The 144,179-nt window shown below is 40.9% G+C and overlaps 2 protein-coding genes and 1 long non-coding RNA gene across 8 annotated transcripts; 1 reads left to right on the forward strand and 2 right to left on the reverse strand.

The window, feature by feature from the left end:
• The first annotated feature begins 4,943 nt into the window (after positions 1 to 4,943).
• On the forward strand, positions 4,944 to 12,807 carry LOC119841772. 2 transcript variants are annotated; one of them, XR_005288612.2, is made up of 3 exons: positions 4,944 to 4,982; positions 11,612 to 11,777; positions 12,663 to 12,807. It is a non-coding gene; the product is annotated as an uncharacterized LOC119841772 (long non-coding RNA). The 2 variants fall into 2 exon arrangements; XR_006275470.1 differs by lacking the exon at positions 4,944 to 4,982 and having other exon boundaries at positions 9,703 to 11,777.
• On the reverse strand, positions 7,038 to 44,031 carry CSE1L (chromosome segregation 1 like). Of its 2 annotated transcripts, none has more exons than XM_038369371.2 (25): positions 43,880 to 44,031; positions 34,814 to 34,909; positions 33,892 to 34,034; positions 28,142 to 28,243; positions 26,882 to 27,027; positions 26,469 to 26,559; positions 26,104 to 26,211; positions 24,801 to 24,893; positions 23,413 to 23,580; positions 23,205 to 23,334; positions 22,355 to 22,420; positions 20,831 to 21,033; positions 19,564 to 19,648; positions 18,756 to 18,817; positions 17,468 to 17,604; positions 17,215 to 17,318; positions 16,466 to 16,563; positions 15,300 to 15,450; positions 13,028 to 13,236; positions 12,122 to 12,219; positions 11,857 to 11,942; positions 10,491 to 10,572; positions 9,557 to 9,703; positions 8,506 to 8,737; positions 7,038 to 7,574 (listed from the first exon to the last, which is right to left on the reverse strand). In XM_038369371.2, the coding sequence occupies exons 2-25, from the start codon at positions 34,896 to 34,898 to the stop codon at positions 7,485 to 7,487; spliced, it is 2,916 nt and encodes a 971-aa protein (XP_038225299.1). In that variant the 5' UTR covers positions 34,899 to 34,909; positions 43,880 to 44,031; the 3' UTR covers positions 7,038 to 7,484. The 2 variants fall into 2 exon arrangements, with proteins under 2 accessions (XP_038225299.1, XP_043351996.1); XM_043496061.1 differs by lacking the exon at positions 43,880 to 44,031 and adding an exon at positions 43,226 to 43,755.
• Positions 44,032 to 51,291: 7,260 nt separating this feature from the next.
• ARFGEF2 (ADP ribosylation factor guanine nucleotide exchange factor 2) lies at positions 51,292 to 101,045 on the reverse strand. 4 transcript variants are annotated; one of them, XM_038369539.2, is made up of 39 exons: positions 100,641 to 101,045; positions 90,959 to 90,989; positions 87,661 to 87,784; positions 86,273 to 86,419; positions 85,224 to 85,403; positions 84,020 to 84,239; positions 82,996 to 83,067; positions 82,491 to 82,642; positions 80,536 to 80,666; positions 79,673 to 79,907; positions 79,290 to 79,389; positions 78,840 to 78,979; positions 76,228 to 76,336; positions 75,788 to 75,989; positions 74,319 to 74,430; positions 73,436 to 73,641; positions 72,253 to 72,337; positions 71,982 to 72,153; positions 70,165 to 70,316; positions 69,616 to 69,744; positions 68,949 to 69,107; positions 66,858 to 67,005; positions 65,532 to 65,631; positions 64,637 to 64,677; positions 64,379 to 64,548; positions 62,841 to 62,992; positions 62,524 to 62,696; positions 59,739 to 59,899; positions 58,752 to 58,882; positions 58,519 to 58,648; positions 57,945 to 58,080; positions 56,876 to 57,014; positions 56,741 to 56,795; positions 56,375 to 56,489; positions 55,839 to 55,969; positions 54,308 to 54,476; positions 52,825 to 52,963; positions 52,288 to 52,405; positions 51,292 to 51,949 (listed from the first exon to the last, which is right to left on the reverse strand). In XM_038369539.2, the coding sequence occupies exons 1-39, from the start codon at positions 100,777 to 100,779 to the stop codon at positions 51,773 to 51,775; spliced, it is 5,382 nt and encodes a 1,793-aa protein (XP_038225467.1). In that variant the 5' UTR covers positions 100,780 to 101,045; the 3' UTR covers positions 51,292 to 51,772. The 4 variants fall into 4 exon arrangements, with proteins under 4 accessions (XP_038225467.1, XP_043351593.1, XP_043351591.1 ...); XM_043495658.1 differs by lacking the exon at positions 100,641 to 101,045 and adding an exon at positions 100,552 to 100,568; XM_043495657.1 differs by lacking the exon at positions 51,292 to 51,949 and adding an exon at positions 51,956 to 52,123 and having other exon boundaries at positions 100,641 to 100,961.
• Positions 101,046 to 144,179: the final 43,134 nt, after the last annotated feature.

Consider the following 144,179-nt stretch of genomic DNA (forward strand, 5'->3'; position numbering starts at 1 on the left):
AGATAAATTTGCCAAATATATACGGGTATATAAACCTGCGACCGCAGCGACCGCAGCAAAGAGAGATTCAGCAGCAATTTGGTTACAATGGGAGGCAAGCAATGAGTCACATCTCTGTCTGGCTGCTTGCTGAGAGGAGAATGCATCCCTGTAGAAGAAGTTTTCCCAAGCAGAAAAAAAAGATCAAGAAATGAAAGGAACAGGAATACAGAGTCAGTTAGATTCCCATCGGGACAAATTTAGAGAAGGGAAACAAAGGGAAAAAAAGTTAGCAGACCAGGTCGGGGAAAAAAAAAAAAAAGAATTAAGTGTTACAAGAAATGGTTACAAAATTAACCTTAAGAGCCTCTGCCAATCATAATCGCTCTGAACCCATTAAACACCTTAAGCAAAAATTGGAATTCGCAACCCGCCAAGTAGCAGCGGTAACAGCAGGAAAATGGGGTGACAGCCCGCAAGACGGCACCCCTAGCTGGGATAAAACATGGGGTCCCAATGAAGTATGGGACAGAAATATTTGGAACAATTATTCTAAAAGGACAGGACTTAAAAACCCTGTCACAGCCATAAAACGAACTGCAACCACCAAAGTAAGAGACCGGGGGGACCAAGCACTATCACCACCACAATGCCTGCATCTGCCTCCAATCTCCAAGCCATGTCAAAATGGTTAGAACCCCTAACTCAAAATTTTTTTTCTAAATAAAGTTTAAAGGAGCTTCAACTTGCAGGTCAAGAGAGTCTAGAAGCCACCCAAGTGTGGCGCCTAATAAGTATCTGTACTGCACCTGAAATTCGGGTGGGGGGTGTCATTAACAGAATAGTATGTGCAGTGGACACAAATCTCATAGTGCTACTGACAGCTTTTGGGGAACAGATGGGCTGCTGCCATTTAATGGCACAAGCGATACTAATGGCCCAAGAGCCCAATGAGATAAGCATGACTATACCCTTTGAACCTAAACACCACATGTAGAAGGAATTCAAAAATATGAAGCATGGTTGTGGCCTAGACAGCTATTTCCTATTTGTTTAATTTGCATATACGGTTTCATTTTGCACAAATAGTAGCCCATTTTCCTCCCCCACCCCTCAAATCCCGTCTGCCTATAACCATCACTAACAAACTTAGTTTTGTTTTGCATACTTGTGACACAAATTGTACCCACTTGATTCTGAAATTAACACCTGGAGTAAATGTTCTTATTAAATACTGGTACTCTGGCAGACAAAAACAAAGTACGAGTCTTTTGATTTTACAGATTCTAAGCAGAACACCACTATTTGAAAATTTACTTTTCTGTAGAACATGGCAAGAGTCTACAACATTTCATAATCTTAGATTTGCCATAATATGTTGAGCCATTAAATCCAATGTCATCCTTCTAAAAATAGCCACTACCCATGTTCCAGAAGGAAGGCAAAAAACCAGCAGCATTACGCAGTGGACCAATTGTGCAAGGTTGTACTGGAAGCTTTTTTTCTTAAGCCATAGTAAAATCAAATTTACAATCAGAATGCTGCATGAGATTTAACCTTCACTACCAAATGTTATGCATAATCACTAATACCTCTAGGAGGCTAAGCTTTCCTCAATCTGTAAGTCTTTTGGGGGTGGTTAAGAAGCAGCAAACTGCAGATTTTTATAATAAAAACAAACAAAATGATAGCAAAATTATGGTGTGATGCCAAAAATAATCTTTATAGTCTTTTTGTGGAAGGGAAAATGCCAGCTAGATCAGGTCAATCTGTTTTGCCAGAGAAAGGTGTTGGAAGGAATTTTCTATTCAGAAATATTTATTCTTTCTTAATACATCAGATAAAAAAAATACCCGCATTCAAAAGTTACAATGTAACATTTAAGGCCCTGTAGTATTTAAATCCTTCACTAAACTAACATTAGTTATTTTTGCCTCTGTTTTGCTGATAAATTGAAAAAACCCTTGCAGGCAGTCTGCATCATTCAACCATGTGTAAATAGCTTAGTTATAAAATGTAAAGGATTCCATACAGGAATAAATAATTCAGTTACAAGCCCTTCATCAAAACAAATAGATGTGGCATTTTCCATACATTACCCAATTCTATATTTATTCTGAGGATGCTTTTCAAATAAACTATAAGGAAAATATATTGTACAGCTTCAAGTACAGTGACAGGATGGCCTTTAAAAGATCATTTGCCAAAATTAAAATATTAGACATCCAAATAATGGTGTACTTAAATGCCAGTTCCTATCTTATCCTGATCTGTTGTATAGTAATTGCTGTGTAGTGTAAAGATACCTTTGGTATTCCATCCCAGAGATGGTTGCAGTTCAGCAATATGTGAAATTATAGGATTTACCTACTTATTAGTTATTGTGAGGCTTAACGGTGACCTACAAAAGAAAAAGCAATTGTGAGCACTTTTTGGGGGGTAGAGGAGGCTGGTTTGTGATATAGGAGGGATGTCAATTTTTTTCTGATTAAATTTTTATATTAGAAATTCAGATCTCATCTACATTGATTTTCCCAAAAGACTATGGACATCTGAAGTAATAATGTGGAAACTGAGGGGGGAAAGGATGTGGAAGCCGATTACAAAAACTGAATCAAGTTTTAAACAAATAGCTGTGTAATCTGAAAGTCTGAGGCGACCATTGGGAGAGAGCGTCATATCTAACAAGCCCAACTCTTCAACAGAGGGCTAAAGTAGCTCCAACTCCTCAAGTAAATTCCTAGAAAGGTAAAGCAAGCAGAAAAAGTTATTTATAAGATAACTATCACAACTTCTTTATGCATCATTAAGCAGCAAAAATAGGGCACATATCCATTTCTTTCATTTGCAGGTCACAGTAGTGGGTTAATTGCTTATATAAAGCACTTTGATATCTTTGCAAGAAGGTATTGAGGAAACAGTACTGTAATCAAATTAGTAAATACAATATTTTCAGGCAGATTATGAAGCAACCATTTGGAATTTACCATATAAAGTATTATTGTGATTTTATCATGCAGTCATTTCTTTAGATACTTGCTTCAAAGTAGTCTAAATAATGACGTCACAAAATCAGATTGCACAATTCATTTTATGGTAATTTGAATAATAATAATTTTCACCAGGCAGTTAAACATGTGAACAAGCTTTCTATTTTTGTTTCTATTTTAGCTAGTATCCATCAGGAACATCTCCACTCTCCCCTGCATTATAGTAAGCAGTAATACTCACTTCACCTTATTTATCATAAGGGATTTTAATTAAATGTAAACGCCAAAACAAAACAGGTATTTTCCCCTTTTTTGCTGCATAATTGGGCTAAAAAATTGTTCAAAAAGATTTCCCCTTTCTCCCATTACAAATATTAGGTCTGGGACATCTTTTATGAGGGAGGACTCGCAGAATTATATCGCAAGATTGAAAACTGAACAGTTTTGTTTTTGTTAACACCTATTTAATTTCTGACATACTTGAGAGAAAAAAAATCAAAAAAGATTCAGCACGTCTTCATCTGAGGTTTAGAAAGCACACATACCTGTTTCATGGTTGTCCTCATGCAATGAATGTGGCAGCAAAAGAAGAGGAGACAAACCCTGTATTCCTGCCATTTTGCAGGTAAAAACAAGTAGAACAAAAGTTTGGAGGGAGAAAGTCAGGCTTTTTTTATATACATTAGAAAAGATAATCCTTCCTGCATAATTAAAGTTAACTTAATTATTACTTTAAAACATCTTGCCATATAAGGTTCTCCTCTTACCCGAGATAGTAAAATCTTTCAAGCAAGGAACCTGTCTACCTATTTTGTAAAGCATCATGCAAGTTAGTTATTTTAAAGGTTATTTTCTCATAACAGTGGTTTTCAACCTGTGGTCCGTGGACTCCTGGGGGTCCACAGACTATGTCTAAGGAGTCCACAAATGGTTGTCATTACCATAGAGCAGCAGTTTTCAACCTGTGGGCTGCAGACTCCTGCGGATGTCTAAGTTTTGCAAAGGGTTCCACACCTCCATTTTAAACTTTTTAGGGGTCTGCAAATTAAAAAAAGGTTGAAAAATCACGATTCATGGCCACTTCAATGGCATAGGCTGACAGCTTGAACCATGCAGCTTTGGACAGACATGGGGAGAAAGAACAACAATTTCTGTACAAGTTTTAATTTTTAATTGAAGAATGACAGCCTCTCAAGGACACTGTTAGTTTGATAAGCCAGGCAAGTTAAAAAAAAGCTTGCAAATTATGCTTCACACACCTTACATTAGCACTGTTGCATTATTTTTTATATATATATATAGAGAGAGGGAGAGAGAGAGAGAGAGAGAGAGAGAGAGAGAGAGAGATACACACACACACACACGTGTATATACACACACACACACACACAAAAAGATTACACTATCTATCAAAGGCCTGCCTAGCACCATTTCTGATACAAGATTATTCTTCAAAATAGACTGCTTGGAAGTGAATATGATGCATGGTCCCTGGCTTTTGTCAGGCTATTGTTTAATTGCCAGGCAATAAAAAGGAAACAGTGTTGTGATTAAAGCCCAGAAGGGGAAATGAAGAAACCTGGGTTCTAATCCCAGCTGTGTTACAGACTCTCTGTTAGTCTTGGGCAAGTCACTTAATCTCTCTGTGCCTTAGTTTCTGCAGGAAACTTTGGGGAGAGGGAGGAGAAAAAAAAAGGGCCATGGAGAATCAGTTATGTAAAGTGATTTGAGCCTTTTGGATGAAAGGTGCTACAGAAGTAAAAGCATTAATATTTAAAACCATAAACAAAGTGTCAGCAACACGTTGTGGTTTTAATGCAACATAACTTTCATAAATTCATAGATTCCAAGGCCAGAGGGGACCATTGTTACCATCTTGTCTGACCTTCTGCATCAGAGGCCATGGAACTTCCCCAAAATAATTCCTAAGGCATATATTTTAGAAAAATATCCCATCTTGAAAGATCCCACATTTAAAAACTGTCAGTGATGGAGAATCCACCACAACCCTTGGTAAGTTGTTTTATTGGTTAATTATTCTCACGGTTAAAAATGTACACCTTATTTCCCATCTGAATTTGTCTAGCTTCAGCTTCCAGCCATTGGATCATATATCTTCCTCTGCTAGATTGAAGAGACCATTATTAAATATTTGTTGCCAGTGTAGGTATTTATAGACTATAATTGTCACCCCTTAAACATTCCTCTTTGTTAACATACATAGATTGAGCTGCTTGAGTCTTTCACTATAAAGCACATTTTCCTATTCTGTAATAATTCTCGTGGCTCCTCTCTGAGCCGTCTCCAGTCTATCAACATCCTTTTTGAATTGTTGACACCAGAACTGGACACAGTACTCCAGCAGTGATCTCACCAGTGCCAAATACAGAAGTAAAATAATCTCTGCTCCAATTTGTGATTCCCATTTATGCCTCTAAGGATTGCATCCGCCCTTTTGGTTTTGGTCTCAAAAAAAAAAAAAAAAAAAGTTACAAAACAGATAACCAGACAATCTAGAAACTTCTAGAAGTAGACATAACTCAGATTTGTTGAAGCATAGGGATTACCAGTTCAAATCAGTGTTCTATCTATTCCAATATATTTACCATTTTCTTTACTAAGTGCACACTTCTTCAAATTTGACTTTACAAATTAAAGCACACAGCTCCTAAAAAAAAAAAAAAAAAGCCCTCCCCACATGCAATACTCCTTCTGGGAAGGTGAATGGAGGCAGCTCACATAACACCTGGTAGTCACATTGTTTATGCATCATTAGTACTTAGATGGATGCAATACAAGAACTTGGATAAAACTGTATCTTGTCTGTGACAATACCCACTACCAGATGATTCAAGAGGTAGAAGCAAGCTACGAAGTAGGCAGGTTTATTCCTATCCATAAGAGAAGTAACCCCATATCAGATGTTGCCTTGTGCCCCCAAAACATGAGGATTTATTATCTTATCCAAGGTATTAAAAAAAAACTAAAACTAATATTTACATGTGCCTTTAGTGATTTACGTAGCCACTGTGGCTAATTCAGGAGAAATTTTGCTTCCAGTAATTTGCCACCAAGCATAAAGGCCCCTGGATTTTATTTTATTCCTTAAAAGTTTATTTCCTCCCACCCCCTGCCCCAAGACATTGTTAAAGCTCCGAGGTATTCTCTCTGGTTCCTTTTTGCAGAGTTCCCTGATCCCCCCAGTCTCAGGAGTTCAAAGCCAGTTTTAAGAAAAGGAGTACTTGTGGCACTTTAGAGACTAACAAATTTATTTGAGCATAAGCTTTCATGAGCTACAGCTCACTTCACGGAATCTTATGCTCAAATAAATTTGTTAGTCTCTAAGGTGCCACAAGTACTCCTTTTCTTTTTGCAGATACAGACTAACACGGCTGCTACTCTGAAAAAAGCCAGTTTTATTTGTCTCACTACAGTATTAGTGCTCTAAGGGCCTGATTTTCAGAAGGTATGGGTGTGCAAATTGGGCGTTCGAGAATATAAATGAGCAGAGCTTTTAGCTGTACATTTGCTTGCATGATCATAAGTGCATGTCAAAGTTAGGCATAGACCAAGATGCACCTAAAATAAAAAAAAAAAAAAATTCCATTTCATCAATATAAATTTAAAGGAATGGGGAAAACACTTTAATCAAGTGCACAAGAACTATTTTATATGACTGCAATTTTAGTACAATGCATTAGTAAAAACCGATTTAAAGGAAAGAATCTACTAGTTTTATGTAAAATTTTAAGAGGGAGGTTTTTGTTATGTTTTTACTACATTATGCTACTATTCATTGCCCAAAAAGAAGGGGTGCTTTATGAGCACAATTACTGCTTCCTACTTCTATTTTTATTACTAAAAGAGCAATACCTTGATTTGAAATTTTCCTCAATATATTTTTTGTTTTGTTTTGAAGGGTGCTTAGAGTTAGAAGCACCAAAAAAAAAAAAAACCACCCCCAAGAAACCCCCAAAAAACTTTGAAGTTCCACTATTATTTGTACTAAATTTTAGAGTTATTTTCTGATTAGATTACCTTACAACAGTAAATGCACATTTCTGGACATTTTAAACAAGTGTTTCTTATTTATTCACAATTTAGACAGTTTAAAGAAAAAGACACAAAAGAAATACAAATGACAACATCAAAATGAAAAGGAATTTTAGTGACAGAAAGTGAGTTTCTATAGCCAGTGCTCTCCTTACATTTCAAAATATTATCCAAACACTGCAGATGCAGAACTCAAATCAATGCCACACGATAAACTGCTGTTACTATTCTCCTTGAAATTAAAATGGAAATGGAAGTTAGCTGCCTCTTTATTTATGATCACATGAACCACCTAATTTTCCATTTCTGCTTAAAGCAACATTTAATATCTTTTACAAGATGGATTCTGCGATACATTTTGAAGTAGCAACTTCATTTTGTCTGAGCTCTGCTTAAAAGAAAGTCAGTGTCAATTTTCTTTTTAAGTGAACAGCTTTCGATCTTGCTTGTCAAACATGCAATTCAGAGCAGCGTTACACTTGCGGCTTGGAGGTATCCTTGGAGATACTGCAAGGCTTCTGCGTTCAGACTAGTACTCAGCATTGATGGAACCTTAAACATAAATAAGACAGAGGCATTAATATGTGTATGCGTTAACCAAATACCACTGTATTTCAGGATTGTGTCAGTCTGAGGGAATAAGGAAGGAGCTAACTGAAGTCCTGACACAAGGAATTTTGCAGTGTGAAAGCACTTCCTGCAACAGACCTGCCAGTGTCTGCCAGAACCAGAGATTAGTATCAAAGATCTTAATTTCCAGCATTTTTCAATACTGCACCTTGAAATTGAAATTAACATGAGCAGCTTCACTTATATTGCTATATTACAAGTTGGGGTAGAATGTGAAAACTGAAAACAAACCAAGTACAAAATTCAGGTGCCTTACACAGTAGGCTGTACCCTGATCTCTCAGCTCCTCAGAATCTTGAAGACTTCTAAGAGTTACGAAAAAACATGTAATATTTTTAAGTTAAGGTATTTTTAACTGCAACCTACTAGTATGTGCAGGCACATAACTATTCATCCTGAAAAGGTGTTTTCCATGCACCAATAACATAGCTGAAGATACTGATTTGGAGCTTTACCATTCTGTTTAACTCATTAGTGGCACTGGATGTTTTCTCTGGATTCTGCTTCAAGTCCAGGCACCATCTTCCCCAGAAGACCAATAAATGCATTAGAATCTAATTCAGAAGAGGGTTTTTTTTTCCAACCCACCCTTTTCCCTAGAGGAGATAGTTTATCCTAAGAAGTGGCAACATTTTAAACCCTTCTCAGAATCCAGCAGAAGTATCTGGGCCCTTATTAGCATAGCAAAGCATATCTTACAGAAAAATACTTCAGTTGCAAACTAAATGAGTGAAACATCCACTCAATTTTTCTGGCTAGCAAGACAACTTGCACAAAACAAATCGGTCGTCAAAAGGGTATCTTTTCTCTGTAGAAATGGAGATTAATCTGCCATACATTAACTATCACCTACCCTGCCTGGACATGCAGTAGATAGTTTGTGAAGAGACTGTGCCAGGTGGATTTTAGGATTGTTCACCATTTGACCCACGGGATCATGTTCTTTTTTCCCAGCAAAGGCAAGCTGAGAGAATGCAGTCTGGTATCCGGGGGTATCTTCTATATCAATGAAGTGTTCTTCATCAGGAATTGTATCATCTTCAGGCAGTTCAAAGAGACCAATTAGAGCCTGCAGTAAAGGAATCCTACCACAGAAGGAAGGAGGATAAAACCAAAATACACACACATTATGCCTGCATGGGTAGATTTTAAAAGTATACTGAAAACTCAAATTTATCTGAACCTCAGGTGTTCAGAGATTGCGTCCTGACTTGGGCAAATATGGGCTTTGTAGGTGCAATGGATTTGCACAAAAATTTACAGGCACAACTTGGGTGCTTTTATTAAAAAGATGGAGAATGTATTCATCTTGGACTGTCTCAAGTTCTCTTAAAGTGTCTAAGGAAAGCAACTCTTTTAGCCTACTCCATTCATGCTGTTATTTCATTTTTTCCTAATATTCTAACACTAAGATCAAATCATTTTAAATACAACTTAAGTTACTTGCCATTTGGACAATGGAATTTATAAGAGGCTTGATGGCAAACAGGAATTTTATTCATGGAACAATGGCAATGTCAGAACTAAAGTTAAATATGGGCTCAATTATATTGCCATTCTGAAGACCAATGAGTCAAAACCTGGCTTGATTTTTCGTAAGTAATCAAAGGTAAAGGAAAGTACTCTTTTCTCAAGCAGGGTCCTAGCTGACCTGTCCAATGCTGCATCCCTGTCAGATAGGGATTCAGTATTCAAAACAATACTGACATCTGCTCTGGAAGGAGCAGTGTAATATTTCTCTTAGTAACAGCAAAGAGGCCTGAACACTCAACTCCATATTGCAGCAAGCATATCAAAGACTACAAAAGCATATTTTTTTTAAAAAAGGAATTTGATCAGTTTAATTGCATTAGCAACAATCAGTATCTTTACCAACAAACCTTCAGGAGTTGTTCTGCACTTACCACAGTTTTGTGTATTCTGTGTCCATCATGGGAGGGCACTCCGTTAGTATTTTAGTAATGCCAACAGCACAGATTTTCTTCTCTACTTGTCCAGATACTTTCTGTATTTCAGGAATTATAATTTTCTCCAAAACCATTCCAAACATTCTATTGTGATGATGTAAACAAAAAAATAAGTATAAATAAAAATGGTGAAGGGGGAAAAATCCACCATTTAAAATAAACATATACTAAAACTGTGTATGTAATCTTCAGGGAGTGATCTAAAGAAAAGCAATGCTATGCCATCAGAGAGGTGACCTGAAATGCGTTCATTCAAGAATCCAAACTAAGTCAAGTTTAATTTCCTAACAGGAACAGAATCAAACTTCACAATTCCCCACGATCATCAGTGAAGTGATCTAATGAGTTAATTCAACAGAAATTACATGGAAAAGTAGGTTTGATATGCTAGGAAGAAAAGAAAGACTAGAGGATATGAGAACAAGCCAACCTTAGAGAACAAATAAGGACAGCAACAAGAGGCATCAGAAAACCATACAAAAATGGGAATCTAGCATGACAGAGCAGTCCCAGAGGACCCAAGCTGCGAATTCTGTGTAGGCAGCACACTCTTCGCATGGATCAAAGTGAAACAGGGAATACCCCTTTCAGGAGATACTCTTTGGCAGATACTCAGACAATCAGAATGATTCAGGGAAAAAACACGATCAGCCAATCTCAGCAGAAGAAACTATTACTGCTACATGGAGCCTTTTTTCTGTAGTGGCAGAAATCTCAGAGGATAACCTCTCCTCCAGGATAGTGGGGGAATAAAATGACTATTTAGTTGAAGGGACAAGTATTTGTTTTCTGATTTTTAAAGTAGCAGACCAACTATTTCCAACTTAAAAGTAATAAATATATAGAAGTCTTAAGTAAGAATGATACTAACTTTGGCTGTATGCTGTCAAATATTTCTTGAAGAGCTAACGCCCCATATTTTACACAATACAAATTAATGAAGACTAGGAAACCTATTGAAAGAAAAAGATCATGTTACAAACTATCTAAAGAATATTTATACAATAGTATGAACAACAAGAGACTTCTCTGAACTAGCTTTAGAATGAGTAACAGACTGCACCATTACTACTCAACCTGGCATAAAACATCCGTTTTAAAAAAGTGGAATTCTTTGAAAGGATTAGAAATGGTGATCCAAAGTATGTAAAATTTTACTTATAGGAACTAGATTCATTCCAGTTATCGAGATTTGTTTAAAAAGTTATGTACAGGGTACAATTTTAGATATCAAAAAAGAAATGAACAAAGATTAATTTTCTCATGCAATGTGTTAAGCTCCTGCTGTAATTAGATAAATTAAGAATTATAGCAATTGGAACCCTACAATTGTCAATCCTCTTTCCTATAAGAAAAGGAGTACTTGTGGCACCTTAGAGACAAATTTATTTGAGCATAAGCTTTCGTGAGCTACAGCTCACTTTATCGGATGCCTCCTAACATACGACGCCTTTCCTATGTGGCTGTTAGGAAAATCACTTAATTGCAGTTTGATGTAGGTTGTTATATCATATTCTCATTCCTGCCAAAGACACACATTTAACTACAAAACTCAAGATTTTGTGGCATATTGTATGATTTACATAGTGAAAGACAACAAGATTTTATACTGAGTAACTATGATAATCTCTAAATTATGGTGTAAATCACCAAAACATTTCAGTTATTTGCCACCCATTTTGCTTGTGTCGTGCAAAACCATAACAATGACCACAGCTGTGTTAAAGCAGAATAACTTCCCAAATACATGAAATGTGAGTCCTAATTGCTGATCTGTTGATATAATTGACATACAAGCACATCAGGTCACTGTTAAGTTTCTGTATTTAGAGTGCAAGTTTGATGAAGCTGGAATAGATATTGCTTCTGAGTATCAATTTGAGATGAAAATGAGTCTTATGAAGTGTTTTATCAATAGTGGTGTCAGCAATATGAAGGTGGAAAGGAACGCACAAGTCTTTCTCCATAACTTCTTATTTCCATTATTTTAAGGTTTGGGATCAATGAAGTGTGTCCCGTGGCAACCTCAATTGCCTCAAGATGTAGCTTTTGTTCGCTAATGGAAATAAATTGGTATAAATCACAGAATTTCGAGATGCAAAAGACCTGTTAGGTCATGTAGTCATCCCCCTTGGCCACTGCAGGATTCTTCCCTATGGTAAGTTCATCCAGTCACTTTGTGTTCCAAGTTATAGGGCTTTCTGTATACCAGAATTCATATACGGCACAGAACTTACTTTTGATAAACTTCGTTGTTTTGGAATTTTGAAGTCTCTGGAATAGTAGAATGAAGATTTGCTTCCTGTACTGGTCAACTGATTCTCTAGAAATTTAAAACAATTATTCAAGTTAGAACTGTATCTTGCTAATGTAGTTTTATAGAAGGTGTATATAAGAGTTTAAATTTAAAATTGAATTTAGCACTAGTATCTTTCAAAGTACATAAACATGTCCGGTCTTCAGTAATTAGGCTCGAACCTAGTTTCGCACAGTTGTACTCACGGGGGCATATGCTCAATAATACTGTTGAGAAGATAGAATCCTTGATGATCATTAGCTTTAGAGGCAATGAGCTTCTGGAACACACCTAATAATCCAGGCTGTGAGTGAAAAATAAAAGACAGCATTTTTCTCTGGTGTGACTTAGCAGATATAAGAAGAACTAGCAAAAGTCATGCACCTGTTTTCCTGAAAAGTATATCAAGGAGAATCAAATCAAATATCAATCAGTCAAACAGACAATTTAATTTTTGCAGTTAGGGACAAAAAGATTTAGTAAAAGGACATTGATGGAACCAAGTGTACAAGAGTTAGGGCTAACTTTAAAAACTACTTGAAAGCTAATTCAGAACATGGCTGCCTGCCTGTTCAATGGCATTATCTGCTCAAGCCTGATTCTGTGAGGCTGGGTGGTGATGGAGGGTTAGAACACGCAGAACAGCACTGCTGCTGGAAGTTGCAGGGAGAAGCATGGGGGACATATATTTGTTCCTCGTGATTCCAATGCTCTTTCTGAAGAAATCTTTGCCCTTTCCTCTTCCAGAGCTCTATTGAAAGGCACCAGCTTCTCCCATCTCACTAGCAGAACTGGGGAACCCTATTTGCATGCCAAGAGCAGCAGGGTCTGGGCACAAGAATTCTGCATCTACAATGGTTAGCTGTGTGACGCAGTGGTTGCCACCAATAAACGGAATGAAGAGGATGTGCAGCGTACATTGTGTTGTGTACATTATTCTTCAGTTTACCATATGAGAAGTTTGAGTTTACAAAGGGAGTAAAAAATGCATTAATCTTGGTATCTACTAAATTTGTTAAGCTTTGGAAAGTGTGTCAGTATCTCATTTGTCTGAATTAAAAAATGCCGTGAGTTTAAGATAGGTATGTTGCAGTCAAATTAACCCAACTTACAATTTTGTCAGCTGCAGCACTTGCTATTGTATTGGCACCCTTCTCTAAGTAGGCCTGGAGGAGTCTCACCAAAGGAGGAATGTTTCCTGTCCTTTCCCACAGTACTGGCTGGAGGAGATGAGGAAACAATGCCATGTAGGATGACGGGATGTCATTTTTATGCATTTCCAATAGCAGAGACATCACTTGAAACACGTATGGAATAAACTCTGTTATGAGGGAGTAGAAAATGACATTTACACACAGTTAAAAGGGTCACCATAAATTCATACAAAACACATTTCTGTCTGAATTATTTTTAAACCTACTATTGTTACAAGTAACACCTAAGATCCCTGTAATGAAATCTAGGAAAAAAGGCTTTTCTGCCCCCACATTTACTTATTGTATACATTTGCAAGCACTATGTAGATGTTAGAAAGCTGGAAAAACTGACAGGACGATTCAGGAGTAAGGGTATCAACAGGGCTATCAAGCAATTAAAAAAATTAATCGCACTGTTAAACAATAATATAATACCATTTATTTAAATATTTTTGGATATTTTCTACATTTTCAAATATATTGATTTCAATTACAACACAGAATACAAAGTGTACAGTACTCACTTTATATTTTATTTTGATTACAAGTATTTGCACTATAAAAAAAAACTAAATAGTATTTTTCAATTCACCTAATACAAGTACTGTAGTGCAATCTCTTTATCATGAAAGTTGAACTTTCAAATGTAGAATTATGTACAAAAAACTTGCATTCAAAAATAAAACAATGTAAAATTTTAGAGCCTGCAAGTCCTACTTGTTGTTCAGCCAATCACTCAGATAAACAAGTTCGTTTACATTTGCAGGAGATAATGCTGCCTGCTTCTTGTTTACAATGTCACCTGAAAGTGAGAACAGGCGTTCTTGTGGCACAGTTGTAGCCAGTGTCACAACATATTAATGTGCCAGATGTGCTAAAAATTCATATATCCCTTCTTGCTTCAACCACCATTTCAAGGGACATGCGTCAATGCTGATGACGCGTTCTGCTTAGTAACTATCCAAAGCAGTGCGGACCAACGCATGTTCATTTTCATTATCCGAGTCAGACGCCATCAGCAGAAGGTTGACTTTCTTTTTTGGTGGTTTGGGTTCTGGAATTTCTGCATCAGAGTGTTGCTCTTTTAAGACTTCTGAAAGCATGCTCCACACCTCATCCCTCTCAGATTTTGGAAGGCACTTCACTTTCTTAAACCGTGAGTCGAGTGCTGTAGCTATCTTTAGAAATCTCACATTGGTACCTTCATTGCATTTTGTCAAATCTGCAGTGGAAGTGTTCTTAAAATAAACAACATGTGCTGGGTTATCATCCAAGACTACGATAACATGAATTATATGGCAGAATGCGGGTAAAACAGAGCAGGAGACATACAGTCCTCCCCCAAGGAGATCAGTCACAAATTTAATGAACGCATTTCTTTTTAATGAGAGTCATCAGCATGGAAGCATGTCCTCTGGAATGGTGGCCAAAGCATGAAGGGTCATACGAATGTTTAGCATATCTGGCACGTAAATACCTTGCAATGCCGGCTACAAAAGTGCCATGCAAATGCTTGGTTCTCACTTTCTGGTGACACTGTAAATAAGAAGAGGACAGCATTATCTCCTGTAGCGATTGGCTGAACAAGAAGTAGGACTGAGTGGACTTGAAGGTGCTGAAATTTTACATTGTTTTATTTTTGAGTCCAGTTATGTTACAAAAAAAAATTTAATTTGTAAGTTTCACTTTCACAACAAAGATTGCACTACAGTACTTGTATGAAGTGAATTGAAAAATAGTATTTCTTCTATCATTTTTACAGTGCAAATATTTGTAATAAAAATATACCCTTTGATTTCAATTACAACACAGAATACAATATATATGAATATGTAGAAAAACACCCAAAATATTTTATTTCAATTTTTTTTTAAACACTATGATTAAAACTGCGATTATTTTTTTTTTTGAGTTAATCGCGTGAGTTAACTGCAATTAATCCACAGCCCTAGTTGTAAGTTAATTGATTTTTTAAAAATTGGTTAAATTTTCAGTTGGCATGTCCTTTATGAACAAGGAGATGTTGGGATACTGTATTTTATAAATAAAACTCTTTGGGACTGTAGATATAATACATAACTCAGAATTACTGCATTAATAAATATATAAAGTAAGTCATTGCACAGTAAATCTTATATATTACAACACAGGATGAGAAAACAGACAGCTACTTATTGCTTTTAGTTACCTTGCACGTCATTCTGTAATATCTCAGTAAACACCATAAACAAAGCCTCTTCGAAGCTTCCAACAGCAGCAGGGTTTGCTTTGCAAGTTATCCTTATCGACAAGCATATTGATTCAAACATGTAATGGTTAAAGTGAGGTTTGCTTGGGTTCTAAAAACAAGTTATGAATAAACAATCAACTCAGACTTTGAGCCAAATCACTTATTTAACATAATGTAACTTATTCTTAAATAGAAATCTAAAGCAGCATTAATCTAATTTTAGTCAAAGAACAAGGGCATTATGCTATATTTTTCTAATAAACAATTCCATTGACACTGGGATAAAACAGCAAGATCCACTAATATTCATTTAAGTTTTTATCAGTTTTGGAAATATACAAATACAGTTTTCATAACTAGACAAACCAAACAAATCTAAAAATAGAAACATGGGGAAAATATCTACTGAAAAAAATAAAATATTTTTCAGTTATGTAACAGTATTCATTCAATTCTTTATCTATATGGAATGCTCTTTATTCTCTACAGCAAAATGTAGGCTTTAAAAAAAGTTTATTTGGTAGCAGTTGAAGGTGGTCTGTCGTCTTCACAGGATTGTCTATATAAAGTATAGCAGTCCAACTTGAACAGAAAAAAAATCTGTTAATGATCACGAGATTTAAAAATATCGAGATAATTTCTTCTTTTATGCATAACATTTACAGCCTCCATATTTCATTGACTTAAACAACTGCCTGAGAAGTCCCCAATATAAAGGAAAATAGACAGTTTTAAGATGTATGCGACTATCTGTGACAAATCTAGATTTATATGCTAGCTGTTTGTGTATAAACAAAAGCATGTTCTAAAATAATTGTTATATTATAAATACGCTTGTAAGCTTATTCATAAAGCTTGTATTTCAAATGAAAAAGAGGGGAAACTTTGCAGGAACCTGTGTCTACAAGAGAGGATATTTCATTGTTAGGTATGAAGAATGAGTTCCTACCAAATGTAAAAAAGCTGCATTTATTACTTTAAATTGGCAATTTATTGTGCAACAACCAGTATTTTAACAAAAACCAATCATTTTAAAGAAAAAAAAAACAGATTTCTGCCTTAAAAAGTAGCAGAAGCAGCTAATAGTGAAGTGAACGTTCTGCTCAGATAGCTTTCTGTTTTACCTTACTGACAGCCAGCAGTTTCTGTGTAAGCTGAGCGATGAGAGAAGGGATGTATGGGATTATACCTTCCTGTAGCAGAGAAAAACTTCTCATGATAGCTGTAAATAAATTGAGAAAGAATTTTACTTCTGTGAAGATGCACCAGCTTGCCAGTTATACGTATACATCCTTTGATCTTGTATTTGTATTATAGTAGATCCTAAAATCCCCAACTAAGATCAATGGGAGGGGGGGCCTTGTCTTGAAGAGTTTACAATCTACCCCAGTCAAGACAAAGATTTGGGCAAATGATCATTATCCCCATTTTACAGATGGGTACCAAGAGATTTATATTGGGCAAATCACATAATCTGTGGCAGAGACAAGAATTAAACACAGATCTTCTGAGTCCCAGTCCAGTGCATTAGCCACAAGATAGCAGTACATTTAAAGTCTGCTGTTAATATATTTTCCATCTAGCCTTCAGAATGAGGGACATGCCTCATCTGAGGCCTTGCTACATTTTTATCACATATAAGCCTGTTATAAATACTATTTTGGGGGGTTCCACATTTGGGCCATGGCAAAATTAGCTATGTTAATCTGACTAATAAGCACCTGCATTTAGTATGTGTAGCCACTTTTTTTTAAAAAAAAAAAAAACCCTGCATAAATCAGGCATGTCAAATCAGACTTTGAGGCCCATAGCTACAGCAGCTTCTTACCTCAAGTTAAGTCAGTTTCTCAGTGCAAAGTATGGAGTTTCTTACCTTTCATAATATACTCATTTTCAGATGAGCCGGGAAATGTCAGGGCTTTAAAAAGGTTTGTTAGTAGCACTTCTACAAATGGTACCATTTCTGCAGCTGTAACGCTGTAGATGAAAACACAGTTTTGCAACGCTTCAATGTTTTATTCAAAATGCAATTTCTGAACAACTTAGGATAGTCTGATATGAAGAGAAAAAAAATCCCCATAAATGATAAAAACCCAGAGTAAAATTACTTCTAACTGAAAACTTACAGTGTAGCGTTGTTAGTCCCCCTCATGGTAAACAATCTCTCAAGAGCATGGGCTGCATAAGTATGAACCACAATACTTTCTGCTTGAAGATGACTGATTAAGAGAGGGATAGACACCAAAAGTTGTTCTTTGGGTACCTACAAAAACATAGTGACAACATTTATATAATATTAAAATTGACATTTTAGAATCAGATACCTGTATTTTGAGAAAACATTCACCCTAGAATTTATTTCATTGGAACAATGCAAGTTCTGCAGGAAATCAGAAGGAATCTCAGGCAGGCTTCTCCAGTAGCTAACATCACACCCTGACCACCTGATATCCAGAGGGCTACCACCTTTTTTCTGTCATCACCTATGTATTGCTCCCTATCAATAGAATATGATTTTTTAAAAATCTTTCTTCTGTGTTTTATTATGATTCATAGATATTAAGGTCAGAAGGGACCATTATGATCATCTAGTCTGACCTCCTGCACAATGCAGGCCACAGAATCTCACCCACACACTCCTGCGATAAACCTCTCACCTATTATGCAAAAATCTCTAAATTAAGATCTCAATATTTTTTCTCCTCTTAACTGTCTTTATGATGATCATTCTTATAGACTTTTCTAGCAGCATTTGATATACCTAAAATACTTCTCCCCCATTATTAGAGTGAAAAATAGCTCTCCGATATCCCCTATGGTATCAGGAATGCTTGGGGAATAAGGTACTACTCAACATGACTAAGGTAGCAGAATCAGGCCCTCTGATTTGATTTTTGGGCCCAATCCTGCTCCCACTACAGTCAATTAAAAAAAAAAAGTCATTAATTCCAATGGTGTGAAATCAGACCCTTTTGTCTTCTGAAATAATATATAGCTGTGATTTGAAAAGCTTAGTAAAAATAGAGTATAAAACTGAAATGCCTAATGTCTTCTCTTGCTATATCTCAAAAGTCAAAGGAGAGGGGGGAAAAATTATTGTACTTTCTGTAACAGATGTCATGACAAAGGCCAATGGGCAAGCCCCAGCTAAAAGTCACTTCACTTCCCTGTGCGCCATGGAAGCTTACCAGTGGAATGGAAATCCTACATGTTCACTATTCCATCAGTAACTGAACATTAACAAGGTTTTTATACCACCTTCAGATTTAATTTATCAAGGAACATGTCGTTATTGAATATCTGTTGAAGTAATTTATTATATGTTGTGTAGAAATTAGTTCATTAGGCTTGATAAGTATAAAATGACTGTAAGCTAAATGACATTAGTAATGGAAGATTAAGAAAGCAACTTACTTGGTTCCTGAAAATCATGATATACTTGATACCATCAGCTTTAAGCACAGGAAATTCATTCACTACAAATGAAAAGGATGTTTAGTGAGCTTTTGGGCATTATTGTATACGGAGTTTATTATTTAATATAAAATTACATACAGAGTTGACAGCAGCTCAAAGAATTCTTCATGAGTTATCTGTACAATACATTTTCAAAATTGTATAGCGTGGACATTGCTGCAGAAGAACTTGCACAGCATATAGCAGCTGTAAGAATGTAATGGCTCTCTCCACATTAGCTTCAGTTTTGCTTTTTATAACTTTACAATCAGATATGTTAAACTCTGGATTTTGAGTTAGTATGATGAGTTATTCATAGCTCTGACCTACAAAGATATGACATGGCACTAACCACCACAGTGATGGTAGGCCATGGAACTGATCAAGGTAACCTCATGACACAGTTTAAAGAATTACCTCCAAAAAAAATTTAAGATAGTTGGTACATGAATAGTTAACTGTATTTCTAGGATGAAGACTGCATTCTATCATAGATCACATGGTGAGGGACTATGAAAAACCTCCCATCCTCACCTCCACCAAATACTTCCATAGAATGAACGGCTGGAGCAGAATACAAAACATTCAGTCTCCTATAACCAAACTTTTGACTTTGCTACCTTTCTCAAAAATGGGTGGGTATATACTGCAGGAAAGCCATCAGCATTGTTACTCTTAAAAACCATCACTAAAAGTTAATGGCCACCAAAGAGGTTTTAGGTATGCTACAAAAGGAGTGTTATGCCGTACGTAACCCTGAGCTTACCATTAGCAGACTTTAAGTCGGGTTGAATATGATTCACAAAGAATTCTGTCAGATTTACAAGTTCATTGGCTTGTGTTATTCCATGCTAGAAAAAATTAAAAAAATCAGAAAAATCTTTTTAGACATCAACATTCATCTGTTTTTTTCAACTTATTTTCAAGTGGTTTTACAGAAGGCACCCAAATTTATCTAGTTATTTATAAAAGTGCTAAATCACCAGTCTAGGTGCTACATAGGAACTCTCATTCAGAACATCCTCTCCAATTATTCTGCGCATATTTGTTTTAGCATCCAGTTTCTAGCTGCAGTGCTAAAAGCTCAACATAAAATAGCCCCTGAATTGAGAAAGTACTTATTACACTTGCTAATCCTATGTCAAAATACTAAATATAAAATATCAGAAAACTGTTAATTTGAATATTGTTGAGATGCGGTCTGTTGCACAGAAATGGAGGTAAGAACTCCTGATTTCTAAGTCTGGCTTTGACAATGGCTCCTTCTCTAGGTTTGGGCAACTCAATTAAAGCTCACTGCTTCAGTTTTTCAATCTGTAAATAGGGAATTATATCTACTGAACAGAAGGGGTTTGTGGATTAATGTTTGCCAACCGAGTGTGCCAAGTAACAAATGACAGTGTTAACCACTAATTGAAGTGGGAGAGGTAAAATGGATGCTACAGTAGATTAATGTCCTAATTGCCCCTATATAGAGGTCAAATCAAGTGGAGAAGTGTTTCATGGCAGTTTCATAATCCTTGTAAGACTTATCTATATCACAACCACCTAATGTATCATAACTGAGCACTGCTCTTCAGATGCTCACAACTGGAAAGCAAGCGAGTTTTGGGCAGAATTGGGGTTCTTTACCAGAACAGCAAGAGAGAAGCTTGCATAACATTTTTCACTATGCTTGATTCCAGACAATTTTATTAGTCTCTCTCTTAAGGCCATTCTAATTCGTATACTGTGGGCTAAATTTTGATCACCAATTTTAAACTGGTATAATGTCATTCCCTTCAATGACTTTATTGCCAGTATATACTATGTAACAAACTCAATCAACCTCTGGTACATAATAGTTTAGTCTCCTGCAGGCTGTAATACTTTGGTCTTATTTTGGTCCTTGAGTTTAACGTGCAAGTGCTGGATGACAGTAGCAGTCTGTGATATGTCGGGGGTCAGATAATCCAGTGGTCTCCTAGGGCCTTAAACTCTGTGATGTCTGTATAGATACATTACGGTTTAAAACAAAAGGCATGTAGAAGTACCTTCTGTGTCTGAGCTTTGGATGCCAAAGATGTTACAAGGTAAATGGCTGCATCTTTATGCTTCCAGTTGACAGATGGATTCTTTGCATATTCTTGCAGCATGGAATTAACATAGCCAGAGAAGATCCCTGTTACAGGTCCTTCAAAAAACTTGCATAAGCCTCGTACTAGATCACAGGCTGCTCTGCGTCTGGTGTCAATATCTGTATAAGAAAATAAATAAAAAGATTATTTGTATATGAAAGAATGAATGGATCTAGGTCACATTTCTACCTAATATAGTTTATATTGACTGCCAACAAGTATTGCCATGTACAGTATTAAGTTAAATATTTTATTTACTGTTATGAACATAGAATGGATAAGTTTAAATTCATGCATAAAATTTAAGCAGTAGATTAACAGTGTTAAACGATATTCTAGGGTATAGGCAAAGATGTGCAACACTGCTGATAGCATGCACTCCAGATTTACTGCCTAATGAAAATTTTTTTTTGACAGGCATGCAAGGAGTTTTCTTCTTTATTGTAATTTTCTCTTTACTCTTACAATAAAGTGCCTTGGCTAGTAAATTTGCATGACAATTTTGTAAAATGTTCTTTTTGTTTCCAAAGAGAAAATGTATGCACTAGAGCTTATTCTAGACAAACTCGAGATATGGAATGAGCTTTTAAAAAATGAATTAAAAATTTAAGGTTTCCAACTGTATAACACAAGTACCAAGTAACACCCTACTTTCTGTAACTGTTTGCAGTCTTTTTGCCCAACTAATTTCCAACATAATATAACTAAGGTAAGGGAAATCAGAACCAGATTCAGATGCAACAGGCTGTCTTCTTAGTATCCCAAGTAGCCTTAAAGTTCATACAAAATGTAACCAGTTGCCTAAATTCAATCAGAGAGCTATACTAGGTCATAAGAAGTCTCTCTACAGTCCTGGGACCAACACGGCTACACCACCACTGCCTATTATGTCATTGAACTTCAGGATCATCATGAATAAATGCCAATAGTGGAGGCAGTATTGCCCAATTGCTCAGAAGACCTGGGCTCTGGCTCTGCCACGGACCTTTAAGGTGACCTTGGGCAAGACACTTCACCTCTACGCCAGTTCCCCAACTGTAAATTGGGGATAATATTGACCTCATTTGAAAAGCATTTTGAGATCAAAGGCTGAAAAGCACTACATAAGAACTAGGTACTAGGTATTATTATTGTTGTAAATCTGAAGTGTGGCTAATTCCAGATAAGAGTGGTAGTATTGAAAACTCTACTATGTCTTTCAGTTGCAATACAGATTTTTAACCACTTTCTTTAGTTTTTTTTTTTTTTTTTTTTTTTTTAAAAGTTATTTTGCACAACGGTCAACTTTCTCAAGATTTGGATAAAGACTCTTTATAACTGATTTTGGAAAGGACCTTCTCCAAGTGTAAAAATAAAGATATATAAACTTCAGTAAACTACTTCAGTTCTTTGGCATTATGTTTAAAAATGTAAAATATTTCCAGTATTTAAGTGCGTTACCAGATCCTTCCAAATCCCTTCTTATATATTCTTCAGAATTATCTTCAAAAGCTTCTTCATCAGCAGCTGCAGAGAAAATAGATCATTTATTAGATACACTAATGAGAACTCACTTGTTTGTTTGGTTCTTTGCAAAGAATTGAGATAATTTGTGTAAACATCTATGGTTTAACAGTGTTCTGTGAAATTAATGGGATTAAGAGATCTCGTGAGCTACTACCCAGCATATTGGGCTTGATACCTAACAAGTGACACAATGACCTTTAACTGACAAATGTAACTCCTTTTCTTTCATGTTCATGAGCTGTTGTACATTGGATGTAGAAAAGATGGAGCACATTATATATATTTTAAGTGTATTTGAACCAAGAGGCTTTCAAATTCATGCACTAGAAAAAAGGGAAGCTTCCAATTGCTGCAATAAATTTTTGTTACAAAGTTAAGTCTTGCCAGCACTAGGATCAAAATGATTCAGATAAGCCAGACAGATGAACCACACAAGCTTCATGAGGTAAATTCTCCATGCTCCACCTCGTTATACTGCCTGAATTATTTTGGTGTTCGCTCTAATAACTTTAAAAATTCAAAGTAATAGCTCAACTTGAAATTACAAGAGAAAGAACAGCCATCATTCCTTCCCAAATTGAGATTTTCCTACATGATCATTTCCACAGCAACTCAACAGATTAGCATACTATTAGAGAGACTTGGTTTGACTCTTGTGCAAGGGTGCATAGGGCCCAATCGTGCAACCTTTACATTATTAACAAAACCACCACTATACCCAAAGTTATCCTTTACTGGTCATAATCGCTACTAACATGACTTAAAAAAATAAAAAATTAATTACCTCTAAATTCCATGTTAGGAACAATAACTTTTTCACAGATGCTTGTCAGGGTATTCTGATCTTCAAACAGATGTTTATAATGTGGTCTCTCACAAACTGAGGCCAGAAACTGGATTGCATTGCTTACCAACTAGAAGATAAAACAGACCCATTTTTAGCACAATTGAAAGTTTATTCTAAAACTGGATGGAAATATATAACAACTTACCAAGTCATATTTAACTTCCTGGCCAGTTGTGACCAACAAATTCCAAATCGCTGTGACAAAACGAGGCAGGTAAGGCTGGAATTCTTCATCATATTTTTGAGCATACAAAGCAGCATTATCACAAATTTGGGATTTCAGTAGCTCCAATAATCCAGCTTCCTCTTCATCCTCATATAAAACAAAACTAAAAACTCAAACATGCAAATTTCAACACTAGTGAACAGTCAGCTTCCAAAACAAAAAAAGAAAAGAGGGAATTATTTTATAATGCTGTTGTACTGGTGTTTCACAATTCTAAATATAAGGGAATATAGGAATAAATGATCAGTTCTCACAATGGAGAGAAGTAAATAACAAGGTCCCTCAAGGATCTGGACAGGGACTAGTGCTGTTTAACATATTCGTAAATGATCTGGAAAAGAGGGTGAACAGTGAGGTTGCAAAGTTTGCAGACAATACAAAATAACCCAACGTAGTTAAGCCTAAAGCTGTCTATGAAGAATTAGAGAGATTTCAGAAAACTGGGCAACAAAATGGCAGACAAAATTCAGTTTTGATAAATGCGAAGTAATTTATTTTGGAAAACATAATCCCAATTATACATACAAGATGATGGGGTCTAATTTAGCTGTTATCACTTAAGAAAGATCTTGGAGTCATTGAGCAGATGTTTTCAGAGAACTATCAACAATGTGCAGCAGCAGACAAACAAGCTAACAGAATGTTAAGAACCATTAGGAAAGAGATAGATCAGACAAAAAAGCATCACAATGTTACTATATAAATCCATGGTATGCCCAACACCTTGAATACTGTGTGCAGTTCTGGTTGCCCCATCTAAAAAAGATACATTAGAATTGGAAAAAATACAGAGAAGGGCAACAAAAAATGATTGGGGTATGGAGCAGTTTCCATCTGAGGAGAGATTAAAAAGACTGACTGTTCAGCTTGGAAAAAGAGGCGACTAAAGGGGAATATGATCGAGGTCTATAAAATCATGACTGGTGTGGAGAAAGTGAACACGGAAGTGTTATTTATCCCCTTCACATAACACACAAACTAGTGGGTCACCCAATGAAATTAACAGGCAGCAGGTTTAAAACAAAAAAGGAAGTACTTCTTCACACAACACACAGTCAACCTGTGGAACTCATTGCCAGGGGATCTTGCGAAGGCCAAAACTATAACAGAGTTCAAAAAAGAATTAGATAAGTTCACAGAAGATAGGTCTATCAATAGCTCTCTCCCAAGACTGTGCAGCAACTACAAAAGCCACATTAAAGCGCTGCCGCGGCAGTGCTTTAACATTGCCAGTGTAGACAAGCCCTTAGTCACTCCTTCCCTCTGCAAACAGATTTGAACAGAGGCAAATTTTATGGAATACTTACATCAGTCTGTAAAAGTTTGTTATCTAAAGTTAAAAGACTATGAAAATTTGTCATCCAGGTTTCCATGTGATCTTCAAAAAACTCAGGAAGATCCTGTGAGGGGAAAAAAGTACGAAAGAAATGCACATTTTAAGTTCATTCCTGGTTATATTAGTTTGGTAGCTTTATACAGTTACTGTCCACTGTTCATTAACAATTTATTTCATCAAAAAGGAAGATGGACAAGGACATAGGAAATAATGCAAGACCCTGGCATAGAGAATTCACACTATAGCTTCTATCTCTATTATTTGTTTACAGAATCCACTTCAGGGGATGTTAGGAGCTGTGAGGGATTTTCTTCTCTGAAAGACGGTGGGGGAGAGGTGACTCATGGTCCTTTTTGTCCTAACTAAAAAAAGACACTCTCACTCCTCTTGCCCCCTTAGCCTCAAAACACAAAAGCACAGGCCACCCCTTTTGCTCAATCCTACTCTTCAGTCCAAACAAAGGAAACAGGAGTAGACTCCAACAGTCTAAGGGGTACATTTATCACACTTCAAGGGCCTGGACTCACATGGGTGCTTTGCATTGTATAGAGAGTCTAAAGTTTGCTTTTAGCGTGTTTTTAAACACAGATATACTTGTTTTATATCTTAGTGATTCTGTGGCAATAAAAAATAGTGAAATTATGCTGCTATCAAACTTAAAGTTAATAAAATCCCTTCTCATTTGATTTGCTTGAGACTGTTTATAAATAACTGTTTTCTGTCAACCCTTATTAGACATGCAAAATAGTTTGACACTTAGGAAACAGTGTCCACTGAACCTTTCCCACTACTACTGCTCTTATAATTAAGGTAGAACACTCCTACAAAACCAGAAAAAGGACAAAATTGACATTCTTGATCGTTTTCATTATTGTTCACCTTACAATAAGCAACAAAAGCTTTTCAGGGTCCTTTATGCATCATGAAGAAGCAGAGTGGACACAAATTCAGGGTTTTTGTTTAAGAGTCTTTTGCAATTCACCTGTAACTAGCTACCCTTGTATTTTTGCCTCTCTGATCTGCTACTTAGAGTTTAACTAGATCAGGAAGAGAGACTAAAATTAACTATAGGTTAGCAAACATGTTAGTCAGTCTCAAGCTCTGCCTATTCCTTAGTGTAGGCACAGGTTACTACTTTTTACTTTGATCAGATAACATGCTCCAGAGAAGACCTTAAATTGATTCTACAGCAAAAAGCGTAACAGCTTAAAGCATAACAACTCTGGCTCTTTCAGAGCAGACCCAATAATTAGGAACAATAAATTAAGATTCACCTGAAAATTTAAACTGTAGAACAATTTTGCAATCTGAATTAGAGAAGAGAAGAGAACCTTCAAAGCACTGGCATCATTTGCATGCGTACTGCAAAGTTCAATGGTGGCCTAGAAAAGAAGAAAGGATTAATAGGGAACATGAACAGAAATGTATTGAGTGTATTGCAAATGCCATGTAATGGTACAATTTTATTGACAGCACATTCAGAGAACTGATAACTTTAGTTCTGTCATCCTGATTTTGGTTTAAAATTTAGTATGTTTCTATTTCTAAATAACTTGTATTCCATAAGAATTCAAAAGTCAATTTAAAGTGTTAAATCATCCCTAAAAGAAGATCAAACAATCCAGAAATAATGCTGTACCTTAAAGAGATTTGTCAAGGGCTGTGCAAAGGCATCAAGGACAAGTTTAATTTCTGTCCACAGTTCATTTGATTTAAACTCATGGCGGTATCTGGCAAACAAAGGGAGGGGCGGGGAAAAAATGGTAATAGCACTTCATTCCAATTTAACTTGCATCTAATTATTTATAAGGAACTCTGAACCTTGAGACAAGTCAAGTCAAGCAAATGCAAGAACTAAATGCTACATTAAAACTGTCCATGTAAGGTATGAAATTCAATAACCACTTAAATAAGGCTACTAATCATTATAAAAGTCAGTAACTTCAATTAGAAGCTACAAATGATTAACACAACCAAGAAATGCAATTTAATAAGCAGAGGTATGTGCATTTTAGTAGAAATTCTGGAATCCACATACTAATCCGTTAATACCTTTTAAATAACGAGTGTGCAGTGCGAAGGACTCCATTAATGACATGGAAATCTCCACTCTGAAAACGATTCACCATTTCGGTCAGCAAGTCTGGCCATTTCTGAGGGAAGTCTTCCCTGCCAATAATGCTAATGGCGTCACTTAACTGGAAAGGAAATGTAACTATTATATCATACCATTTGTGAACAGCTTAGTGATCAGTACTTAAATACGACAGTTACTCCTGGGGGAATTTTGCGTCACTGCTGGTGGCTCCTACCACCGGCTGGGCTAGGGGAGGATGGGACTTCCTCTTCCTCTGCAGAGAGCAGCAAGGGTTGGATCAGACCCACCTCCAGAAACTTCCCCAGGCTGCAGGAAGCTCTGCACTCTGCCCTGCGCTTCCTGCCCATCACACCTCGGCCATGGTGGGAGGGGTCACAGGTGCTCCCCGGTCCACCCAACCCCCGTGCATCTGGACCCCCCATATCCAGAGTGCTCCCCTCCCTCGCCTCCTGCACCAGAACCCCCACCACGGTGATCCTCACCCTCCCTGAAACTGGACCCCTGCCAAGCCCTTCCCCCCTGCATCTGGACCCCCACCCTGCACCCAGACCAACCCGCTGAGCCCCAACCACCTTCACCTGGATCCCCCTTTAGAGTCCCATTCCCCCAGCACCAGGAACCCCCCAAAGGGCCTCTTCATCCATATCTCTCCTTCCAACCACCCAAACCCAGACGGCCCCACACAGAACCCTCTCACCCCACACCCGGATTCCCCCACACTTGGATTCTACTGAGCTAAACCTGCTTGCCTCACACCTGGATCAGGGCGAGGGCTAGGCATGCAAGACTCTGTCCCCCTCTCACTTGCTATCTTGGTACATATGGCATGAAGGGGCAGGGCCCTGGGGTGTTTCTGGGGCAAGCCCGGCCCTTCCACTGTGTTAGGGTCTGGTGTAGTCTCACCACTGAGTCCGTGTCCCGAGGTGCGGGGGAGCTGCAGGGTGATCTCCCATCTCCATGCAGCCAGTGGCTTATGCTCCCCACTGCCATGTTGGAGTCTCCACATTTATTTATTGACAAATGAAATATGCAGAATTTTGAAATACTGTGCACAGAATTTTTATTTTTTTAATACACACACACACACACACACACTATACTCTTTGGGAGACCCCAGAACACGACTCTGATCTCCCAGTAGGGCTTCTAGGCACATCCTCCCGAAGGTCTCAGTGAAACAATCTGAAAAACCCCACTTCATTCTGTCATCTTACCTGTTTCTGAATTTGTTCTGGACTGCTAAGCATCAAGTGTACTATGTTGCCTTTAATAGCTATCCTGTCTGTTTCACATATTTTGTTTGGTTCATCTTCAATCTAAAAGTAAAACATTAGTTAATTATGAGACATCTATTACTCCTCTGTGCAATGAAAGAAAAAAATACTCCAAATATTTTTAGTTTTCTTTACATAAATTGAGCATATTGCACCACAATAAGAAAATCCAGCGTAGAAAACTGAGTGTTTGCCAACATGTTTATTTTTAATGATATACCTCTGCCTGTGATAGAACTATAATGACAATCTCTACAGATAAACCAAGAAAATTAAATGCTTCTATAAAATTAGGGACTACACTTTCTCCTTCACAATTACTGATTTGAAGAGGCTGGCCAGCCACCTCAAAACAGACACCTACAGGTGAATTTGAATTAAATTAAGGTATTTCTCTGTTGGGTGGGTGAAGTTAACTTGGAACCCAGTGAACTTCAAACAATGAATAAGTAATTTCAAAGCACTGCCACATACACAAAATAAAACTGAAAACTACTAGAGAAAGGGTTTTTTTTTTTCTAATCTGAGATTTATAGTTAGTGAGCCCTTGCTGAGCAGTAGCAGAACTCAGGGCCTTGCAAGATCAGCTTCCTATTTGGAGCAGAAATAAGTGAGAGCAAACCTCTTAATGTAGTTTGTTTATTTACATGACGCATAAATCCTGTTTCCTTGAACAGGACTTATAATGAGCAGCACATAGGCATCTCCCTCTTACAGCAGCCTCGGGAAAGGTAGCTCTGCCCTGTTACCAGAAGCATCTTGTGCCTCTGACACTCTTCTCCAAGGCCTATCAAGTCTAAAGCCTGGTCTACACTACAAAGTTATGTCATCATCAGCCATTTTGCATCAGCCTAGTTGAAGGTATCCAATTTTGTCTCCCACCGACGTAAACTCTCCAGTATGCCAACATTGTAACACCACCTCCGTGAGCAGCACTGAGCCACGGTCAATGTACTGAGGTTGACGCAGAGTGAACGCAGACACTGCATTATCTATGTTGACCCTAACAGTCCTCTCCAGCAGCTGTCTCATAATATTTGAAACTGACCATTCTGGTTACAATTGTGAACTCCACTGCCCAGGCATCAGAGAGACCGGAAGCACCCCCCCCCCCCGCCGTTAAAGCCCTTCAAATTTTTGAAATGTCTTTTCCTGATTGTCCATCTTGATAAGCACAACTACCAGTTTTCCATTGTTCTGGACAATAGCCCAGCGCACCACATCAGCTACGTGCTCCAGACGTGCCCCAGCCAGGAGCAGATAGGATTGGATTTCCTGGGCCTGTGAGTATACTGTGCAGTCACAGCTACAGACCGCCCATAGAAACATGGACATCTATAAGCAGATTGCACAAGGGAGGCAGAAGGGGTATGACAGGGCGCAGTAACAAAGCAAAGAAATGATGGAAGACATACCAGAAGGCCAAGGAAGCCAACAGTCAATTCAGTGCCAAGCTGAAGACCTGCCACTTTTACAAAGAGCTGTATGCCATACTTGGTGGATACTCCACCACCATCCCACACTTCCCCATGGATATCACTGAGGAGCCCAAATCACAGGCCCCTGGTATGAACAGCAAGGATGAGGATGATTATGGGGGACATGCAACTGGAGGGTCAGGGAGAGGGTGTGTCCAGCTATGCCACAAGCCAGGACCTAATTGAGACTTCACTGCAGTCCAGGCAGTTGAGCAAAGACAAGCCCATGCCTGCGTAAAAATGGTGCCAGTATTCAGTGCCATTGCCTTATATTCATAATGTTATGCAACCGAGCAATTCCCCCCTTCATTTCCCTCATCCCTGGCAGGGCATACCATAGCTGAAGCTGTGAGTGGCGCTACGCACAAACAATCTGAAGCAGAAATGTCAACCTCTTGTTTAACATTTTAGGGGAGCAAAGGAAGGGAGTTCTGAATCTTAACTTTAGTTTTCCATTCTGACTATACTGACAAAGGTACCTCTGTGTGTTTTATCTGTAGCTGCTACAGTTGCAGCAATCTGGGGTTTCTCTTCCACACCAGGGGAGTGTCTGAGCCAGAGAAGGAAGAGAAAGAGGAGGACTTGGGATAACATTTTCAGCAAGATCTTGCAAGCATTAGACTGTGAACCGAGGACCTGGAGGATGAATACTGCAAGACTGTAGGGAGACAGAAAGATCAGACAGGAGAAGGGCCCAGGAGTTGGTGAGGGAGATGCACCAAGTCATAAAGGGGCTTCTCTGGCAACACACACAGATGCTGCAGACTCTTCTGGACCTAATGGTTCAATAAACCAGGCTCACCTCTCTCTGAAGTCCATGGAGAACTCCAGTATACTCCACATGGCATCAGGGGCCACATCCCTACCCCTACTGCTTCACACTGGGGGACATTAAAGACAACCACAACTTCACATACACTGACCTGTTAAGAGCCACGACTGCTGTATGTGAAGCTAAAATGGACATGAATTTTCCTTCCCCTTCTTTAAGCTCTGTTCCACAAGTTTATTACGGTTTTATATGTATTTAGTTTTAATTTGCACAGAATTTTTTTTTTTTTTAAGTGTTTTCATTTACTCAAGAAATCTTTATTAGTTCCCAACATATACTGCAGAATGCCTGACGGTACTGAAAGCACACACTTTAATTGTTATTATACATTGTAACACAATTCATAGGATCAGTGAACAAAGTGTAATCATCAGATTGTTGCACGAAGCACCACACAATTTGAAACAAACCCCCAAACTATAGGGCCAGGTAGAGCACTGTACACCATAAAGCATTACTGTGGCTTGCTGTTAATGTGCTCTTTCAAAGCCTCCTTGAGCAATATAGCTCCAAGCTGAGCTCTTCTGATAGCCCTTACGTCTGGCTGCTCAAACTCAGCGGACAGCTACTGCACCTCTGCCCTCCACCCCAGCAACTACTATTCCCCCTTTGCTTCACAGATATTATATAGGACACAACAGGCAGCTATGACCATTGGGATATTTTTCTTCCCAAGATTAAATTTTGTGAACAAACACCACCAGTTCCCTTCCAGTCTACCAAAAGCACATTAATTCAGCTGTCATTCTCCAACTGCTGAGCAAGTAGTTGAATCTTTTCTTGGTGCTGTTGAGATGGCCAGTATATGGCTTCATAAACCAGGGGAGTAAAGAATAGGCTGGGTCCCTCAGGATCAGTATTGGCATTTCAATATCCCTAATGGCAATCTGCTGATCAGGAAAGCCGCTTGTAGCTTTCTGAACAGTCCTGTGTTGTTAAAGATGCAAGTGTCATGCACCGTCCCTGACCAGCCAATACCGATGTCAGTGAAGTGTCCCTGGTGATCTACCAACGCTTGCATAACCATTGAAAAATAGCCCCTTCTCATGATGTACTCTGTAGCAAAGTGGTTTGGTGCCAAAATAGACACATGCATGCCATCTGTTACTCCACTGCAGTTCAGAAAACCTCCAGCTGCAAATCCACGCATTATGTCCCGAACACTGCCGAGAGTTACAATCCTGTGCAGCAGGAGATGATTGTTGTCATGCAAGTGTGCAGGGCCATTAATCCCCGAAGCGGATTTTCCAACTCCAAAATTACTTTGCAATGACAGTAGCAATCTAGCATTGCAAGTTTCCACAGTGTGATCACCACTCACTTCTCCACGGTCAGTGCAGCTCTCATGCTTGTGTCACTGCTCTGGAGCAAGCTCGGCACACAGACCCAGGAATGTGGCCTTGCACATCCAAACATTCTACAGCCAGTGCTCATCATCCCAAGCCTGCATTACAATGCGATCCCATTAGTTAGCACTTGTTTCCCAGGACCAGAAGCAGTACTCCATCACTTGCACCTGCTCCAAAAATAATCTTGAACTAGTTCTCACTATGTCCCACAGCAATCTGGTCTTCACAAAATCATCAAGTTCTCCACAGCTCTTCAAATACCAGAGGATTGTGTGTCCTCTGCCTGCAATACTCATGACGATAGTTCAGAGCTATGCATGCTCCATGCTTCTGTCAGAGATGGTGGACAGCAACAAGTTCCACGTGGGGTCATGGGATTTTCAAAACAGGCACGAAAATTATGGGATAGAGATGGCATTATGGGATAGAGAAAGTCGTATGATGAGAACTTGAACCCCACAGACCCAGTCACCACTGCGCAACTCACACCCCACCATGCAATGCCAAAACTTTCCAAAACATAGTGCACTGAACGATGGGGAGTTGCACACTGGGTTACCTACCCATGGCGCACCGCATTGTTCATCGAAACAAGCATTCCTGGCACATACGTGAAGTGCTGACATAAGGAGCCAAGTGTGCATTTGCACAAGCATTTGCACTAAATGTGGCAGCTTTATGCAAGCATAACTTGTGTCAATAAAAGTTTGTAGTGCAGACGTGACCTATGTGCTTGACAAACTCTATGCCCTTTTTCACTCCCCCAGCCCTTGAGCTTTATACCTCGGAGATACCTAGCCCAAGGCTGCTCACTAAGACCACATGGCCTAGAAAGGCGAACCTGGGTTCATACTCTGTACAGCTGTTCTGCAACACAAGTGAATCTCAGCATTTCAATTGCCAGACAAAGGGAGTGCTTGAACCCACATGGCATCCTTAATGACTCTTTGGATGAACCTATTACATGGCATCTTTATCCTGAGTGCTTGTACTAATAAGGAAACCATTAGCACCGTTTGGTATAACTATATGCTGGGTACTAATTATGACAACAGCAAATGCAAGGTTTCATATAAAGAAGTGTGATATGACAGTGTCCATTTAAACTGTAGTAAGACAGACACCAAAGGCCTACAATTTTACATCACTAATACAGTCATCCCATTTGTAATGGGAAATTCACATTCTGATTTAACAGCTAGTTTGCATTAATCCTAAAGCATTTTTTCCAGCATTATAAAATTTATACTTTGAAGATTTTCAGAGACACAAATGACAGTTAGGCATCTAACTCCCATTAACTTTCAGTGGGAATTCAGCATTTAGCTGCAAGGTATACCTACAAAAATCTCCCCACATTGTCAGGGTTGATAGGTCCCAAATGTAGCTGTTTTATCCATAAATTAAATTTCACTACAGCTGAATATTTTGAACAAAGAATGCTCCAGATTTCTAAAATAAGAACAATTTTAAGTTCACATCTCTGTAAGTGAGAGACTAAAACGATATAATGCCCATGTGTGGACACTCTTTAAACTGGTTAGCTTAAGTCAGTTACAACCTGACCTAAGCTAAACTGATTTAAAGAGTGTCTGCATACAAAGTTCTTTTGGTTTATATCAACTGGTTTACAAAAAAAATAATCACACCTTTAGTTGAAATGAAGCAACTTTGTGTTTAGACCAGGCTTGCACTATTGTCTTCTGTATTTTTTTGCAGAAATGTGAATGTCAAATGCTATATTCTTCCTTCACCATTTCATTATCCTGCTCTATTCTCATGATCCAGCAAGTGATGTGAAATTAACAAGAATCCTAACGTCTTCTCTCAGGCTTCAAGAACCCAAATGTTGTCGATTCCTATCCTGTCAATAAGTCAAGATCTGTACTTGTTTTCTGAACGATCCATCTATTATCTCTCAAAGCACGGGTATGCAACATTCTCCATGATTACTGTTCACATAAGAATAGTTTACTGCACATCAGAGACCTTATATTACATTTTATCACAACTATTCACCAAAATACCTACAATTCTCCAGTTTCTTTTAATATAATTCTTGAAAGTTACAGAGGCACAGACTTTGATGACATTATCTTGCGACTTTTCCAGCAGCGTTAAGAGTAACAACGGGTAATTCTGGTTTCCTTCAACGGATTCGAGAAACTTCTCCGCTGTAAGATAATATGCTAAATTTAACAAAAAATGCATTAGCTTTTACACAGAGCCCTATCATTCTTCAACATTGAAACAGAAAACAAAGCACCATTTTAGTAATTAGACTAATTTCATGATGTGTGTCTCAAGAAGAGAAGTATGTAAATAGAATGCATTTTTATTTCAACAAAAATTGACAAATATTAAGTAATAGTAGTGCTAGAGTGTTTCCACTACAAACAGAAGTTTTGAATGCAGAGCAAGCTGTGGAAATATTACATCCTCACCATTTCTAAAAAGTCATGAACCCCCAGCAGCAAATCCCGGATTTTTAATTAGCATTATCCATGTTTGGAAATAGCATTGCTTCTTTTCATTAACAACCATATGAAGATATACAAGAGAATTTGAAATTAGGAAAAGAAGGAAAATGGAAGAGAAGGAAAACAGGGAGAAGAGTTATAGATAGCTTTTATTTACACACTTTGTCACAGGGTTCCTTAAAAAACTCAACTGCTTTAGAAACTAACCCAAAACAGTTTAAGGCAGGAAAAAGATCACATCTAATAAACTTCAGTGGCAGTTCAGGCAAACAGAAGAGCTAAGCAGATACTATGCTCAGGAGTGGCTCTAGGCACCAGCAAAGCAAGCACATGCTTGGGGTGGCACAATTCCAGCCACTTTTTTTTTTTTTTGCTTGGCCAGTTGTGGTCTCGGAGGTTGGGGTGGCAAAAAACCTAGAGCTGACCCTGACTACGCTTTTCAGCCAAGCGCTATGCATTTTTAACGATTTTACCTGGACGCCGTATAGAAGGATCTGGATCTAGTGTCTTCTTTAGATATTCTGTTAAAGTCTGTAAATTGGCATCACTGAGCTCCATAACTGCAGAACCTAAAATGCATAAAATATTTGGTTAAGAATTCAGAGTAAAAAATGGTTTCTATGCAATCTATTTACCAGCCCAATAAGCTGTGCACAAAATTATTTAGGATTTACATTTTCATTTGAAATTTCAGAAAGTGCATTCATCGCCTGTATTATATCCAAGCAAAGCTGATGTGAAATTAAATATATATCTAAAGCAGAAAGCATGATATTTTTCTCAATTATGTATGACTGCTAACAACTATTTTATTAGTTAGGCCGAGCACCTAGAGAATTGAAAACAGAACAGTTTTAAATTCTTTGGAGAGTTGACTCTTGTTTAAAGGCACATTACAAAAGAATATGCTGGTAAAAAACATTCAATATAAAATTAATACCCTCTAAACAGAAAGCTGTTTCAAGCCAAAACCAACCTATGTCACTCTTTCTCTCCCCTCATTGTCCTACACGTATTTTCAGGTTCACCTCAGTGAGCTGTTACCTTCACAGCTTAGTTGAGATCATTCAAGTGACAATATCATCACTTGACCAGAGTCAAGACACATTTCATTTTTGTTCAAGCTCATTTTCTCCCTCTCCTTTTCCCAGATTGGTCTATTTTTCTTTGCTGTTCCAAGCAGCACTTTCTTATCCTATTGTTTAGGCAAAAATAAGATTGGACTTCTCTTCAGTGAGCCACCTTTAGATGTTTTCCTTCTCAAAAAGGAGATAGTTTTAATTGTTGCTACCAACTGAAGAACATATAATCTGCTATGAGAACACACACAGGCACTTTTCCACTGGAGTATCAGCAGATACTACTGCAATCCAAACCGAAGCACGGTGTCCCATTTTAGTATTGATCACCAGTCCACAGCAACTTCTAACGCATCTACAAATGCATTCAGCCTCCATCTTGTTGAGCTAATTTTTGCCTGATGGTATAGTATGTATTTATATACCATTTTAAAGAGACAGTAACACCACAGGAGTTTCATTTACCTTACTGTGGGCAAGTATGAGTGTGACCACTGCATGTTGTAAAAGCATGAATCCTGCCCCAAAACAGAAAGGTCAGAGGCATCGCTTTTCCCTGCAGTTTTCAGCTGACCTGATTATAATCATATTCACTAGCTCATATCAGCTAAAAAAAATCCTACTAAAAGGTAATATTTAATATGAGAGTTTACCAGCTCCATGACAAAATGTCCTCATCCACCATTATCATGGTAAAACAAATATTTGAGGCATCCATAATTAAAAATTACTTACTCCAGCAAGTATAATTTTGCAAGGCCAGGGAATCAACCAATACATAAGTCATTCAGTTTATCTTTCGAGCCTGAATGAAGTTCAGTGCTCTGAAATAAATGGACTGGAAATACTAGCTAGGGAGAGACTGGCCTGGGTAAGCAGCTGTATAATATAGATATGTAGATATACGCCACCCTAATTAAACTCGTGTCATTTATGAATTATATAGACTTGAATACATGGCTGCAGTGGTAAGAAATGAACCCATAACACACACACAGCCCCTTTCCCACAATCCCATGGTGGATGGAATTTATAGTAACTACAAGAATGTTGCTGATTTTTCATCTTTACAGCTTGTTTCCTCTATTTCTCACTCCACCACTCATCTACTACTTTTATCCTTTTTCTGTTACAATCAGGAAATAAAAGACACTTTAGCCAAAAAATGTGTTAGCTACTGACTTTAAGATTCTATTCCCTTCACTCTCAACCTATTTGCTTTCTTATCAGAGATTTTCTTCTCTGGGAAACTAGGTTGAGACAACTTTGAACTCAGATGCTATGCTTTCCTTCTCTGAGCTCAGAGCAGGAGTTTAGAATTTCAAAGCCCTTTCAGTTGCATCTGGCATGTCAGTCAGTACCTGGTCCTGTCAAGCCACAGGAAATCCCATCTCTCAGCCTCTCTTATTTCCACAAAGATAGAATGGGCTTTTCTCCCTGGAGAGCTTACTATAAAGTAGCAGAAAAACCTCAAACAGAAAGAAATTGAAGTCTGTTTTCACAGAACCATTTCAGCCATAAGAACATAAGAATGGCCATACTGGGGTCAGACCAAAGGTCCATCTAGCCCAGTATCCTATCTTCCAACAGTGGCCAGTGTCAGGTGCCCCAGAGAGAATGTACAGAACAGGTAATCATCAAGTGATCTATCCCGTCGCTCATTCCCAGATTCTGGCAAACAGAGGCTAGGGACACCATTCTTGCCTATTCTGGCTAATAGCCATTGATGGACCTATCCTCCATGAATTCAACTAGTTCTTTTTTTAACTCAGTTATGGTCTTGGCCTTCACAACATCCTCTGGCAAGGAGTTCCACAGGTTGACTGTACGTTGTGTGAAGAAATACTTCCTTTATTTGTTTTAAACCTGTTGCCTATTAATTTAATTTGGTGACCCCTAGTACTTGTATTATGAGAAGTAGTAAATAACACTTCCTTATCTACTTTCTACACCAGTCATGATTTTATAGACCTCAATCATTATCTCCCCATAGCCGTCTCTTTTCCAAGATGACACGTCCCAGTCTTATTAAATTCGCCTCATACGGAAACCGTTCCATACCCCTAATCATTTTTGTTGCTCTTTTCTGAACCTTTTCCAATTCCAATATATCTTTTTTGAGATGGGCAACCACATCCGCACACAGTATTCAAGATGTGGGCGTACCATGGATTTATATAGAGGCAACATGATATTCTGTTCTATTATCTATCCCTTTCTTAATTATTCCCAGCATTCTGTTCGTTTTTTTGACTGCCGCTGCACACTGAATGGATGTTTTCAGAGAACTATCAACAATGACTCCAAGATCTCTTTCTTGAGTGGTAACAGCTAATTTAGACCCCATCATTTTATATGTATAATTGGGATTATGCTTTCCAATGTGCATTACTTTGCATTTATCAACATTAAATTTCATCTACCATTTTGTTGTCCAGTCACTCCATTTTGAGAGATCCTTTTGTAGCTCTTCAGTGTCTGCCTGGTCTTAACGATCTTTAGTAATTTTGTATCATCTGCAAATTTTGCTACCTCACTGTTTACTCCTTTTTCCAGATCATTTATGAATATGTTGAATAGAACTGGTCCCAGAACAGACCCCTGGGGGACATCACTATTTACCTCTCTCCATTTTGAAAACTGACCATTTATACCTACCCTTTGTTTCCTATCTTTTAACCAGTTACCAATCCACGAGAGCACCTTCACTGTTATCCCATGACATCTTACTTTGCCTAAGAGCCTTTGGTGAGGGACCTTGTCAAAGGCTTTCTGAAAATCTAAGTACACTATCTCCACTGGATCCCCTTGGTCCACATGCTTGTTGACCCCCTCAAAGAATTCTAGTTGATTGGTGAGGCGTGATTTCCCTTTACTAAAACCATGCTGACTCTTCCTCAACAAATTATGTTCATCTATATGTCTGACAATATATAGTTTCAACCAGTTTGCCTGGTTCTGGACTAATCCTTGCTTACCTTACATAAATAATCCCACTGAAATAATGGGCTAATATCTGCTCCAACCAAAGCATAATGAACTCATTCACATAAGTATTGTGAACAGATGTTCAGTTGGTAGCTGTGCTGCTATATAGCCAGCAACTTTTTTCCTCTTTACATTAATCCACACCAGGAAGCCATAATAATGTATCTTCCTTAACAGACCGCAACTTAAACTAGAGAAAGTAAAAATGTTTTTGAGTTTTGACCCAGGCTAGTGTCTATGCTGACAGATACTAAAATAATTCATATATTAAGGAGGGAGACAAATTATCTGATGGCAAGGATTACTGTGTCAGAAAAAAGGGGAAAAAAACGCAAACATTTCTCCCCACTCCACTTTCATGGAACACTATAAAGAACAGGGGCGGGCAAACTTTTTAGCCTGCGGGCCGCATCGGGTTTCTGAAATTGTATGGCGGGCCGGTTGGCTGTGCCTCCCCAAACAGCCAGGCGTGGCCTGGCCTCCTGCCTCATCCACCCCCCGGTCCCTATCCCCTGACCACCCCCGGAACACCCAACTGCCCCCTGCCGCCCCATCCAACCCCTCCTCTCATTCCTGATTGCCCCCCCCGGAACCATGCCGCCAACTGCCCCATCCAACCTCCCTCTCCTTCCTGACTGCCCCATCCCACCACCCCTTCTCCCTGACTGCCCCCTGCCGCCCCATCCAACCCCCCCTCCTTCCTGACTGCCCCCCCGGGACCCCTGCCCCCATTCAACACCCCATTCCCCACCCTCTGACTGCTCGAACCTTGACCACATCCCCCAAACTGCCCTTCCCTCTACCCAACCCTTCCTGCTCCCTTACCGTGCTGCCTGGAATACCGGTGGCTGGTGGCGCTGGCTGGAGCCAGCCATGCCACCGCGCAGCACAGAGCGCCAGGTCAGACTGCACTCTGCAGCTGCACTGCCCCAGGAGCTTGCAACTTCGCCACCAAGAGCATTCCACCGACAGCGCAGTGAGCTGAGGCTGCGGGGGAGGAGGAACAGCATGGGAGGGGCCGGGGGCTAGCCTCCCGGGCCAGGAGCTCAGGGGCTGGGCAGGAGAGACCCGCAAGCCGTAGTTTGCCCACCTCTGATAAAGAACTTTTGAGAATACTGCATTTCTGCTCTAAATTATTACACCACTTATCAGGCATAAATTTCATTCTCAGGAATACTTATTTCCTTAATTTAGTGAAAAGACAGTACATGGAATAGCAATTGACTAAGCCACAATACTTTGGAAACAAGTATTAGCTGGGATTTTACCTGAAGCAAGACAAAGTGAGGGCAAAGTCAAGAAGTAGAAAGAAATGCCATGTGCTATGATTTACTGTTCCAAAAACCCATCTTCTCTGCAAACCAAAATACCACAAAACTACTGTGAGGGAAACGGAAGGGGTTTTTCTATCCATGTAGTAAATCCACCCCCTTGAAAGGTGGTAACTAGGCTGACAGAATTCTTCCATTAACCTAGCTGTATGTACACCAGGGTTTAAGTTGGGTTAACTACGTCCCTTGGGAGCATGACATTTCTCACACTCCTGAGAAAAGTAGCTAGGTTGACCTAAATTTTAGGCGTAGCCCAGACCTCAGTTGCACAGAAGAGCACGATGCCAATACACATTGAGGTAATGGCTGTCTCGTGTTCTGGTACTTTTTTCTTCCCCCAGCAGCTATTTTCCATTCTCTTAACCCTGTCTTTTCTTAAGATTATAAGTAACCACATTTACTTTAGCAGCAGAGCTCTTGTACCCACTTTATGTTGCAGTGAGTAGGAAAGAGATGGAGGAAAGAAAGTTGTTAAACACATAGAAGTCCTTCCATGTTTTAGAGTAATTAGGCCTAATATGTTTTCCCAATCACTACTACTCCATCATCCATTCCAGGTTTCTAAATCCCTGCTTATATTACAGTGCCCACGCAGCAATATTGTTAATCTATCCAACTATACTCTTAGCCCAACAGAAGAATCTGTCCTATCTCGGGGCCTCCACCCCCACGAACATGATACAGTTCTGTGGTGACCTAGAATCCTATTTTCGACGTCTCCGACTCAAGGAATATTTCCAACACACCTCTGAACAACATACTAACCCACAGAGAGTTTCCTACCAAGACTACAAAAAGAGGGATTCTGGGTGGACTCCCCCTGAAGGTCGAAACAGCAGACTGGGCTTCTATGTAGAGTGCTTCTGCTGACGTGCATGGGCTGAAATTGTGGAAAAGCAGCATCACTTGCCCCATAACCTCAGCCGTGCAGAACACAGTGCCACCCACAGCCTCAGAAACAACTCTGACATCATAATCAAAAAGGCTGACAAAGGAAGCGCTGTCGTCATCATGAATAGATCAGAATGTGAACAAGAGGCTACTAGGCAGCTCTCCAACACCACTTTGTACAAGCCATTACCCTCTGATCCCACTGAGGGTTACCAAAAGAAACTACACCATCTGCTCAAGAAACTCCCTGAAAAAGCACAAGAACAAATCCGCACAGACACACCCCTGGAACCCCGACCTGGGGTATTCTATCTGCTACCCAAGATCCATAAACCTAGAAATCGTGGACGCCCCATCATCTCAGGCATTGGCACCCTGACAGCAAGATTGTCTGGCTATGTAGACTCCCTCCTCAGGCCCTATGCTACCAGCACTCCCAGCTATCTTCGAGACACCACTGACTTCCTGAGGAAACTACAATCCATTGGTGATCTTCCTGAAAACACCATCCTGGCCACTATGGATGTAGAAGCCCTCAACACCAACATTCCACAGAAAGATGGACTACAAGCCATCAGGAACAGTATCCCCGATAATGTCACGGCTAACCTGGTGGCTGAACTTTGTGACTTTGTCCTCACCCATAACAATTTCAATTTGGGGACAATGTATACCTTCAAATCAGCGGCACTGCAATGGGTACGCACATGGCCCCACAGTATGCCAACATTTTTAGGGCTGACTTAGAACAATGCTTTCTCAGCTCTCGTCCCCTAATGCCCCTACTCTACTTGCGCTACATTGATGACATCTTCATCATCCGGACCCATGGAAAAGAAGCCCTTGAGGAATTCCACCATGATTTCAACAATTTCCATCCCACCATCAACCTCAGCCTGGACCAGTCCACACAAGAGATCTACTTCCTGGACACTAAGGTGCTAATAAGCGACGGTCACATAAACACCACCCTATACCGGAAACCTACTGACCACTATTCCTACCTACATGTCTCCAGCTTTCATCCAGATCACTCCACACGATCCATTGTCTACAGTCAAGCTCTAAGATACAACCACTTTTGCTTCAGACAGAGACAAACACCTACAAGATCTCTATCAAGCATTCTTACAACTACAATACCCACCTGCTGAAGTGAAGAAACAGATTGACAGAGCCAGAAGAGTACCCAGAAGTCACCTACTACAGGACAGGCCCAACAAAGAAAACAACAGAACGCCACTATCCATCACCTTCAGCCCCCAACTAAAACCTCTCCAACGCATCATCAAGGATCTACAACCTATCCAGAAGGACAACCCATCACTCTCACAGATCTTGGGAGATAGGCCAGTCCTTGCTTACAGACAGCCCCCCAACCTGAAGCTAATACTCATCAACAACCACACAAAAGAACCACTAACCCACGAACCTATCCTTGCAACAAAGCCTGTTGCCAACTCTGTCCACATATCTATTCAGGGGACACCATCATAGGGCCTAATCATATCAGCCACACTATCAGAGGCTCGTTCACCTGCGCATCTACCAATGTGATATATGCCATCATGTGCCAGCAATGCCCCTGTGCCATGTACATTGGTCAAACTGGACAGTCTCTACGTAAAAGAATGAATGGACACAAATCAGATGTCAAGAATTATAACATTCAAAAACCAGTTGGAGAACACTTCAATCTCTCTGATCACTCGATCACAGACCTAAGAGTGGCTATACTTCAACAAAAAAGCTTCAAAAATAGACTCCAAGGAGAGACTGCTGTATTGGAATTAATTTGCAAACTGGATACAATTAACTTAGGCTTGAATAGAGACTGGGAGTGGATGGGTCATTACACAAAGTAAAACTATTTCCCCATGTTTATCTCCCCCACCTCCCACTGTTCCTCAGACGTTCTTGTCAACTGCTGGAAATGGCCCACCTTGATTATCACTACAAAAGGTCCGCCCTCGCTCTCCAGCTGGTAATAGCTCACCTTAAGCGATCAGTCTGGTTACAGTGTGTATGGTAACACCCATTGTTTCATGTTCTCTATGTATATAAATCTCCCCACTCTTCCACTGAATGTATCCGATGAAGTGACCTGTAGCTCACAAAAGTTTATGCTCAAATAAATTTGTTAGTCTCTAAGGTGCCACAAGTCCTCCTTTTCTTTTTAGTGCCCAGAGTATTACAGAGATGTAAAGATTGCTCCTCCTTCCTTCTCAAACCTTAGCTCATTTTCACTCCTTTATAATACATCCTAACTCCTGTCTTTCAACTGCAGCCAGTAACCAGACATAGAGTTAAATTAGAACAAAGACTAAGTGCACACAAGTATTTTGCAGCAAAAGCTGGTGCCTTCCCACGCCTACAGTGCTAGGCAGTGAACCCAGCTTATATCCAGAGAGAAGTGCCTGAGTTTCCTCCCTTTGGTTGTACTAACAAGTGAGTGTTTAGTATGGAGAAGGAAGCGGGAGAGAAAGGGGAAAAGCAGGCAACACAACAGTGAGAGGGAGAAACTCAGTGCCACAGACTTCTGCAGCAAAGACTGAAAAGATCCCACCCATGTGGTGAGGCTTTCTCCAGTTCTCACCCAGCCACCTCCAAAACACTGCTGTGCAAATCACCTCCTGGGCTCCTCTACCCATCACGCTGCAGTAAAACCAGACCACGTGTCCGAGGGACAGAAGAGAGAGAGAGATGCCCGTAAGGGAAGGCAGAGGCTGCCCCCCCCTTATCCTCTCCCTGCAACGATCGGCGGCTGCCCCCTGGCACCCAGCCTGTGCCAGAGGGGCCGGGGAGCCTGCCCCCTTCGCGATCCCCGAGCGCGTGCCGAAGAGGGGGTAGGAGGCGACATCGCTGCTGCTAAGTCGGGGGGTCGGGGTAGGCCGGCACCCCACGTCCTACCGCCAAGGGGGCGCGCTCAGGGCCTCGGGGAAGAGAAGCTGAAGCAGCCCCCTGCCTCCCACTAACTCGCTACCCGCCAGAGACTGACAGCAGCGCAGACCAATCAGAGAGGACCTTTCCCTACTACTTCGGCCCAAAAACCAACGCTCGCGGGTGCAAGCGAAGAAGGCGGGCCCAGGTGGGCCCAGCATGTTCAGCTGCGCCTCCCGCTGGGCCGCGGGCCCAGAGCCCATCCCCAGTCCGGAATAAACACGGGACCGCCGTGTAAGCAGCGAAGGGGAGCCGCCCTCCGAGCCTCGCCCGCAGGGGCCCTCGCGCTGCGCGCGCGGCTGATCCTCACCTGGCGGGTCTCCCCAGCGGCGGCAGCTCTGAGAGCTCCGGCTCCGCTACACATTCAAACCACGGTAAGAGGGCGCGACGGCGGCGGCGGGGGCGACGCAATGACCGCATCACGCTACGCGTGCGGAGCTGAGCCAATCAGCAAAGACTTAGCGCCTCCGGCTTGGGCCAATCGCCGACATCTTCGTTCTTGAGGCCGGCCGGCCAATCGCCAGCCTCCTCCCACAATCCATCCAGCGGGGCCGGGTCTGGGTCAGCTCTGCCCCGCCCCCGCCCCCTCCCCCCCCCGGCCCGGCTTGGCCCGCGCCCCAGGCGGCCAACCCGCGAGCGGCTCTAGGGGCCTGGACGGTGGATTTCTCCTCAGTTCTCGTTTTTCAGCTTTTCTCGGCGAACCCCCCCCACCCCCCAACGGCTGGAAACTTGCATTAAAAAAAACACCCCCCCCCCACCTGTGAGAGTCTCACCTAGTTCCATGACCCCCCCGTCAGAGCGTTAAGAAAAGCAGGTTTCAGAGTAGCAGCCGTGTTAGTCTGTATTCGCAAAAAGAAAAGGAGTAGTTGTGGTACCTTAGAGACTAACAAATTTATTAGAGCATAAGCTTTCATGAGCTACAGCTCACGTCATCGGATGCATTTGGTGGAAAAAACAGAGGAGAGATTTATATACACACACACACAGAGAACATGAAACAATGGGTTTATCATACACACTGTAAGGAGAGTGATCACTTAAGATAAGCCATCACCAACAGCAGGGGGGGGAAGGAGGAAAACCTTTCATGGTGACAAGCAGGTAGGCTAATTCCAGCAGTTAACAAGAATATCAGAGGAACAGTGGGGGGTGGGGTGGGGGGGGGAGAAATAACATGGGGAAATAGTTTTACTTTGTGTAATGACTCATCCATTCCCAGTCTCTATTCAAGCCTAAATTAATTGTATCCAGTTTGCAAATTAATTCCAATTCAGCAGTCTCTCGTTGGAGTCTGTTTTTGAAGCTTTTTTGTTGAAGTATAGCCACTCTTAGGTCTGTGATCGAGTGACCAGAGAGATTGAAGTGTTCTCCAACTGGTTTTTGAATGTTATAATTCTTGACGTCTGATTTGTGTCCATTCATTCTTTTACGTAGAGACTGTCCAGTTTGGCCAATGTACATGGCAGAGGGGCATTGCTGGCACATGATGGCATATATCACATTGGTAGATGTGCAGGTGATCATCAAGGATCTACAACCTATCCTGAAGGACGAGCCATCTCTCTCTCAGATCTTGGGAGATAGACCAGTCCTTGCTTACAGACAGCCCCCCAATCTGAAGCAAATACTCACCAGCAACCACACACCACACAACAGAACCACTAACCCAGGAACCTATCCTTGCAACAAAGCCCGTTCCCAACTCTGTCCACATATCTATTCAGGGGATACCATCATAGGGCCTAATCACATCAGCCACACTATCAGAGGCTCGTTCACCTGCGCATCTACCAATGTGATATATGCCATCATGGCATCATGCCATATATTTCCCCATGGTATTTCTCCCTCCCACCCCACCCCCCACTGTTCCTCTGATATTCTTGTTAACTGCTGGAATTAGCCTACCTGCTTGTCACCATGAAAGGTTTTCCTCCTTTCCCCCCCCTGCTGTTGGTGATGGCTTATCTTAAGTGATCACTCTCCTTACAGTGTGTATGATAAACCCATTGTTTCATGTTCTCTGTGTGTGTGTGTATATATATAAATCTCTCCTCTGTTTTTTCCACCAAATGCATCCGATGAAGTGAGCTGTAGCTCACGAAAGCTTATGCTCTAATAAATTTGTTAGTCTCTAAGGTGCCACAAGTACTCCTTTTCTTTTTGCAAATACAGACTAACACGGCTGCTACTCTGAAACCTGTTAGAAATTTTAGCTCCCAGGCTCATCTTTTGAAGGTGGGTGCAGGTTTCCTTTACAGAGAGCTGATAGGACAGATGGAGTAATTGCACTGTGAAATATGAAAAGGAGGACTTGTGGCACCTTAGAGATTAATTTATTTGAGCATAAGCTTTCTTGAACTACAGCTCGCTTCACTGAATGTCTCTGATGAAGCGAGCTGTAGCTCACGAAAGCTTATGCTCAAATAAATTTGTTAGTCTCTAAGGTGCCACAAGTACTCCTTTTCTTTTTGTGAATACAGACTACGTGGCTGCTACTCTAAAAACTGTGAATTACGTTCACCCACAGATGTGATATTTTTCTTATTTTCCTGTGTGAGTTTGAGTGTATCGTGATTGTCTGGTTTCACACACAGCTTCTGTGAGGGCATTTAGTGCACTGGAGGAAGTGCCCATGCATCCAAAGCAGCACAGAGGATACTTCGGTCTCACTCTGGGGTAACTTAGACTCCTGATAATCTTTCCTCATCCCCTCGCCTTTCCCTATCCCTGTCCCAACCCCTCTCTTGGAACAGCCTAGCAAAAAAGGAGGGCTAGTACGAGGACCTTTGCTAAAACGGAATCAGTTTTAAACCTAATCATAAAACTGGATGCTATAGAAATCAGACTATGCAGACCACTCTAGTAACTTTACAGCAATATTAAGGAATGCTAGAGGAAACTAATAGCGGACAGTAAGCACTATCTTAACTCAACATTTTTGGGGAATTATGTCAAAGTAAGATAGTCATTCAATGCACTTCCTACATGATGTTACTGATTCCACAGACTACTAGGCTAAACAAGTTAAATTAATGCAATATTTTGTGTGCTCTGATTAAGTGTGCATATTAATGTTCTCCCACTTGCATTAAAAACTCTGATCCCGGGCAAAATGTTTAAGAGGAGATGCAGACCTATAGCAACATGGTAGTTTGTGTTATACCCATTGTGGATATTCTATTTCTCAAATCCCATTTGTATGCAATAATTGTTATTACCCTGTGGTTGCTGTTACACCTTTAGGTCTCATTTTCCCTGAGAGGTGTGTTTTCCTTGACTCCCCAATTCTGGTACACACAAAAATCTGTCAGCTAGTGGCAAAATAAGAAGTCAACAGAAAACTAGATTGGCCATAATCTAAAGCTAATAAAGAAATTCACACTTAGGCAAATGACATCAAATTAGCCTCAGGGTTCCACCTCAGCTGACATTGTGCAAGATAGACACCATTTGTCCAATTTGGACAGATAAGATGTTATGGCCTGAACGTGTTGCAAATCAATGTAGTAGGAAAAGTTTAAGACTATTGTAGAGGTTTTGCTATAATTGCAGTGGTACTAAAAAAAAAAAAAAAGCACAAAAAGGTCTGTACTGCACTCTAATTAAAAAACCCATACATCTATCATCAGATAAACTAAGACTTCTATTTTCTCTTCCTACAATAGAAGAGATTGTTGTATTTTATAGTTGTGCCCAAAAATATTTTAAATCCATGATCATCAGATGAGTGTCAATGAGGATTAAGTCAATTTATCCGAGTTAAATTTAGCTGAGCATACAGTGCTCATGGCAGGAGCTTGCTAGTTAGAAGTAGCTTTCATAATATATTATTCTGCCTGCCCAGGCACTCCTCCTAGCTTCTGAAAAGCTACTATTCAGGTGAGTACTAGTGGCAGTTAGAAATGATTGTTGTGGAAGTGGTAATATTCCAATTCCTGAATCGCCTGTTCTCAACACTTCCTCTTCTCCCCCTTCCACCAAAAAGAAATAAGAACACTAACAGGTACTCTATGGAATAGTAACCGGGGAGGGGGCGGGGGGGCAGGGAAGACTCCTCTAATCATGGAAACATACATAAGAACTTGTACTTCATTGCTCATAGAAGAATAATAGGAAATTCACAATAATAGAGTGGAATTCTCTTGCCAGTGACCACACACACTTAGCAAAACAAGAGATATGAATAGTGGACAGTTCTGTATTTGTAAGTCACCACTGATAAGGAACTGCCCCAATTTAAAGTTAGCACAGTTTTTCCTACATATTACCATTTCATTAGTGTTTAAGCAAATCAGTTTGGTTAACAATATTGCATAGGCAACTTTATGCAGATACATCTTGGCTATCTGCCTTTTTTGAAAATTTGTCAAGTGTTTTTTGTTTTGTTTTGTTTTTTTAAAAAAAAAGCACATTACCACCATTTCTATTTGTTACTCACCATACACCAAAAGCTTTGATCAGTCTGAAAACGAGTGATTACATCTCACAAACTGGATATACCACAAAATAGTTTCACATAAGTTTTAATTACTACATTAAAAACCACTTTACTTTTTAAAACTTTATTGATTTACCACCCGATTAATGCATGGATTATAACAGTATTATACACAATATTTGTATGTAGAAAACTTTACATATAGTTATTATATAATTATTTCTGCTATTCTCTCAAAAATGTATACATCCATTGGGCAAGGAACGCTTTTCATTAAATTACTGATATTAAATGCACTTAATATGGAAATCTTTAAGAAAAACTAGTAACAGGCATTTTACATACATAAAACATACATTGTGCACAGAAAGTACATTTTGTTTGAAGTGGCAGAAGTGATTGAACAAAATTTAAAGACATTTTAAATGAGCTGTACCTTAGAAAGCTTGTAAATTGACTGCAGGCCAAGGATGGAATATTCTTTTAAAACATTCATCAATATATCACTACAGTGTTAGATTTTTTAAGCTAGAAGAGTTGTACTAGAATCTTGTTGTGTCTGCATTTTAGAAGCTACAGAAATAAATGAAATCACATAGGGAGAAAAAAAACAAGGTTCAATATAATATTTTACTTGCACCATAACAAGCAATAGAAGCACCAAGAGGAGGGTAATTTGAGGGTTTATCCTAATCAGCAAATTAACAACTCTCCCACTGTCCACCACCTTCAAAGGGTTCCAGTAAAAAAAAAAAAAAAATAGTAAAATCATAAACATGCAGATACTCTACATTAATACCATTAAATTATAAGAATACCTGTCATTTGTGGCATAACATTTAAAATACATTATCTGTGTACTGCACACGGAGGCCTAGATCCTTATTAGAATACGCTAACATGGACCCCTGTTCTCGTGCATAGTCCCACTGAAGCCAGTGAGACTCCACATAGACAGTGGGAGTTTGTGCCAGCAGACTCTGGTTCAGGATCAGAACCAGAAGGTGATTACTCCTGGAGTTTTGACTGAGCACTCTTAGCTTTGTTATTATGATGTCCATGGGTTATGGCCTTTCCAAAAGGTACAGAGAAGCAAACAGCTGGTGTAAAATTAAGGGCTTCAGACATTACATTTACTAATGCACCATTCTCTATACAATCAACTTTCAGAAACCTCTGAGACAGGAATAAGTCTGTTATAGTCTTTCCTCACCGCATACACTACATGGTAAAGCTAGAATGTTTCAGATGTCATGTATGATCAAATATCAATTTTTAGCAGTTTATAAATGGCATATAGACCAATAAAATTCTTTCATAAGGAATCAATCTAAGGAAATAATCACTCAATCCTAAGGCTGTGTTAAAGGCGCTCCAACATTGATAAAGGCTCTTAAATTTTATTATCTCGAGTATCCATATATGTACAAAGACATGTTTATTAAAACCACTTCAAAACTATTATATTGAAAGAAAACCCATAATGCCATTTTTGTGAAAGAATTTGGAGAAAAAAAATAAAAAACCCAATTCTCATCATTCAGATTTTAAGACATTAGTTGTATTGCTTTCATGCTGCATAATAGGGATAGAAAGCATGCAATCTGAAAGGTAATGTTTTAACCGGAGACAGGACTAAAGTCATATACTGTACATTCATTAACAGTGAGTGACATTCAAACATGAGAAATAAAATCTAAATAAATAGTCCTATTTATTTTCTTACTGTAGCTGATGAAACAATACAGTAGAAGGGAATAAATGACTGCTACACTTTACAATGCCACATAAAGGACATATACTGACTTCAAATGTAGCAAGTTAGTTATGTGTACTTACTTATTTTTCAGTTTTTATTCATGGTAAAATATAGCCATATATTCTTTTCTACTGAAAGAATGTATATATTTCTAATGTATACTTAAAGTAAAATCCTAGTTACTTTTCTTTGGTATTAAAATTAAAAAGAATAAGGTAAGGTGAGTGAAGGTAAAAAATAAGGTAAGTGAAAACAGCACTAACTGGCCAAAACAAAACTACATTAATATGAAGTAAGAGCACCATTCTGACTCTGAAGAAACCCACAAAAAATAAATCCCCATCAAATCCAAAGCTTGGATTTTCCAGTGCTATATTAAACTTTGATTGCATTAGCAGGAAAAAAAAAATCTCTATTTACAAAGCAAAAAGATAAGTACTAAAGCCACAAATGTTTTATTTCATTCAATTAACACTTGTATAGTTCTTGTATGCAAATATGGGTAGCACAAAGTGCTTGATAACACTTTTTCCACTTGCATCCTTAATACATTCAAGAAGGTGGCGACTTTCCTCCTACCCCTCCACGTGGATCCTATACTGTCCTTAGAGCTACGGTTTTAAGTCACTTGCAAATACAGATAATCCTACGGACAGGTTCAATTCTGTTGAACTTCAGTTAAAACTGAAAGTGCATCAGAGGAATCATTGTAACAAGAACACTAGATTCTAGTCTTGAGAAAAAAAAAAAAGCAAGTCACTAGGGCTAATAAAATTGCAATGTTAAATCACAAGTTTGCTTCTTGGTTGCCTCCAATAAATAGGAATGTATTAGAAGGTGTGTTATAGTGTGCTTAAGTTAAAAAAAATTAACTAAAGCAGTCCTGGTGGGAACTAGACTATTTCCCCAAGCCATACTGACAGAACTTGAAAGTTGAGGCAATAAAATAACCAAAACTGTCAAATTGGCAGTAAAAACATATGTCCTGATATGTATTAAAGAGATTACTTCTGGCTAAACAGACATCTTTGCTACTATATATATATATATATATATATATATATATATATATATATATATATACACACACACACACACACACAAAAGGAAAGAGGATGACAAACCAATGTTATTTTTACTTCATCTCTTCAGTGCACATGTTAAAGAAAAATCAAATAAATAACCCTATTCTTTAATTTTACCATCTCATCTAATCAGGCAAAATATAAAAGGCAATGAAGAATTTAAAAAGCTTTTCAACTCCTAATAACTTGAGATTTTTCTGAGTTCATTTGAGAATATGTGTTACTATGTACTCCTGACACATCTAAACCTTCCTTGAAAGCTGATCTTGGAAGGTTAAAAACACTGCTACTGAAGTGTTTTAAAATGGCTCACTACATAGCCTGCAGGAGGAAAGCCTTTCCCGCCAACTGGTGTATCTACAGCCACTCCACAATAAACTAAAAAACCACACTAACTGTTCTAGTCATGTGTACACAAAGAAAAAAATCCAGCATGATCTTTTGGTGGCCACTAGCCATTGCAATATATTTATTAACATATGTGGTAACATCACAAGCCTATACACCATATTCAGTATTTCCAAGAGGAATAATTTCCATTGAGGAATCATTTCCAGAAAATTTATGGGAATAAGCTAGAAGGTACAAGACCAAACAATTGAAGTAACTGATTTGCAGAAACAGAATTAATTGTAAGAATGACTAGCACTGAAACAGACTTTACATCTATTATGTTAATTCTGTAGGCAACAACTGAAATAAAAATCACTGAACTGCTGATATAGCTATATTTTTGTAGTGTGGGCAGAACAAAAATTTGTTTTTCCAAAAATGGCACCTTTATCCAGATGATCTGCTGCTCTCTTGGGTTAGAGAGAGAGGTACCAATGACTTTAGTTCCTCCGCTTGAATCCATTCCTTGAGTGTAGCATGACTAAAGCTTTGTGAATAAGCAGCAATGGCCAGTCTTACTTGGGGCTACCATGAAGGTGAATGGGTCCCAGTTGTCCGTAACTGCTCCTGTGGTATCCAGATTTTGAACACTACACCTATACGCAGGAAGAACTTCCGTAGCACGGCTCGGAGCTCAGGAATCAGGTCAAACTGCATGATTTCACAGAGGTACGGGTAATAAGTTGAAGCATGTGCTTTAAACTTTTGTGGAAAAAGAATAAAATGACTTAATGCAAGACAAAAATAAAAAGAAAGTTACTCCCATTACCTAGAATGTTACAACAGTAAAACTCAGGAGTTGGCATTGTTTTTCCCAATGAAGAGAAGGAACTGTTATCAAATGCTCAGGTCACCACTAAAGCCAATTTCTTAACTCTGTAAAGCAGCAATAAGATATTTCAGACAATGTGACAGTGCACTAGTTCAGTGCTGGGAATTTCCTATTTTGATAGCTATACATAGTTAAGTAAAATATTTTACATTTAAATATTTAAAGTATATTTGGATGCAAGTATAAATTATTTCCAGCTTTATCTCACCTTTTCATCACTGATTTTAAGTGTTTTTGTTAAAAGCAACAATAGGAGATTGGTCCAGGCCTCTCTGTGGCTTTCTGAATTTACTATTATAAAATAGGCCAGTGCTTCACTGCACACACTAGGGAAAAAATTACACACATTAGTGCAGATAAGAGTACAAGCAAACAAAACTAATCAAGTTTATATACATGTCCCCATCTGTAACAACAGTATTTTGTGTTTAAATGCGAGCTGCACTTTGAGCTCCTTTTTTCCCCTAGTTGTCTTATCTGGCCATATAATATCCATTCTGAATCGACTTACTTCTGGTTGCCAAAACCCCTTTATTAGAGTGCCCACTGTTCTATCCCTAATCAATTTATGATCCATCTGCTCAGCTACTTTGAATAGCAACTTGATTAGTACTGCACTGGCACCCAGAAGTCCCAATCAGGATCAGCGATTCACTGTGCTACGTGCTGGAAAAACAGTACAAGACAGTCCCCCTAAAGAGACTTCTTGAAGCCCAAGATTCATTAGGTAAAATACCATTCTTACTTTAGGAGTCGCTGTTGTATAGCATCCCAAGAATCTCTGCGGCTTTCATCAATGTACATTCGGAAGAGGATTCTCAAGCAACAGGCCAAGCTGCTGGTCTCTTGTTTTAAAAGATTGGGTTTTGACTTACCCTTGAACCCTAGAAATGAATTAAAATTGGATACATTCTTACATCTTTGCATACAGTTTAGAAACAGTAAAAAGCATAATTAAACTTCTAGATACCAGCTAGGCAGACCAACTTATTGTAGTGCTGCCTAAATCATTTAAAGGGATAACTTAATTACACAGAAATGTTTAAAACAACTAGTCCTGCAGGCTGTTGACATGACATCTGACGGGAGCACAGTCAGGGTTTGCCACGGAGCCTTAGGTGGTGTGCAAGTCACTCACCATTGTGAGGTTTAGATTTGCCTCTAAAATCCCTGTGTATTTTACTATTCAATCCAGATATGGTCCCACAAAACTCAGCTCAGCACACACAACTCTCCTTGCATATTTTATATTGTGTTTTATTCAAAAGACAAGACAGACAAGACACATACACACCCCCGAAGTCAGAAGCAAGAGCCTTGCAAAACTGCTTGATTTTTTTTTTTTTTTAAATAGCTCCCCAAGTTGGTACAGAATTACCACCAAGTAGCAGCGTTGGTCAAAGATACTGCCACAAGGTAGCCCAGTGATTAGTGATGAACAGGGATCCTATAAATCCATTTGCCATGGAAAAAGGCAGAATTTGTGTTTTTACAGAGAATCTTCCATTTTTACATTTCGTGAAAAAATAAAAACATATATGCAGTAGAACCCCGTTTATCTGAGCCTCCATTATCTGGCTCTCCATATTAACCAAACTGAAGTGGACAGCCCGAGCCTGGCTGCCACCCAGGGCTGAAGCTCTACAGATTATCCAAATTTTTGATCTGATCTAATTGGGACCGAGGTCAGATCGGATAATTGGGGTTCCACTGAACCTATATATATTGTGGTTAGGGAAATTAAAGTTCAGAGTTTCATTTTACTTTAATCATGGAAAAATTTAGTTTTTTATACCTTTGTATCAAAGAATTTTTTTTTTTTTTTTTAAATCATGGAAAACTGGGATCTCTGGTGATGAGCACTTCCATGCAAGAAGATTGGATTCCATTACTGCCTGGGCCAACTCCCCTACCATCAATGACACCCCCCCCAAATTATATTGATGAAACTGAATTACATAAACAAAATCCAATGTTTCCCATCATGTTTCTATTGTATTGTAAATGAAGTAGGTCTTTTGATCAATATTTCAATTTTGTAATTAAAGTAATCAGAAAAGTGACAAGTCTAATATAGAGCAGCTGAGTAGCACTATGTGATTAAAAACATTAAATATATAGTATATTTGGAAAAAGTCACTTTACTACATATTCCTACCTTAGGGTAAATATATAAAAAAAACCCACAAGCAAGAAAGCTCAAAACCATTACTAAGTAACGTGCTCACCGGCTCTCCATAGGACTGTTCGCTGCTCATAATTTGAATTAAAGGCTTTTGAAAATGAATGAGATTCTTGCAAACAATCCAATAACTTAAAAAGATGTTGTGAAGTTATGTACTTATACATTCCTTGCTCTTCTGTGTCAATGTGAATATCTGCATCCAGTGTGTCTTTCTGCATAGAAAATCAAGTTATTAGTGGTGATTAATGGAGAAAGGGTCCAAAAAACTCAGTGTGTTATACAGTGAAGTACCTAAATCCAGAATAATTCCATTGTCACAGATGTAAATGAAATTTACTCAAGAGTAACAGAGCAAAGTTCTGCCCACAATAACTACACATCTGTTTTCATAAGACCAGTGGGTTTGGAGAATGTTCGGGCTGTGTGTTCCAGTGCTGACCTGTGATTTAGTGCTTTCCTTCCTACTAGTGTATTTCCAAAAATACTTCATATAAAAATTTTAGCAGTTCGCATAAGATTAGATCAAAAAAGACGACCTCTATTTCAAGGCACAGAGAGGTCCTGTTGAGTGATACAAAGCACTTGCCTGCCCACAAGGGCTGATTCACTGCCTCTGCAGAGCTCTGAAGACTGTCAGACATATAGTTCCACATGCTTAAACAGATGCTGCACAATGTAAGAGTTCAGCTTCTTTGCCTTAGAGGTTGCACGTATAGAATTTTATTCTCTATATTTGTAAGACATGCACCCATTACACAAGCCTCTGACATAACACATTAATAACAGACCTGCCAACTGTCAGGAAGCAGACAATCCCAAAATATCAGCTTCACCTCTACTCCCAAGCAATATAATATAGGAGTTAACAGGTTTCGTGAGAGTGGTTAAGACAAACCCCGATCCAAACCCCTAACCCAGCCCTCTACTGGAACAAGCAGGTGAGCCTTGCACAGTGCACTCAAGATCAGGGTATTTGGACCTGAAACATGGTGTTTCAGAGTTAAGGATTTGTCATTGAAAACAGCCTGCTATCAGCCTGAGAGGTTAAGCCTTGCTAAACAAAGAATAACTTCTCCCTACACAGAGCATGCATTCTAAGAGAGATGCTCCTTTCAGAAAGTACAGTGTAGAACAGTGGTCCCCAACCTTTCTTGTGGGAATAGCATATTGCTATTCCCAGAAGACTGTGGCGGTGCCAGATACCCCGCCACCAAAATGCCAACACTGGAAAGCGGCAGCAGCAAGAAGCATCGCCGCCGAAATACGGCAATGCTTCTCGGTGGCATTTCGGCAGCGGGGTGTCCTGCAGGTGCACAAAAATGCTCCGACGAGCGCCATGGCTCCCGCGGGCACCACACTGGGGACCCCTGGTGTAGAAAGTCTGTTCAGAAAGGGGAAGTTCATACAGGAAGTTACACTCTATTGAACCCATTTTAAAATTGTTATGATTATAGTCTTAATGGTTGGAAGGCCTTCCTCAAACTGTAAAGCACTACAAAAAGTGCTAATTATTACTAGGATAGTAAGATGCAAAGACAAAAGGATTATTACGTTCAGAATCCAAGATAAATTACCTGGGCTGCAGCCATGTGCTCAGCATCCTCCTTCTTGCTAGTTGCTGGGTAGAATACTATGTTGTCAATGGTCTGTATCAATTCCAGCTGCACCACACATTTAATAAGGAGGCCAGCAAACAGTTTCTGGTCTAATAGAATAGAGGAACTCTGGTCTTCAGTCTAGTTTTAGAAGTAACTTATGATAAAGTGTGTGTTAAACTAGAAGACTAAAACCCATATTTTCCACCAGCATCTCCATCGCCAGTTATTTTGTATGTTATCTTTGAAGTACAGTACCATATTGCATAGTCAAATATTTTCTCCATTATAATTATAATCATGGTAGAAATGGGAGAGTAGATTATGTGCTTTGGCTGGTAAGTTTTCATTAAAACATTAGGGCACTTGAAGCACCGATTTAGGAACCTCAGAAAGTTGTTAGGTGTTTAAAAAGTTAGCAGAGCAATTATTGTTTGTTTTTAATTAAATGACTTGGGTCATTGACTAGAGGTTGTGTTGAAGCTAAAGAACTTTACAGTGAAATGCATCCTTACTTGCATAAGGACCGCCTTTCCAGCTGTCATCTGTGGGATTTGAAAACTGACTCTGTCCCCTTTCCGAAGCATTTTTATCAATACTGCTTAGAGACTGGCGATCCAGGTCCACATCCTAGAAGTGACAATCGAAGATAGAATTCTCTTTATCCAATGTACTTAAAATTTGTCACAACTCAGTTTTCACATGACTTAACTAATGTGGCTTAAGTTTTCTACTATTGAAGTATTGAGACAGCCTTGCATTTGACTTTATGATCTTTTGGCCCTGGCATACAGCATTAGTCAGTATTTAATTCCAGTATGTGTCTTTACAAACAGATTTACCACATTAAGTATTTCTAAATTGAACAGTTTAAGTCTTACCAAATGCTTTTCAGATGAATCCTCCTCTATTCCTGCAGGCCTCCATGTCAGCAAGCTTCACAGAGAAAAGAAATATCATAAATAACCTTTACATGACAGCTAGTCTCAAAACAAATTTAGGTTGGACTAACTTACGCATGAGGAATGGTGGTTTTGAAGATTTCTAGCATACAATTGCATGTTTGGTCCCAGACTTCAGGACTGAATTTCTGTCCATTTAGTATCACCAGGTTTTCTAGACAGTTTGTACCTGATCGAGCCAGTTGTTCATTATCTGTAAAATAAATTATCCTTATTTATTAATCTCTCAGCTCTTCTATTCAAACAATGTGAATTAAACATCTGCTGTGCTTGCCAGTCATCATGCATGTTTGTTAGGACGATGCAATTTGGTATTTGTACCAAATTTCCAATAGCTCAAAGCCTGCTTAGAGTGTAATCATTATTTGTGTGACAGTAAGCACCAAGATCAGGACCCTAGTGTATAGACAGTAAGAATCCCTATTGTGAGGAACCTGCAAGCTAAATAGACAAGACAATGGAGAGAGAGGAAAGAAGCACAAAGAAACAAAGTGTCTTGCCAAGGTCACAGAGCAGGCCAGTGACAGAGCTGGGAATAGAGACTAGATCTCCTGACTCCTAGTCCAGTGCCCAAGAGGCTCCAAGTCATTTTCCCATGAAATAATAAACTAGGCACAATGGAGGATTTAAGGACAGTTTGAGTTTAATTCACAAGCCACCCTTTCCCTTCCAGTCTTCCCCACACATTCTGTGCTGTCTGCATAAAAAGGTTATGGTAGCTGACCCCTTATGTCTCTTGTTCAAGTAAGTGTTCTAACTTTTTAGAATGCTGTCTATATAGATATAGGGATGATTTTCAAAAGCGTGAAAGTAATGCGAGATTAAATGTTATTCATGCAGCAAACAAAAAAATGCTGATTTTGCCAAATGAAGAAAGGATAATGGCAAAAGTGTAAACATAACTCATGTTGAAGCAAAAGAAATTAAAGATCTTTCGTAAGTAGCAGCACACATTTGGCAAAAATTGCAGAGACAGAGAAAAGTCACTAATAGATTAAATGGTATGAAAAACATTCTTGCAAAAGTTTAATATATAAATAGTGGTTTATTTTCCTTGCTTTGAGTACCTCCAGAAAAATAAAGTTAAAGCAAAACAATGTGTATATGTATGTAAATAAGCTACCTTGTTTTACACACCAGTGTAACTGTGCAAATATGTCAGGAAGAAGGATCTCATTTAAAGCTTCATAAAACTGCGTGAATACATCACAGATTGCATAAAGTGCATGGTTACATGTAGTTGTCATCCATTCAGATTTCTGCAAGACAATGACAGGCCTTTATTTTTGTTATGGTAATTTTTGTTATGCTGAATGGAAAGAATGGGTTCCCATATTATGGTGGTACATGGCACAGGATTAACTTTACAATTCATGTCTTTCTGTAAAGAGGAATGTAGTTTGGATAAAACAGAACCATCTTGTAAGTACCTTGAGTCAGGGGTGATTAGAAACTAGTTACCATTTGGGTGTAGGAACACACACAGTACCACTGTCCAGGCTGAACCAGTTTTGTTTTTTGGGTTTTTTTGTTTTTTTAAAAGGTACCAGACATCAGTCTACCAGAGCTAAGAATCTGGCTCCTTCCAGGAACAGTAGGATTTCACTAAGTGGAAGTTTAGGAGGTTTAGTTCACAATTGTATGGAAACCTCTTATTTTTGTCATAACAACAAGATCCTTCAGAGGGCTTTTGTTACCTCTGTTTGTTGTTCAGGAAGCTTCATATTGTCAAATATCCGAAACACAATCCTAAACAGATCTTGCCACCAGTGTTTTTCAAAGGTATGGCCATAGCTCTTCATTATTTCAAACATCACTGTTAGGCCTCTACAATAAGGAAACAGGAATACAAAAATAAGATACTAAAATGGTTGCCTCTGATCAGAGTTTCAATAACTGAATGTAGCTAAAAAGCAAAGACCTTCTTTACCTTGTCCGAACATCTAATTTGCATCGATTAATGATGCAGGAAAGTTCAAATAAAATAGGGAACCATCCTCTGACCCAGACCCTGTCTCCAGTAGCAACATTCATGTCATCACTTGTATATTCTCGCAATACCTGAAAGCCATTTAGAGAAAGATTACCACCTTCCTATTAAGTCACATCTAAAAAAGACTTCAGAATTAAACTAAACTAAATTGCATCTTCTAAACAGAATTTGGCTACTCAAAATTTAAGTAAGTAGTGAGAGGTCAAAGAAGATATTTGATTAACCCTTTCCTAAATTTGTTTCTCCAAGTACCTCCATGAACACTTCTAAATAATAAAAAGTGTCATCTAGTTCTATTCCTACTCTAGGTTTAAAAAAAGAATTTGGCTCTTTTGGTACATTGGAGACAAGATTTCAGATCAACTTCTTAACTGCACCCACATTTATACACAATTGCTCATCCAAACAGATGTGTGCGCGCAGTTCTGCAGAAGTCAAATGCTGTGCTTGTGCATGCAAGAACTGATGAACCTGCAAATCTTGCAAGATTAACGAATTGCGTTAATTAGGTAACTTCAGCCTAGATTCTTTTAAACAGAATTACTGTAATATTACATATTTATACAATAGGGATTTGGTGTTAAGCTCTAACAGGATAGAAAGTGACATGCAATATGACCGTTAGATTGCGAGAGTCCTTATTTAGAGTTAAAAATTTACAATTTTTGTTTAACAAAGCTGCAGCAGCCAACTTTATCCAGTTATTTCCACACCTGATTGAAACAAGGTTTTCCCCATTTTCTGAGGAGGATGGTTGACTAGCGTTAAGTATGTTCTGCTAGTGCTAAACAAGTGTCTAATTGAGGGTAAACATTTTAGCATGATATTCACCAAGAGCCTAAAGTCCACACTTAAGAGCCGAATCTTAGCTAGAGGAGTAATCACAGTTTAAAAACTAAAAATTATTACAAGAACAGAAAATACCTGTGGTCTTTCTGAAACATATTTAGCACAATAACGGATAAGTCGGATTGCTTCCATACTGGTGTCCGGAAATGCTGCATTACAGGCAAATTCAGATAAACATTTTACAGCATCCTGGAATGAATCTATTGCTGCTGGAAAATGCTGCTGAAAAATATTGGCTGGGGAAAACAAAGGAAAGAGAAATGTCTTAAATATATTAATATTGTATCAGACTTTTTGAGCCAGAGCCTCCACTGATGTAAACTAGCATACTTCCACTGAAGTCAATGAAGCTATACTAATTTGTATCAGCTGAGGATCTGGCCATTTGATTGCATCAATATTAAATACTGAACAGTATTACAGAAAAACACCACAATTTCTTAGTGTATACAACATATAAATAGTAATATAAAAAAATCCATTGGGGGATGGAAGAGAGGAAAGAGGAGAGAAAAAAAAAGTTATTCTGTTAGTTTATAAGTCTAATGCTATTAAACGCAAAGAGCAGTTAGGCCCTATTCTACACATAAGGCAGATCTAACTATATCGGCGTACAAACTACAGCCTTGCTCCCGCCGATGTAAGTGCCCTACTACACTGACATAACTCCTCCACCTCAACGAGGGGTGTAGGGCTTATGTCAGTATAGTTAGGGCCATGCAGTGTCAATGTAGACACTGTGTGATTTACATCAGCTACTGGCGGTCTTGTCAATTTCACAGCTCTGCTGGAGCTCTGAAATTGATAAAAAAAAAGCCCAGCTCCCCAGTGAGGATGCTGCCAGGTCTCTGCTCCAAGCCGGGCTGTCACCTGGGCTCCCGGCGGTACTGCTTCGGCTCCCCACTCCCGGCGGTACTGCTTCGGCTCCCCACTCCCGGCTGGGAGCCCAGCAGCACACAGGCTCCTGGCTGGGAGTCTGGCTGCCCCCCGGCAGGCTCTCTGCTTCCCACCAGAGGTGAGAAATCTGGGTGGCTTCCCCTGCCCGGCTTCCTACTGGGAGCAGGAAGGCGAGAAGCCCCAGGGCACAGCTGGGCTCCCAGCAGGGGAAACTTCACGAAGCTGAGTGCCCTGGCTCTCAGCCCCCCCACACTACCACTCTTCAGTCGGTGGAAGCACTCCTGGTGAGGACACACACCACTGACAGAAGGAGGATAGTGTGAACATCAGCCACCACAATAAATTACTGCGGTGGCTGTAAGTCAACCTAACCTAGGTTGGTTTAAGACAGTAGTGTAGACTTGCCCTTTGTTTCACTTTTTAACTTGTACAGTCAATTTCTCCCTTGCTATAAAAAGCACTTAAACAGCAACAGAGCAGAACAACAACAACTTTTACAAAAGTATACAAAGAATGTTTAAAAATAAGTTTCAGGGCATATATTACAAGTAATATGCCATTAGAAACTAGAATTACTTAATTTCAAAAATTCTGAGTACACAGTGTCCCTCCTTTTTAATTAGAGCACCAATTTGCCCAAATATCTTTTTAATAAAGGAGTAGATGGCTCTGTAGGGTTAACTCAGCAAGTAAAATATCTAGGGCTGTTGAGTAATCGCAGTTAACTCACACGATTAAAAAAAAATTTTTGATTAATTGCAGCTTTAATCGCACTGTTAAACAATAGAATATCAACTGACATTTATTATAAATATTTTTGGATGTTTTTCTACATTTTCAAATATGTTGATTTCAATTACAGCACAGAATACAAAGTGTACAGTGCTCACTTTATATTATTTTTGATAATTTTTACAGAGCAAATATTTGTAAACAAAAGAAATGGTATTTTTTCCAATTCACCTCATACATGTACTATAGTGTGATTTCTTTTATCATGAAAGTGCAACTTACAAATGTAGATTTTGTTGTTGTTGTATAACTGCACTCAAAAACAAAACAATGTAAAACTTTAGAGTCTACAACTCCACTCAGTCCTACTTCTTGTTCAGCCAATCGCTAAGACAGTCAAGTTTGTTTTCATTATTGGGAGATAATGCTGCCTGCTTCTTGTTTACAATGTCACCCAAAAGTGAAAACAGTTTTTTGCATAGCACTTTTGTAGCTGGCACTGCAAGGTATTTAGATGCCTGATGCCCTAAAGCTCCAGCATGTACTGTTTAAAAGACAGACTGGATAAAGCACTGGGTGTTCGTGGGGGTATGGGTGGATTGCATTGTACTAACAATCTGACGTGACAAAGAGGGTGGGGGGAAGAGAAAAATACTACTGCAACATCTGATCCAGCCTTGAAATCAAGTCATTTGTAGTTTTTTTCCTTAAGGAAAAGCGTGAGGGTGGAGTGTCTTAAGTCGCAGTTAATTATGATAAAGGGCTGTGAATAGATTATGCTTGGACTGGGAAGAGTTTTCCTCTAGCCATCCGTAACATTTCTAAGGCACCCATCACTGCCTTTGCTGGAGGCTGTATATCAGAGACACAGTACTTAACTAAATCTGGAAGGCTAATCTAGGTGCCCAGATGTATTTATATAGGGTTGAGAGAACACTTTCATATTACTATTAAAAGTATTTCATATACCCAATTGGATTCAGATTAGATTATATTCAATGATACTTACAGATCATGCCATAAACTATCAGGCATTGTACAATAGTTTGGTCTTCCTTGATACAGAATTGTTAGAGCCAGGGGAGCAGGCAAAACTTAACCATATACTTTAAGCAATTTGGACATTTAAAAACACAACCCCCTCTACCACAATAGAGTTCATTATGTAGACAGGCCCTTTTAGCACAAGAGTATGTCAGTTAAGGTGTTCCATCTGCCAACCACTACTTACTAACTATATGTCCTGTTGTTTGGAAAGCCAACTCCACAATATTCCCATCATGGTCTGAAGCAGCTTGGTGAAATACTGCGAAGATATTCTTCCAGCCTGAGCGAATGTTACCAGCCTGCGAGTTCACCATCTGAGCAATACAGCGTATTACCATGTCACGTATGGTAGGAGATCTTAAAAACAAATTAACCATGTTATTTGCCATTGCCTGCACACCGGAGAGCATCCCACCCACATCACCACAGGAAACCTGGTCACATTTTAAGTTGCTGTATAAAAAACCCCAAGCCAAGACAGAAGTTTCAGTGCACGCACACCTGTTTTTCTTCATTATGTGCTCAAATGGCCTCAAAAAGTCTTTCTGGAAACGGAAGTTGGCTAATTCGCCCTTCTCGAGAAACTTCATTGATAGCTGCCTTAATGAATCAACTGCAAAGATGGCCACATCTTCATTAGGGTTACATCCAACCTAGTAACAGAGAAAAAAAGGCATGTGTGTCTGTGTGTGCGCTCACGCGCGCACATATCTTAACATACATTTAAAAGTTAGTGTGAACTATACTACACAAAGCCACCATGGGCAATTCATTTCCATGACCCAACCTTTATATACCTAAATGGTTTTTACAAATGTATAATGGCTGTCTAAAGAACCCCAGGGATTAGTTTACTAAGGGACATGAGGGAAGGAGTACACCACCAAACTATCAGGCTAGGACATGCAGAATCATTTTATGTTAGAGAGTTCGCATATTTGAGTTTGCAAACACTCAGAATTTCCCTGTATTCTCACTATTTTTCTAGTTTCAGTGAGATAACATTTCATAGCAAGAACAAACCTCATAAGCTTGAACATTTTGCTTAAATGCCTAAAGACAGGAACAGAGATCATAATGAGCCGATTTTTTCGGAGATCCTGACCGCTCAGTCACCGACTTCAATAGGTGCTACGGATGGTCAGTATATCTTGTCAGGAGTGGAAGGAAGTCAGATAGGCAACTAAGTCACAGTTAACTTTAGGCACCTACATCTGAATGTTTTGGCAAGGATTAAGTGTGAATGCAGAAATATTAAATTAAAAGATTCATTTAGAACAATCCAGATATTTATGCTGCACATCATCGATGTTCCTAGGCTAAATGTTGTGGTTAGACCATGTTTTTCTGAAGTTGACCTGTGTGCTTTTGCTCATGTTGAAACTAAAGAAAGACTCCTGAGCTGATAAAACAAATTGAGAATTCAGATTTTTTTTTTTAAAAAAAAGAGAATCAGATGCTTTGATTGATTGTGTGGAAAAGGATTAGCAATGGAGACTACCAGGAGAGACAAATAAATTAATCATCCAAGCATGTCATAAGGAACACACATGGTTGCTGTCCCTCAGTCTACACACATTTTATAAGATGAAACCTAACCAGCATTACTGATTCCAAAAGGAAACTGCCTACATAGTTTAGAAAGAAGGGTACAACAGAAATCATGTCCGGACATTCTCAATAAGGGAGAAAAAAGGATGGAGAGCTGTCATACGATTTCCAAAAAAAAAAAAAAAGGGGGGGGGGGTGCGCCACGGGGACGAAGACAGACATCTTTCCCCTCCTCCTTAAGATAATGCCAATATTATAGCATAGGAAACTCTTAGGACTTCTCCAACTCAAATGTAAAGAATGGCATAGCCTCAACTAAATCCATATTGATCAATACAGGTCAAAACCTATGATTTTCTGAATCAGGAAAGCCCTCCAAGACATTCTCTTAGGCATCTTAATAGGGGAAAACTGATCAGCATGATTCCAACTAGACTCAAAAATAGTACTACAAAAGCATGTTGCATAACCTTTAAGTTCTGAATTACCTTATTGAAATGATCTCCAATCACATGCCATATCCTTGACCATTGCAGTCTAATTCGATTCATATTGTAATACGAGATCTCTACTATCTTCTGCAGGCTGAACATGCGAGGTTGGTGGGGGGAAGCCAGCTCGTCCATGGAAACAGCACACAGCCATCGGACAAAATCAACTGAATATTAAACAGATAATACAAAACCATGAGTTTGGGGTGTTCTACTGCACCACAGTTAATTTCCTCATATGTTCAGCATACATACCTATTGCATTTCCGTCCAACCGTGTTGATCCTGTAAATATTCTGTAGAACAAATCAAGATGTGTGATAAAGTATAAGTTATATTTAAAAAGTAGGAGAAAGACATAACACACTAAAGTATTTCCAGGTTAAAAGGTTCAAGTTTATAAAGAAACCTTGATGCTGCAAAATAGACTAGCAAGATAATGCTTTGGATTTCCACCAGTGACTTACGGGTGGAAAGAGTGAATTATGTACAGGGAGGAAGTAAAAAGGAAAAGCTGAAATATAGAAGTCAGCCTGGTTCAATAGACTGAGGGCACTGATGCATTTCAGACACCTTGACTTGGGTTAATTACCCAGTAATGACAAAAAGTCTAACTGTAAAAGTAGTGGCTCATGGCCAAATATAAAAAGGACAAACCCAGTGTAGCAGACAGCCTTTATAAAAATCGCCAAGTGTGCAGTACAAAGGCACCAATTTAATGAATTCGGGTCTCCATTTTTCCAAATGGAAAGAGTTAAGAATTCACACACGCTCTCTCTACTTCCCCACCCTCAAAGCCCACTTAAACTAATGTGCATAAGTTCTTTTTTCCAATTATCCAGCTATCAATGATAACACCAGACTAGTTTACTGGAAGAGTCTTTCCCTCTCTTTAGTGTTGCAGGACTGAAGTTTAAAAAAACCCACAACAACAACAACAACAACAACAAACCACCAGAATATTTTACCATCATCAGGTCCAGGAGATTTGGCATCATTCAAGGTGAATGCCAATCTGTTCTTAAACTTGTTTTAAGTTAGACTTTGACAGCCAACCACTCTATCGCTCTGCAGGGGGAAATCAGGACCGTTTGGCTAACTCTTGATTTTCAAGTTACTACAAACAGAAAGACAGAAAGCACTACAGTACCGGTCCACTGCCACCACCACACTTTGCGAGCTGGTCTCACCCACAGACTCCTGAATGCTGGCCATATGCCTTTTATCAACTCCACCTCCAACTAGGTTACCTGTAATAAAACATTCAGATCCAAACATCTAATCTGATGAAATATTCATAGTTAAATACCAGCAATATGCTCAATTTTGTACAAAACAGGAATTCAGATGGGTCCTGCTCCCAAGCAGTTTAGAATTTATATAGGACAGGTGCTATAGGTCAGAAATGATGCACCTGATTATTCTGCATTTGAAAGTCCAGTCTCAAAGTAGTGTACCTCTTAAAAAACATTAATTGCCTGAACATTATTTCAACAAGTTCATAACAAAAAAGTTATGAGCACGTGAAGATTTTGTGGGGGAGGGTATAGAGATGTTTTAATGGATACAGTTTTGCATCCTTAATTTTGGTGGCTAGTATCCATTATAGGAAAGCAGGCCATCAAGATTACAATAGTGTTGCAAATCATCTTTAATATTTGAGAAATGCATTATTAGTTAAATAATCTTTGTCATGACAATTATGCCTAAAGCCTACAATAAAAACATTTGAATGTAATATTTGTAATTAACCTACAGTGTAACACTGGTACTACATAAACATTTATTACTGAGTATGAGCAATTAGTACTGGACACATGTTTAATTGCATTCATATACAGAATGTGATATTGTCTCAGTGGAACTCTAGAGTAATTCTACATTATGTGTTTTTTCATGGAGAGAGTTTATTTCTTTTCTCAGGTAAAGGCAGACTACCATCGTCCCCCTAATCCCCACTTACAAACCAGATTTTAGACTACGCAACATACATTAGGGTGAAATATCTAATTTGAAAATCATCTATCGCCACATCTCAAGGCAGCAAAACAAGTTAGTATTCAGACAGATTTCAGTAATTTCAACATTTTTATTTCAAAATGGCATGAAAAAAGTAGAGCTTTTAAAAGGTCTGTAACAAGACTATAGCCACACTAGATCTGATGCAACCAAGTTATGGCCACACTCAAGTTCCTACAAGGCAGTTAATCTGGGTAGTCTATGAAGTAAGTCTCATAGCTGATTTATAGAAACTGGAACGCGTTCAGATGTTTATCATTACCAAGCTAGTTGAAGTAATGGTTACTTTCATTAATTATGTAGTGACACTAGTCTCCACACAGTTAAAATGAAAGCAGGTAAATATACGACCCAACATCATGTGAAGAACTGATCATTCGTTCTCATAGTGACAAATGTTTAGGGTTAATTAATTTGTGAGTGCAGACTTGTTCAGCAACAGAGCTATTAATCTTACCCAGTCCCAGGCCCATGAATTCTTCTCCTCCAGATGTGTAGCTTTTAATGCTGCCTTCCCTTTCACGCCCCGAGCCAGATAAGTATCGAGTTTTAACCCCAGTCCCTATAAGCTGTGCTAGTTCCAGCTGGCTGATGCATTTCAAGATCTAATAACAAAGGCACATTTCAATAATGTAAGTGACCGCTACCACATTTTACCTTATGAGACTTCACAGGTTCACAAACCATTTTACCAAAACTAAACCTCAACACTTCTGTGGTATAGGCAAATATTGCTGCTAACTTACAGTGGAATTAAGCAACTTGCCCAAGATCACAGTGAGTCAGTGGCAGCTGTGAAAAACAGAACCCAGAAGTCCAACTCTTAGTTCTCTGGTCACTACACCAAGTTTCTTCCTTAGGGTGTAGTTTAAGAATTTATACATTATGGGGCTTATAATCCAATAGTTTCTCTTCCCCACACAGATAAATAAGTGAGCTCCCATTACTACAAATGGCAGCTGCAATGAAATTCCCACAATGCATCAAGTGAAGACAACCACAAGTTTATAACAGGATCATAATTCCAATTTGGTTTGACAAGTCTTGTCTTCTACTTCAATTCTAGCCCAGTCTCTCAAAGCCACCCATGCTCAGAGGAGCCTATCTACTCTCTCCATGATAATACAAAAATTTATTAGATTAATCTCATGAACACAAACAAAAGACTTGATTCAATATCTAAGTTGAAGCAGTTGTAAAGATCACTGGCAACAGACATAGATACCAGATACTGGTATATGCCATCAAGGCAGAATTCATGGCCTTCTACTCTAAGACAGGCCTTATTCTGAGGAGCTAGAGCTAGCAGGGCAGTTTCTCAGCCAATAAAAGAGTACTTCAATATCTTCAACTAGTCTGATATCCTTTCCACTAGAGGACAGTGCTGTACTCATCCATTTACCTAGGTACTTCTATGGTCTCTATTGATGTAGCTTCCAAATACTGCCCAACTATGTAAAGACAAAAATGACTCTCTTTCCTAGACTGTAGGCGACAGCTTGATTACATTTATTGTGGCGTAGGAGAAAAGCGGGGTGTTTGTGAAGAACTGAATCTCTCACACAGTGTCTCTCTCAGATAGCATTTACTGCCACTAACACAAGTTTGCTTCCTTCCTGCTTTCTCTCTACTGCAAGCTGTCCTAACAATATGGCTATCCATGTGGGCAGTGGGGTATAAGAGGATGCCATATTCATTACAATGGCGAGACACACACCAACATTAGGTGAATTTTATGCTTTCAGTGGATCCCTTTGGAAGAATGTTGAGAGAAATACATGAAAAATTAGTTGGACTATGAGGAAATGGAAACGCCTCTTGCCTTCAGTTTCTGGCATCCATTATGGTGCTTAAAAATAAGTTTTAGACAAGTCTTTAAGGAAAACTGAAGAGGCACTCTGGACAGAGTAAATGTACAACTAGTCAAGATCCTGTGTGCTTTATTATGAACTGAACCTAAATTCTGCAGCAAGGTCCCTTGGATTGTGCAGAAATCTCCAGATCAGTAAACAAAATACAAATCCCAATTTTTGACTATTTTCATATTCTCTTAGTCACAGTAGTCTTTGTATGTGTTTTCAGATTCGATTCAGTTTTACCCTTCTCCCGTTTTTCCATTTTCAATGTACAAAAGGTGTATGCACTGACAATAACTGCACTGCAGAGATTTCTGTGAGGAAAGGTTTGAGGGTTGGACTAACCATATATTTTTCTGCTAAAGTGAAAAGCACAATAGTTTACATGTTGACTTTTGAAATGTCATTAGGTTTCAGTGTTTCATGCTGTCTACAAAAAGCACAGTACTGGTTTCACTGTTCATGTCTGAGGTGCCTTCACAACTAAAAAGGATAGAAAGAATTATTAAACAGTGAAAGTGAGATGCCAGTGCACAATTTGCGAAATAAATCTCTTCATCGCAGCAGAGTTCTCTGGTGATGGAGTTTCAAACCCTGTGGGCTGTGCAAACGGTAGGCAGAGCTCAATGAACAAAAGCTTGGTAAGCTGTGAGCGCACACTGAAACCTCACATTTACTATTCAAGTTTTTACCTCATGCCAGGAATTCCCAAGATAGTTGCCATCCGTATGGGCCACGGTAATAAGTGTCTTAATGGTGTCTATGTTTTTCTGTTTCATTTCTGTGATGCTAGAGCTGGCAGTCAACAGTGAGAAGCGAGCAAGGGCCTGCACATAGGCATCTCGTTCAAGCTAGAATGCAGATACAAATATGAGAACAGAAATAAGCCAGAGAAATTGAGATGTCTGCAAATACTAAAGAAAAAGCACGCAACCCCCTCAGGTTTGGGTAACTTCTCTTCCAAGTATGCCTCTGTGATTGCAATTATGGCAAAGTATTTCCCAGTCAATATAGTACAGAAGAGCTGGAGACATACTAGAAAATTATCTTAATGGGAGCATCAGAAGTGGGAGGCATTTGAGGATTAAGAATAAAACTCCATTATCTTTATTTATGATCCAGAGCTCTGGACAGATTAAAACTAAAACTGTTCTGCAAACAAAAATGTTTATATGTGTTGATTAGCAGAGCAAGTTATTTTCAAGCAAGTTATTTGCTTGAGATGACCTGGTAGCTCAGTTACTTCAGTCCCTACTTTGACTTTGGTGTAAGATAACATTTTTTTAGTTTTATTATTCCAGATGTCAGAATCCATGATGGCCTCCAGACCTAGACATAGCATGTCTGACATATACAAACCTGCATTCCAAAAATGCAGGCTATTCGGATTGCACATCGAATTCCTTCCAAACATAGAGATGCAACATCAGTGTCATCGCAGTTCTGAAGGCCAACGCTGTAAGCTGCCAATAATGGAGTCCATACAAGCTAGCAAAAAGGAAACCTTTGTAAGTTTAGTTTCATTACCACCAAATCATGATTCTCCCTAATGCAGTGGCTAGGGCAGACATTGCCCATGCCAACACTGTATCCTCCCATTCACATAATGAAGTGCCAGAATGCTATTTGCAGACTTTTTCTGCAGCATTGAGTATATTAATATCCCCTATAAAAAAAAAATAAGGCCCTTTTCCTGCCTCCTATACTCTCGGCTCTTCTCCTCACGCTCCTGAGCCAGAGACTCATGGAAGAATGCAACACTTCTAGCCCCATCAGAATATCGACACCTTCATAAAAGATGCACTGCTGCTCTCTATGGCTTAGTTATCACAGCTCTCAATGAGGCATGTTATGAATTGAAGAGGATTACTGCCCAAACATACGTGACGGAGAAATCCACACACTCACTTTGAACATGGGTCTGACGTGATCCAGGTGAGTGGCACTAGTAAAGGGAGCCTTTGCATGGCTTACTGCCTCCATGAGGGCTTTAGCTGTTTTAGCCATTTGCTCCATCTCCAGGTTGTACAATAACCGCCGCTGCTTCTCATTGGCTACACCTACGAAGACCACCACAAAACCTGCATCATTATATGTATTTTTGCTATCAGGCTCCATTCCTTAGTTCTGGGTATCAGATGCTGAAGGTAGATTTTTTAATTTTTATCTAGAGACTTGTTTAGAAGCTTTTGAATTTACTCAAGATGCTGTCATAGGGACTGTGTCTTTCATATAAAGTGTAAGCCTTGGGGTGAAAAAAATAACGTCTAGTACAATAATCCACACAGATCATAAGGTATACTACCACAGCTATACAGCTTTTCCCTTAACAGTCTCACACATTTTATGACATGCTTCATAGAAAAAATAAAATCCAGAGGCGTATTTCATTAAGTCATTTAGTTCATGTGAACTGCTTAAGAATGCTTCAAAGTCTCAAGTTTGCAAAACAGACTATGGCTATGTCTATACTAGAGATCTTACAGTAACACCACTGTATTGATGCAGCTGTGCCGCAGTAAGATCTCTAGTGTAGCCACTCTATGCTGATGGGAGAGGGCTCTCCCATCAACATAATTAATCCACCCCCAATGAGCAGTGGCATTTATATCAGTGGGAGAAGCTGTCCACACCAGCACTTATGTTGGTGTAACTTATGTTGCTCAGGGGGGTGTTTTTTTCACTCCCCTGAGCAACACAGGTGGTAGCGTAGGCTATGTTTACACTGGCAATTGAATCACAACTTTTGTCTTTCAGAGGTGTTTATTAAACACCCCTGAAACGCCTTTTGTTGCTTTTGCAAGCAACAAGCACCAGTGTAAACAATACGAACACTGTTCATTGGGGTGGACGTTTTTTGTCAGCAGGAGAGCCAACAAGCAGTGGCTACACTGCACGACTTTTAGCGGCACGCCTGTAGTGACACAGCCATGTCGCTAAAAGCTGTGTCGTGTAGACATAGCCATAGCCTATTAAAATAATCAATGCTGTTTCTTTATTCCTGTAGCCATAACTGCTCAGGCTGTGACCGAGTCAACATCTCAAGATAAAGAGCCAATATCTGAATGTAAGATCTCGAAGGAGCATGTAAGCACTGAAGGAGGTAGTGCCGATTATTTGGTACTTGGTTCTCTTCCTTCAGTTGGCACTACATTAATTGCCCAATATGCTATTAAGAGTACAGTGCAGCTGGAGGTGCTGTCTTTTGGATGCGACATACCACTGAAGTCCTCATCTATTCTAGGTACGAAAAGGTCACCTAACTTCATGTTTCCAACTGCTAAGCCCTCCCTGTGTTATCACCTCAGAGTGCAAACTGCTTAGGAACAGCAATCAGTCTCTCTGAACTATGAGGTACCATTGTTAAACATGGCACAACATGAGATAGTTGCATAAAACTCTATGAAGAGGACGACTGTCAGCTCTTTTCTCCTGGCCAAGTGCCAAAGATTATTACATTCTGCTTCCCTCAAGTCCCTCATCTTTTTCAAATAGCTACAGTATTCTTCACTTCTCCTCCTCAACTGTGTCTAGCGATGCCACATGCTCTTAGATGGAAGTGGCCACGTTTCAACATTGGATGAAGTGGGCCTCAGATAGCCTTTGTGTACTTCACACAAGTGTTGGCAAAGCTGAATTAATGCATTTTATAATGTTAATCCTTGAATACGAGATATTATAAAAAAACCTCTGCGCATTATATTGAATTTCTAATTAAATCTTACTTGGCTTAGTAGATTTAGTTGTAATTGCATATTCTTTTGTCTCTTTCATTGCAATTTTTTTCCCTTCTATTTCTTCATAGATAGTGGACAGATACTCTTCTGGCAGGTCTTTACTGTCATTGATACCTCGATTCATTTTAATATATTGCTCTTTTGTCATTTTATTCTTTACCTGTCAACAGGTGAGAAGGATAAAAATTCAGGTGTCAAATTTTGAGAACAAGTTCTAGAGAAGAGCACTTGTAACAGTTCTATAGTGATTTTTTCCTACCTGGGGACTGTGCAAGTCTGTAGTCAGCATTATAATAGAGTATGCTAAAACATAGGCAGTGTCAGCACTAGCAAATAAGGTTTGCCTGAAACAGAGAAACATTTTAGAGGTCTAGATCCTCAATCCATTAGCTCTCTCTACACATGCAGGGAAGAGGTGCAGTTCAGAAGCACTACACACTCCTGACAAAGTAAAACCTGACAAGGAATCTCATACTTTAGCCTTTTATATTAAAATAAGGCTAAAATTAGCCCAGCTACTGCTTAGTATGTACTGAAAGCTACAGCAAGGCCAACGAAGGGGAAAGGGAAGAATTTGTGAAGAAGCCACACATTTACAAGATTACAGAAAAAGGCATTTTAAAAAAATGCTATTCATTACTATTCTTGCATGTTTTTCCAATGTTTTCAACAAGCAATTAGAATAAGATTTATCCACTACTGTATCATTCACTCACATCAAGGTTTCCTTTCTAAATATACTCATTTTTATTAAAACGGTGATGTGAGATTGATCTGGGGAGTGGAAATTCATTAAGGCTAGATTCTTAAGCAGACAGCATCAAAGTTTTCAAGCAAGAATTGCATTTTCAAATTTGTTTTAGAGTAAAATGGTCTATATTATCATAAATTGGCCCATCCATGCACATTTTCTGACTGGCTGAAGGCAAGTGGGAAAATGCCTCATTACACAGAGACACAAACCAAACCAGATTTTTAAGCTTCCACTACCAAACAAACAAACAAACAAAGGCTCACAAAACTTTGATTTTGTTGAACTGATTAAGTACAACATGGATAAATAGGATATGCAGTATCTGAAGCATTCAGCAATTCTTGCTCAGTTAGATCCCATGCACCTGTTAGAAAGTGCTCTCTGAAGTGCCAATACTGCCACACCTACTGTGCAAGACTTCATGACGATTTAGCAGCTACTTACAGGAACATCCCATGGGTTCCATTTAGCTACAGAACAGGTATAGCATAGACAGCAGCAACAAAATCTGCCCCAACACATCCCTGCAATGTGCCTTGCCCTTGTGGGGCAAACATGAGCCAAGCCTTACTTTATTTCCTAAGGCTGCCAACAGGTGACCATTCCTAAGACAGTTTATCCAATATTATATATATTGGATTATTATATATACACACATATACACACACAATATTATGTTTCAAGTTACCCTTGGTTGCATTCAATGTATCTAGCGGCAAACTTCTCCATTAATCTATCAATCTTCTGGGCTTCGCCTGGCAACCGGAAGCCTTCCAGAAATATCCGTAGAGCAGAGACAAAGTCTTTCCCACAGAAATCAAGCTGGTCTACGTAGGCATACATCACCTCCTTGTTAAACCTGCTGCTCTCCCCTAGAAATTCTCCAACTTGGGTCTAAACAAAAGAGAGAGAGTTATGAATATTACTATCAAATTAACTGTACCTTCTCCCTTTTATATTTCAATGAACTTATGGTATTACAGTTGCACTGCAGTCAATTTCATCAGAAGGCTGGTATGCTACTCATGACAAGCAGAGCCACTGCTGGATATGGAAGGTTGAGTCTGCTCAACTGTCCCAACATTCCATTAAGTGTCATTAGCACCACCTTTGAAAGTCAATGCTGTCAAATAACTGGCTCCAGTAAGAAGCCAGCTCTCTCTTCTGGTCCATTTAAAAAGCAGCATTAATAGGCATGAAGGGAATCCCACCCAGTCCTCTCCATTGCCAAAAGAAAGGTTCTGCAAAGGGCCTAAAAGGAGTATGTAAATTGGGAGTAGTGGTGCAGAGGCATGGATGCCCGGGGCTTTGCTCCTGGCCTCAGCAGGGCGGGGAGGACAGATGACTGGCTTTCAGCACCCCCACTATTAAAAACGTTCCAGCACCACTGTGTGGTGGTGGTTTGAGATTAACCTAGGGGGATGGAGTGGAGAACCTTCATTAGATTCTCTACCATAAAAGTTAAAGTAAGGTGGCATGGAATATGAAAGCAGCAACAGCTGAATTTCTGGGGAGAGGGAAGGAATATCTTTGTAATACAAATTAATTGCTTAAGTAGCATTCAGTCTTACAAAACACAGACGTTCTTCTTGGTGCAGAAACTGTGCAATGTCTTCTGTTGTGGTGCCAAGCATGCCCTGTTCTTGAAGATACTGTATTCCTCTTTTTGACTTTTTGTTAAATCTATTTATACAGACAGACAGAATATTTAAATTAAAAAAAGTAGCAGAAAAGCTATAGCTTGCACCTGGACAATCATTTCCCAATACACTATGGTGCATAAAGTTTACTTGCATCTGCAGATCCCTTATAAAAGGAAGGTATTTAAAAATCACGTTACTTCTACCTTAAAGATGCATAGTTAAGAAAAGACATCCAGAAATTGGGGGGGGGGAGTTAATGCATTAGCTAGGTAACACTAGACATCCCATCCTGTGTATTATGTGGTATATTCAAAGACTACCCTTTTAAAATTAAGAATGTCAAGATAATTTAGGTTTAATAAAAAACCTGATTTTTCCAAATGCTATTAATAGAAGCTTTTTCATAACATAAAAACAGTTCTAAGGAGGTTTGTATGCATGTTTGGATGTTTTTAAAAGGAACACTCTTCTACAGCATTTGAAGCATAGCAAATATCCAGTATAATTTAACTTTAAGTGATTATCAAACAAATGTAATTGGACCAATCATTTTATTCTCCCAGTTTTTTGTGGGTGAGTGTGAGGGTAAGTGTGAGAGAGAGAGAGAGAGACAACACGAAAGGCAAAAGCACTTGCAGAATTCAGTTTTCATTTATTATTATTAATACAACCAAAAAGGATTTTTAAAATATAGCCATTTGAAAGGGTCATTGCCAACTTGAAGTCTAACCATTTTTTGAATTAAAGAGCAGTCTGATATTATACCTGCTCCAAACCAATTAGTAATTTATAATCACATTTTCTTTAAAAAAAAAAAAAGGTCTCCCCTCCTTTGTGGCTGAGTCAGTCTAAAAGGAGACCACCACAACGTTGTGTCAAGAGCACAGAGTGAACAAGATCATCCCCCACCCCCAATTCCTTTCATTTACAGTAGACTTCAGGGACTGCAATAAAAAACCCTTGGTGCAAAGTCTCAGAACCCAGATCAATTGACTCAGGCACATGGGGCTCAGGCTGCAAGGCTAAAAACTGCAGCGTAGACATTTGGGTTCAGGCTAGAACTTGGGCTCTGACACCTGTGAGGGGGGCTGATCTCAAAGCCCGGGCTCCAGCCTGAGCCCAAAACATCTACACCACAATTTTTAGCCTGGAAGGCCAAGTCAGCTGACCCAGGTCAGCCGCAGACATAGTCTCAGGAGTTAGTTTGTGTGAAGAGTAGACAAAGGTTTTCAGAAGGAAGCGTAATTTTTAGTTGTCAGTGCTACTTTAATATGACAACTGTCCCTTTAAACTGAACAAACACGGTTCCTATAATACATAGTGACTACATCAGAAACAGTGAAGATGCATCCAACATTCACACTAATTAGCCTTTATTTCCTTGCCAATCCACTTACAATTCTATGCCATGTTCAATTATCTCTTTTTGTTGCTTGATGACCTCAAATTGCTCAGGATCATCAGGGACAGCAGTCTGGATGCCAATGCTTCCAATCCCTGAGGACACCGTCGAATCCAAGGAACTCACACTACTCCGTCTTCTTCCAGCCTCCAAACATTTACCTTCACCCATTTCCTGATCTGAAGGCCTATCTGGACCTGTATGTAGGTGAAGAGTACAAGAAGCATAAGAATGGATTAGTGAGAAAAGCCAACGTGCCCCCAAGGAGCATTTGAACACACACACACACACACACACACACACACACACACACACAAGTGTTATAACAGCAGCAACAAGGTGTACATAAAAAGTTAGATATATTTATTTATTTGCTGGACACATCCACATTTTAATGCATTTTTCTACTGTTGGGGGGTGGAGGGTAAATCTCACCAAGACTGGCCTGATGGTTAGGGTTCACATACAGGTCTTTGCTCCATTCGACCATGCACTTTAAAATAGAAACCAAACATTCAAGACCTTTTTTCCGCAGGCTGAGTTCCTGTAGAATAGAAATAAGAAAAAAAAAATAATCACATTGTACTGGACAGGTCAAGTCCTAGATACTAAAATTTAGAAGTTCTGTGCTGAGACAAAATACATCTAAAGCAGGAAGAGAACAAGCCAACAAATTCTCTCTCTCTCTCTCGTTAAATCACACCTGTAAAATCTTAAGAAACTAACTCACCTCAGAGAGACTTAATAGTAGAGAAGAGCTGTTCTGATGTACAACACTACTGTTGGCTTTAGACACCAGCAATGACAGCTTGTGGGCTTGTTAAGCTTGAAATGGTTTTAGTATTTTCAAATGGAGAGCCATAGTATATGCAACTATTGATAAAGCAGTGTTTCCAGGGGTAAAGCGGACTGTTTACCTGCTGTTACCAGGACTTCCAAAGAATGGGAGAAGAGACTCAGGGTTTGTCTACATTACCCGCTGGATCAACAGGCAGCAATCGATCCAGCGGGGGTCGATTTATTGCGCCTAGTCTAGACGCGATAAATTGACTGCTGAGCGTTCTCCCGTCGACTCTGGTACTCCACTAGGGCGAGAGGCACAGGCAGAGCCGACGGGAGAGTGTCGGCCATCGACTTACCACAGTGAAGACACCACGGTAAGTAGATCTAAGGTACGTCATCTTCAGCTATGTTATTCATGTAGCTGAAGTTGTGTAACTTAGATTGATCCCCCTCCCCCCCGTAACGTAGACCAGGCCTAAGGCAAGAATGTCATTAGGGCAGGAATACAGAGCTGCTTCAGTTCTTTGATCTAGCAATGTTTTATTGATATTGGCCCAGGTCTGTCTATAATAAGTCCTGGATCACGGATCACCAATTTTTAATCCTTGTAATTGCAAGAAATATTGTTGTAAATAAATATTCATATTTTCTAAACACCTCTATTAATAGCTGCAAAAGGATTTACAATTCAGACCCTCTCCAAATAAAAGCAAATAGGTGCATCCCAGTAAGTGAGCTGCACTGCATTACCTTGACAGGCAGGTAATCAAGCTATAAATCCTCAGTCAGTTTCATTCCCTGGCCAACAAGGGGATTGCAGGGGGATGGTGTTAATGGATCTGTGACTGTGGGGGAGAGGTGTGTTCATCTCCAAGGTGAAGAATGCCCATGAGCGGTCCCTACAATTTGGTTTCAGCAGTACTGTTAGCAAGCAATAGGTTACCAAAGCTCAGGGTCAATATTGGAAGGATAGTTTTGCACTTGCTGAAGAATGATTGTTACACCCCAGCATTGTCTATGGCTGGGAGAGTGCCATTTTAAAGAGGGGAAAAAAAAACAGCTTGTGATGAAGAGGTGAGGTCAAAGCCATGGACTCCACACAATGCAAGTACTGTAACCCAGAATGTTATTGCTCTTGGGGTAAGCTGCAGAAGGAAATCAGATGACTCAAAACACATGAGTGATGAAGTAGGGAGAAGCCTCACATCATGGAAGCGTTAACTCTTCCTTAACACTCCCAACAAAAAAAGTGGCCTGAACATGTATAATATAGTATTATCGTTGGGCAACCAACCAACTAAATTCACTAGATGAAACAATAGGACTACCTCCCCAGTGACAGTCATAGGTGACTCTCAATAAAACCAACTGTAGCTGCGTTGCACACTATACAAGTGTATACTAAGTCGGGGTGGGCAAACTTTTTGGCCCAAAGGCCACATCTGGGAATAGAAATTGTATGGCGGGCCACGAATGCTCACAAAATTGGGGTCGGGGTGTGGGAGGGGGTGAGAGCTCTGGTTGGGGATGTGGGCTCCGGGGTAGGGCCAGAAATGAGGAGTTCAGGGTACAGGAGGGGGCTCTGGCTGGGGGTGCGGAGTTTGGGATGTAGGAGGGTGGTCCAGGCTAGAACTGAAGGGTTCAGAGGGAAGGAGGGGGAATCAGGGCTGGAGCAGGGGATTGGGGTGCGGGAACGGTTGCTGGCTCCGGCTGGGGATGCAGGCTCTGGGGTGGGGCTGGGGATGAGGAGTTTGGGGTGCAGGAGGGTGCTCTGGGCTGGGATCAAGGGGTTCAGAGGGATCAGGGGTACAGGCTCCAAGCAGCGCTTACCTTAAGCAACTCCCGGAAGCAGCAGCATGTCCCACCGCCGGCTCCTACGTGAAAGCGCGGCCAGGCAGCTCTGCATGCTGCCATGTCTGCAGGCATCGCCTCTGCAGCTCCCATTGGGTGCAGCTCCTGGCCAATGGGAGCTACAGGGGGGCGCTTGGGGTGGGGGCAGAGTGCAGAGCAGAGCCTCCTGGCTGCCCCTATGCATAGGAGCCGGAGAGGGGCCATGCCACTGCTTCCGGGAGCCACATGGAGCACTCCCCACCCTGTTCCCCAGCAGGAGCTCAAGGGCTAGATTAAAACAGCTGGCAGACCAGATCCAGCCCGTGGGACATATTTTGCACACCCCTGAACTAAGTGGTACTCATTATTTAAAGGAGGCGGCACTGAAGGGAAAAGCAGAGCTATATTGTAATTTCCAACGTTGTTGCTCTTACCTGCAGAGGTGTCATTCCCAACTCATGTCCACTCCGTCCCTGAGCGATTTTAGACAAGTCATTTACAAGGCGTTCAAAAATATTAGCAGCATTTAAATCACAGTCGTAGTTAACATAAATATCCACCACACACTGAGCATCTTAAAAATGAGAAAATCAGAGTATTAGAATTCAAAGATAAAGAACTTTTAAATAAAAAAATAGCTGGAAAGAACCTAATTATGTTTTTTAAAACGCGCTTATCACCATGATATCAGAGCACAGTTATTTTATGCATCATTTCTTGATTAAAAAAAATCTTGAATTAAAAAGACAAATGCTTCTCCAAGGACACACACTTAATGCTACCACTACTGATATTAGCTGCCTTCAGTATTTCCAGATCATTGTCAAACCAAAAAGAGTTATTTCTACATTGTGAAGAAAAAGGTAACTTTTACAACTAAATACCTGCACAAATTCTAGTCAAGGTCTGAATCACCATCCATTTGTGCTCAAAAGAACTTGAGGAAGTCTCCAAAATATTCAGGAAGATCTCTTTGAAAAACACCTGTGCACAGGAAATGAGACAAAGATACAATGTCTGTAGTTTTCTACTGAAGAATTTTAAAAAACATGCTAAATGAGCATATTCATTTGTACACAGTAATTTCACTTGGAAGAGAGTCTTCATCTCATGCATGTCCAATTTGTAAAGGAGATAGTACTTCAAGGTGCAAAGAAAGCAAAATTTTGAAGCAGCAATTTTTAAAGTATTGTGCTTTGCATTATTAGAAAAATGTATTGAGTTAACAGAACATTTTGTAGGTAAAACGAAGATAAAGCACGCTTACCTCAATCTGCATTTTTAAATGGGTCTTAAAGTTTGAAAGCAGCGTGAGAAAGATGGCAAGCGACAGCTCAAAGACATCAGGAACAGAAGAAACCCCGTTTTTAGATAATGCTACACAGAGATATTGCTTGATTGCATTGATGAACATTTCATGTGTCCTGAATACTCCACCAGCATTCTGCAATACTGAGAGAAGCAGCTGGAGGGACACTATCTTAGAACGCAACTCATGGGATCTGGGAAAGAAAGCGGAAGACTATCATTAATAGGTTACTTTCACCTCTCTCTCTCTCTCTCTCTCTCTCTCTCTCTCACACACACACACACACACACGTCACAGTGACTCTTGAGGCCAAGTGAAATGAGCACTAGCTCAGTTGATTTCAGAGTAACAGCTTGCTTGATTTCTCTGCTGAGAATGCTAGGGAACAGCAACCTTCTTACTTTGGAGATTCTTCTCCTTCAAGAGAATATTAGATGCTTGCAACCCATGGGATGGGGTCAGTTAGTCCTACTGGTTGCATAAAAGCATAGGATTCAAACTGCAGAAGGAGTAAATGTTCTTTCTACAGAACTGCAGAGATACTACAGCTAAGGCAACTTTTGTTGAGACCACATGAACTACAGCCTAATGGTTTCCTGCAGTACTGTATCCCTTTGCTATTTGGTTTATCCAAGAAAGAAGGTATGCATACAGGGAATTTTCAATGCAAAAAGATTTCTGAATGTATTCAAAACAGGGGAGTAACTGGGAGATCTGGATGACCAAGACTGTACTATGAAGTACCCAGACAATCTGTTTCCCTTTGGTCCTAAAAATAGCTATCTGAAGAGCATACAACTCAGTAAATATAATCTCATTACTTGGGATCTGGTGGTCCATCACCAAGCGGTTTCATTGAAAGCTTGCACAGTGACCGGAACACAAGGAAGGCATCCTTCTGCAGGATATGGGAGAATTTGGCAGCTGACTGGGATCCAGGTACATCTGTTTCCTAATGAGCAAAGAACCACCACATCAAATCTTCATTACAACAACTGATGAGGCAAAAAAAATGAGTCACAGTAAAGCCAAGTTTAGCCACAAATTTAAGTTCAGCAAAAGTCATCTTTTCCCAAGCTAGCAGGAATGCAATGATTTATTTTTAAAGTTTAGTGGAATCTGTGGTTAAAGAACAAAGTAATCTGTATGCAGTGTTCATAACCAAAGCAGCATCATGGTGGAAGAAAACCCAAAAGTGAAACTAATTTGTTTACACTGTCCAGTGTGAAAAATGTAAAATACCATGCAAACAGAGTATATTAGATTTTTTTCAACTCTGTTTCAATAATCTAAGGGTTTGGCTATATAAACACTTAGTTTGTGGCAAGCTGGGGCCTAAATCTACTCTGACTAGCTGGTTGTGTACTAAGGGCATGTCTACACTATGAAATTAGGTCAATTTATAGAAGCCAATCTTTAGTAACCGATTTTATACAGTCAATCGCGCATGTCCCCACTAAGTGCATTAGGTCAGCAGAGTGCATCCTCAGTACTGTGGCTATAATCGACTCACAGAGTGGTGCACTGTGGGTACCTATCCCACAGTGCCCACTGCCCATTGGAATTCTGGGTTAAGCTCCCAATGCCTAATGGGGCAAAAAAAAAAAATTGTTGCAGGTGGTTTTGGGTACATGTCATCAGTCTCCCCTCCCTCCCTCCTTGAAAGCAATGGCAAACATTCATTTCGCGCTGTTATCCGTGCTATGGCATCTGCACAGAGTTCTGCCTGGACAGATTCTTCTCCCCATAGAGCAATCAGATCCAGTGTCTCCTATTCGTTCCATGCTGGAGCTCGTTTGTGATTCTGGGACTGCATGGTCACCTGTTCTGCTGAGCTCACCACACTGACCAAACAGGAAATGAAATTCAGAAGTTCCCGGTGCTTTTCCTGTGTACCTAGCTAGTGCATCGGAATTGAAAGTGCTGTCCAGAGCGGTCACATTGGAGCACTCTGGAATAGCTCCCAGAGGCCAATACCATCTAATTGCACAGCACTGTGTCTACAGTACCCCAAATTCAACCCAGGAAGGTCGATTTTAGTGCTACTCCCCTCGTCGGGGAGGAGTACAGCAGTCAATTTTAAGAGCCCTTTACGTTGGTGGAACGGGGTTGGTTATGTAGACACATTCATTATAAAAATCAACCTAACGCGGCTAAAAACTGATCTAACCTCGTCGTGTAGACCAGGCCTAAGCGTCTGTGTGGACTCTCCTGCTGCGCACTGAACGTTCCCTGAAGTAGATCAGAGCACACTAGGGAACTTTTGACACTGCATGGCAAACTAGTGTGTGGTATATTTACAGCCCAGACTGACATGAACTACGTGTTCATTTAGACAAACTTAAGATGCTAGTAATATAAGAAGGGCACTTAATAGTTTTTATTTTTACAGCCCCTTTTAACTCACCATAAATTTTAAAGGGTTGTTTTTCCAAGTTACCCATCAAAAAAGTCATTTCAAACTTTCAGATGAAAAACTGAAAGCCACTAGATCCAGGTATTGAGACAGACTATGTAGATATTAGTGTATCTATAGGCATTCAGGAAGGAGTCTATTTTATAACTATTCAGACCACAGCACTCATATGAAAACAATGCAACCTGATCTTACTTTCATGCTCTTATAATGCAAACTTTCAGTTAGCAAAGCAAAAAGAACATACTGTTCCACACCTAATTTTAAATACCAAATGCTGTCCTTTTGCACACATTCCGATACATCTTTTCCCCCAAAATATATTTGCAGTCTTCAAGAGTCTCGGGTTTTTGTTTTTACCAGATTATCCGTGGAGGAGATAGACTGTCTGTCATCTGGAATTCCATTCGTTTGTACATTTTCATTAATACCACCATCAGGAGCAAGATCCACGGCTTCTAATTCAGATGCGGGCCTAGCTATTTCAGCTAAAACATGCTTTTCTTCAGCCACTTAAATTAAAAAAAAAGGAAATCCAAATAAATACTTGCAATAATAAATTCACTAAAATATCAATGTCATTATACATATTCTTAGGGTGCACAGGTGACACTCTTGTGGTTGATGGATAAGAGTGGCACTAATTGGCTAGAGGGAGCTTTACCCAGAGGAAGGGTTACTGTAATGCATGGAAGGATATTGACAGTGTTCCTATTGCAGGCCTCTGTAGGTGCTTAACATCAGTGGATCTCAAAATAAATTCTTAAGGAAAAAGGCATTCCATACTTTTAAAAGCACAAAGCAAAAGTTGGAGATAAACACACACATTTACTTGGGAAAGGTTCTTCCCATATGGAAGTTTTACCTTTAACAGCTGATACGACCACATCCTCCAGGATGGCTGTAACCATTTCCTTGCCTCCATCAGTGGTTTCCTCTGGTTAAATATGCCAAGAAATAGGATTTTTTGCAGGGGAGGAAAGAAGAATACTGCAAATTAGTGTTTTCTTTTAAAGGCATTTTATACACGCGCACACACACACACACACACACACACACTGTAGGTAACACTACATTTTGTTTTCTACAGTCAAATGTTATTGAGTTAAGCACAAATTTGTTAGTAGTACTATTTTACCAAATATAACAAAAAACCCTACAGTAAAGAACATTAAGTATGAAAGTCAAGCAAAGATTAAGAAATGCCAGAATTAAGCCTGCCTCTGCAACCTCCACGGTGTGTAGAATTATGAAAATCTTTGAAGTAGATGTTCACATACTAATTTTCCCCCATAGGACTTTCAACTAGCTTTAGCTCTCTCTCTTGTTTCTACCTTACCCCACCTTCTCCATTCCCCCCCCCACCCCATTTGCCCCACAACTGAAAACAACAAGGTTGAAACCCAGCACACATAGATTTTATATTACCAAGTAGTCTAAGACTAACATTTCACTCATTTTAAAGTGGTCTCACTTTGGTAAAGAAAATGTTTGAGTCCCAAGGATATCTATCCACTTTCACTGACAGGTTTGCAAGACAAATGCTGTAAATACCTAGAATATTTGTCTTGGCAGTTACAGAGCTAGGTAAGACTTGCACTTATGGGAACTAAACCCCCCATTTCAACAACATCCCTAACATGATCATGCTTTTTCACACCAAGAAATTAGAACCATGTTGGGTTGTGCTCCAAAGTAGAGAATAGGAGGGAGGAGAGGGGAGGGGAGGCAGACCTGATTGCCAAAAGAAAGGCAGTGTTATTTTCACGATTTAACAAGCCATTAAAAAAAGATGGATGTTTAAAGAATGTATAAGGATATACTCAGAATTACCCCTGTGGGCAACTCATTTTACTGTAAGTCAGCACAAGCAACATGATCTTATTTACCGAAGACCGAAGGAGTCAGATCTCTTTCTGGTTTCTGGTCTGCATTTTCGGTTCTCTCAGGCTCGCCATTTGTTAAATCCGTTTTTTCAGGGGTTGAGGGTTTCCCTTCCTGTGGGCTGTGTCGCAGTAGATTAATCTTCGGAGATCCTACCACATCTTGAATCATGGGAGACTGGGGTTTTTGTTGATTTGGTTTTTCTAATTCTCTGGCCTCTTGTATCTAAAAAAACAAGATAATACTATTTCTCCAAAAACACCCCATAATAAAGCAAAGAGAAGCTGAACACATAACTTAAGCATCAGACAGTGAAATACACCAAGAATGCCTTAAAGCATGAACTTGTATACAGAGGTCATCAATTATTTTTTGTCCAGGTCCAAATTTCTTGGTCAAGGTACAGACTCCAGAGAAGAAAAATAATAAAAAAAACCTACCCAATAATGGTAAGTAAATAAAAAGATTTCAGGATCTGTTCAAAAGCGTCTGGTGGTCTGTATTTGGCCCTCCGTCTGCCTATTCACTACCCCTGTTTTAAGGGCTATTAGATTTAATTAGAAACCAATCTTTCTGCTCTAGGTACAAGCTTTGTGGATTTTTTTATCTTAAATTTTATTCAAGTTGCTTTATTACACTGGACAGATTAGCTTTGCATAAAAATAACCCCCCTTCAAATTTAAGCCCTGTTTTTCACTTACTTTCAAATTTTGACTGTTACTGAGTTGATTCACTAATCATGTTTAATAAAAGTTAAATCTGCTTTGTCTGCAGTCTCCTCTATGCTTTGCATATGTAATGAATTGCTTTATTTTGAAGATCAAATCAAATATTTGTACAGTATGCCTGCATGTATGGTATTTGATTAGCAAAGATTAATAGAGCTGCGTTTCCTTGACATCTAAAAACATAGAATTTCTCTGAGGGCAAATCCAGAATAAAAAGTCCTTTTGTAGTTGTCAGGGGGAGGGAGCTTTATTCTAGACTGTGTGTCCATTTCTTTATGCAGCTCTGTTAAGCATAAGTTACAGGGTCAAATTCTTTTACCAGTAACATATTTCAAATCAGAATTTGTCCCAGATTTTCTTTACTACAGAACAAGAGATATTGTATCACAACAGCACACAAAAAAGTAGAGTAGAGTAGTGTGTTCATTTTTCAAAGCTAAATATTAAAGATGATAGATTGGTAAAAGCAATAATGACATACAGCTTGATTCTCCATCCGGGTGAAAATAACATTCAGCATCTGAGTGAGGGTAGCCTTGGCAGTAGTCTGATTAATGAGATTTTTACTGGCTAGATAGATGTTGTAACAGGTTCTAACAGTCTGAAGGATGGTTCCTTCATGAATTTCTATATATGGAGATGTCACAGCAGTAAGAAGAGCCTAAAAAAAATATATTACACACACACAGTAAGATTGAAATCTAAATAAGTAGGAACAACCATATTTTAGAAGATTTAACACAGGTAAATAAGTAGGCTGTGGCTTTGTTATGGAATACACACGTCTACTCCAATCTACCTTTATAAGACTATTTCTTTGAAATCAAAATTAGATTGGAGGAAGTTTACACAACAAATCTTGCATTTTGGCAAGGGGTTAGACTAGATGACCCTTACAGTCTCTTCTAACCCTATAATTTTATAGCTGAAATTTGTAAAGAGATTGGAGATCTCAAGCTATCTATTCCATGCAGTTATTTTAAAAATACATCAATGTTTGCGTCAAAGACAACCTATTGTAAGGAAAGTAAGGACTCTCTCCATCTTCACAATCAGTCACAGGTTCCTTTCTTTGACCAATAGAAGCTTTAAAAGTTGGGCATCAAATTATTAGACCAAACTTTGTTCTCACTTGCAATACCCCAATATTCCTGGACCAAAACCAGACTAGTGATGCTACTATAGCATGCCAGATTTTCTGAGCACAGTGTATGGTGAACTAATATCTACTGAGCCACTGACATATGCCTCTAATTTTATAGCCTCAAGCAATTGCGGATCAATTTGTTTTCATTTTTATCAAAAGAAATAGATTTATAGTCCCCATTCCTCACCAGTTTACACCCTTTGAAAACCCCATTGAAATCAATGAGACTGCATAAAGTGTAAGCCGGTGAAGAATTTGGCCCTTAAACAGGCTTTCAGATTTAGGAATTCTCTTGCTGCAGTGCAACATGCAAGATGGAAAGAGTTTTCCATTAAGCAAACAAATTCCTAAAACAAACCTTAAAAAATAGTGAACTGAAATACCTTAATTATTTGTAACTGCACTCCCTCATCTGTTTGAGGACCCTGAAAGCAATTGCAAACGGTCTCAACTATCCGGTCAATCAGGCGCTTTCCAGGAGCTCCGCTATCCGGAGCGTTGCCCGTGATATGTCCATATGCAATGAGTTTCTAAGTGGAGAGAATAGAGATTAGAGCTTTACACATTGTCAGTTACAAGACACCTGCAATACAACGCAGGAAAAGATTTTTGTATACGGTTCTCCTAACCGATTATAGCCTCCTACAAGACAGTGCTTACCTTTGCTGACAGCACAAAAATGAGCCAGACCAGACAGTCATATGGATGCTTGGACTGTCCATATGTCAGACAACTAAAGCTTTAAAGAAACCAAACATTTTTCCAAGTTAAACAGCCTAATGTCTCCTTTGCAAGCTTTATACCAGCAATGAGCAGGTGATACAAAATGCCCTCATAAAAAGGACTCCATGGCAGTCCATATTATAGCCAACAGAATACAAATGTGCATTAGCAAAATTTTCTGCTATAACAAACAAGTTTTGTTTTTTAGAGTTATTTTTAACACCCCAGAAAGATCAAGTCTGCTTAAATAGTGAAATTCCTGAAAAAGTCCATTTTAAATTATTGGGAACAGCCAATTTAAAAAAAAAAAAAAAAAGGGACAATAATCAGAGGCCCTTATCCTGCACCCAAAACTCCGACTGATTTCAGGTTGGTGCTACAAGCCAGTTTAAGGGTTTACTACAATGGCCCCATTAGGAATGTTAGTTTCCACCTACAAACCTTTATAGAGAATGCTTTACCACATTATGCAAAATGGTGAAGTGCCTGAAAAGCTAAAGCTGATATATACTTATTCAGTTCAAAAACTGCTTCAAGAAAGGCAGCTGAAAAGGATCTTTTGGGGACAAGCTTTCAGATCGCAGCAAGATTTTTCAGCCAAGTTTTGTAAAGCCCTATTGTGTGATTTACATAAGTAAATTACTCCTGGGGAAATTCTGTGCCAAACATTAAAAATTCTGAACACAGTATTTTAAAATTCTGCAAAATGATGTGTTGTTTTGACAAGACACCACAATATAATCACACTCCTGGCACCTTAACTGCCCAGGGCGGCCAGTCGGCAGGAGTGCTGGAGGGGAGGGCGAGGGGGGAGCATGGTGGAACCAAATTTTGCAGGAAACATCAATTCTGAACAAAATTCTCCATTGCGCAGAGGCACAGAATTCCAGCAGGAGTAAATACAGAATGGTTTTGGTCAGAGCAATTGTACATGTTCTGGCTAAATTCACTCCTTCACTGTCACGATTACTAATAAGAGGACAAGATTTTAGAACTATAATTTTGTGCATAATACCTCACCCTATTCCAGTTTAAACAGAATATTTACCTGCAAGCAGTCTAATGAGGTACTGACAATGCGTGGGGACTTTGATTGGCAGGCCAGCTCAAATGGAAGGAAATACTTATCTGCTTCAATGAAGTTTGCTTTTGGTGGAGAGACAATGCCTTGCCTAGTTTAAGAGGAAAAAAAAATTATTGCTTGTGTTCTGAAATTACTACTACATTTTCACCTGCTTCAAAATTAAAGCAGATATAAGTGGCGCACAGCAGCATGTATAAGGAATGCAATTTTCTGCCCACAAAACTGAATACATTTTTAAACCCTGAAGACTCAATCTACTTTAAAGTCCAACTTCAGATTTTCTTATATTACAGCTATTCATTTTGATACTTCCCTTCTCACAAATAGCATAGTCAGATTCTCCTTTCACCTATATTATTTAAAGCCATTGTGGTTTCAGTGGAATTACTCTCCATTTACACTAGTACAAGAGAAAAAAAATCAGGCCCACTCCACCTCTACCCCGATATAACGTGGTCAGATACCACGCAAATTCGGATATAAAGCGGTAAAGCAGTGCTCCGGGGAGCGGGGCTGCTTTACCTCATTATATCTGAATTCGTGTTACTGCAAGCGGTTCCTTGGCACCCCCCCTTACTTCCTGCGGCCCCCCCTCACCCCAGCTCACCTCCGCTCCGCCTCCTCCCACAAGTGTGCCGCAGCCCCCCCCCCGCCCCAACAGGTCCCAGCCACTTCCCGGAGCAGCGCAGGGACAGGGAGCCTGCCCTGTCCCCGGTGCACGCTGAGCCGGACCCACCCTCCCGCCGCCCAAAACCTTCCTGCAGCCAAACCCCCTGCCCTGACATATGAGTCAACAGTGTAACCATATTGAAAAAAAACCAAACATCATTCTGGCCTGTATTGGCAGGAGTGTTGTAAGCAAGACATAAGTAGTAATTCTTCAGCTGAGGCCTAATCAACGTGGAATAGAGCGGGAGTATTGTGTCCAGTTCGGGGCACCACATTTCAGAAAAGATGTGGACAAATTGGAGAAAGTCCAGAGAAGAGCAACAAAAATGACTAAAGGTCTATAAATGTAACTTATGAGGGAAGATTGAAATAATTGGGTGTGTTTAGTGTGAAGAAGAGAAGACCGAGCCCGGGGGGGTGGAGGGGGTGGGCAGAGAACTGGACATGACAACAGTTTTCAAGTACATAAAAGGTTGTTACAAGGAGGAGGGAGAAAAATTGTTCTCCTTAACCTCCGCGGAAAGGACAAGAAGCAATGGATTTAAATTGCAACAATTTAAATTTATGTTGGATATTAGGAAAAACTTCCTAACTGTCAGGTGGTTAAGCACTGGAATAAATTGCCTGGGGAGTTGTAGAATGTCCATCATTGGAGATTTTTAAGAGCAGGTTAGACAAACACCTGTCAGGGATGGTCTAGAGACAATACTTAGTCCTGCCTTGAGTGGAGGGGACTGGACTAGAAGACCTCTCGAGGTCCCTTTCAGTCGTATGATTCGACAATCTTGATGATAACGGAGAATAGTTCTGCAGAGACCATGTGAAGATTTCTGGGGAAGTGGTGACTTTACTTAAAATATTTTAAGTAACAACCAACATTATGAGAAGTGAAAACGCTAATAAATGGAGAAGCGTTCAGTCATTGGCCAGCAGGCCACATGTTTGCAAATTTTTTTTTTTTTAAAAAGAGACCTTTATGAATTCCTTGCATTTCCAAATTTGCAATCTGAAAACAAATATTGAGACTGAGATGGACATTTTTATTCTTGGTAGGTAGCAGAGCGAGAGGAGAAGCCAGTGACGATTTTGGAAACTGATTTACGGACACCAAGGATGTAAATCTGTGAAACTATGACATATACTAGCTGGAGATTAGGACTCAAATATGCAAATAAATTTTAACTGCCATTTATCCATTTAGGAATTAGTAGTGCACTTCATCTTGCCCTTTACTCCTGTCAGAGTGTTTCATTAAGTATAGCTTCTCTTAGCATTAAGAGGTAAATAGGCCTTGACAATTAATCTCTCCAATTTTCCACTTAGTTTGTAAGTCTCAGATTCAAATGACTACTGAAGTTTTATATGGCCATAAATTTGCTCTTAATTCAAAGAGAAACTACAGCCCTCAGATTATATTTTGATGTTCATACTGAAACTTCATTTCTAAAGGAAATACAATTAAATTTGATACGACTAGGGAAAGATCAGTCTCAGAGACTCAAACATCTTCTGTTGGTCCTGAATTCCCCCCCACATACCCCAAGAAATGTAAGGTTTCATAGCAGCAGCTGTGTTAGTCTGTATTCGCAAAAAGAAAAGGAGTACTTGTGGCACCTTAGAGACTAACAAATTTATTAGAGCATAAGCTTTCGTGAGCTACAGCTCATCGGATGCATCCGATGAAGTGAGCTGTAGCTCACGAAAGCTTATGCTCTAATAAATTTGTTAGTCTCTAAGGTGCCACAAGTACTCCTTTTCTTTTCAAGAAATGTAAGAATCTTTTGGGAAGTACTTTTAATTTTGCACTTAGATTTTAAGCGCACACGCGCACGCGCACACACACAAACTTTCTTCCACAAAAGCCATCTCTAGCTTTTACTATCAGTTTAGGTATTGGTTAAATATTTTATTAGATTCCGCTTTATTAAGTTTTAGAACATCACCATTTGTCAGCTTATCCCCATCCAACTCCAAAACACCATCCTAGCGTACTGGAGGATGCATAGAACCTAAAGATTTTCCCATTAAGATACTATTAATCAGGGTATACTATATATATATGTGGGGGGTGGTGGTGATGTAATAACACTGATTCACAGAGTTGCTAATGTCGGAAAGAAATCTAGTGACTTGGCTGACCTGTAGCTAACTAAATGTTATCGCAGACCAGCATTTGTGATCAAAACAACTAAAAACCATGAATTATTGAACACAAAAGAACCATAAAAAATAGAGACTAGGATTTTCTACTAACAAATATGGTTAAGTCAAGACTTATTAAGAGACAAGCCTAGTTAACGAAAGGAAGTGAAGAATTGGCATCCTTCAGAAATGTGGCAATTATTTGTAATGAAACGTGCTGGCAGTTACGGCTTGATTACCCACAACCACATGCATTACATAATTAGTACTCTCCACAAACACACATTTCCTTACACAGACAGTACCAAAGCTATTCAAAACTCTCTCCAATAAGCTAGCTTGTTTGTACTTCACAAAAATTGCTGCTCAGATACTTGCACACTCACTACTGTGCAATCTTTGACAAATAGCAGCGAGAGGTTGCTATTAATTGTATTAATTAAGAACTTACCTTTGCTTTTCTAGATCTGCTTTTATTTCATCTAAGAAAAAAAGAAAAAAGGCAGAACAATGAAGTTACCACAACACTCAACAGAAATGGTGATTACACCTTCTGAATTTACATGCAGTTGTCATAAAGTAAACTAGTCTCAAACTAAAAGTTGAATATCATTAGTGTCTGCTATTCTTTCTACTGCATATTAAACAAAGCTTCCAAACATAAATAAATCTGCTTGGGTGTACACTAACAGCAGAACTTTTTAAATACAGTAAATTTTCAGGAGGGTCAATACAGCAAACCTTATCACCAATCAGAAGTACATGTTGCAAATGTTACCTTAGCCTTTATGCCACACTCGCAGTGAAATCACAATGACCTAATTTTCACTAGCTGTGGATGGCAGTCTTATACTCCTGTAACTCCCAGAGAGAATACTGTCGGTATCTAAACTTGTTTCAAGCAATAATCCTGGACGATGGGCAATTCACTCTGTACTTGCTCTTCAAAACCACCTTTGGAGGAGTGTCATTAGCCTTGGACTAGATGTGCACAAATTCAGATGACTTTGGTGTCATCCGAGTAGCCTAATAACTTTTCTCATTCTCAGGAGTGCTATTATGCAAGAAATAGTAAGTGAATGGAGGAAAGCAAAGAGCTCCTAGGAGCATTCCAGGACTCAAACACTAGGTCATACCTCCTCCACTTGGAGCCTGTAGTTGTCTGTAAAACACCATGCTTAAATACAGATACACCTCTGTGGTGTCAGATATATTTCTCCAACAGAATCCCTCTGGTGTCATGTTAATATTATGAACCTTGGGTGCCATCACTCCAACCTTTGTCAAGTAGCCCAGAATACATATTTCCATGGATCTGTGTACTTATGAAGACTTGCTACCATATCACTGTGTATTGGTGATACTGTGGCACCAATGGCGGGTTACAACTGACAGATCATTACTATTCCAGAAGTACATTTTGAACTTCTACAATGCTCTCCATCCAAAGATCTCAAAATGCTTTAACGACCTAGTTAGGCCTCCCAACTCTCCAGGTGGTATTAGGACTCATTTTATAAAAAAATGACACTGACATTTTCTAAACCTTGGATCTTTCCTCCTCCCACTTTGTTTCTGTAGCTTGTGTCCGTATCTGAACATTATATATTCAACTGCTCCTTCTCATTCCAACTCCCTTCTAATCAACCCCTCATGCTCACTTAGCCTCCCTAGTATTTGACCCACAACTGGGCCTTGTCCACCGAAACTTTAAACATTTCTCACACTTCCAAGAAGTGCTAGGGTAAACAAAAAGCAGTCACCGAGACCAGGGTGGGTGGGTAGAAAGAAGCTTCTACCTGGTTTTCGCTAACATTTGTACTAGACCAAGATGGGGAACTTGCTGCAGAATCTCATTGTAAAACACGCCACAGCTAAACAAGAGATGCTTTTGACTGGTACAGTATTTTTCAGTGTTTCAGACAACTATACATCCCTCACATATATTTTGCATTTATACACAGGACGTTACAAGAATGAAACCTCACAGTGTGCCTGTAAAGTAAGTAAGTGAGTTAGTGCTATTATCCCCATTTTACACATGGGGAGATGGAAGAGATAGGAAGTGACCTGCATAAGATCAGTTAGCGAGAGCCAAGATTGGAACTTTGGACCCTCGACTCCTAATACCACACTTATCCTTCCATACCACACTACCACAGGTCAATGTGTTCAGTGGTTAAAAGAAGGGAAGGCACAGACTCCGGCAATGAGCAATGGCACAAGAACAGACTGATCTCTTTGGACAGTATCCTACCTATTCTGCACAGAATATCATCAGAGATAGCAGCAAGCTTGAGTAATATCCTTTGAGTTAACGAAGTGCAAGATCTTGAAAAGCATATAATGAGACCCATAGTACGTCATGGCTAACTATCCAGTTTCCATTTGGTTTGTGGAGATATAGGTGGGCAGCATAGCTTAATGTATAAAATGCGCTGAGCTCCCTGGATGGCAGGAACTATAGAAATTCAGAGTTTTATTATGAGATGACTGCTGTCAGACAGGTTTCAGTGTAGACTTGGCATAGTTGTAAGCAGTATTTTTACAAAGTTTTCAACGATAAGAAAAGATTGCTTGCTGATCAGATTTTAAATTTCAGAAAGAAACAAATGGTTTATAAACAATTCTCGTTCTAGTGCTATCAAAAGGTAGATAAATATAAACAATACTCTGTGGTGATTAAAATAACTTTACTCACATGAATAGTCCTATTGGCTTCAATGAGATCACTCACTTTAGTAAAGTTAAGCATGTATGAGAGAGATGGGATCGAGATTGGGCAGGATTATATAGTCTACCAGATGGAACTACGGCAGTGGCCCAAAGTGTGGGGCCGGGAGAAACAGATCTATGTGGTTAGTGAGTTTGGTAGAGGTTATTAAAGCCCATTTTGTCATAAAAGAACTCTGTACCTAAGTCTTCCTTTCAGTTGTTTAAAAACTAATTTTTTTTATTTTGGTAGAATTACACAGAGTTAATCATTCTCTGAAACAGTCATGGTTGTATGTAAACTGCTCACTATCACTGTTACACAACGAATCTTATCTCCTACCGCTCAGGCTAGCCATTTCTTGGCTCAAACAGCAGGTAATGCAAGGGCTTGGTTATGCGGGGAATTTAGCCAGCACAGCCATTCCAGAATAATTCCCCGTATAACTCTTATTCCCGGAAGAAGACTCCCTCTTTCCAGTTTAGTGTAAATCTACAAAGGCATTCTTATTGTGAAATAAGTGAGGAACGAGGAGTTATTTTACAATAGTTATAGTTAAGGCTGCGTGTCTGTCATGGAGGTCACGGATTCCATGACTACTTCAGCAGCAGCAGCACCTTAGATGTGGGAGGGGACTCAGGGCTGGGGCATGGGGTTGAGTGCAGGGGGACGCTTACCGGGGAGGAGGGAAGGGGCTCCCCAGCGTGTCTCTGCAGCTCCTTGGCAGAGCCCCACCTCAGCACTGGTGGGGGTCCTGGGCCACCCCCTGCAGAACCCCCAGTGCCCCAAGCACCTCCAGCCCAAGTTTTAGGTAGGGATATATAATAAAAGTCATGGATAAATTAACGGCCCGTGAATTTTTGTTTACTGCCTGTGACCTGTCCATGACTTACTTAAAATACCTGTGACTAAAACATAGCCTTAGCTATAGTACTTTAAAGTCACAGCCTACCTTATTCTGGAAATAGCTTCCCCATGTAAATAAGCCCTCAATCTCCCACATAGAAACAAATTATTTGTTTCCGAGTTTCCTTCCCCCACTAAACTGGTTTATCTTGCATGTAATCAATTTTGTTTAAAATCGATCAGAGCTGTCCGTTTTCTGCTCTAATGCTAAGGCAGATACCACACCGAAGTTTGCAGACCGATGAAAAATTACGTTTCCAACTGAATAGTACTGGCCTTAGCTACTTCCTGTATTTCATCAGATAGCAAGGGAAGCTACCTTGCTTCTCAGTCTTCAAGGCTCAAAATACACTCCTTGTTATGAATATACACTAGCCTGTTTCCCCATCACAATTCTGATGAAAGGTTAATATCCACGTAGTTTTGTATTAAAATCCTGTACACCAATACTAACTGAATATACAAGTCATGTATTTTTCCAGAACTTCTGAGCTGATGATTTGAGATCTATTATCACCAGTCATTGCATAAGGCATTCTGTTTCGAGGATAATGCAGAAGAGTAAGCAAAAGTTTTAAACGCAAGAAAGTAAATTGAGCTGAAGAGACTGTCTACAATATTACGCAGCTGAAGATTTAAAGCATGGCAGGACCCATTCTGGAAGTATACAGAGACATTCTAGGATCAAGAGAAAGATTAGCTAAACGCCAGTTCCGGCTCCGAGACTGACTCACTGTGGAAACTTGAGCCATTCATTTAATTGCTGTACCACAGTTACACCATCTGTAAAATAGTGATAGTACTAGCACACCACAAGCATGCCATGTGGCTTCATTAGTTATCTATAAAGCACTATTGGACAAGAAGAGTTAAATGTTGGACCCTCTGTGGCATGACAGCATCCCCTTCTGTAGAATTCCACGGAATACAGGCTATAGTAGATTTGCAAGACAAACTTGTGAGTTTAAAAACCATTCTGGGACATACTGCACATCAGGAGATTTGCCTAATGTCAAGGTGAGAACATAGTGTATAGCATTAATTTCTTTTGCTGGCAAACTCACAAGGTGCTACTGGCAACAGCCCAAGACAAACCTACTTCTCTCAAAAGATGGACTATGCCACAGTATACTCTTGGGGGAGTGGAGCAGAAGAGAGGCAGTCCAGAATGCTTCTATTATTTCAGCCCTTTAAATGGGTTGAAACAGTAAGATTACAACCAAACTTCCTGAGAATTACTTAATCAGGGATAAAAGAATGCAGGGAGCAGCTCTTTTGACATAACTGAGCAGTTTACAAAGAAAACGGATTTTTAATTACCAGCCCTGCAAATCCAGGCTGGAACACAAGAACCAAACTGTTTGCTTTCTGAGACATACGTTATCACTAGCAATTAGATAAATTGTAAGTCCAGAAGCTCTGCTACAGACACACAAGCTAAAATGGAATCCTCCCCACTCTCCCTAAGAGCTGCCGATTCTGTACTGTTAACAGAAATAAAATTATTTTTGGTCACAACAGCAAGACTATATGAATCCAAATACATAGAGGGTGCAAATCCGTTGAAATCCCATCCCCATGCTTTAAAAAGCTTGAAATGTCAGAAAAAAGTTATCTGCAATCCACCTTCATGGAATAAAAGTCAGAAGAGAAAAACTGAACCAGGTGGCTTCCTTAGTATTTTGGCAAATAATGTCAAGTAACAAAGGCTAACTCAAGAAGCAACAGGAGTAGTCAAATTTATCCATAAAAGACAAGATTGTTGCTTTTGCTGTCTAGATGCCACAACGATGGGAATGCCGAGTATAGTGACTAAAAAGGCAAAGCTACCTTAAGAGGACTCTACAAGTTGTGCTGGAAGCTGAAATAAATGGGAAATATTTTTAATAGAATTGTTACTGCATAGTTAATAAAGGTAACATGTTTATAAACCATCTGTTTGCCCTTTCTGCATGGTGGCCTGAACCTATATCACTACAGTGGAATGTTGCTCACATACACCACCACTTTGAGGATGGGAATAATTTGCTTAACATATTGGCATTTTGCTAGACACATTTGATTTGTTCAAAACACTGAGGTCCAAAAGTCAGACTAGGCAGGGAAAGTGGAATTTAAGCTCTGCCCACAATCCCAAAACAAATGAATCTTTCTATGATGTAATCAGCAGTGACACTTAAAGAAGACATTTCAGTTATGTTAGGCTTCAGAGTTTACTCCATTTTAAATGAATAGTGCATTTTCACATTTCTCTGAGCTGTTTTTATTTGCAGACTCAGGCAGTCTGCCTCAAGGGATTTTCTTTGCAACTATTAGGACTACAAACTTTATTTCAAAAGTTTTAAAGCTTCAAAACTGCATAGTTTGATCAAGCCGTACTAGAGAGATACTGGTGCCATATGCTGTCTAAATCTGACCCCTGCCTGATTATTTTTGTTTTATTAATATAAATACAGAGAATGTTGCTAACATGTAATTAAGATTGTGTCTTGGATAGTCCTGTGGCAATGAAATTCAAAACTATGTTTAATACTCAGAATAGTTATTGGAAATGTTTTCCACAGCTCTTCTAGACAAAGTTGCTGGTGGTGAGGCAAGACCCTCCGCTTGGAGGCACACCCTGTCTGTTCTCAGCTGGTACTGGTGAAGACGACTTAGAATTTGTCTTAACTAGAAAAAGGGTGAGATGGGAGGAAAGTGTTTTTTGGTTTTTAAAATGACCCATTTTGACTATGTTGGGATTATAACATCTGTTATACACACACACACGCCCCCCATCCATCCATATGGGAAGTCTAGTGAAGACAGCGTAAAACTGAGGGGTTTTGTTTTGCCATGTTAATTATTACGTTAACTAGCCAGATAGAATTTACTATCACACACCACACAGATGTTTGTTCAAGGCCACTGCAGTTTAAGGTTAAAAAGGACAAGCAACAAATGTGCATGTCCTATCTAACTTTGATTTTAGAGTCAATTTAGTTAACGTGTTCACACACAACTAAAAAGGAAGCGTAGATACATGTGAGATTTCCTATGCATTCACACGCTACAAGGCTGGCTGCATATTTTGTCATTTAAAAATATTGTCACATGTCACTTTAATGCAACCATATGCATGGCTAGTCTTGTGTCTTTCTTTTAATTACTGTCCTATGTTTCAGCTTGTCTATATCCCATTGTAAGCTCTTCTAAGCGGGGACTGTTTTCTAATACATTTGTAAAATGAGGAATTCTGCCATATTTTCAACAATTTCCATCCCACCATCAACCTCAGCCTGGACCAGTCCACACAAGACATCCACTTCCTGGACACTACGGTGCTAATAAGCAATGGTCACATAACCACCACCCTATACCGGAAACCTACTGATCGCTATTCCTACCTACATGCCTCCAGCTTTCATCCAGACCACACAACACGATCCATTGTCTACAGTCAAGCTCTAAGATACAACCGCTTTTGCTCCAACCCCTCAGACAGAGGCAAACATCTACAAGATCTCTATCAACCATTCTTACAACTACAATACCCACGTGCTGAAGCGAAGAAACAGATTGACAGAGCCAGAAGAGTATCCAGAAGTCACCTACTACAGGACAGGCCAAACAAAGAAAAAAGCAGAACGCCACTAGCCATCACCTTCAGCCCCCAACTAAAACCTCTCCAACGCATCATCAAGAATCTACAACCTATCCTGAAGGACGACCCATCACTCTCACAGATCTTGGGAGACAGGCCAGTCCTTGCTTACAGACAGCCCCCCAACCTGAAGCAAATATTCACCACACAACAGAACCACTAACCCAGGAACCTATCCTTGCAACAAAGCCCGTTGCCAACTCTGTCCACATATCTATTCAGGGGACACCATCATAGGGCCTAATCACATCAGCCACACTATCAGAGGCTCGTTCATCAGCACATTTACCAATGTGATATATGCTATCATGTGCCAGCAATGCCCCTCTGCCATGTACATTGGTCAAACTGGACAGTCTCTACGTAAAAGAATAAATGGACACAAATCAGACATCAAGAATTATAACATTCAAAAACCAGTCGGAGAACACTTCAATCTCTTTGGACACTCGATTACAGACCTAAACGTTGCAATTCTTCAACAAAAATACCTTCAAAAACAGACTCCAACGAGAGACTGCTGAATTGGAATTAATTTGCAAACTGGATACAATTAACTGAGGCTTGAATAGAGACTGGGAGTGGATGGGTCATTACACAAAGTAAAACTATTTCCCCATGTTTATCTCCCCCACCCCCCACTGTTCCTCAGATGTTCTTGTCAACTGCTGGAAATGGCCCACCTTGATCATCACTACAAAAGGTCTGCCCCCGCTCTCCTGCTGGTAATAGCTCACCTTAAGTGGTCACTCTGGTTACAGTGTGTATGGTAACACCCATTGTTTCATGTTCTCTATGTATATAAATCTCCCCACTCTTCCACTGAATGCATCCGATGAAGTGAGCTGTAGCTCACGAAAGCTTATGCTTAAATAAATTTCTTAGTCTCTAAGGTACCACAAGTACTCCTTTTCTTTCTACATATGCCTATAGTACTCTATAAATGCTTATTATTCAGCTATTTATCCAGAGATTCTGTATACTTGTCTATTTTTCACCAATTTTCTGGAGTTCGCTATCCTCCAGAGAACAGAATCTCTGTTTAAAGACTCCATTTCTCCCATTTAATTTCTCCTGAGTTTACAAGCATTAAGGGTACAAGCTACTATTACATGCACTGCTGAAGCAAGACTCCGAATGAAGGAATCATTCAGACTCCATTTATTCCACACCCAATACCATACAACTCAACTAAAAAAGTCTACGGGAACAAGTTGCTACAGATAACAGGCAAGATAGTTCTCGCCGCACAGATGATTCTGACATAGTTAGGAGCATAAGTCCTTTTCTTTCATTCCTGTCTGGACTACTGTGAAGACATTTAAATTGCATGTTTCTCATTTCTATGTGCATTTGTACAGCATTCAGCACAATGGAGCCCCAAATCCTCATTGGGGTTTCTGAGTCTGGGATTGCTAAGGCAATAAGTATAATACTACCAACACACAACAGAAATAGTCAACTTAAAAAAAATCAAATCACCCTTATTTCTGATTCCTGATCCCACCTCCCAGTCTACTGTTACTACAATTAACTCCAGAATATTTCTATAAGGCAGAGCTCAGGTGGAGTGTGTCATTTGGGGGGTGGAGGGGAGGGAGGGGGCAAGTTATTTACAGAGTGCACCTGACAGCACTTCATGTCTAGTCAGTTTCATTGTTTTCCCTGCATACTCAATGATTCTTTCCACTTATTATGTCTTTCACACAGCTCTAGAGGAAATCACTTAAAGAAACAAAACAAAAATAGCAACACTTGGTTTTACAGTTTTTGTGGCTTTACAAGTACACCACTGTAAACACAGAACCCGAAACTCAACTGATTAAAAAAAATAAAGTTGTTGTTATCCCTTTAAAGAACACAAACAAACAAAAAGTCACTTTGAATATAAAAACTGGACTGGTTAACCTAATGCCATTCTCTCTCCTGCCCAAAATCTAATTTCCATTATCTTATACACGGTAACTTTCCCAAAATCCATTAAATTGGTTGATATGAAAGAATCAATTATAATTGCAAGAGACTTCTGCACTAACACTGTCAATTCAAAAACTTTTGGAATTCAACAAAATATTGCAGACACAACCTACATGCCTGAAAAGTTAATAGTTTTCAACCAACATATGATTTGAAGAAGAAGAAAAAATGGATATCAACAAATTATCAGCTTGATTGATAGAACTGTTTTTAAAGTTGATAGTTTTTTGACAGTCCCTCCTGGTTTCCAGCTGTATGGCCCCTGAACTAGTTTAAGAAGAATCCACAGACAGCATTTACATTTTACATTAACATCAGAAATAAATCAATCAATCAGTTGGACCTTGTTCTTTTCTCCTGAGTTTAAAAAAAAAAGGGCCTCTTTTTTCCCTTCCCCCAAGCAAATTTGTCCAGAGACAGAGTTGCTGTGAGTCAGGAAGATCCAGAGTCAGGCTGTTTGGTCACAGACCGAAGAGGATCCAACGTGGCAGATTAACCTGCAGAATGGTAACTAGTGACAGCCGCAGTCACTGATAAAGCCACTGCTCATTGGCAGAGACAGGCTGCACGCAGCTGGGGGAAGTGGGGAACTCCCGGCCCCGGCAGGGCTCGCCCAGCCACACCGGGTTGGCTCTCCCCTGCCGGGGCGGGGGCACGCAAAGGGGATGGCCATCCCCCAAAGGAAGGCGAAATGTGATCCTGATCCAGACGCACCCTCCGCCACCTGTCAGGGTCCGCGCAGCTGCTGAGGAGAGAGAATGGGCCCCCCAGGGAATACAGGGGACCTGGAGCGATCCGGACTCACCCTCGGCCACCTGTCAGGCTCCCCACAGCTAGCCCCCGCGGCGCGGGGGAGGGGGCTTCCCGGGGAACGGGGCCCAGGCGCGGACTCACCCAGCGCCACCTGGCAGGCTCTCCGCAGCTGGCCGTGCGGGCTCCGCTTCGCCTCCTTCTCCGCTAGGATCTTCTCCAGGGCCCGGGAGACGAACATGCTCTTGGTGCGGGTGTCCTGTTCCCGGGCCGGGGGCTGCATGGCCGAAGGCCCCCGCGGGGGTTGGAGAACGGGGCTCAGAGGCTCCGGTCGCGTTGGGGCCCCATGATCGGCAAGAGGCGCGATTCCCTCAGCAGCGGCAAGAGCGCCAGGGACACGGCGCCGCCATATTGGCTCCGTCACGTGACTCCTCCAACTCTACCTTCCCACGTCTTCCGGCTTGACCCCTGACTCCCCCCCCAAGTTGCCACTGGTGACGAGAGGGTGGAGTGGGTGTGGCCTGACGGAGGGGCGTGGCCATCGTGTCTGGCAAGGCGGGAGGCTGGGCTGCTGATGAGGTCACAATTGGGGGGCCTGCCCAGGAGGAAAGGGGAAAGCCCCTCCCCCCATCTCACACTGCTTCAGCCATTACTGGCGACCCACAAGGCTGCTCTTGGCCAGGCCGCAACCGCTTGACTCTAGTGAGCGAGGGTGCCAGCGGGGTACGGCAGTCCGGACTTCCGCGTGGGCTAGCAATGCGAGTGCACGCGCAGGGTCCTCAGCGGGCTTGTACGTAGGTTGCTGTGTAGTCGTTGGCTACACTACTATAGTTACTGCGGATGCCAACCCTCCAGGATTGGCCTGGAGTCTCCAGGAATCAAAGATTAGTCTTCCATTAAAGAGTATGTCAGGTGATTCAATCTCCCGGAATATGTCCAACCAAAATTGGCAACCCTAATAGTTACCTATGCTAGCTAGTATGGGTATGCCTAGCCTGTGCTACAATGGCAGCGTAGACATACCCGCAGTCAGTGGGAAAAGGGAAGGAAATGGGGGAAAAAAAGAAAATATTATTTTTCTATTCAAATTGAAAAAAAATGTTTTTTTTTTTAATTTGAAATGAAACTAAATGAAAGCTTTCTAATCAAGATTATTTAAATGTTTCATTTCCATTCATTTTGTTGAAAAATGAAAATATTGAGAGTAAATTAATAAAATTAAAATGCATCATTGTGTTGGAGCTACTTAGCTGCTCATTTATATAAATGTCTCAGTCGATAGTAGAAGGTTTGTATTTGGGACCAGCCTTGTACAACTGATCTTATGGAGGAAAAGGGAGCTCCAAAACCCTAATGGTACTGATGCTGGCACCTGTTGGACTTTTGAAAACTTGGCCTCATTTCTCATTTAAAATGTGTAACTGATCTGTGGGAACCATCGGATCTTAGATGTCCACATAACTTCAGTTGCACCCAGAAACAGATGCAGGAACAATTTAATGTTGCTTAATATTTGTATGCCCAAAATTATGAATACTGAAAGAGAGGCTTAATACAATACTGTTCACTTGTGTAATGCCTTTCATCTCATGATCTCAACACGCTTTATCAGTATTAACTTTCACAGCATTATCTCTATTTTAGATGGGGAAACTGAGAAACTGTAAGGTTAAGAGACTTGGGAAAGATCTTACAGTGAGGTAGGGACAGAGCTCAGATCAGAATCCAGGATCCCAGACACCCAGTCTCCTTTTGTAACCACTAGGCCCCTTCCTCTCTAATCTCTTTACCCTTTGGCCTCAACAATAGAAGCCCCTTGTGACACACTGTACTCCATGTGATACCCTTATCCCATGTTCATGCATGTAATATGGTTATGATATATTATGTACAAAGTATGGCTGGTGAGGTATCATTTGAAAACTCACAAACTGCTGAATATTATTATCCTGCTGAAATGTGTGTTTAATATCACTGCATGTAAAATTTTAAGATCATGCTATATGATTGTTACTGAAATATGCTGTAGTTCTGGGTAATGCCCTAAGACCATTTTCTCAACAACAAAGGCACACTGGCATGCCAGTTGGGCGCTAAAAGGCCATTACCTGCTTAATCTGAGATTCACCACCAGGGGAGTTATAAACAAAGTAGGTTTCAAAGTAGCAGCCGTGTTAGTCTGTATTCGCAAAAAGAAAAGGAGGACTTGTGGTACCTCAGAGACTAACAAATTTATTTGAGCATAAGCTTTCATGAGCTACAGCTCACTTCATCGAATGCATCCAATGAAGTGAGCTGTAGCTCACGAAAGCTTATGCTCAAATAAATTTGTTAGTATAAACAAAGTATTTACAATTCACCTGATGGACAGCTTGCAGAACACGTATGCAGTGGAACTGCTGACCCCAGGACACAGCAAAGACTTTTCCAGTACAAGGGGTCAGAATATAAGAAGGGGGGAAAAGGCCTCTGGCCACCTCTACCATCTCCTCTTCTCTCCCATAACATCAACAAATACTTAAAGAACACAGAGTTAAGAGGAGTGGTCCCAGGCTGGAAAAAGAAGTAGCCTGTGAAATGTATTGTAGCTAATGGTGAGACAACCTATTTTGCTTTTAGAACTATTAGCCTTGGTAAGTTTAGGAATTAGATCGGTTTTATCTTTTTATTTCTTTTGTAACCAATTCTTACTTTTATGCTTTATCACTTGTGTCATTTAAAATCTATCTTTCTCTAGTTAATAAACTTGTTTATTGTTTTATCTAAACCAGTGTGTTTGTTTGAAGTGTTCAGGAAATCTCTACTTAGGTCAATGGGGTTGGTGCATATGCATTATCCTTTGTTGGAATGACACACTAATTTCTGAGCTTGTGGGCTACTGAACAGTACAAGACGCACATTTCTGGGGTACAAGGCTGGGACTGGGGGATATGTGGGTGTCACCTGCTATCATGAATGGCTGGGAGAGCATTCATGTAAACATCTGGGAGTGATTTTACATGCTAGTGGCAGTGCAGGAGCAGGCCAGGAGTGGCTGTGTTGACAGTAAAGCAGTGTAAAAGGCACCCCAAGCTAGAGAGATAGGGGACACAGCAGTTCAACAGTCCATGTTGTACCTGGGGGAATGTCACACTTAACACCCAAAATGATCTCTGGAGTACTGTTTTAATGTATTCCTATGGCTACCCCTACTGGGTGCTTGAGCTGCTACATGAAACACTTGTCATCATGGAATGCAATGACTTCCATTGTATCAAAAATATTACATGACATTTTAGACAAAAAAGTGAAGAATGTATAGTATACAATTGAAACTACTGGGGCAAATAAGGTTGTCTAGATTGTTGTATGAGTGGGAATATTTCCAGGTCAAAAGGGCTTATACTCAACCCTTTCAAATGGCACCAAAGTGTCCTCAAGCAGTCAGGAGTTTGATTTTGTCTTAACCAAAAGACGCCATCAGGAGTCCAAGGTTAACATCTTTCTGAAGCACCTGTTCAGTACTGACTTGGGAGAGAGTGACACGTGGTTTGTGACTAACCCCACTGTCCACAGGCCAATGAGGACTGTAGACTCAACCAGCACTAAAACAAAGAACTCAGAGGGAGTAGACTCAGTTACCAGTAATAATGGAGAATCAGAAGTGGCAGATGCAGTATTCAATGGAGATCATTTTGAGGCCTGTTTCCATAAGAAGTCCTTAGGTTTTCTTTGGAGATCTCCAAACCAAGAACGGACACGGTATAAGAGTGATTAGGCATGAGATCACAGTCTACTGTAGGTGTGAGTGCAGGCAAAACTTATTACTTATCGAAGTACTCTAGCAGCTAATAGCCTTTTGCTCATAGGAATAGGGTGACCAGACGTCCCATTTTCAAAGGGATGGTCCCATATTTAATCCCTCCTGCAGGTGTCCCGACTTTTTCTTAAAAACAGGCAAATTGTCCCATATTTTCTGTCTCCCCCCATCAGTACTGGTGGTCTTATTGCTGGCCGGATCCCTGCTCACCAGTTGCCCACCCACCAGCAGTGAGTGTGGGGGTCCAGTGGCCAGTGATGGGGGTGGGTGTGCAAGGCTGGTGGCGGGGCAAAGCTACAGTGTATGGGACTGGCCACTCCCCCTGCTGGTCCATCAGCACAGCCCCCGCTGCATGCTGGCTCTTGGCCATCAGGGCCCCACCCCCCATCCCCTTTCCAGCCGGCACTGGCTATGCACTGTGACCTGCGGTGGCTGGTGAGTGCGGGCAGGCACCAGGTAGTGGCTTGTTACTTGTCGCCTCTGCTGTCCACCCATCGGGCTTTTACTTGTGTTCCCTCTCGCTGTTCTCTCCCTGCTTGCCCCTTCACCCGCCCACCCCTGCTGCTCCTCCATATCCCCCCTGGTGGAGTGTGTCCTGCTCCCAGAGCTGTGCAAAGAACGAGCCCCTGGTCGGCACATTCAGCTCACCAACAGCCTGGCCAGCAGGCTCCTTCCTTCCCCCTCTGCCTTTGGCTGGGATGGTGCCCTGGGAAAGCCCACAACCCTCTGGCCTGGGGCGCTAGCCAGGAAGAGACAAGCCCTGCATGTGCCAAAGCCCCACTCAGTGCTGGCACGGGAAAGGCTCTCCACCCCTCAGCTACGCTCTGGAGGTTGGGGGGGGAGAAGAGTGATTTCTAACCTGTTCGCACCCAGACACTGCAGGTTCCAAGGAAGCCCCCCAGGAAGGGACTAAGCACCCTTTTCACCCCTCTCCCCGGGTCCTGCCCTTAGGGAGCGTGGGGCTGCTCCGTCCCCTAGACACCATCCCCTGCTGAGTCACCTCTCTGGCCGAGTCGCTGAAGCCCCTGCAGTCAGGTTCCCTGGGTCCTGGTACACAGTGAATCCTTAGGGCTTAAAAACTCCATGCTTGTGCTGAAGCTGAGGGACAGGAGATGGCTGGGTTATGTCGGTGGCCAGCAGCAGCCTGGAGGTGTTAGCTGCCTTTTGACACTGTGTGGGCAGGAAGGGACAAGCTGCTTCCAGCCACAGGGGAGTGGTGGGTGGGGGGAGAGAAGAGATGAGTTCTGCAAAGACACGGGCCAGGTCATCCTTTCCCACCCCCATCTGCGGCTGGAAGCAGCTCCCATCCCTTCCCTCCTGCACAGTGCCGAAAGGCTGCTGCTGGCCACATTCTGATGTGAACCCTGGCAGAAATCTGGGGAAGGGAGGCATCTGACCCTGCATGCCCCCACCATGTGTTGCGTCGGGAAGATGTGACACCAGGTACCAAGAGAGGGGGGTCCATCCTTTGGGCCTAGCCAGGCACTGAGGGCGGAGAGCACCAGGCAGGGAGGGTTAGGTCAGTAGATCACCCCTCACCCTGTGTGTGTGAGAGAGAGAGAGAGTGTGTGTGTGTGTAACCTCTCCTCGTTTGAATCCTAAACCCTTAAAGATAAGAAGGTAAATAAAAAGAATCCAACTATGCAGTATTTCTTTTTAACAGGGGCTCAGTCAACTTGATGTTAATTTGAACATTCGTACCGCATAGTTCTGATTGATTGCCATTGAACTTGCTTGAATGCAAGTAATTTTGCCAGGTATCCCATATTCAGCATACGGAAATATGGTCACCCTAGATAGGAAATACATAGTGTAACAAAAGGGGAGATTATGTGGAAAGGTTAATATCCTCCTGCAGGGACCATCTGCTGAAGTTGTTGTAGGGCAGCTGATGGGTACTTCCCTTTGCTTGAAATCAAGAAGGTGAATTTACAATGAGTTTCTGGGGAAAAAATGAAGTAAAATAAAAGTTGCACATATATTGGATTAATCTCACAGTCAAGAATCAAGTCCCCATCCCACATTCCCCAAAAGCATTATCCCAGTCCCTCCATTCCCTGCTTCTTATCAGATCCTCCCCCAAAACATTCCTGAATTACACTATCTTCTTGACTGCTCAGCCATTGCTTATCTTTTTGGGAATAATAATATTTAACTATATTAAAGGGAGGAGGGTTGTGAAGCTTCATTCATTAATAATGCTCAGAATGCTCTGAGACCTTTGGAGGAAAGATATTCAAGTAATGTGAAGTTTTGTTACTATTTTAACCAAAGGTCTGTACATAGACAACAGGTGTGACTCCCCTCTGTTGAGAGATGCTGTACAATTCCACAGAGAAGGTCAGCTGGAGCCAAGGATAACTAACAGATGTCCTGGCTCAGGTAAAGGTAATGAAAGAAGAGACGTGATTTCACACATGAAGAAAATTAAATTCTCATTTTAAAAGGCCTTACTCCCCTCACTGAGAGCAGGAGAAAGGAAATGACTTAAAGAAAACTGTTTTTTATTAGCAAGGGGCTGACATTGCAGTTTTAAAGCAACCAAGTTGTAGATCATATACAACAGGAAAACCCACCTGCTCTGGAACATTAGATCAGCATGAAGTTTTCAGGAAAAATTCCAAACTGATGGCTATCAGAGTGACACAGACTAAGCGTGCTGAGATAGAGAAGCAGCCTTCACTACATCATCTTTGGCTCCAACCCAGCGCAGTACACTGTCAGATAATTATTTTGGTATGTTAAAGGTGCTTTGCCTTCTAGTGGAAGCCTGAATCCAGAGCCAGGGATATTGATAAAATAACACAATAGATAGAAAAAACAAATGCAAATAATATTTAATTAGTAAAATAATAATAAATAAAGAAACATTAAACTGTGGAAAAAAATGTGATTTACCTAGGGTTCCATAGGCCAGCTCATTGTAACCGTGGCATTTTCTGGTATTTGTGACATCCCAGAACAATGCATTCTAGGGCAGGGGTTCTCAATCTTTTTCTTTCTGAGGCCCCCTCAACATGCTATAAAAATTCCAAAGCCCACCTGTGCCACAACTGTATTTCTCCATATAAAACCAGGGCCGGCATTAGGGTATAGAAAGCAAGGCAATTGCCCGGGGCCCCATGCCACAGGGGGAACCATGAAGCTAAGTTGCTCAGGCTTCAGCTTCAGCCCCAGGTGTTGAGGCTCAGGGCTGCAGTCCCACATGATGGGCTTCAGCTTTCTGCCCTGGGCCCTAGCATGTCCTATGCTGGCCATGTTTGGTGGACCCCCTGGAACCTGCTCGTAGCCCCCCAGGAGGCCCCAGACCTCTGGTTGAGAACCATTGTTTTAGGGTGTAAATGCTGTAGCAGATGGGAAGACTTATTTGAGCAGGAGGACTTTGGAAGCTATATATCATGGTGATGGGAAAATTAGAAAGACATAGATACATAATATCAAGCAAGATTAAATTAAATTGTAGGAACTATACAAATGTTTAAAAGATGGAGCTCATTGCAGGCTTGAGGCTTTAATTTAAGTTTAATTTTCTGCTGAACGTCCTCCTGCAGCCTGGTAATTTATGTGCTTAAAGTTCAGGTTTTCTGTACAGAGCACCTTCGTTCTTGTTAGCATTTGAATTTGAAATATAGGCACCTAATAATCCCCAACAGAACTCCATTGACTTCAGTGTGTTTACGGCAGGGATAGATTTGGCTCACGCTCTTTATAGTAACCATATGAGTAATTGATACTTTCTCTGAAAATTCATAGTCCCTACAACATTGGACCACCATATAAAGAAAACGTGAACTTCTGGAGTAGCCACTGACTTTATTAAACACCTAGAGCAGAGGTGGGCAAACTACGGCCCGCGGGCCGGACGCCCAGCCCCTGAGCTCCGGGCGCGGGAGGCTCGCCCCGCCCCTGCTGTCCCTCCTCCCCTGCAGCTTCGCTGCCACGCGGGCAGCGCTCTAGGCCCCGGGGCTGCGCGCTCATGCAGGGCAGCGCGGCAGCGTGTCTAGCTGCGGCCGGGCAGCGCAGCTGCCAGACATGCTGCTCTGAGCAGCATAGTAAGGGGGCCGGGCCAGGGCGGGGCCGGGGGGTTGGATAAGGGGCAGGGGGTCCCAGGAGCAGGCGGTCAGGGGACAGGGAGCAGGGGAGGTTGGATAGGGGGTGGAGTCCCGGGGGAGCGGTTGGAGCGGGGGTCCCGGGAGGGGGCGGTCAGGGGACAAGTCGGGAGCAGGGGGGTTGGATGGGTCAGGGATTCTGAGGGGGCAGGCAGGGGGCAGAAAGTGGGAGGGGGCAGATAGAGGGCAGGGGCCAGGCTGTTTGGGGAAGCACAGTCTTCCCTACCTGGCCCTCCATACAGTTTTGGAAGCCTGATGTGGCCCTCGGGCCAAAAAGTTTGCCCACCCCACTGTAGAGAATTGCTTCAAATTACAGAATGCTAAATATTCCAGATTCTTCTCATATTTTCCTGTGAAGTCCGAGTTTTCTACTTTCTCTATATCCAGTACACTCCAGAATAAATCATGAAGCTAGATTACTTATTTCAGAGTAGCAGTCGTGTTAGTCTGTATTTGCAAAAAAGAAAAGGAGTACTTGTGGCACCTTAGAGACTAACAAATTTATTTGAGCATAAGCTTTCGTGAGCAAGCAAGGTGGGCCATTTCCAGCAGTTAACAAGAACATCTGAGGAACAGTGGGGGGTGGGGTGGGGGGGAGAAATAACATGGGGAAATGGATCATGGTGACAAGCTTGCTTGTCACCATGAAAGGTTTTCCTCTTCCCCCCCCTCCTGCTGGTGATGGCTCATCTTAAGTGATCACTCTCCTTACAGTGTATATGATAAAACCCATTGTTTCATGTTCTCTGTGTGTGTATATAAATCTCCCCACTGTATTTTCCACCGAATGCAGCCGATGAAGTGAGCTGTAGCTCACGAAAGCTTATGCTCAAATAAATTTGTTAGTCTCTAAGGTGCCACAAGTACTCCTTTTCTTTACGCAAATACAAACTAACACAGCTGCTACTCTGAAACTGTTAATAATTTTGTATTTCCCTTGTTTAATAAAGCATAGGTCATTGTTTTCTATCTTGCATGATCATTTGTGCACCTCATTTGAGTGTTTAATTACCAAAACTGCATGTACAAGTAACCACTTAGATATCTTAGTGATTCAATTGTGCCTAAGCATTTCTGAAAAATCAGGGTTATATGTTGTTTTTAAATTGTGACATTGTAGAAAGATAAGGATTGCTGTCCAGAATCCACATGTGTGGATTCTCCCAGATCCAAACCACTGATTTTCATGTCACTCTTTGGACACATGCAGTTTCACAGTGATACTTCCTTCGGCATATAGTTTTAATGGAAGCCTGACTGCCTTGTAGAACTGCAAAGTCTCCTCTGGTCACTGACGGCTGCGAGATACAGCTCACAGATGAATAGCTCTGCAGCCTCTGTGCATAACTGTCTACTAAACATCTTAGGAAAAAACGATGCAAAACCATAATGTGTCACATTTGTTGGAATAGCAGGAAATGAGCACAGTTTGTAGAACTGTAAACAACTGCAGGACTGTCTGCTGACTTCAGGATCTTGCTAGGGCTCTAAATTCAGTTTCAATTTCCTCTCCTCCTTTAGAAGTGATTCTCCCCAGTTGTGTCTCAGATAGATATGGCCACATCACTGCTCTGTCAGTTACATTTCTATGATTCTTCTCAACCTCTGCAGGGAAAATGATAAGACGTCTCTTCATACTTGAGAAGGAAATTATGTTTCCATGCATCCGTCTCCCTTACTCTCTATAGAATCAAAGATGTGTGCATGCGGCTGTCAAGGGTTAGAATTCAGAGCACTATTCCGGGCAATAGCAGCAGCATAGGGAATAGGAGCTTATTTTTTTCCTGACTCAGAGGCAATATGACATATTGTACTAGCAGCACCAAATACAGCCTTGTAAAATATTAAAAGGAGAAATTGCTACAAATACCTCATGATGCACACAGAAGCCACACACCTGGAGACTGCTACAATAGTAAGGGGGTGCAGAAAATGCATGTGGAATTTTATGCCCACTTTATGTATGTAATTATTACAGCTGTGTGCTCAAATACAATAGCAGTTTCATTTGCATGTACAATTACCTAGTTTTCAAACAATCACAGAAACTACAGATGAAGTTTTATTCACAATTACATGTCTAAATTATCTGAAAAGCTGGTCTCCTCTATTTTTCACGGTTTATGCTGTTCACATTTAGCATTTCTTTCAGTGTGGACACTGAAACAGATTAGTGCATTTCAATTTTTTTTAGTCAAACTGAGATTATGTATTAACAATCCTGCAGAATTTGGATTATGAACACTGCAGAAAAATGTCTGTTTAATATATTAGGGCTGTCGATTAATTGCGGTTAACTCATGCAATTAACTCAAAATAATTAATCGCGATTAATCCAGTTTTAATTGCACTGCTAAACAATAGAATACCAATGGAAATGTATTAAATATTTTGGATATTTTTCTACATTTTCAAATACATTGATTTCAATTACAACACAGAATACAGTGTATATTATTTTTGATTACAAATATTTGCACTGTAAAAATGATAAAAGAAATAGTATTTTTCAATTCACCTCATACAAGTACTGTAGTGCAATCTCTTTGCTGTGAAAGTGAAATTTACAAATGTGGATTTTTTTTGTTACATACCTGCACTCAAAAACAAAACAAATGTAAAACTTTAGCGTTTACAAGTCCACTCAGTCCTACTTCTTGTTCAGCCAATTGCTAAGACAAACAAGTTTGTTTGCATTTACGGGAGATACTCCTGCCCTCCTCTTATTTACAATGTCACCAGAAAGTGAGAACAGGCATTTGCATGGCACTTTTGTAACCAGCATTGCAAGGTATTTACATGCCAGATATGCTAAACATTCATGCTTCAGCCACATTCCAAAGGACATGCTTCCATGCTGATGATGCTTATTAAAAATACAATTAAATTTAATTAATTAAATTTTTAATTTAATGTGTTAATTAAATTTGTGACTGAATTCCTTGGGGGAGAATTGTATGTCCCCTGCTGTTTTACCCATTCTGCCATATATTTCATGTTATAACAGTTTCAGATGATGACCCAGCATTTTAAGAACACTTTCACTGAAGATTTCATAAAACACAAAGTATGTAATGATGCAGACCCACCACTGTAGTGCCTCCTGGTGGTCATGCTGGGAATTAGCTCTCTTGGACCATCAGAGTGCCTTTTACTAGCAGCCTCTCATTCACTGTTACTTCCACTTCCTCCACCATCTGGACCCACATTGCTCCCAGACCGCAGCATCCTCCACAGGACACTGCCCTCCTGCTGTGCCCCAGCCTACTGTCTCCCCCTTTTCGGGGGACAGGCAGTCCTCAGTCCCTCCACTTGCCTCAGCAGCCTCTAGTCTAGCCCCTGGCTTCAGGGGCAAACTGCAGTCTGGATTTAGGCCACTCTCCTCATCGGCAAGTAGGGGTAAAAGGCAGGAGGGGTGTAGGGACCCAGGCCTACCTGCGACTCTGGGTCCTAGCCCAGGAACTCTATAGCTGGCAGCCACTTACTGCCTCTCCTCCTATTCCCACTGCCAACTTTTTCTGGGCCACTTCTCCCATAGCCTTAGCACCTTCCCTGCCCCTGCTTCAGGGCCTTAGTCTGGCCATGGTCAGCCAGGAGCTCCCCTATTGCTCCACTACCCTGACCAGCATCTCCAGCACTCCTTGGCCAACAGTCCTTACCCTCCAAGAAGAGACTGCCTCTTAGCCTGCTGAGCAGCCCTTTATATATGGGTGTCTCCAGCAAGCCTTTTCCTGATTAGCTCTCTCAATAAACCCTTTCTTGATTGGCTGGGTGCTGCACAGTCTTTCCAATGCTCCCTTAACCCTGCTCCTGCCCGTGTGGGGCAGCCACCCCACCACAAGATACCAATATGAGATTTCTAAAGATAGCTACAGCACTCAAACCAAGGTTTAAGAATCTTAAGTGCCTCCCAAAATCTGAGAGGAATGAGGTGTGGAGCATGCTTTCAGAAGTCTTAAAAGAGCAACACTCTGATACAGAAACTACAGAACCCACACAACCCCCCAAAAAATCAACCTTCTGCTGGTGTCATCTGACTCAAATAATAAAAATGAACATGCATCGGTCCACAGTGCTTTGGACTGTTATCGAGCAGAACCTGTCATCACCATGGATGCATAGACCCTGAAATTGTGGTTGAAGCATGAAGAGACATATGAATCTTCAGCGCATCTGGCCCGTAAATGTCTTGTGATGCTGGCTATAACAATGCCACACAAATGCCTGTTCTCACTTTCAGGTGACATGGTAAACAAGAAGCAGGCAGCATTAACTCCTGCAAATGTAAACAAACTTGTTTGTCTGAGTGATTGGCTGAACAACAAGTAGGACTGAGTGGATTTGCAGGCTCTAAAGTTTTACATTGTTTTATTTTTGAATGCATTTTTTTTGTACATAATTTTACATTTGTAAGTTTCATGATAAAGAGATTGAACTACAGTACTTGTATCAGATGAATTGAAAAATACAATTTGTTTTGTTTTTTTACAGTGCAAATACTTGTAATCAAAAATAAATATAAAGTGAGCACAGTACACTTTGTATTCTGTGTTGTAATTGAAATCAATATATTTGAAAAAGTAGAAAACACCCAAAAATATTTAATTAAATAGTATTGTATTATTGTTTAACAGTGCGATTAATCACGATTAATTTTTTTAATCACTTGACAGCCCTAATATATATATTTGGAATTTAAATTCATGGAAACATTTCTGTTTGTCTTGGGTTTTGCAATTATTTAAAAAATAAAAAAATTAATTTTGAGCCAATTTTGACCTGACAAAGTTTCTTTCAACATAAAGGCGATCCCAGAATGCACTCTGCTCTGCTGTGATATTAAAACAATAGTGTGTAGCAACTTTCATCCAAGGATCTCAAAGCACTTTACAATGCAAGTTAAGTTTCACAACCCCTCTGTGTGGTAGGTCAGTATTAAAGGGCAAAATTCATGCCTGCTATAAATTTGTTGAAATTAGTGGAGTTACAATAGGGAACATTCTGGCCCATGATATCTATTTTGCAAATGAGCAAAGTGAGGCTCCGAGAGATTAAATGCCCAATGTCACCAGCCAGGCAATGGCAGAGAGGGAAATAGAGCCCAGAAAGGAAACAGAACTGACTCCCAGTCCTGTGTGGTAACCACAAAAAGACTGGAGTAAAGGACTGCAACTTTGGAGGGTATTTTTACAGGTCTAAGGGATTGTTTTGAAAATGCACTATAAGGCTTAGTATTTTTCATGCTGGACTATTAAATTGCATGAGCCATTTTCAAAATACCCCTCCAGATTTGTAACAATATCGTGCAGGGTTGCAGCTCTGGTCTATGTCTTGATCCCCTGAAGTGTCCCCACACCACTGCAAAGTGGACAGCTTTCTGTGTGGTCCCACAGCACTGAAGGATAGTTTTGGTGTCACGTGTCCCATTAAGTAGACTGGATTTGCATTAAGGGCTAAAATACTGATAGTATTATGTGGGGTCTGATTACAGTTTTCAGACCAGAAATCTGCGTCAGAAAGGCAAAGGCTGGGAATCAGCTTTTCAGGTTAGTGTTGATTCAATGTGTTCCTCACAGTGAATTAGTTAGAAAAGTTACTGTGCTTTGTATGACTCGGTTGCTTCCTTGAATTCTTCCTCACAGCTCCACTTTCAAATTCTTTCCATAGGCTGTCTCACTGACTGAGCCCCATCTAATTTAATTTGTTCTGATTTGCGGGGCAAGAAATTCAGCACAAACCTAAAAGCCTCATCCCTGATAGAATAAAAACTAAGTGACAATTTCCATTTTTTTTCTGACTGGTTTAATTTAGAAAAGAAAGGGATTAATATGTCTCCCCAACAGTTGGAATTCAAGCTGTGTCACCTCCGGTTAAATCATCCCTCACTGGGGAAGGGAGAAGGAAAGGAATCAAGATGGGCTAAAATGCAGAGTAAGGGAGAGATGGAAGAGGAGAATAAAGAAGAGAGAGCTAGGTCAGCTGTGGTAGTGAGTTCTGCAGTCAAAGGGAAATCTGTCTATGAATTGATTAGTTTCACAAGACACATCGGTGCTGAAGTCTGTATCCTAGAAGTAGGTAAGCATATGCCATGGGTAAATGACAGCCCTGCTTGTACTCCTGGCCAAAGGCAGTATTTGGCCTTTTAGTGTAAGTTAAATAGGCAGCATCAGATGAAAAACCTCTGGTTGGGATTGTGACAGGTAACCTTTGGTCTGTCAATAATTCATCTTTGATAGAGTGCAGAAATAAAATCAAGAGGGAGCTACATGACAAGTGAATCCTGTATCTTTCAGGGCAAACAGTCCAGCCAGGGCAAACTAACAGGATAGAAAGTGTGGCTGCTGGGTTAGAAAAAGAAGCCAACTGCCCATAGAGTGGGGGATGCTTATTAGGCACTAAGGGGCCCGATTCTTATTTACACTAAGGCCCTTTTACACAATTACCCTCATTTTAATGCCCCTTTATGCTCCCAGAGTGGTGTAGAAGGGGCCTTAGTGTACATACGAATCAGGCTTAAGATTGGCAGTTGTACAGGAACCTGCACTGATTATCCAAAGCATTGATGGGGAACCCATGCAATGGACATGTCAACAGACACTGGAATACCCCTTCTGGAGAAAACGGGGCACACCTCTGTGTGTGTGGAGGGGTTGGTGGGGAGCCTGTCTGGAATTAATAAAGAACATGTCAAAGAAACATGAAAAATATATCAGTGGTAAGTCAGGTAGGAAGAGATGAGCGCTGCCTTTACACTGGGTCTCACACGCAGTCCTGCCAAGAGGACTGGGAGGAAGAGACAAGCTGGACTGGAGAGGGCGCATTCCCTAGAAATGTCAGATGTTACTTATTTGCCTGTGATAGCACGAAGGGGACTGCTCTAGATTAGCTATTGCAGACCACAAGACTAGCTATTTTATACGCACTGTTTCTCTTGCTTTAATCTGATTCTCTTGCTCGCTCTGTTTTTAATAAATCTTGTATTACTGCAACCCATGTGGTTTTAGAGTGTGGTTAGGGAATTTCACCCAGGCTATCCCGAAGAGGGGAAACCTTTCAACTCTGGGTTTGTCTAGATTAGGAAAAGAGGCTGAGGTTAGGTGGGGTTAGCTAACATGTATTAACCCCAATTTAACCCTGATCTTTCCCCTAGTGTGGAGAGAGATTAACATCTTGTACCTGGATTTAGTTAATGGAGATTGATCCTAGTGGAGAACCTAGGGCTCACCTACGCAGCCCTCTCCTCAGGGATCTGGGCGGCCTTTCCTTCTGCCCTCTGTTCATGGAATTCAAATGGTCTTTCCTCCCTTGATACAAGCTCGTCTTTCTGGGCCTTTTCTTTCCTAAGGCCTTCTCTGGCATCTTACATGCTGTTTCTCAGCAAGGAATCACTGGCCCTGACCTCAGCCCTGGGAGAGCTGCTGCTTTCACCAGAGTCTTCCTCATGCTGAGCTCATAGAGATCTTATATCCTGCTTCCTCCAATAAACCTTTCTTGCTCCAAATCATATGCTCCTTCTCAGTCAGTTACTCTAGCAAGGGACTACAACCAGCTTGGGAGCATTACCAAAGTTTCATAATAGGTGTGGTGTGCCATGCCTTCCCTTAAAGGATCAGCATGCTCTGTTACAGTCTGTCAGATTGCAAACAGTTTCTGCTATCAAGTCTGTAGCTCCTGAGAATAATTCTTGCGCTTCTGAAGCTAATTATACTCCTGTTTATAACTGTGTCTCACTGCTGGTCACAACAAAAACTTTTTTCAGCAAACACACGATGACATCCTGTGTCTTAGTTTCTAGGGATGCTCTTACAGATAACTTTCTCTGGATTTTGAGGCCTTGCACATATTGTTACTCAGACGAGACTCAAGCAGCTCTTGCACATTAATTAAAAATTGTTAACTGTGCATTGGGAACCAAAAAGGTGTGGAAAATTGCTGGTTGAAGGTAATTCCCTTTCTTTTCCATCAGGAGTGGGGTACAGTAAGCTGCTGCATGTCTGTTAGCATCTAACAGGGTAGTATTGCAGAATGGCCTGTGCTCAAGTATTACTTAATGTTGGGCTTGAGGCAGGAAGTCAGATTGCCTGTTACACAATTTGACTAGGTAGGTGTCCAGGATCACCATAAAAGACGCCAGAATTTCAAACAGTAACAAAAATCCGTTTATCCAAGCCATAGAATGAGAAATGCATGTATGCTAGAAACCCTGATTCCATGCGTCCCTGCCTCACAATGCAGCTGTGTGTGCATGAATCCATTATAACTGTACACACTTGCTTATACTGTTGTTATGACATTAGACATTGCTCTGATATTACCGTGGACACATGAGCTTTTCTGACTGGCTGCCAATGGTTAGACTCATGTGAGTAATGCGAAGTAATTGCACAGACTATCTATTCTTGTTTATTGTGACAGTCCAGACAGACCACTTCTAAGGGACTGCATTTATAAGGTAGTCAAAGTCACTAAGTCTTTGTGACTCCTAAGAGCCATTAAGGCATGCCACAAAACACTCTGCCTGTTACAGTTTGATTTTATAGTCTGGGGTTTGCACAGATCTGATCTCCACACCTGAATTGTCAGTTTCTCAGAACATCACCTAGCCAGGGAAGTTGATTTTTAAAATGCATTATAACTTATAGAGCTCTGTACATAGTGGTTAAGAGTCACATTGAAGACAAGGTCCTTTCCCCAGAAAGCATGCAATATACTTCAAGTAACTACAATACACTGGATAGCAGTTCAAATGCAAGAGGCTGAGAGGCAGTATTGGTGTGTAGAACTCTGTAGGAGGCTTCATGATAAAAGTTCTTATAGATATTTGAAGAAGGTAATGGGATGCATGACTCAAAAGCAGTGCCAATCATAGAAGGAGGCAATAAAAAAAGCAATGAAGTCAAGAATGGGAGAAGGAGCTAAGGGAAGAAGTGCGAAAAGAGAATTCAGAGGAATGTAGGGAATGAGAGCTGGAGCATGTAGTGTGTAGGAGATCTCTCTCCATCCGTCCATCCATCCATCCATGATATTTCGAATGTATACATCACAACAGAACCTAAGCACTGGAACTGAGATGAAGGCAGGGTGAAGTTGTGCACAGCCTTAAAGGTGTGATCACCAAAGTTTGAACTCAATGTAGAAAAATAAAGTAACCCTGTGAAGGGCTTCAGAGGAGAAATGTGGCAGGCATGAAGTCTCACTTTCAGCCTGTAGAGAGCAGCAGGACTACTATGGGGCTATGTCAACTACTCTTGCTTCCTCTGAATCAACCATCTGAAGATGCTGGCCATGGAGAAGGAATTCCACCCACTCCTTCACCACTAGTCAATATTAAGCTATCTCTGAAGCTCAGTTGCAGAAGGTAAGTTAGGTCACTGTCCTTATTGATTCCGAACACTTTTGCAGAAATGTACTGGCAGTCTTGGGTAGGTTTAATGTTCTCCATTGAGTTCAGTCTGATTCTGTATAATCCATATGGTGGACCTTTAAACTGACATGGAGCCCTTCTGCTTTAGCTGGGCTGACATGTGTCAAGAGGTCTGAAATGCAGAGAGAAGAGCGAATCTCTTTTTCTTCTCTAACTACTACGATTCAGCACCATAAAGATACCTGATTTTAAAGTATATAATAGTGGAGGTTTCCTTGAGGATTCTTTGTTTTAAATGGTGCACCGTATTTCTTGGATCAGGAAACAGCCTGGTGAAGTGGGAGAAAATTCAGTCTGCCCCATACGAGTCAGAAGGCAGCAGTGATTGCAGTCCAGATACAAAACTGGGAAGGGAAAGAGGATGAGAACTCCTTGTCAACAATGTATCACTCATGCCACATGGGGTGGGATTTTGGAATGCAAGTTAATGGGGGGAGAAAAAAATCTCACTAATCGTCCTCTGGCTCTTGGGCACAGCTCGATCAGCAGCAGTCAGCTAAAGGCACTTGCTTGTGTCTGAATACAAACCTTTAAAGTGTCCAAAGGCCCAGGCAATCTTTCGGGGTAGAAAGGAATATCCAAGGCAAAAAAAGCCAGATTTTTTTTCCAGAGCAAAAACCCTGAAATAATATGTAAATGAGCCATTTCCAGTACATCAGCCTAGGGTTCGGGTGGGCCCTGGGGCTGAATTAGGAGAAGATGCACCTGGTAGCACACAAAATTAAAAAAAGGCTTGTACTAACTTAGCTTTCAGTTTTCCAGACTGGTTTCACTCTCCCCAGAGGCTCGAGGCATCACCAGTGCTGAGGCATCTGTGTTGAATGCCTGTCATCAACAGAGTGGCTTCCTCTCACCATAAATTCAAAAGCTGCTTGAATCCCAATAACTTGAGATGTTCCAGCATGTCCAGTTCACAGAGAGTTCCCAACTCAAGGGTATCAATTCATGACTGCAACTGGGCAATAAACGGCACTGACAGGCATGTCTTCATGCAAGCCAGGAGAGGTTAATATGAGAAGCAGTGAATGTCAGGACAGTTTATTTCCAGGCTGGCAGCATTAAATTGATATCCTTGGGTCTCAAATCTCTGGAACAGGGCTCACCGTATCTCATTGCACTGTTTTTCTTGGCAGGAGGAGTATCTGATCAGCAGGAATTATTGAAAATGAAAAGGTGAGTTTCAGCCTTACAAAGCTATATCAAAACCGCTTCCAGGCGTTCTCAGTCATTTGTCTATAATCCCCTATTGTGGATGTGTCAGCAATAGCTCCTTGTGCTTTGTGTTGCAAAACTGTGGTGCAGAGTGTGGTGAACCCCTTGATGACAATGGATCGGTTGTTATACATGCTAAGAAAAGAATTAGGACCTTCCTGAGAAAGTACCAAAGCAAATAACCCACTCCTTTCTTGTGACTTGTGTTTGGTCTCAGTTCCAGCTTTTCCTATAATTCCGTGGGAGTCAGCATGATGGATCCTTGCTTTTGAGTGTCCGTGCAATTCTATCCTATTGTTGATCATGTCCATGTCTCACCGGAGAGCAGCCATTACTTAAACAATCTATAGTTTACTGTTTGTGCTTTGTCTTCTGCAAGGCCCCACATGCTCACAAGGGATGGATGAACCATTTCAGATTAAACAAGTACTGGCCCAAACTGAATAGATATGTAATCTTTTAGAAACAAATAACGTTTTAAGTGGTTTATTTTAAATGTTCACACACTATTGAATTTCCTGGTTTGTCTGGATGCAGAAATACCATAAACGAGGCTGCTGTTTGATTGAAAATGCGGCCAGGTTTGCTGGGATAGCTCGATATGCTGTTGAGGTATTTGTGACCTGGCTGAAACCAGAACTCCCTGGTAACCTTGCAAGAAAACCTGTTCTTATGAGATTTCCAGATCAAGTCATTTTGAATAAGCACCTGCACTTTTCCCTTCTTCTCTTAACCTCCAAACTTCTGTGATTTACCCTTACTGACCCTTACGTTTCTTCTTCCTTTCTGCCTTTCACTCTAGCTCCAATGTAACCATCTTTCAGATCTTCACCATTAATGAATGCAGAATTCTGTCTGCTGGAGACTGATTCATCTGCGTGAAGCACTCAGAACCCCAGAGGATGATGATTGTGGAAGAGGCCCTGGTGATCATGAGTCTCTGCTGCTCGTGCTTCAAAAGTGTCCTGCTTATCCAACTCATCAGTTTTCTCCATCACAGTGGACTAAGATTATTTAAAGCACAATTTTCCAAGATGAGTGCATTACCAGGACAACCATATCCTCTGCATTTGCACCCTCAGATCGGCACATAAGTACTTGTTTTATTCACTAAAGGGCAAATCCACTCCCAAGCAACCAGCCTGAGTATGAAGGAGAAACCTTTTTCTAAAGCCATGGAGCAGAAGCAAAGACACTACCTGGAGGCTACTCTTCCTTCATTGAGAGACAGGCCATACTCCAGGATCTTCCCTTCTTAGATCCCCAACCAAATCCAGCCTTCTCCTTGCACTGCAAAATGGCACTAGTCCTTCTGCTTGGAGGCCTTCTGTGCCTACCATAGAGGGGAATAGTGTGCCCCTCAGCATTAATCTGAGTTTAGATAGGTCATGTCCTATTTAAGGTTTCATATTGGAAACATGGGTCCATGCCACTAAGGGGTTTCAGCCTGAAATCCAGGTTTTGGAGAGAGGGGTATTCATTGATTTTACCAGCTCTAAAAGGAATAGAAATGGTTCCATGACATTTAAAACATAAATTAGTTCAGCGAAGGAGGAGTGGGGAGTAGCTTAAGCCTTCCCTTCCACTGGTAGGAATCCAAAACTCACAGCATTGCATGAGAAGGAAAATTGGAAACTGACTATACTAGTTTCACTGCCGGAGCTGAATGAGGTGCACAAAGTAAACAAACTTCAGTGGTGAGAAAAAGTACATTTGACTTTAAAAATTCTTTCAGCTTTAAACATCTGAGACATTATAAGTAACACAGGTAACATTATTTGTTATCATTTTGTAAAATATTATGTTGACTTTGCCCGCAGACCTTTAACCTGTGTTGAAGTTCTTTAACTCAAATATCATATATGAAGAATAATTAGTAAACAACTCCCCAAACTCTGCTGCTTGATTTTTTATTTATTTATTTTTTTTGGAAGTAACTTAATTCAATGAACTTGTCCAGAGTTGTTGGAACTCAAGATGAACTTGATTGAAAATGGGGCCAGGCTTGCTGATATAGCTATACCAATATGCTATGCTATCAAAGTGCTTCTAGTTTATACCAGCAAAACAATGCTTTTTGCCAGCATAATTTATTCCAGTCCAGACCCCAAGTGAGATAAACTGTACTAGCAAAAGCACAGTTTTGCCAGTTTGCAGAGTTATTCCTAATTTACACCAATGTAAATGAGAGAAAAATCAGGCACACAGACAGCAGGAGCAAATGTGGACAGTCCCAGTGTGATCACTTTTGCAGAATCACATTTCTGATCATGAACTCGTGAGTTATTTGAAACGTACCTATTTGAAAACCTTATCCTCAATAGGTACATGGAAAATATCAAGACATTTAAGTGAGTAGTACTATCTCCACAGAGCATTGAGCAGATCCTGTGGAATGTTCAGGGGACTTAAGCTCCTTAACTTCTCTGTCTTTCTTACAGTCAGTAAATACATTCCAGGGGAACATGCTTGCTCTTTGCTGCAGATTTTGAAGAAAAAAAATTATATATATACAGCAGACATCAGGTCAGTGAGTCCGTTGCAGTTAATGGAATTTACAGTCACTAGGTGAGTGAAGAATCAGGCTTTGTGTTATTGTTAAGAGTTAGGCCAGGTCGACACTACACATTTTTGCCAATTACGTTGGTCAGGGGCGTGATGAGGTGTGACTTGTGACTGACATAGTTGTGCTGGCCAAAACCCCTAACACTGACACAGTTGTCAAAACCCCTAACACTGACACAGAGATCAGTGGAATTACAGTGATGTAAAGCAGACATAAGTGAGAGGAGAATACGGCTCCACGTGTCTTTTGAGTGACTTTTGCTTAGTTTATTGACAAAAACAAGGTTTTTACTCCTGTCAGCGGCATAGCAAAGCAAATAAAGCTGAAGAAGACAGAGATAGATTCAAATCAGCTTCATGCATTGTCAACGAAATTACCAGTTTTGTTCCGATTGCAGGATCTGTATTGTAGGGGAGGGTTAGCGCTGATGTAAAAACCAGAAAGGATACCACTGCGTTTTCTGATATTGGCTTGGGCTGGCAGTTTTACAGCAATATTTTTTGACTTGTAAACCAAATGAATATTTTCCTTTTCAACTGATATGTTTGTATCTGAATTCCCAGGAAGCATGTCTGTCCCTGCTTTCATGCCCTCTCAGAAGCTCAGTCTAAGTAAGGCACAAGAATAACTTATTTGGAAAGAAAATATTCTGCAGCAAATCGTGCATCCTTTGGCAGCTGGGTGTCATTCCCAAGGACAGGCTGAAAGCATCTGAAAATGGCCGTATAAGTCTCCAGAAGGCTTTAAGGACCCTAGACCTTAGCAAACCCATTCACCACACTTTAAATTGACCTCATATGAGTAAGGTAGAAAGGAACCTATGCATTCCATGGGATCCATTCTGTCTGGTTGAGTCATCATTAACCCTTTCTGGGGAGGCCGCCTGGGGAATATGGTTGGTGAACGGGTAGGGGAGGTGGGTGCCTAAAGAGGCTCCTGTGCTGGATCTAGCAGATGGCAGTTCCAGGGAAAAGCCCTTGCAGCCTGCACGAGCCAGGCTGCTGATGGCGATCGGGAAGGCGCTTGGCCTTAGCGTAGGGATGAGCTAGTAGGCTGGAGAGCTGGTCTTGTGCTTCAGACCCTGAATCAGGACTCCGGAGAGCTGAGTTTAATTTCACGCTCTGCCACAGACTCCCTGTGTAACCATGAGCATGTCACTTAGCCCCTCTGGGACACTATAGTGCTGGGGCCCAGATGAGCCCTGAAGATAGACAGTGACTGGCTGTAGTCTGGTGGTCTTCGGGGCTCTCTGTGCTCATGGGACCATTCCGCGCGGAGAAGATGTGTGTCGTCCATGCTCAGAGCCGTGCCACACTCCTCTCTGCAGGATAAATATATCAGAGGGATAAATACAGGAGAGGGAGAGGAATTATTTCAGCTCAGCACCAATGTGGACACAAGAACAAATGGGTATAAACTGGCCACCAGGAAGTTTAGACTTGAAATCAGACGAAGGTTTTTAACCATCAGAGGAGTGAAGTTTTGGAATAGCCTTCCAAGGGAAGCAGTGGGGGCTAAAGATCTATCTGGTTTTAAGATTCTACTTGATAAGTTTATGGAGGAGATGGTATGATGGGATAATGGGATTTTGGTAAGTAATTGATCTTTAAATATTCAGGGTAAATAGGCCAAATCCCCTGAGATGGGATATTAGATGGATGGGATCTGAGTTACCCAGGAAAGAATTTTCTGTAGTATCTGGCTGGTGAATCTTACCCATATGCTCAGGGTTTAGCTGATCGCCATATTTGGGGTCAGGAAGGAATTTTCCTCCAGGGCAGATTGGAGAGGCCCTGGAGGTTTTTCGCCTTCCTCTGTAGCATGGGGCATGGTTGACTTGAGGGAGGCTTCTCTGCTCCTTGAAGTCTTTAAACCATGATTTAAGGACTTCAATAGCTCAGACATGGGTGAGGTTTTTCGTGGGAGTGGGTGGGTGAGATTCTGTGGCCTGCGCTGTGCAGGAGGTCGGACTAGATGATCAGAATGGTCCCTTCTGACCTTAGTATCTATGAATCTATGAATCTAAACAGGTCTCCTCTGAGTTATTTCCAATGCCTTAAAACAAGACTTGATGCTTTTGGACTGATTAAATCAACTGGTTTGGTAAAATGCATAGTGTCATTTTTACAGGCTCAATAACATTAATAATCCTGAGGAACTGGAAAATGCAACCTGGACCATCACTGGATGATAGATTATACTGGCCCAGTAATATCATACCCCTCTTAGATTTCCAAGTACCAGGGACAATGTAACAGAGGACTTCCCTCAGCTATAATAAAAATTACTCTGATATTTTTCATTGTATCATAAGGGAACTGCACTTCCAAAGCAGGTTCCCACATAACCTCCCCTAAACTGGCCAAACTGGGTAAAGCATGGGTTCCATGGTGGAGAATACTAATGCTGTTATTTATAACAGTGTTTTTTGTGAGTGTATCACCTACTTTACTGTGCCAGAAACTTGCCTCCCAGTAGGTAATGTTATTATAGGCACACCAGCTGTGCCCACATGTGGTCAGGGGGAGGGGACCTGGGATCTCCAAACACAGCAATGTGACCACAGCTTTGAGGTACTCTCATTTCTGTTTTCTTGAAATAGAATCTTCTTCTTCTTTTTCATTTATCATCATTTTTTAAAATAGAAAATGTATGAGTCTGTCAGCCTGCCACAGAGATGGCAGGATGCAGCTGGAAATAGGCTAAAACAAAGGATCCTTGATCTGTTTATACGAAATAATCAAGTGTTTTACCCACACTGTGGTCTTGAAGGCTGCATGGAGATACAAAGGAGAGATAGTTGCAGAGGGAGAAAACAGATATTTTTAAACTTGTAATGAAAAAATAGTACAGACTGAACTTTAGGGCCAGATGATTATAATTGTTTACTTGTATTATGGCAGTTCCAGCAGGACTGGGCTCCTACCGCTGGGTGCAATACACAATAAGTTGAGATGGTTCCTACCCTGAAGAGCTTACATTCTGAGTGCTCACAACTGCCACAAAACCTTTCCCACCAGGATTGTAGTATGACAAGTGGAACTACAGAAAGCAGGTCAGGTTTTAGGAGGGACCTTGTTTGGGGGCTCAGGATCATAACCTAGTGACCAAGGTGCCTGCAATCAGACAAATGCAGGGGTCTCAGCCTGTAATGCTGGCCTCTCCGCATGCCCAGTAAAAAATTCTTTCCTACAACTCTGCCTGGCTGGCACATCTTTCATTGCTAATGGAACAAGTACGTGCTTGAATTTTAAAATCCCTTGGCTCTGGGTGCCCCATGAATGTGGGAGCCACTGAGTTTTGTTCACACAAATGCTTGCAGAAAGCAAATACTCATCTTGCACACTCGAGTATTTGCACTGGAAGTGAAGGGGTTTTTATTGAAGAGGACACTGCTTGACTTAGCCATCAGGGAGGTTCTGTAAAGCCCCTTCACGAGAGCCTTTGTACAGAGATAATTAAACAAGCCAGAGAGGGATCTAGCTGCACCTTTTGCAGGTAGGATCACACACATACAGTTAATTTGTGTGTATGTGATGAGAGTAAATTCCATTCAAACTCTGTACCCAGCCAGTAATATACAGGGTAACCTGACTTTTCTAGGAACAATGCCCTGCGTAAGCTCTGCATTGCCCAGAAAGGGAAAAGCTTTCAAATTTTCTAAAATGCTTTAATCCTGTTTATCTGCTACCTGTGCCTAAGCTACCCTGGTGTCATTGTCAAGCGATCTTTTGGCTGATTGGAGTCTCACTGGTCCAACCAGGGAACCGAAACATTTCTATGCAATTTACAACAGCTACAAAGCACAGCTTCAATTCCAGCCAGCGATTGTCAGATACTTGCTGTGAGCTGCAAATGTTCAAACAAAAAATTTGCAAAATCTGGATAAGTAAATGGGCATAATGAATAAGCCTGAAAATTATAGTCTGTATGGAAATAATGGGTCTGTTTGGGAATATTCCATGAGCAGAAAAAAGGGCTATTTCCTTGACCAAATTATTTTCTGTGAATTATTTGCCCAGCTCTGCTCACAGCTCCCACTGACTTCAGTGGGAGGTGCCAGGGGCCCAGCACTTTTAAAAATCAAACCACTCATGTAGGTGCCTCGATGTGGCTATAGGATCCCTTCTTTAAGCCTGGTCCTGTTTAGGGTGACCAGATGTCCCGATTTTATAGGGACAGTCCTGATTTTTGAGGCTTTTTCTTATATAGGCACCTATTACTCCCCACCCCCGTCCTGGTTTTTCACAATTGCTATCTGGTCACCCTAGTCCTGTTCCAAGCATGGTTAAATGACATAGCACTTGAAAATAATCAGCAGCTGGCAGCCCATCTGCCTCAGAGTTCCCAGTTTTCAGACTAGCAGCCGTGTTAGTCTGTATTCGCAAAAAGAAAAGGAGTACTTGTGGCACCTCAGAGACTAACAAATTTATTTGAGCATAAGCTTTCGTGAGCTACAGCTCACTTCGTTGTTAGTCTCTAAGGTGCCACAAGTACTCCTTTTCTTTTTGAGAGTTCCCAGTGTTGCTAATGCCAGGAGAGCTGGATGTCTAGGCTCAGAAACTTGTTTCCTTCCTCTTCTGAAAACAATAATAACTATTTCCTAGTTAGGTGGCTTTTTCCAGTCTGTCCTTGCTTTGGTTTAAACTAGTTTCCTCCACTTGAGGGCACCAAAGATCTAACCTAACTCCAGAAAGTGAATGGGCCCAAATAAATTTGTTAGTCTCTAAGGTGCCACAAGTACTCCTCGTTTTTTTTGTCTCTCTCTGAAGGACTTCATGTAGCATGAAAAAAAATTATACCTCAGGCGTAGAGAAGCTAGGGAAGGGGTGAGGGAGATTGAATCTCACACTGAAAGGCCATTTCCAGTTCTCCCAGCTGCAAAATAGGTGCCTTATTTACAAATTTACAAATAAATTACCTTCAGCCACCCACACTAACGATGAAATCTTGTGTGTGGGTGTTAGGATGACCAGATAGCAAGTGTGAAAAATCAGGACTGGGGTGGGAGATAATAGGCACCTATTTAAGAAAAAGCCCCAAATATCGGGACTGTCCCTATAAAATCGGGATATCTGGTCACCCTAGTGGGTGTGTGGGTGAGAGGCCATTTCCAATAGTTCAGAGCCCAGGGCCATACTTTGTTCTCAACTATGTTGGTGGAACTAAAAGCAGAATTAAGTGCCCCCAAGACAATTAAGGTAATATCTTTGGCGCTCACTTTGCATGAACAATACACGTTCACACGTGTGAATCAAGGCATCTGCATGTGCAAAACTTAGCACATTTGGGCCACATCTTAAAGTTCCTTCTCAGCTTTCTCGGAGTCCTTTCTGAGACAAAACAGTCACTGGTCTCTGTCAGAGTTTTGACTGAGTAAGGGGCCTCAGTGAAAAATGAATAGGGACCTGAAGATTTGACCCTTCATTTTCCTCTATCACACTTGTCCACAGTTTGCTCACAGTCTTTATACGTCTAAATTACTTGTGAAGCTACCCTTCAATAAGTTCATCTTTGGCAGACTGATTCCAATAGCACATTTCAAGGGTTCATTTCATTCAGCCCCTCCCTCTCTATCTCCCCACTCTCTTCTTTTCAAGTTGCCATTTTTTCCTCTAGGTTTCCCCAGTTATCTATATGGCAGCCTTTGTTCAGATAAAAATGATCTATAAGCAGAACCTTTGCTTTCCTCACAATTGCATTTTCATGCAAGCCACATAGCACTTGCTAAACCCAATTTACAGGCCCCACAGGTAAAGAAATCAATGTTAAATTAATGTCATATGCAAAGTAATATTTCTACAAATAAATCATATGTGACTAATGTCTTGGTCATGCTGAGTATGTTTTAAATAACAGCCTGTGACTATTTATAAAGTATTTATTTGGATGAATCTAGCAGTTCATTTGATGTGTTTACAATGCACTTGAGCTACTGCACCATTTGTTTAACATGCTGACATAATTGGTTCACATATTTTATTCCTCTCTTTCCTCTGAAAACTTTTCAGAATGTAACCTCTGATTTTGCATCCAAAATTATTTACACTCATAGAGTAGTGAGATATTCATATACAAATCATTATGCATGCAAAATCAGAGGCTGTCTTGAGGACCCTTGTAAAATACATCCCTCTAGACATTATTTTCACTGTGTTAAACCTTGGCTACTAATCCATACTATTTGTTACTTGGACTATGTTCCCCACTTCCTATTCCCCACTTCCTATCCTGGAGCATAGGCATGTGTTACTAATGGCCCCTCCTCCATTTGTCAGCGTGGCATGCAGTACTGTCAACCCTAAGCACCCAAAAATCATGAGTTAGGTCCCAAAAACACACACACAGTTTTTCAAGGGAACTATATTAGCCAAGTACAAATAACAGACTCCTAGCTGCCAGCATGCTGGGAGGGAGTGGGTTTCATCTACACTCACTGGGATTACACTAAATCATTCACCTTGCTGTCTGAATGTTAAACTGCAATGGAGCCTAGAGGAAGTAGTTTCCCACCAACTAGTCATGATACATTAATTTTCTGTGTGGTCTCCTGAATTTCAGGGTCCCTCATTGAACTGGAGATTGAAGGCACACAGGGGATTAGGAGCACAAAAACTGTTGAAATTGAGAAGCATGAAAGACCCCTTCCAAATGTGCTTGGATGCCCTTTGACAGGTGAGTGCTTATCTGCATTCCCAATTAAGCAAGGTATCTACAGTGTGTCTAAACTACTACATGCCACAAGGGGCCACAACAGTGGTTCCCGTAACCCACCCAGCAATATTGTTAATCTATCCAAGTATACTCTTAGCCCAGCAGAAGAATCTGTCCTATCTCAGGGCCTCTCCTTTTGCCCCTCCACCCCCACGAACATGATACAGTTCTGTGGTGACCTAGAATCCTATTTTCGACGTCTCCGACTCAAGGAATATTTCCAACACACCTCTGACCAACATATTAACCCACAGAGACCTTCCTACCAACACTACAAAAAGAAGGATTCTGGGTGGACTCCTCCTGAAGGTCGAAACAGCAGACTGGACTTCTACATAGAGTGCTTCCGCCGACGTGCACAGGCTGAAATTGTGGAAAAGCAGCATCACTTGCCCCATAAACTCAGCCATGCAGAACACAATGCCATCCACAGCCTCAGAAACAACTCTGACATCATAATCAAAAAGGCTGACAAAGGAGGTGCTGTCGTCATCATGAATAGGTCGGAATATGAACAAAAGGCTACGAGGCAGCTCTCCAACACCACTTTCTACAAGCCATTACCCTCTGATCCCACTGAGAGTTACCAAAAGAAACTACAGCATTTGCTCAAGAAACTCCCTGAAAAAGCACAGGAACAAATCCGCACAGACACACCCCTAGAACCCCGACCTGGGGTATTCTATCTGTTACCCAAGATCCATAAACCTGGAAATCGTGGACGCCCCATCATCTCAGGCATTGGCACCCTGACAGCAGGATTGTCTGGCTATGTAGACTCCCTCCTCAGGCCCTACGTTACCAGCACTCCCAGCTATCTTCGAGATACCACTGACTTCCTGAGGAAACTACAATCCATCAGTGATCTTCCTAAAAACACCATCCTAGCCACTATGGATGTAGAAGCCCTCTACACCAACATTCCACACAAAGATGGACTACAAGCCATCAGGAACAGTATCCCCGATAATGTCACGGCTAACCTGGTGGCTGAACTTTGTGACTTTGTCCTCACCCATAACTATTTCACATTTGGGGACAATGTACACCTTCAAGTCAGCGGCACTGCGATGGGTACCCGCATGGCCCCACAGTATGCCAACATTTTTATGGCTGACTTAGAACCACGCTTCCTCAGCTCTCGTCTCCTAATTCCCCTACTCTACTTGCGCTACATTGATGACATCTTCATCATCTGGACCCATGGAAAAGAAGCCCTTGAGGAATTCCACCATGATTTCAACAATTTCCATCCCACCATCAACCTCAGCCTGGACCAATCCACACAAGACATCCACTTCCTGGACACTACGGTGCTAATACGCGATGGTCACATAAACACCACCCTATATCGGAAACCTACTGACCGCTATTCCTACCTACATGCCTCTAGCTTTCATCCAGATCATATCACATGATCCATTGTCTACAGCCAAGCTCTACGATATAACCGCATTTGCTCCAATCCCTCAGACAGAGACAAACACCTACAAGATCTCTATCATGCATTCCTATAACTACAATACCCATCTGCTGAAGTGAAGAGACAGATTAACAGAGCCAGAAGAGTACCCAGAAGTCAGCTACTACAGGACAGGCCCAACAAAGAAAATAGCAGAACGCCACTAGCCATCACCTTCAGCCCCCAACTAAAACCTCTCCAGCGCATCATCAAGGATCTACAACCTATCCTGAAGGACGACCCATCACTCTCACAGATCTTGGGAGACAGGCCAGTCCTTGCTTACAGACAGCCCCCCAACCTGAAGCAAATACTCACCAGCAACCACACACCACACAACAGAACCACTAACCCAGGAACCAATCTTTGCAACAAAGCCCATTGCCAACTCTATCCACATATCTATTCAGGGGACACCATCATAGGGCCTAATCATATCAGCCACACTATCAGAGGCTCGTTCACCTGCGCATCTACCAATGTGATATATGCCATCATGTGCCAGCAATGCCCCTCTGTCATGTACATTGGTCAAAGTGGACAGTCTCTACGTAAAAGAATCAGGACACAAATCAGACGTCAAGAATTATAACATTCAAAAACCAGTCGGAGAACACTTCAATCTCTCCGGTCACTCGATTACAGACCTGAGGGTGGCTATCCTTCAACAAAAAAACTTCAAAAACAGACTCCAACGAGAGACTGCTGAATTGGAATTAATTTGCAAACTGGATACAATTAACTTAGGCTTGAATAGAGACTGGGAATGGATGAGTCATTACACAAAGTAAAACTATTTCCCCATGTTATTTCTCCCCCCCATCCCACCTCCCACTGTTCCTCAGATGTTCTTGTTAACTGCTGGAAATAGCCTACCTTGTTTGTCACCATGAAAGATTTTCCTCCTTTCCCCCCCTGCTGCTGGTGATGGCTCATCTTAAGTGATCACTTTCCTTACAATGTGTATGATAAAACCCATTGTTTCATGTTCTCTGTGTGTGTATATAAATCTCCCCACTGTATTTTCCACCAAACGCATCCGATGAAGTGAGCTGTAGCTCACGAAAGCTTATGCTCAAATAAATTTGTTAGTCTCTAAGGTGCCACAAGTACTCCTTTTCTTTCTGTGGTCACTGAGAACAGAGAGAAAAGGGAAGGAAAAGGAAAAGGAAAAGCAAGGGGAAGCCAGAATAAAGGGAGCCAGCTGAATTAGATGATGGCCCCAAACACTCTGGAGAGAGAACATCAAGACACACAATCTCCTACTCCTCTCCTACTGATCTATCTTGTAATTAGTACAGAGCTACATCACCACCATTCATCTAAAGAGTCCCCTTGATTCCACTGCTGACCAGAGAATCTTAATCCTGTCATACCCACATAGTGACAAAAGGGAATATGAGCCAACTTGCAAACTTGCAAGGAGTCACATCAGCACTCATGAGAGAGGACAAGATTTTCAGAATTGTATACATCTGATCTGTATGTACAACTACAGTGATTGCAATATAAACTGTCAGCACCGACTACAACTGGACATTAGTGACACCCTCCCTAAGCAGGTGGGCTGTCACCATTGGTACAGGTAAGAAATCTCTCATCAGATGTCTTGGGTCAGGTGAAAAGAAGAGGGCGAGTGTTATTATTATATATATTGCTGTAGCCCCAAGGAGCCCCAGTCATGGACTATGACCCACTGACCTAGGCATTGTACAAGATGAACAAAAAGATGGTCCCTGCCTGAAAGAACTATAAATAAACATAATGAAAAGTATTATCACTCTGCAATATAATATAGCTATTATCCTATAGTTTAAAACATTTAGGTAGAGTCCCACAGTAAAAAACACTGTCCTGTACTTAGCATGCTACAGAATTTGTCCTTTTCCCTCCAAGCTTTTCCTAGTCTAAAGTAAGATAATACTTGTCCACCTAATAATAAGCAGTGTTTGAACCTTTGTTAGGGTCCCTGGAGGAATCCATGCCTCTCTCAGGCTAAAGCACATGAGGGGAGTTTGGCATTTCTTCTGCAGCAGGGATAGTGCTTCTAGCAGTGGTTCAGAATATTGGTCATGTTGAAATGTAGTGCTGGGAAGTTGCAAGCATGTTAGTACTAGCAGCTGATTGAGAAGCATTTTCTATAAATAATAAAAAGAAGAAATTGGAGACAGAAAATGGAAGTGCTACTTCCTTGCTGCATCAATTAACTCAGATTTAAAATATCACAAACACATTTGCAGGCATACAACTGTATTTCATTAAGCTACAGCCACCCTGGAGTCTTGATGGCAAAAACCTGGAGTCTCTTGCCTCCCCACACTCTGGCAAGCTGAGCTTTGGTGCCTCGCTTCTGCTCTGAAGAGGATGCATGTCAGTTCATGGTGCTATTGGTTTAGGAGAATGTGAGGGCAATGCAAAAAAATCCCGCTATTGCAAGAAAACAATGTGCTTAGCAGTTTCACAAGAAGTGAACTCCCCTGCAGTTTCACAGAATCATAGAAATGCAGGGCTGGAAAGCATCTCGAGAAGTCATCTAATCCAGCCCCTTGTGCTGAGGCAAGATTAAGTAAACCTAGGCCATCCCTGACAGGTGTTTGTCCCATTTGTTCTTAAAACGACCAATGATGAGGATTCCACAACCTCCCTTGGGAGCCTGTTCCAGAGTTTAACTACCCTCATAGTTAGAAAGTTTTCCCTAATATCTAACCTAAATCACTGTTGCTGCCGATTCTGCCCATTATTTCTTGTCCTACCATCAGTGGACACGGAGAACAAATGATCACCATCCTCTTTATATCAGCCCTTAATATATTTGAAGATTGTTAACAGGTCCCCCCATCTTCTTTTCTCAAGACTAAACATGCCCAGTTTTTTATCCTTTCCTCATAGCTCAAGTTTTCTAAGCCTTTTATCATTTTTGTTGCTCTCTTCTGGACTCTCTCCAATTTATCCACCCCTTTCCTAAAGGTAGTGCCCAGAATTGGACACAGTACTCCAACTGAGACCTCTCCAGTTTAGAGTACAGTAACTCCTTGCTTAACATTGTAGTTATGTTTCTGAAAAATGCTACTTTAAGTGAAACAATGTTAAGCAAATCCAATTTCCCCATAAGAATTAATGTAAATGGGGGGATTAGGTTCTAGGGAAAAAAATTTTCACCAAACAAAAGACTCTCTCTCTCTCTCTCTCTCTCTCTCTCTCTCTCTCTCTATATATATATACACAGTAAAAGTTTTAAACAAACAATTTAATACTGTACACAGCAATGATGATTGTGAAGCTTGGTTGACAAGGTGGAGTCAGAAGGTGGAAGAGGGTGGGATATTACCCAGGGAATGCCTGGCTGCTAAATGATGAACTAGCACTCGGCTGAGTCCTCAAGGGTTAACACGTTAATGTAGCCTCACACTCTGCAAGGCAGCATGAATGGAGGGAGGGGAGACAGCATGGCAGAGAGAGACAGAGACACACACCTTCTGTGTGTGCGAGAGAGAGAGACGCACATTGCTCCTTTAAGTAGGCTGACCCCACTCTAAGTACACTGCCTTTTTAAGTAGATCAGCAAGTTGAGACAGCAGCTGCTGCCAGCAAGCTCCCTCTGTCCTGAACCCTGTCGTGTCCCCCATCCTGCCCTCCCTTCCACTCTGTGGAGATGGAGTAAAGGAGTGGGGGAGGACACCCTGACATTAGCCCCCCATTTCTTCTCTCTCCCCCCCACAGCAAGCAGGAGGCTCTGCAGAGCAGCTCCAAGGCAGAGGGCAGGAGCAGCACATGGCAGTGGGGGGAGGGACAGCTGAACTGCTGGCAATTGGTAGCCCGCTGGGTGGCTGCTGCACAGGGAACTTCGGGGAGCTGAAGCGGGGGCTGCCGGCCCACCCTGGTTCCAAGCCTCCACCAGCTAGCTCCAAGGGGCTGCTCTTTCTTCAAGCAGTGGACAAAGCAGGTGGCTGCCAAACAACGCTCTAAGGAAGCATTGCACAACTTTAAACAAGCATGTTCCCTAATTGATCAGCAACGTAACAACAAAACAACGTTAACCGGGACGACTTTAAGTGAGGAGTTACTGTAGCAGGACAATTACCTCCTGTGTCTTACATACTACGCTCCTGATAACACACACCAGAATTATATTAGCTTTTTTTCCAACAGTATCACATTGTTGACTCATATTCAATTTGTGATCCACTAAACCCCCAGACCCTTTACAGGAGTACTATCGCCTAGGTAGTTATTCACTATTTTGTAAATGTGCATTTGATTTTTCCTTCCAAAGTGAAGTACTTTGCACTTGTCTCTATTGAATTTCATCTTCTTGAATTCAGACCAATTCTTCAATTTGTCAAGGTTGTTTTGAATTCTAATCCTGTCTTCCAAAGTGCTTGCAATCCCTCCCAGCTTGGTGTTATCTGCAAATTTTATAAGCATACTCTCCACTCCATTATCAAAGTCATTCATGAAAATACTGAATAGTACTGGACCCTTCGGGATGCCACAAGATACACCCTCCAGTCTGTCAGCAAACCATTGTGTATCCACTGTATAGTAATTTCATCTAGACCACATTTTCCTAGTTTGCTTTTGAGAATGTCAGGTTGGACTGTGTCAAAAGTCTTACTAAAATCAAGATATATCACATCTACAGCTTCCCCTCTGTCCACTATGCCTGTAACTCTGTCAACGAAAGAAACTGGGTTGGTTTGGCATGATTTGTTCTTGACAAATCAATGCTGGCTGTTTCTTATAACCCTGTTCAGATGCTATGAAGACTTCTCTCCCGAGAGATCCCTTTAGCACTCCCATAAAAGCTTCTCATCTCCTGCCACCAACCATGTCATAAAAATACAGCTAAGCATAGCATAAAATCCCTTAACAAACAATCCTACATCCATGTACAGAGAAGAGCTTTGCACTCTTCCCAACTCTTTGGAAAGCTCTACGGTGTTGATGTTGAGGATTGTTTGTTAACCCTTAAGGGGTTAAGAAACTCAAATAACCTGATTGGCACCTGACTAAAAGGACCAATAAGGGAAGAAGATCCTTTCAACTCTGTGGGGAGGAGGTTTTGTTTGTGTGGTCTTTTGTTGTTCTCTCTTGGACAGAGAGGGACCAGGGTAGGAAAAATAATCTCCTAAAACCCTAGCTGAAATAAGCATCCAAGAGTACAAAAATTGTAAGTAATAGGAAGGAAATGTGCTAGCTTATCTTTTGTTTTATCTTGTGAATTTTCCCTATGCTAAGAGGGAGGTTTATTCCTGTTTTTTGTAACTTTAAAGTTTTGCCTAGAGCGGAATCCTCTCTGTTTTAAATCTTATTACCCTGTAAAATTATCTTCCATCCTGATTTTACAGAGGTGCTTCTTTTACTTTTTCTTTATAATAAAGTTCTGTTTTTAAAAACATGACTGGTTTTTAGTGTCCTAAAAACCTAGGGTCTGGTCTGTGCTCACCTTGTTTACCTATTTGGTTGGTATATTATTCTCAAGCCTCCCCAGGAAAGGGAGTGAAGGGGCTTGAGGGGATATTTTGGGGAAACAGGAACTCCAAGTGGTCCTTTTCCTGAATCTTTGTCTAACTCACTTGGTGGTGGCAGCAATCCCATCCAAGGACAAGGAAGAATTTGTGCCTTGGGAAAATTTTTAACCTAAGCTGGTAGAAATAAGCTTAGGGGGTCTTTCATAGGGGTCCCCACATCTGTACCCTAGAGTTCAGAGTGGGGAGGGAACGCTGACAAACCACAAGTCCCAGCTTTTTGCTGGCCATAAATCTAGCCAAGGTGAGCTGCAGCCAGCATTATTGCTATGCTTGAGGCACTGAGAAGAGTCACTGCAATGTGATGTGATGCTCCCTAAGCCTGAGCATGCCACACATGCAGGACTCCCAGCTGACATAGGGTTATTTGTCTAGCAACATAGTATCATGCTACTGCAACTCAGAGAGATAGTGGAGATTGGAGACAGGGCAGAACTGGAGTTAATTTTTGCAAAAGAACTTCTTGGCCTGGGGTCATTTGGCCTAGGTCCCATTCTATCCAAACCCTCAAAGTTGAGCAATGGAGGAAGAGTGTTAAATAGCTTTGATTGGAGTTCATCTCTATACTGACTCTCTTGAAGTTGTAAATGTATTAGATTGTCTGATTCTGCCCTTCATGGTTTGTGTGTGTTTTCCATACACAAAAAGGAACAACATGCTGATTCAGTCTGCAGGTCTTTTACTCCATATCAAGGAAAACTGTACAAACATCCTATAAATTTATTGTTTTTTTTTTTTTAAAAAGAGAGGAGAAGAAGTAGAAAGCTAAAGCTAAAAGTCTGATGAATCACATGACTCCAGGAACTGGGGCTATAAGAAAAAACACTAAATATCATGAGACTAACAATAAAATCATTGGTAACATGGAGTAGCTACAGTGCTGAAGCAAATGTGACCCCTACACTAGGGAATGGGTAAGCCGGCTCAGCAATTATCTGCTTCTGAGCAGGAGCTCTTTTGAAACCGCTCTGAATAATGGGCCTGAATCAGTGATTTCACCCACAGGTGTAGAGAAGGTGATTGAAAACTGATTTTCCATGACTCCTTTAACATCTTTGTACTTTAATAGGACAACAGGAAACATTTATTTTGTAAATGAGCAGCAAGTAAGGGCATTGTTGTGACTGCATGAGGACACCCCCTCTTGGAGCTTCCAGAAAGAGAGCAGTACCTAGCCGTGGCAATCAGCCAGGTGAGCAAAGACCTAAAGAGCCTACAAAAGGGAGGAAAATGGTACATGGCCTTTGCCCTGCGCAACTGCCAGGTGGGGACTCAAACCAACACGCCCAGGTGTGTGTGTGTGTGTGTGTGTGTGTGTTTAGTCTTTCTATTATATGTTTTTCCAAAGTAAAAGCAAAAGCATCACAAAAGGGCCATGCTGTTAGCCCGTTAAAGGAAGTGTCATCAACACCGTAGAGCTTTCCAAAGAGTTGGGAAGAGTGCAAAGCTCTTCTCTGTACATGGATGTAGGATTGTTTGTTAAGGCACTCAACTACAGCCCTGAAGATAGGAAAGGGGTGGGGGGAGGGGGAGGTTGAATCTCACACTGAAAGGCCATCTCCTGTTCTCCCAGCTTCAAAATAGGTGCCTTATCAATCATGTTAGGGCAGTCAAAGGCGGTCGGACATGATGCCGGCTATGAAACTGGCATGCCTTAACTGCATCAGCCCGCTGAATCATTGGCTTGGAGGGGAACTTTGACCCCGAACATATAATAATAAAGAGTGATTCATTTATGGGTATAGCTTGGTCTGTGTTAAGCTATTTAATTTCTGAAATGTGCCACGTTGAGGGTTCCTCTGTCCCAGGTATAATCAGCTTAAAACTCCAAGAGTTTCTCAGCTCGTGATCTTGTGGTCTTCAGGGCAATGGAAAAATTTAAGCCCCTACTATCACAGGATAGACCGTTTAAATGTCAGGTTAAGCACATTCAGCAAACTAGGATCTGATCCCATTGAATTCAATGAGAATTTTTTCCATTAACTTCAGTGGGAGCAGGAACAGGCCTTATATGTCTCTATGGACACTATTTGTTAACCTTCTGGGTTCTTCTCAGAATAAATTGTGATGAAATTAGCTGAGTGGATGAGATGGGTTCCCAGGGCTAATTCATCAGAGGCATTTAATAGCAATATAGGCTATTTCAAAATTCTCACTGTTAAGAATCCATCACAATGCTATCTGCAGAATTGCACTGTATGGTGTGTATTCCTGGATGGATAGCTCTACAAAAAGAAAGTATTTTAAACTTAAACTGAGTGAGAGAGCTTATACAGGTGTGCATGAATAGCAGTGCCAGTTACAAAAGTCACTTTTGAATTGATATATAAAGCTAGTTGTGACAGATACATACATAGCACAAGACATAAATCAAGTGTGTACAAGGCCTAACAGGTGGACACAGTTTAGTTTGTATAAGCTGCTTCCTTGGCAAGTAGTTTCATCTCTGGATTTCTGCCCAAAGACCAGGTGCTCCCCACTGAGTGACAGGGCTAAACCTCATAACACTTCCCCCACCAATGTTACCGTTACCACTTTTTGCAGTAGGAAGGAAACCTCTCCCTAAAGGAGTTCCACAATGGGGTGGGGGGCCTGGGAGGACATCTCTGCTCTGCAGAGAAGCCCAGTTCCTAATCCAGTGTTACCATTGCAAATAGAAACTTCACTGAGCAATTTCTTATCGAAACTTCTGCTCAGCTTTAATCATTTCATAGGATTTTATTCACCTCCCTCTGCTTGGCTCCGACCGTAGCTGTTTTGACGGCTGCTGAGTCGAGTGCTAGCAGCTAGTTCATGACCAGGAGCTTCTCCATGCTGCCTTTCCATCTGCTCAGCCACCCAGCTCTTATCTCAGCTGCTGGGCACTGCAAGTTCCAAAGCCTCAAACCTCTGTGCCTTGTGGGGTTTTGTACAGAGTTCTTCCTTTCTTTATAGGACAACAAGTAGTAAGTGGAGGATCAAAGAACTGTGTCAGCACGCAGGTCTTTAGATGATAATCCAAGCAGCTAAGGCAAAACATTCCCGCATGGAATTTACCGGTGATGGTCTGTCTTGCTCCCCTCAGTTCCCCTTGAAATCAAGCCTTGGATCTCTGGCCTTTTGCACCTTTGTGGCCAACTTACTTTCAATAGTCCTCACATTCAACCCCCGTTGTCATGAGTGGAAGCTCTGCAGTGGACTGAGTCCAGGATATTGATGGCCCTCACACAGGATAATAGGAATGTTGGGATTAATAAAATAGTGGCTCTGTGAAATTCTCAGATAGATAAGGTCAAATTAAGCCTTAAATGTGCAAAGATTAGAGCTGGCCAGATTTTTTTTTCCCCCCCAGCAGAAAACTTCAACTTTTGTTGAAAAACCAACACCTAAAAACTTTTTGGTTTTGGGGTTATTGATGAAAATTTAAAATTTTCCATGAGAAGCAGACACTTAGAATAATTTTTTTTAATCAATAACCCCATTTTGCAGCACCAGCAGCAGGAGGGGTTAGCTGCCCTGAGTATATGCTTGAGGTCTCAGATGGGTACACAGAGCAGCTAGCCCCTCCTGCCACTCATGCTACAATCTGTTTTTAGCGTGCTAGCTCTCATGGAGCTAGTACAACTGTTTGTCTTTGTGCTGAAATTTACACCTTCTAGCTACAGTGTAGACATACAGTCAAAGAGCAGGCAATTTAGGGTAAGCGCTTTGGGGCAGGGGCTGTATCTTCATGTGTGTTTTACAGTGCCCAGCACAATGGGATTCATCTGTGACAAATCTTGATCCTGTATTGGGGCCTCTAGCCCCTTCCATAATAATAATGATAATAGTTAACAACAATTCATGCTTTCATGTTGAACTTAAACCCATTTGCATTTAAAGGCAGTTAAAAGGGGCAAACTTTTAGGCAAGCCACTGATGTTTTAGAATCCCAGGCCTTCAAATATAAGTGCCTAAAGTTAGGATTCTAAATCCATATATAGGTATCTAAATCAAAGTGGTCTGATTTTCATAAGCACTGAGCACCCAGAGTTCCCACTGAAGTCAGCAGGAGCTGCGGGTGCTCAGCTGCTCTGAAAATCAGGCCTCTTTAATTTAGGCCACTTCAGACGCTCGGGTTTGAAAATCTGGGCCTGTCATCCTTTCACAGAGAAACATTATCTCTAAGTGTCCAGGACAAAGAAGGATTTCAAAAGCCTCCAAGTATCTGAATACGTAGAAAGATAAGAAACAAACTGTCTTTCTACAAAAAGTGTATATTTATGGAGCAGAAAGAACAGGTGGGGATTAATATTCATGCCAATCATTACCTTTGCTTGAGGAGTGGGAGACCTAATCAAGTAGAAAGACAAGAATGAAAGAGTAGCTCCAACAATCCCAAGTGCCTGAGAGGTGGAAGACCAAAGGATGGATAATCACTCACTTGGGATCTTTCCTACCTCCACGAAAGGTGATAATGAGACTCTCCTGCTACAGAAGGCTGATGTAGCAGATGCTGTTAGACTTCCATGTATCTGAATGCCACAGGAGTGACCAGTTACATGTTTTATCTTGTGCACTCAGATGAGTTGCTTCATATTAAATTTTGCTTTTCAATTAGGAAAGAAGTGACAGGAATACTGATAGAGCCCTGGACTCCAGTGACAAATGAAAAACAGAATAATTCACTCCCAAAACTAATAAAGGTTCTGTCAACACTGACTAAGGAAATCATGTTAGCATTTTTTTTTACATCACAGAACGGTGCTAACAGTGTGGAACATAAAATGCCATGTGACAATGCATGTGGTAGATCCTAGATCCAAAGGACTAGGCGTTTTCCTTAGCAATTTGTTTTCACTTGTCAAATGTGCACTCCCGCATATTAGTGGGATAATCTCAGTGGCAAATGTAGTGGTTAAAAACACAGGAAGTAAACAAATAAATGCCAGTCTCTTTAACCTTTAGCTGCTTTCCATATCAAGATCATGTCCAAGTCTTTTTCTTGGAAGAAATAGGAAATGACATCAAGCCTGAGCAATGTTGCTTTGTGGGGGCCCCTGTGGCATGGGGCCCCAAGCAATTGCCCTGCTTGCTACCCCCTAACGCCAGCCCTGGATTTTATATGCAGAAAACCAGTTATCGTAGCACAGGTGCGCCATGGCGTTTTTATAGGATGTTGGAGGCCTCAGAAAGAAAAAGGTTGGGAACCCCTGCACTAATGGGTTTGTGTGTGGCTTTCTTGATTCTCCCTCTCTCTCTGTTCATGTCTGTACTCAGTTGGTGTGTGATCTCTTCCCACCCCCTACCCAACACAATACTTAGCCAAAAGCTCCTGGAAGTGTTCACCCACACCTTTTCTCTTCTGGTTTTGCCCCTTTCTTTCTTCTCATGCGGTGCAAGGATTAACAAGTGCAACCCAGCAGGAGCTCTGTCCATGTCCCTGGGGATCCTCAATACAATTAAACTTCATTTTGTTGAGCATCTTTCCTGGTAGAGAGAGATTAAGGGATATAGGCAAAATTGTACAATTATCCCTGTGGAGCTCCACACTGATCCTTGCTCAGTCATTTGAGGTCTAATTGGCTCAGTTTACAAACCAAAAGGTGATTTTTCTAACTGACAATGCAGCAAACTCCACCTAAGATCTAAAAATTGATTCTCCTGAGGGTCCTGCCATTTGGAACAGCCCTCCTGTATCCTACTCTCTATTCTGCTCCTTGCCCATCTTAGTCACTTAACATAGTCTCCACAGTGTTGCAGCAAGAGCCCTATCCTCCTCTTTTACTTCTCTGCCTCCTTCCTAGTCTGGCTCTTCTTAGATTTCATTTTAAGACTTCTCCTTTAGTGTCTCTCTCCCCTTGATATTTGACTCTGTGGTTGTATTATTTAACTCCAGGATACAATCTGTATGCAAGATCCTATACAAAGTGATGTTGCAGTGTACTGTGTCAACTAAAAGAGAAATGAAACCACAAATGTCATAGTTTGGTTGTTACCAGGAACTTGAAACTGAAATTGTTCTGCAAAGCGTTCACCTAAAAGAGCAGGGCTATGTGTGTTATTTTCTCTTCAGATGTTATATAAATCAATAGTAACCATCCAAATACACTCAGGACCAAGCACTGCCCACATTATTCATGTGTCATCTGCCAACTTCAATGACAGTGGGAGCAGGAAACCCCTGATTTCTGTATGTCTATCTGGAAGAGTAAACTGAGCAGGATTTGACCCTGAGCTTATTTGCAACTGTGTCCTGATGCATGAAAGACAAAAATAAGGCCCAAGGCAGCTTTCTAAACTCCCTACACTAAAGGCTAAATTGGGCCCTACGTCAGTATAGGTGCCCAGGGCAGGTGGGGCTGTGCAAGGCTATGCAAAGCACTGCATCAGGGCATTGGTGCTAACTATCCCCAGAAGGTAGAAAAGAAATAGGCTCCTCTCACTCCCATGCTGGCCATTCCGAAGCGAGAGTTCTCGTCCCACTTGCTCAGGGATGGTGCAGCGGCTGCTTTCCCCCTGCGTCCCGGAGGACTCTAGAAGGTGAGCAAAGAAGGTAAGGTGGTGTGGCTCCATAGTGGTTGAAAGATTCAGTCCAGCCCTAATGCTGCTATTTCAGCTGGGTGTGGAGTTTCAGAGAGGGATGAATCATTTTGTGGCTGCACAGTCAACTCTAAGAGTATATGCAAGCATGTGGGACTCACCCCTGTGGCGCCTCCTGCTGGTGTCCTGGGAATTAGCTCTACTTCCAGCCTTGGAGCACCCTCTGCAGGCTTGTGTTCCACTTACGCCGGGCCCTCGTGTCCCTCCCAGACCCGGTGCCCCTTGTACGCTGGGGTGCTGCCCCCTGGCAGTAACCCCTCACTTGCAGGGTCTCCCCAGGGAACCCCCACCCCCTATCCCTACCTCACCAGTCATAGGCTACTGCCAGTCACCACACCCTGGGGCAGACTGCAGTATAAGCCACTCATCACAGGCAAGGTTGGCTTTGGACCTGCTGCCTCTGTCTAACCTTGGGCTATCCCCTGCAACCCAAGTACCTGTTGGGCCTAATACTAGGCCACAGCCTGGGGCTTTCCTGGCTGGAGCTCCCCAGGCCCATCCCCAGCCCTGCTCTAACCTAGGTACTCTGCTTAGGTCCCTGCAGCCAGGTCCCTCCCTCTCAGAAGCTAGAGAAAGTCTTTTAAGCTTCAGCCCAGCAGCCCCTTTATAGGGTCAGCTGAGTCTGTTTGGGGTGTGGCCACATCTGAGGCTGCCTCCCAATCAGCCCAGCCTAAGGCTCCCAGCCCCAGCCCTCTCCAAGGGCTGGCTTTTAACGCCTTTGGGCCAGGAGCGGGTGACCACCCTGTTACAGTATATCTACATTACAAGCACTACCTCAGCACAATTGTAGATGCTGTAAGTCTGCAAACACTTATGGGTTTTTCTGTCACTGTAGTAAATCCATCTTCTCAAGATAAAAGAATTCTTCTGTCAACTTAGCGGTGTCTACACCGGGGCTGGGTTGGCTTAACTATGTCTCTCAGTGGTGTGTATTTTTTACACTAAGCGATGTAGCTAATCAATCAAAGTGTTAGGTGTAAACCAGGCTTTAGTCAACAAAAAAGGAAACAAAACAATTCTTAGCCAGTCACATATTTTTATTCACCTTACACCTATCCTAACAATGGGGAGTGTTTGAGGGCTACAAGAATCAAACTACATGTTAACAAGAAGTGTCTGGAACTCTGGCAGGTCCTTTTTGTTCACCCAAAGCTTTGCCTTTGCAACATCCACTTGATACTTAGGGCTTGTCTACACCACGCAGCTTTTAGTGACAAGGCTGACACAGCCTTGTCACTAAAAGTCAGCATGTGTAAATGCTCTTTGTCGGTACTTTGTCGGCACTTTTACCGACAAAATTCTTCCAGCCCCACAAGCGGCATTAGCTTTGTTGGCAGGAGAGCGCTCCTGCCAACAAATCCACGTTCACACTGCCACTTGCATCGGCAAAACTTTTGTCTTTCGCGGGGGAGCTTTTTTAAGTACCTGTGAAAGACAAAAGTTTTGTCAACAACTTTGCAGTGTAGACACATGCAAAAGGGATGTTAATGCAATATTAAGTCTAAGTGGTGATTTTTTTTTTAAATCAGGAATGGAAAAAGCTTTGTTTTCATCCTTGCCAAACTCAAAATGTCTCAACAAAATTTCTTCAGATTTTCTGCTTTTGGGCTGAGATCAGGCATGGAAAGTTTTGGCCTAGAAAGGAAATTCTCCCTACAGTTATGAGCTTCAGAAAACAAGGGGTTATAGCTGGAACATTTGCAGCCTTCACTGTAACTCTGATTTGTCACAAAAAGCTGTAAGAACAGATCTGGTCTGTTTCCTTACATCTTCGGATTAATACCTACATCTCCTTTATGCTCTGCACTAAGGCCCAGATCCTCAAAGGTATTAGGTGCTTAACTCCCATTGAGGATCTGGGCCTAAATCATTATGCATTTACATGCAGTAACATCTTCCTCAGCAGAGCATGCAGGCCTCGCCTTACGTGTTTAATTTACTGCCAGGGGTTTCGTGTTATGACTTGTCTGGCATTTGCAGTGAGATTCAGTTGAAAGTACATGAGTGATACTGTTAGTTTATCGGGGGTTTGTACTTCATCAACTTTTAACCTTTTTGCAGGAAATTTGCAAGAGAAAAGATAAATCATGCTATAGTGATATCAGTCAGGCAGAAAATGTATCATTCCCTGTCTCTGATTTTACCTAGTGTGACTTCTTTAGTTGATTAGTATTTTGTTGAAGCTGTATGACATTTTCCCAGGATGTCTCTCTACTCCTACCCTTTGAGATCTTTGCTCAGAATCTGTCCTGATATAAGTAGCTTTAACTCCAGTGGGACTCTCTGGGCTGAACTCAGTGGTGTAAGT

The sequence above is a fragment of the Dermochelys coriacea genome, chromosome 13 (assembly GCF_009764565.3).
Source record: "Dermochelys coriacea isolate rDerCor1 chromosome 13, rDerCor1.pri.v4, whole genome shotgun sequence".
Lineage (NCBI taxonomy): Eukaryota > Metazoa > Chordata > Testudines > Dermochelyidae > Dermochelys > Dermochelys coriacea.

Excerpts from the sequence above, each read along its gene's own strand:
- CSE1L (XM_043496061.1), bottom strand. The coding sequence starts at position 43,280 with ATGGGTAGAGGAGCCCAGGAGGTGATTTGCACAGCAGTGTTTTGGAGG. Across the intron at positions 23,581-24,800 it reads ACAAACTTTTACAGACTGAT|GATGAAGAGGAAGCTGGATT; the intron begins GTAAGTATTCCA and ends GTTTTATATGAG. Across the intron at positions 17,605-18,755 it reads TCATGATTTTCAGGAACCAA|GTACCCAAAGAACAACTTTT; the intron begins GTAAGTTGCTTT and ends ATGTTTTTGTAG.
- ARFGEF2 (XM_038369539.2), bottom strand. The coding sequence starts at position 100,779 with ATGCAGCCCCCGGCCCGGGAACAGGACACCCGCACCAAGAGCATGTTC. Across the intron at positions 64,678-65,531 it reads GTGGTGGTGGCAGTGGACCG|AATATTTACAGGATCAACAC; the intron begins GTACTGTAGTGC and ends TTTGTTCTACAG. Across the intron at positions 62,697-62,840 it reads CACATAATGAAGAAAAACAG|ATCTCCTACCATACGTGACA; the intron begins GTGTGCGTGCAC and ends TTTGTTTTTAAG.